Here is a 127,267-nt window from a genome sequence, read left to right as displayed (position 1 = left end):
CACAACTAGGCAGAAGGGCATTTGAGCTAGGACTTGAAAAAGGTATAGGATTTCAATCAGTAGAGAGGGAGTATAATATGCTATTTGAAAGGAAAAGTGTAAATCCAGGAGACAGAAGAGCTAGGGTGCAGGATGTGACAAGGAAACCATTGGTACTGAATGGCAGATTCCTGCAGGGGCTTGTTGGAAGTCCATCTAGAAAGGCAGAGGCTCTATTAGAGAGCCTGGAACTCAAGGTAAAGAGTTAATTTGGGGCAGTACTAGTGATTGAACCAAGGGCATTTTACTCTGAGCTACATCTCCAGCCACCCCAACCTTTTTTTGAAACAGGGTCTCATAAAATTGCCCAGGTTGGTCTCAAACTTGGTCTCAGCTTCCTGAGTTGCTGGGATTACAGGTATGCATGTAATCCTGACCATGGTAGGATTTGGATCTTGTGAAACATTAGGTAGCAGGGAGCCACTAAGAATTCGAGTGAGTATTGCGTATATTAAATATGGCAGTAGGCTTTAGAGGCAGGAAGAGTGCACTGGAATTGAAAAGAGACTTTTGCAGTCCTGTGGGTGTGGGAACGAGCACCTAGGCTAATATAATAGTGGTGGATTATTCTGGTATGTATGAAGTTCTTCAAATGCTCTATATTATTTATTTTTTATTTTTTTTTAAAGAGTGAGCAAGAGAGGGAGAGAGAGAATTTTTTTTTTTAATATTTATTTTTTAGTACTTGACGGACACAACATCTTTGTTTGTACGTGGTGCTGAGGATCGAACCCCGGCCGCACGCATGCCAGGCGAGCGCACTACCACTTGAGCCACATCCCCAGCCCTGCTCTATATTATTTTGATGCAGTTCTCTCCTTTGATAAATACCAGATCATGATGCTCCAAGTGTAAGGTAATGAACTATAGTAGTATATACATTTGAGTAGGCACCTCATCGTTCATATAGGTAAGTCCAGACCAGGGGGTAAGTCATTTACAAGTGACTGGCAAAATACAGAAGATGTGGAGCTGGGGTTGTGGCTCAGCAATAGAGCGCTTGCCTCACACTTGTGAGACCCTGGGTTTGATCCTTAGCACCACATAAAAGTAAATTAAGTGAAGTAGAGGTATTGTGTCCAAATATGACTAAAAAATCTTTTTAAAAAACTACAGAAGATGTGGAAGATAGGACTCGGAGCCTCGGGACTGAGTCTGTATGCAGGACATACAACATTCATTCAGTAATTCAATAGAACTGAATGCCAGGTACCATGTGAGGTGAGGAGTCAGCAGTGAACTAAAGTCCATCATTCCAGAGAATTGGCATCTGTCAGATGATGACAAAACAGAAGAAAGATGGATTCCTATAACAGTCACATGACCTAAAGCATAGTCAATGACACAAGCGAAGCAAATGAACTGGGGACAGAGAGCAGAGCTGGCTGGTGGGTCAGAGAAGATGTACTTGAGGTGCTTGAAATAGGCCCTAAGGAGGGCAGGAGCTGCCCATGCAAGCAAGGGAAGGACATCTAGATGAGTGACCAGTGCTTAGTGCACTGAGCAAGCACTCAGGGAAGGACAGCTGTGACTTCTGGCCCAGTTCTTCAGGAACCCAGGGCACAAGTTGCTGTGAAAGATGAGTCTGCCACACCAAATGGAAGTCAGATTTCAATGGGACAGCCAACACACTTAGACTTCACCCCTCCAGAGGCTGTCAGGAGATGACTGACCTGCTCGTGAAAGGATAAAGAAGGACTGCGGGGGAGTGGGCAAGGGTTGGCCAGTGGATTTGGGGCAGCAGGTAATGATCCATCCTCACACGGGGCAGTGACAGAGGGTTGGAGAGAAGTGCCAGATGCTGGAGCATTAGGGGGACAGAAAGTTGGCCTGGGTGGTATGGGAGTAGGGGTGTGGTGGGGTTACGCTGGGCACTGAGACAACAGTCAAAGGGGGCTGTATGCAAGCAGGACTGGGAGGGAATGGAGCCCTGGAGCTGGGAGTGAAGTTGCTGTGGGGAGATCCAAGGTCCACAGATACAGGTAGTGTCTTGGGAATGGACAAGAGCCGCTGAGAGTGAGGCAAGGCAGAGCCTGGGGAATGCTTGGCTAGGTGGAGCAGAGGGAAAGCAGAGACCCTGGGGCATGGCGCAGAGCCAGAGGCCTTCAGAAGACATTGGTGGGAGGTGAAGATACCCAGAAACACACTGGGATATACAGGAGGGAAGGGAAAGGTAAAGAAGCGAAGCAAGGGCTGGGGTTGTGGCTCAGTGGTAGCACTTGTCTAGCATATGTGACACACTGGGTTTGATTCTCAGCACTGCATACAAATAAATAAAGGTCCATCAATCTCTCAAAAAGATTTTTTTTTAAAAAAACAAAGCAAATGGACTGAGGACAGAGAGCAGAGCCCATTCATAAAAACGAAATTTCACAGTCTTGCTATTGTGAATTGTGCTGCTATGAACATCGATGTAGCAGTATCCCTATAGTACACTCTTTTAAGGTCTTCAGGGAATAGTCCGAGAAGGGCAATAGCTGGGTCAAATGGTGGTTCCATTCCCAGCTTTCCCAGGAATCTCCATACTGCTTTCCAAATTGGCTGCACCAATTTGCAGTCCCACCAGCAATGTACAAGTGTACCCTTTTCCCCACATCCTCGCCAGCACTTGTTGTTGTTTGACTTCATAATGGCTGCCAATCTTACTGGAGTGAGATGGTATCTTAGGGTGGTTTTGATTTGCATTTCTCTGACTGCTAGAAATGGTGAGCATTTTTTCATGTACTTGTTGATTGATTGTATGTCCTCCTCTGAGAAGTGTCTGCTCAGGTCCTTGGCCCATTTGTTGATTGGGTTATTTGTTATCTTATTTAATTTTTTGAGTTCTTTGTATACTCTGGATATTAGGGCTCTATCTGAAGTGTGAGGAGTAAAAATTTGTTCCCATGATGTAGGCTCCCTATTTACCTCTCTTATTGTTTCTCTTGCTGAGAAAAAACTTTTTAGTTTAAGTAAGTCCCAATTGTTGATTCTTGTTATTAACTCTTGTGCTATGGGTGTCCTATTAAGGAATTTGGAGCCCAACCCCACAATATGTAGATCGGAGCCAACTTTTTCTTCTATCAGACGCAGAGTCTCTGATTTGATATCAAGCTCCTTGATCCATTTTGCGTTAACTTTTGTGCATGGCGAGAGAAGGGGATTCAGTTTCATTTTGTTGCATATGGATGCCCTTCAATAGATGAATGGATAAAAAAATGTGGCATTTATACACAATGGAGTATTACTCTGCACTAAAAAATGACAAAATCATGGAATTTGCAGGGAAATGGATGGCACTAGAGCAGGTTATGCTAAGTGAAGCTAGCCAATCCCTAAAAAAACAAATGCCAAATGTCATCTTTGATATAAGGAGAGCAACTAAGAACAGAATAGGGAGGAAGAGCATGAGAAGAAGATCACCATTAAACAGGGTCCAGGGGGGGAGGGAAAGAGAGAGAGAAGGAAAATTGCATGGTAAAGGAAGGAGACCCTCATTGTTATACAAAATTACATATAAGAGGAAGTGAGGGGAAAGGGGAAAAATATCAAGAGAGAGAAATGAATTACAGTAGATGGGGTAGAGAGAGAAGATGGGAGGAGAGGGGAGGGGAGGGGAGCGGGGATAGTAGAGGATAGGAAGGGCAGCAGAATACAACAGACACTAGTATGGCAGTATGTAAAAAAGTGGATGTGGAACCCATGTGAATCTGCAATATGTATACGGGGTAAAAATGGGAGTTCATAATCTGCTTGAATCAAATGTATGAAATATGATATGTCAAGAGCTTTGTAATGTTTTGAACAACTAATAATAAAAAAATAAAATAAAAATAAAAACGAAATTTCAAAGACAATGTTGAGTGAAGGAGGCCAGACTTTATAAAATTATAGACTACAGTTATTTCATTTATATGAAGTTGAAAACTAGTAAAATAATTTGTGGTGATAAAAGTCAGAGAAGGATTTGCATGAGGGAGGAGATCATTGACTGGGGGAGGCACAGGGTGCCTTGCAGGTGCCAGGAGGTTCCCTGTCTTGATGGAAGTGGCAGGTTCATAACTCAGGCAGGCAGAGAAGCTCGACCTAAGGACCTGTGATTACAGCCTGCCTTTAAACCTCAGCAGTCACAGCCAGAAGTCCTCAAGGCAGTGGACTGGAGCCACATGGGCGAAATTCTTCCTTCTTGCTCTAGTAAGGGGAGGAAGGAGACCTGCTTCTGCAGACTCTGTTTTAGAGAGAAGCAAAGAGGAATATGCTCTCGTCCTGTTTACCCTGCAAAGTCTGGAAGTTGGCACAATGGGACTACACATTTGTCCTTGGCTGAAGGTTTTTGTTTTGTCCTCCCCCGAGCCCTGGTTCTGGGGGTTGAACCCAGAGACACTCTGGGTTCATTAAACCACATCCCAATCCTTAATTTCCTTGTGAGACAGGGTCTCCCTAATTTACCCAGGTTGGCCTCGAACTTGCCATGCTCCTGCTTCAGCCTCCTGAGTCCCTGGGATTACGGCTGTGCACCTGGGCCCACCGTGCGTGCGTATGTGTGTGTGTGTGTGTGTGTGTGTGTGTATGTGCGTGCGTGCGTGCGTGTGCGTATGTGTGTGTGTGTGTGCGCGCGTGTGCGCGCGCGTTAAGGAATATTAGAATAACAGTTTTAAAGAAAATACTGGGGTGAAACTCGGCCCGGCTGCCCTCCACGCACCTGTTGGTAACGTGACAGGTGTGCCCAGTACACCGGATCCTGTTGTGGCTGGATCGGTGCGTTCTCACGACGGGCTCCGTGTCCGTGCCTGGTGTCTGTTCTCTTTCGCTTTCCGCGCTACCTTCTCCCAAAATTCTTGATTTTTACATCAGTTCTTTAGAGGTTCACAAAAATGGTCAGGAAACGCCGCCGCCCAGGTCTTCCCGCATCTACGGTCAGGTTTTCCAGGCGACCTCGAGGCGGCCCCCAGGCTCCGAGGAGCGCCCGCGGCTGGACCGGAGCGTGGCGCTGGCCCAGCCCGGTGCGGTCCCTTCGCCTCCCGCAGCTCCGGGCCGGCCCGACTGCGACCTGCCCGGCTAGGCAGGGTTGCACCGCACATCAGAGGAGAGGCAGGTCGCACGTGCCGCAGGCCCCAGTGGCCTAATGGATAAGGCACTGGCCTCCTAAGCCAGGGATTGTGGGTTCGAGTCCCACCTGGGGTAGCGCGTTTATTTTTAGCTTTCCCCAAGCTCCGAATGGAGCCCGGCCTCCAGGTAGATTCCACTGGGTAAGAGGGGCTCTGTTCCTCCACACCGACGAGGGGTGGCCGAGCGAGTTGGCAGCAGAGCTTCTTCCCGGGTAGAAAAGTCCCCAGATGGAGGCCGTGGAGTGTTGAGGCGACAGGACGCTCCCGACCCGGGGTAGCTAGAAATGAATAAATGGACTCCTACTGCGGGCCGCGGGCTGCGGGAGAGGAGTCGGGCGCGGCGCGGAAGCGGGCACAACCCTCGCACTTAGAGGTTCCTGAGAGGGATCCCCGATGCCACCCACGAGGGCCTCGAACCCCAAGCCCTGGCTAAGGCGGCCGGTGTCTTATCATTCGGCCACTGGGGCAGGACAAAAAGGCGCCATAGCGCCCCCAGACAGAGTGCCGGACAGCAGCACTAGCAGCACGACCTCCGCCCGGGCAAACGGAAGGCTGACTCAAGGGGACCGCTGTCAGGTTAGCAGCAGTCTGTAGGGCAGTGGGCGAAGCGCCCAAAACGAAGGCGCTCGCCCAAAACGAAGCTGACCACGAAGGGACTCGAACCCTCAATCTTCTGATCCGAAGTCAGACGCCTTATCCATTAGGCCACGTGGTCAAGATGCCCAAGGAGGCGGGGAGACAGGTCCAGGTGCCACCCCTAGGAGATGGTAGTGCAGTCACTCCTGCAGGAACCGATGCAGTTATCCCAGCGAGAATCGCAGGCACCATGAATCCACAGGTGCGCCGGTAGCGCTGCGTCTCATTGTCACCAAATATATCTTCTAGCGGAAGTGTTAACGGGAGGGGACCGCGTGGCCTAATGGATAAGGCGTCTGACTTCGGATCAGAAGATTGAGGGTTCGAGTCCCTTCGTGGTCGAAATGTTTTAAACCCGACGGTTTTAACCCTCATTTTAGGTAAGAAAGGCCTCTGGGCTCCTCTGAACCGTTCTCACTGAGTACGGTCAGCTTTTGCGTTTGGAATCTTCTGGGTGTGACGTCATGACGCAGCCCGCAGCGTCACAGTTTAAGAGGCATGTGACCGGGCGCCGCTTGCGTGAAGCCCCAGTGGCCTAATGGATAAGGCACTGGCCTCCTAAGCCAGGGATTGTGGGTTCGAGTCCCATCTGGGGTGAAGATCTTTGGATTTTTAAAGAAATCCAATTAAATTTAATATTCTAACACATACTTTTTGTCTTTTTGTTAAAAAGGTACTTAGCTGTTTTTTCATTTCTGTGTTGCAACTCATTTTCCTTTTCTTCTTGACGAGGCCCTACTAGGAGACGTGAGTCGGCAGGAGCTCAATGTCAACGTCTCGGGAAAGCGCCCCGCAGACTGCAAGCCCCAGCAAACGTCGCTGAGCGGAGTGTCCAAGCCCGTCACCGTAAAATTCAACAGCGGGCAGCGCTCCAGCCCGAGGGGCAGGTCGGACGCCCGTCGCCCGCTGCGCCCCGACGCCCGGGCTGCGAGGACCCAGGCGTGCGCCAGGCACGGGCGGAGCGCGTCCCCGGGTCGGCCCGGCCGGCGGGAAAAGCCGGCACGCTGCTCGAGCCGGGGACACCCGGCGCCGGGACGCCCCGGGCGGAGCCGGCGCCACGGCGAGCCCCAGGGAAGGGGCAGGGAGGAAGAGGCCTGGAACCAGGGCCGGGTTGGGCCCAGAGGTGCAGAGAGCCCGCCGGGACCCCGGTCTCGCGCGGAGGGAGGGAGTCAGGGGTGGAGGCCGACCTCGCCGCCTTACCTCTGCCCGCGCGGGGCGGAGCGCGGGGGCCGCGGAGACCTGTGCAGCCTGGGCCCCGGCGCCGAGCGGGGGCGGCGCAGGGTCGGTGCCGGCGACACGCGGAGCCCCGACAGCACCCCGGCGACGCGGCTACCGGACGAGCGACGCTGGGGAGGGAAGGAAGGCGTTGGGGGCGGAGTAGGAGAGACCAATCTGCTGTCAGAAGGCCAAATGGCGTTTCCTGCACGTCGCTTCGGCCCAGGGGGTCAGGGAGCCGGCAGAGGTGGGCTTTGTTTTTTAAATCTAATCAGTTATACCTGGCAGCAGATGCATTTCACGTAGTGCACACCTAGAGCACGACTTTTCATGTCTCTGGCTGTGCACCGAAGGTCTGCTTGTTATCTGAACAGGTGCGTTCCCCTTGTGAAAGGCCAGAGATGTGCCCTTTCCAGGTGGGACACTTCACACTACATGCTCCCTTCACCAGGGCCATCCAGAATTCTTCCTGCTCTCTCCACTCCAAAGGGGGTCACCAAAGTTCGGTGGATGCCAGTTTAAACCACCTGCGGCTTCCAAGCCTGCCATTTGATGACAGCAGCGCGTCCTATCCTTGACTAGTAGCCACTACTTCTTGGCTGAGCTTTGGATGTAGTTGCCCCCAAACCATCTTCCAGGCTGGGCGTGCTTGCACGCCTGTAATCTCAGGGGCTTTGGAGGCTGAGGGAGGCGGATCCCAAGTCCAAAGCCAGCCTCAGCAGTTTAGCAAAGTAGTTAACTTAGCGAGACCCCGTTTCAAAGTTAAAAAGAAAAAAAAAAATGTTTTAAAGGAATAGGAATGTGGTTCCGTGGTTAAGCGCTCCTGGGTTTATCCCTGGTACATCATCATCACCTTCATCATCATCTCTTCCTCTTCCTCTTCCTCCTTCTCTTCCTCCTTTAAACCAGGTAATTTCCAAGTAAAGAGGTGATGGTCATGGTAGCTCAGGTCTGTGATCCCAGCTACCAAAGAACTTGAGGCTGGAGGATCAAGTGTGAGGCCAGCCTGGCAACTAAGTGAGCCCTCTTTCAAAGCATTAAAGCCAGTCTCTGTGGCATAGGCTTGTAATCTCAGCGACTCCAGAGGCAGAGGCAGGAAAATCAGAGGTTCCAGACCAGCCTCAGCAACTTAGTGACAATCCCCAGTACCAAAACTAAATCAAATAAAAAGGACAATGAATCCCTGGCATTATGTATAATTATAATGCACCAAAAACAAACACAGGAAAAAAACTGAAAACCAATAAAATAAATAAATGGGGCTGTAGATGTAGCTCAGAAGTAGAAAGCCCATTTTGTCCAGCTCTAAATTATGGGGAGGAATTAGGCACATGAAAAGGAGAGGCTGCTGTGCAGAGGACAGCGAAAGTGTCACAACCCTGTCACCTTCAGATGACCCCTTCAGGGGCTGAAACCCCATTTTCTCATAGTAAATGATGCTTCATAAGATAAGTCATGAGTTTTTTTGAGGGAGGGGGGTGCTGAATTAGGGAATGGAACCCAGCACCTAGCACAAGCTGGGCAAGCAGTGTGCCACTGAGCTATGGCAAATATTAAGGTTCTTCTAAAAGCAGAGCGTAGTGCTAGGCCCTGGGAAATACAAATCATAGTACTAGTACTCACAAGGAATGTTCTGGAACCCTCAAGTTCTTTCTAATATTCTAGCATGAGCAGGAATTACCAATGCCTGGTGTTATAGGGGGAGTGGGAGGTGTGATTACAACTTGCCCTGGCTGGTGGACAAGAGTATAGTAGAGGAGGCCCAAGAATCTTCCCTGGGCATAGATGGGGGGGTGGGCATACTTAGTCCTGTGACGGTAGGAAGCCAGTGGGTGGTTTTAAGTAGAAAATTTTTAAGTATTTTTCTATAATCAAAATAAAGTTTTTATTTAATGACATATCATGAATTTGTTCATTGTTTTGATATGAAATGTTTGTATTTTTATTTTACAAGCATTCTGTAGCTACAAACTTGATTTCTCATTGATTCATGGTTTAGGAGAGAAAAGTTTAATTTCTAAGAGCCTGAGTTTTTAAAATTGTTTTGTTACTGTCTTTCATAATGTGGCTAATAATTATTGATTTTCTGTAACATTTGCACTGGGATCAGTCAATATTACCTATAATTTGTGATTTTTTTCAAAACTTGAGGCTTCTTCATCTCATATTATCAATTCCCATAGTTATCCTGTTTGAATGACATAAAGTCTAGTAAATGAGCTGTTAGATTCTCCCTTTTATAACAGTCTGCTGTAATCTCGTTTGTTTTGCAAATATGTCATGCTAAAATCATTACAACAGATGCTTCAGCAATTTCTTTTAACTCTTTTTAGCTTTATATATATTTAATGCTATTTTTTCACTACTTAAAAGTTTCTGACAGTTTCTTTCAGTAAATGCCTTCCTTTATTATTGAATACCATTTGAAAAATTAAATTTGCTTTCCAGTTCTGGGGCTTTCCAGTTTCTGAACCCAGGAGTGCTCTACCAGCATACATACTATATCCTCATCCCTTTTATTATTATTATTATTATTATTATTATATTTTGAGAAAGGGTCTCACATGTTTTTGTCTTGAATTCAACTTTACTAGATAGTGATGACTCCACATTTTTGTCCCTCCTTTACAAACTGCTTATTGTAAAAGTATTCAGATATACACAAAAGTAGAACAGTAAATGAATCTTCCCATCCCCATCACCCGGACTCATCTGTTATCAAGATTATCTTGCACTTATTCCCTTTTCTCTCTCTTTTCTGTTCTTTTTCTAGAGTATTTTAAAGCAAACTCCAGACATCATTTCAGTTCATCCCCACATATGCCAACATGAGTGTTCCCTTGGAAAACCACAATGTGAGCATGTGTTTATTTTTGCAGTGCTGGAGATGGAACCCAGGGCCTTTTGCCTGCCTGGTAAACATTCTACTCCTCCACCACCACAATGCCATTATTGTACTCACAAAAATAATTGTGATTCCTTGGTATGCTTTAATACCCAGGCCATATTCAAATGGCTTCCATTGTCTCAAAGATACCTTCTTACAGTTAATTGGTACAAATGAGGGTCCAAGTGAGGCTGACAGCATTTTGACGTTAGTCTTCTCAATTCTTTTAACCTAATGCTGCCTTCCCTTCCAGACACCACCGACTTATGGAAAACAAAAGGGTTCCTACAGAATGCCTCCCATTTTAGATTTATTTATTTATTTTTTTTGTTCCAGGGGTGCTTAACCATTGAGCCAAATCCCCAGCCCCCCCCCCTTTTTTTTTCTGTGTTTTATTGAGAGACAGGGTTTCACTGAGTTGCTTAGGGCCTCGCTAAGTTGCTGAGGCTGACTTTGAACTCACCATCCTCCTACCTCAGCCTCCTGAGCCACTGGGATTGCAGGTGTGTACCACTATGCCCAGCTCTCTTCATATTTTCATGGTGTTATTTATCTGTTTCACTCTAAGCTATTTCTAAACTGGAAGTTAGTTTTAAAGACTTCAATAAATTCAAATGCAATTTCTGGCAAAATTTTTTTCAAAGGATGCTGTGTATTTAACAGCTTGTGGGAAAGACACACAATGCCTGTTCATCTTTTTGGTCTTAGGAGGTGACAACCTGATCTGTCATTGCCAAGTTACCAATCAGCCTTTCACACAGTGGTTTCATCCACTGATAGAATCTGCCTGAATAACCTATTACATTAGTGATTTCAAAATAATCTTTTTCCAATATAATCTTTTTCCACATTTATTGGCTAGAACACTTTGTAAAGAGCTTTTCTTCATCACTTTGAGCTATTTGTATACCCTGAAATACAGTTGCTTGAGGAAGGATAAAGGCTTAATTGTTTTTTTCCCTTCAATGCTAGTTTGTTTTGGGATATTGGGGATTGAACTCATGAGTACTCAACCACTGAGCCACATCCCCAGCCCTATTTTGTATTTTACTTAGAAACAGGGTCTCACTGAGTTGCTTAGGGCCTGCTAAGTTGCTGAGACTGGCTTTGAACTCTCAACTCTCCTGTCCCAGCCTCCCCAATCGTTGGGATAACAGGCGTGCACCATTATGCCCAGCTTCAACGCCAGTTTTAGAGTAGTGAATCAGTTTCCCCAATAACTACTCAACCTACCCAAAGATGAACAGCTTGTACTTGCATTTTGGGTTGCTCTAACTCAAATTTTGCTTCCCATGGGGGTGGGGGTGGGGTGTCTTTGATGACTTTTTTTTTTTTTTAATATTTTTTAGTTGTAGATGGACAAAGTTTCCTTTTCTACCACTTCTGTGCCTAAAAGTTGCCACAGAAGTCAGTCCCTGCAGTTACACCTGCAATTTGGACCTGCTGTTGATTTACTGAAGACAAGCCAAAGGTGGCACTTCTTGTGGTTTGAAAGCAAAGATGAAGTTCCAGAGCCCCAGTGGACAATTCCTCCCTATCATACCCCAGGGAAACATACTTTGTTAAAATTTTAGCAGCCCTAAGGCCTCAGTAGTTGACTCCTACACAGTTTGAATTTAGATGACTGGCCTGACATATTTGGGCTCACCTTTCCACACCTAAGAGGGAGGTTTAAATATCTCAAACACAGAAAAGATGACACACTCAGAACTATATAATTAATATTTTTAATGTGCAGAGTTTGTAATACAAGGGCAGAGATTCCTCGTGGATCCAAGTTTTATAAATTCTCAATGGGCTGGTGAGGCCAATAGGGATACTTCTTCTTGTCTAATTTGGTTTCTGGGAAGACTTCATTTAAGTCCTCAATGGTCATCTGATCAAATGGAATAATGTTCTTCATTTTCTCCAGCTGGAAAGAGCAGAAATGTGTTAGGGGAAATAGGGCTACAAAATGCAAAACAAGAACTTAAGAAAGATATAAAATATACCAAAGGCAAAGCCTGTGGTTCATCCTTACCTGTTTCTCATATTCTTCAATCCTGGCCTTTGAGAGAGACACAAACTCAGCACAACTTTTTACCTTTAAGAGAACCAACAGATTCTGTTGTGAAACCAGGTTGTAACCTGACCCTGAAGCTCCCAAGGTATGGGAAGTCCCCAGGCTGCTCTTGCTCTCCTGCCCTGTGGAGATGTAGCTGCCTGCCTACTGAGAACTAAACTACAGCTTTTGCTAACACGCACAAAGCAGCCCAGGTACAAAAACAGGTTTGTATGGCCTGTTTCATAAGGGCTGGGCACTGAATAGCCAGGACAAGACACCTGACCACCAAGCCAGACTTCTTTTTGGGGGAGTCATCAGGTCCCAATGTTTCAGTTATGTATCTGAACACCTGGATAATTTTTCTACCTAATTTCAATACCTTGCCTTTGACAGCTCTGTTGAGGTATAACTGACATATAATAAGGTGCACATATTTAAAGAGCACCATTTAATGTAGGAATCTACCTGTGAAATCATCACCATGCTCGAAACAGTGAGCATATGTATTACCCTTCTCCCTCCCATCCCCAGGCAATCATTGATGTACCTTCTGTCACTATAGATTAGTAGAGATTTACACAAATAGAATCATATGGTATTTGCATTTTTTTCTTGCTGCTTTTTTAACTGAGCATAGTAATTATTATTATTTGACACTAGGAACTGAACTTGGTTAGGGACACTCTACCACTATGCTTCATTGCCAGTCCTTTTTCTATTTTGAGACAGGGCCTCAGTAAGTTGCTGAGGCTGCCCTTGAACTTGTAGCCCTCCTGTCCTAGCCTCCCCAGTCACTGGGATTACACCACCCTTGCCTTTCGGCATAATTATTTTGATATTAATCCATGTTGTAGGATTTATTAACAGTTCATTCCTTTTTATTACTGTTCACACTTTTTTTTTTTGGTATCAAAGATTGAACTCAGGGGCACTCGACCACTGAGCCACATCCCCAGACCTATTTTCTGTATTTTATTTAGAGACAGGTTCTCACTGAGTTGTTTAGTGCCTTGCTTTTGGTGAGGCTGGCTTTGAACTCATGATCCTCCTGTCTCAGCCTCCAGAGCCACTGGGATTACAAGTGTGCACCACCATGCCCAGCAGCGTCTTAATTTTCAATTTAATTTGTTCTACCTTTTACTAGCTGCTAAGTAATAAAAAGCTGTCCTAGTAATCCAGCTCAAAATTTTCACATGTGTCCTATACAGGAGATGCTGGGGCACAATGGGTTAAGAAACTTAGAATAGGGCTGGGGTTGTGGCTCAGTGGTAAAGCACTCGCCTAGCATGTGTGAGGCCCTGGGTTTGATCCTCAGCACTACATAAAAATAAATAAATAAAGGTATTGTGTCCAACTAATATATATATGAAAAAAAAAAGAAACTTAGAATAAAGAACATTGATTACTCACATCTTCCTTTTCTTCAGCATCCACCTGTGCAGTATATTTATCCTCTGGCAAAGGAACCTTCAGGGCATTAAACTATAAACAGGGACAGTGAGTTGGCAGCAATATACCCAGAAGTCCAAAGAAAGGGCTCAAAGTTATTCCTTAAAGATCATATTAAAGCATATTCTCCACCCCAAGAAGAAACCAATATCATTTCAGATGTTGTAGTAGAGAGAATATTTTACTGGGAAGAGGAGCTCAAGGATCTTCTCAGCTCCATCACTGACTGACTGAAGACCTTGGATATTTCTTTATAACAATGAACTTCAGTTTCTTCATCTGGAAAGGACAGCTTTACTTAACAAGAAAAATAGCCTCAAATTCTGAAGAAGACCTGAATTGTCTTTGACATGAAACCCCAGAGATCTTATCAGCAGAAGTAATGATATATGATGGAGATAAAAATGGTCTTTAGAAGACTGCTTGATGTTATAGCCCAGCACTTAACACTACCCTCAAGTGGAGAAGCAAATGAACTTTGGATATTGAGACTTAATGTGTAAATATCATGAGAGGACAGATAAATCAGAAATTACAGCTCTAAGGGATAATAAAAAAGAGCAGAGAAAAAGGAGGGAAACAGTAAAAGGGCAGAAAAGATGTTGGTCTGTATCAAAAGGAGATAGCGAGAAGCTAAAATGGAACTCAGGCAGAGTTAGACAGAAACTCTAACAGTTGTCTGGCTCCAGGCAGCAAGGCCATAGTGTTCCTTTGACTGAACAGACCCTGAATTCTCAAATCCTATCACTGCAAGGGCTTTGGCCACATCCATCTTTCCTAAAACTCCTTTGGGATCTGAGTGCTAACATCACCCTTCTTCCCCTACTGTCATATAGCATATCTACCTTATCTACCCTGTCATCTTCCGTAGTATATGTACCTTCCTACTCCCCATTCACAAGCCACTTAACAAGATCAGTGCTTTAGTTATCTGAAGTCTCACCTTCTTTTCAAAGTCATCCACCAAGCCCGCCTTGGCAACATTTGCCTTGTAGTAAGCCCAGTCGATAGCTGGTGGTTTCTCAGGCAGAGTAGCCAACCTGCTCACATGCAAATGCAAAAGTCAGGTTTGTTCCATGAGAAACAGAATATTCACACAGTAATTTCCCTATTCTTTATTCCTGTGGTATAGGGTGTCATCAACTTTTCTCTTTTGTCATCACAATGATGCCCCAAAATACTTTCATTTGGAAAATGCATGGATTTCTTTATTCTTTTGTTTGAAGAGTATCAAAAATTCATATGCAATCCCAAAACATTGTTTCTAGATTCAGTGGAAAGTAGGGGGTTCCCTCTCAGGAACATACTGACCTGGAGGAGAGGGTCTCATTCCAGGACTTCAGGGAGTTAGCAATAGCCTTCTGGTTTCGGGGAATGATCTCCCCAAAAGCTACCCAATCAATGGTTTTCAGAGCAAGTTTGCGCCCAGCCATCTTGGGATCCTGGAAGAAAGGTTAGATCAAAACAGTGATCCTGGAGTGAATCCTCTGAAGAAGGGCATTTTAGAAACATGCAAGTTTTTAAAATAGATCAGCATCCTTTTAGTGCTTGGTGGGTTTATTTTATCAATTAGAGGAATGAGTTTTAATAAAATCAAGAAAGGGTGGTTTACTTTTTCAAATTAACCATACAACCCAGCATATAAATGTGTTCTCTTCCACTAGATTGTCCTTCTGTATTCCCCCAACTCCTATTCATCCTTAAAAGCCCAGCTCCCAGTCAGGAGTAGGGGTGCACACCTGTAATCCCAGTCACTCAGGAGGCTGAGGCAGGAGGACCACAAGTTCCAGATAGCCTGGGCAACTTAGGAGACCCTGTCTCAGAATAAAATTAAAGGCACTAAGGATGTAGCTCAGTGGTAGAACACTTACTTAGCCTGCACATAACCTGAGTTCAATCCCCACTGCCAACAAAAAAACAATCAAGATGCACATCATCTTGCAGTATGATCTTATACCCTACCAGATTGGTCATAGACCTGCACCCTTCTGATTAATATCTAATTACCCACCACTGCACTCTTACATACCCTGCATTTTAAGAGGCATTCCATACAAAGATGAATATGAGAGAAAATAAAAATTGGCTGCAGCTGTCTTACACCAAGGCCATACAGGAAAACTTAATTCATTTAAATTAAGATCAGGGTCAGAAATTAGAAGTCTGTAAAGTCAAAGTTCTCTACAAGCTATGGAGTGGATTCGAAAAAGGTGAAGAAAGTTGTTAAAACACCTGACTCTCCAGGCATGGTGGTGCATGCCTGTATTCACATTGGCTTGGGAGACTGAGGGAGAAGGATCAGAAGTTCACAGCCTCAGCAATTTAAGGAGGCCCTAGGCAAATCAGAGACCCTGTCTCAAAATATAAAAAGGGTTGGGGAGATGGCTTGTAGCTAAGTACCACCGGGTCCAATACCTGGTACCAAAACAAACAACACCTCTCTTCCTTCCCCTCCCGTAAGCGTTAGGGTTAAGACTGTTAGGAAACCAAGATGCCAGACAATCAATGTTTTTACAGAGGTTCTTCCAAGCACCTGAAGATAGAGTTAAATGAAAAGGGCTTTCCCCCTTTCGTTTATAGCTTATTCCCCAGCGCCTAGAACAGGTCACAAGTACAATGAATACTCGTTCAACGGGTAAATGAACCCTGGAGCTTAGAAGTCCTGAACGCTGCACAAACTGGAATCCTGGAACGCTCCAGATGCAGGGCAAGGCGCAGCCCCGCAGCCTGCTAAATGTCCCTCAGCATTAACTCTGTAGAGTGTGTCCCTGCCTCACAACCATAAGATCGAGATCGCCGCGCTGGGAGCAGAAGACTGTGCCAGACAGTTTGTGGCAGCGCCCACACTAGCGGCGGCCAGGTGACAGCTAGGGCCCGCGACCTCGCGCGCCGGGTGGAGTAAAGAAGGGAATGCGGGGCAAAGCGCAGCTACACCCCGGGCACTCTGCCAGCGGGACACCCCGGGAGCTCGGCGTCCTCGGCGGGGTGCAACAAGGAAAACGCGAGGTTGGGAAGACGCAAAGCAGAAGAGCTCTGCGGGGTTCGCACTTAACGCCCCGAACCCCACTCACCTTCACCGACCCCAGCAGAGCGTAGTCCTCAGCAGCAAGTAACGGAAGTGGATCACCGGAAGACCTCCCCTCATCCAATCCCAAAGACAAAGGGGCAGCCCTCACTTCACATGTCAGCCAATAGAGACGGAGCTGGTTTAGGAAGTCCCGCCCCCTGGGGCGGGCGCGGCGCCTGCGCCGCCAGGGTCCCCGCTAGTTAGGGGCGCTCCCGTCCCTCTCCCCCTGCCCCACCCCCGCCGATGGGCCGGCCCGGCTCTCCCTGCCTAGAAATGGGCCGGTCCGGTGGCGCGCGGGCAGCGGCGGCGGCGGCGGCGGTGGCGGCCCAAGATGGCGGAGCTGCAGCTGGACCCGGCGATGGCAGGGCTGGGAGGGGGTGGCGGGAGCGGGGCGGGCGACGGTGGCGGCCCGGGTCGTGGGCCCCCCAGTCCTCGCCCGGCTGGCCCCACGCCGCGCGGACACGCCCGCCTGCCCGCCGCCGTCGCGCAGCCGCTGGACCCAGGTCCTGGACCGCCCGAGCGGGCGGGGGGCGGCGGCGCGGCCCGCTGGGTCCGGCTGAACGTGGGCGGCACCTACTTCGTGACCACCAGGCAGACTCTAGGCCGGGAGCCCAAGTCTTTCCTCTGCCGCCTCTGCTGCCAGGAGGACCCGGAGCTGGACTCGGACAAGGTGCGCCCCGCCCTCGGGCGCGCCCCCGGGCCTGTGGACTCCCTGGCTTCCAGTCGGTCTCCTGAGTCCTGCCCGGGCAGGCTCCTCACAGGCAGGGCGCTCAGACCGGGGCCCCTTCCCCCTTCCCGCCCCCTGGGCCACCCGGGGCCTCAGGAGGACGCGCCATTCCCGCATCCTCAGGCACACCCCGGTTCTCTGCGACCCCGCCCTTGGTTCTCAGCAGCGCTTCCCCACGCTGCCCACCCGCACCCAAGAGCCGGCTCCACACCCGCTTCCCTGTCCTCCCAGCCTCTCGAGTTTTCCCTGGCTGCCTTTCCGCCCCTCACTGCTGATGCCAAATACATCCAGAATTGGGTCAGGGCAAGCGAAGGGAGCTCTGTAGCTCCCTCACACTTCGTGCCGGACCCCCGTGCCAAGCCGGGTTAAAGCCTGGGTCTGACAGTGGCTTCCATCGCTCCAGGAAGTCCCTCTTGTTATATTACTCTGTTTTCCTAAAGTCCTGGTCCCAGAACTTGTACCTGGTTACTGATGCTGTTTAGGTCCCTGAGATCCATTGCAAATCTAGGTTGACTCGGTTAAGACAGTAAAAAGTAAGACCCAGAAATACTGCTAGACAAGATGCATGGATGCTAACCAAAGGGTTGAGAGGTTATGAGACACTTCCTTTTCCAGTTTGAACTGTTTGAATCAATGTTTTTAACTTTTACAGATTCGTCTTTAATTCCCAACTTAGAGCCACTGACAATAACTTACACCATTTTGTATCCTACACAGCACTCAGCCAGTTAACTTGTAACAGAATTGGGATTGCATAAACGTTCATTTGTTTCATTTTTCATTTCATTTCCTAATAAATCTCAGGTTGATGGAAACCCATCCTGCCCTAACTTTAAAAAAAGATTCCAAAACTCTTGTTTATGTGGAATTATTTTTATATACCCTGAATCTTCCTTATGGCTGTATAAACCAGTTTCATCTTGTTCCTTTTACTGTAAAGATGAGTAGGATTAAAGCTGTTTGGAGCCAAGTCCTGGCAATACCACGCTTCCTCTGGGCACAGATCTCTGGGTGTGTGAGATTACAGCTGGCAATGCAGAGACTCCCACTGGTGTTGGCCTGGAGCTCAGGAGTGTGGCCAGCTGAGCAGAGGTTTTCTTAGAATCAGGAATGTGAATTGGGGGCAATGGAGAATAAGACTGTCCATCTCAAACAAAGATTTAAGTCATGCAGCCTTAGCATTTTCTTCCTCCTTTTTAAATAATATACCACTGAAGAATGTTGGTAATTGTCCAAGCAAAGATTGTAGAAGTTCACCAGTAAATAAACACCTAGATGATGGCTATGACTGTGCATCTCTGACACCTGACCTGAAATGATCTTAAAACACAAGATGCACGAAGCCAGCCAATAGTTTGTAATAAGCAAATGTCTAGCAAAATTTGTCCTCGTTAAATTTTTTATATTTATTTTTTAGTAGTTGTATGACACAATACCTTTATTTTATTTATTTTTAATGGTGCTAAGGATCAAACCCCGGGCCTGTCATGTGCTAGGCAAGAGCTCTACTGCTGAACCCACAACCCCAGCTCCTTGCTACATTTTTGTTTTTGTTTTTGTTTTTTTTAGCTGAAGAACTGAATTGTCTTAGGGCACTGGCAAAGAGAAGGAGCCCTCTCAATTTAAAAATGTTACTGAAAGTTCCAGTGATACCCTTGTGCTTGGTTGGCAGGATGAAACAGGAGCCTATCTGATTGACAGAGACCCCACTTACTTTGGTCCTATCCTAAACTACCTCCGCCATGGGAAACTCATCATTACCAAGGAGTTGGCAGAAGAAGGTAAGAGCTCTGTTTACACTGAATTTTTCAAAATTTAGGTCAATTAAGGCTGTTAGAGACTTGAGTTTTGTTTGAGGTTTTTGTGGGGCTCATATACAGGTGTACAGGTTTATGAAAGTGAGCAGGAAGCCTCCAGTTGCCTAGTCTTGTTTGAGAGAATCTTGTTGAAGGAAGCCCCATAGGGCTTTGTTTAGCTTTCTTAGTTAGAAGGAAGGTAGGTAGCTCAGCTTTGCAGATAGCTTCAGGAATTTTTTTTGAGCCTGCAGAATTGTCACAATCCTTTTTTTACATTTACTTATGAGCTAGAAGTGAATGTCCATAGCCTGAAGCACCACATCTCTAACATTCAATTATTCATATTTTCAGTTTTAGTTTGAACTTGCAGCTGTAAAAAAAATAATAAAGGCTTGGCCTCATTTTTTTTTTTTTCAAACTCTGGTCTCATGCTTCCCTGTAAATTTTTGAGGCTGACCTAATTCATTCTCTAGTTCATTGTTAGGTATGTTATTGGTTGCCTCATCTTTTTGATTTGTAGAGCATTTAGACTGTTAAGTGGGTCTAGCTCTCTTTCTCTTGGTCTCACTGGAGGCATTCAACTGAAGTTTAGGTTCCTTTTCTAAATCCAGGGCACTCTGATGTCGGAGCTTGAGCTAAGAAAGCTTGTAATGGCTATACTCATTAATGAGGTGATGGCAAAACAGTTCTATTTCAGGCAATAAAAAGAGGAGTTGCTCTCTTGTAGGGGGAGATTTGGAAACATTCTGGGTTTTTTTTTGGGGGGGGTTTTTTTAAGTGTCCTTCTTTGAAAAACATTTCAAATTCATACAAAAATAATGAGGCTGGGCTTGGTGGCATAAGCAAGAAGTAGAATAGTATATTGGGCTGGGGTTGTGGCTCAGTGGTAGAGAGCTCATCTGGCATATATGAAGCACTGGGTTCAATCCTTAGCACCACATAAAAATAAATAAATAAAGGTATTGTGTCCATTTATAACTAAAGAAAAAATAACATTAAATTCCATGTACCTGCCATGTACCTGCCATTCAACTTCAACAATTACCAACTCCTAATTAACATTTTTCTAATGCCTTTAATTAAAAAAAGAAAAAAAACACAACACTCTTTTGAAATAATTTTGAACTTACAAAAAGGGCAAGAATAGTACAAAACACTCTTTTTACCCAGGTTCGCCAATCCGCACCCCCTATACCCCCTGTGCTGGAGATTGAACCCAGGGGCACTCTACCACTGAGCTATATCCCCAGTCCTTTTTATTTATTTATATTATTTTTTTATAATTCTTTTTTTTTTTTTTTGAGAGAGAGAGAGAGGAAAAAAATATCTTTTTTTATAGATGGACACAACACAATGCCTTTATTTTTTTTAATGTGGTGCTGAGAATCGAACCTGGGTCCCACCCATGCTAGGCAAGCGCTCTACCACTGAGCCACAATCCCAGCCCAGCCCTTTTTATTTTTGATTTTAAGACAGAGTCTCAGTAAGTTGCCCAGGCTGATCTGGAATTTGCAGTCCCCCTGCCTTAGCCTCCTGGTCTCTGGGATTATAGGCTACACCACCAATGCTGGCTACATTCACTGATTTTTAACATTTCTTGTTATATTTATGCTAACATTCATTCTCCCCCTCTCTTCTTTTCATCTTCTCTTCTTTCTCCTCTCCTCCCATAGTTCTAAATTTCTGATTGCAAACTTTACCCCTGAATATTTCTGTGTGTTTTTCCCAAGAACACATAACCCTACTTTGAAACTTAGGAAATTTAATGTAGATAAATACTTCTATCTGCAGTTTATATTTCATTTTTACCAACTGTTCTAATAATGGCCACTATAGCAAATTTTTTTTCCTGGTACGGGATCACACATCTGATAGTTTTCCTTTCTAAGGCCTTTGATTTTGTTTCGCATGAGAGTTTTTCAATGATTGCCTTTTATATTATTCAAAATAATAAGTATCCCATTAAATTCAATACACATAGGGTTATACACACCTATCTGCCAGTCCTTTTAAGGGAAAATTGGGTAAAAATTGCAAGCTCAGGAGATGGCCAATGTGACTAGTTCCAGGAATTAAGTGACATATGGAAGGTGTCCTATAGCTAATGGGCAGGGGCCAAACATAAACAGTGGGGGTGAAACAGTGAGCAAAGCAGTCCCTGGTGCTTGACTTGGTTGGGGAAAAGTTTGTGGGTATACGCTAAACATCAAAGAGACATTTCCAAAGCTGAAGGAGAGAGACTGAATTTATATATGACAAATGCAGTTTTTGGCAAGCCTCTAGTTGCTGTTTTCCTGGTGAGCTCAAATATTCCTGACCAGTCTGGTCCTTGTTCTAGGTGTGCTGGAGGAAGCAGAGTTTTACAACATTGCCTCTCTCGTGCGGCTGGTTAAGGAAAGGATACGAGACAACGAGAACAGAACTTCACAAGTAAGGTGTTTTGAACTGTTAAGGGGAAAGTGTCCCCAGTGGCTCTCTGTGTCTGAGTGTCTGACTATGACTTGAAAGGGATGGCTTTTCCCTCAGAGCTAGAGTCTGTATAGAACACTGTCCGTCTGCTATGCAGATGGTACCTACTTGGCCAGGGTTGTTCAGCACAAAAAGAATGAATAATAAAACAGAACAGCTATGTTCCTTGAGAAGAAAATGTCACTGCTCGCCATATGGCCAAGGCTATTTTAGGTCCAAAGCCTGCTCTCTCTGACCTAAGGTCCATCACTTTCAACATAAAGCCTAAACAAGCTCTTGCTTCTACCTGCTGGCCTGTAAGCATGTCACATCTAGCTCCTGCAAGTCCCTTGAAATCAGCTATGACTCATGCTTCCAAGAAAATGATACTCAAGCTTCTCTCTCTCTCTCTCTCTTTTTTTTTTTTAATGTTTTATTGATAGACATTTTATTTATTTATTCTTATGTGGTGCTGAGGATTGAATCCAGTGCCTCTCACATGCTAGGCAAGTGCTCTACCACTGAGCCACAACCCCAGCCCTCAAGCTTCTCTTTTTATTAGGATGTCTGGATCTTTGTATTTACTCAGTAAATATGGTAACAAATGAAGCAGAATTTCCCACAAGTTTGAGGGAAGGGGAGATAATAGAGCATACTTAACTTATTATATTTTCTCATGTCATTCATCATATGTCTGTATGGCCACTCAGGATCTATTAGGTCATTTGGATTCTGTGTGTAACAGAAGGTCCTTGACCCCAAGTCTAGTAGGAGAAACAGACCCTCCCTTTCTTTTGTTTAAGAAAGAACAACTGCAGAGTTGCAGAAACCGGGCTGAGTTTTTTTCCACCACAGCCATCTGCTTTGTAGCACGATTGCCTCTTATCCCACCAGCTACTGGTGGTGGATGTTTTATTTAATCTATTGCAGCCTAGGACTTGTCTGCTGTTAAAAAAGAAGGCAGTCGGTTTCTCTTTAATAGCACTCTGCTCTTTCTGCATCAGATTTCATGTATCAACATTTTCTGGCTGTAAATGGAATATCTGGATGAAAACTGGCAGGAGTGACCCAGAAATGAAATAAATCTCTCATCCCCTCTATCTCTGGCTATTTGCAAAGGTAGAAAGAAGACTCATCTGGTCTACTGCTAAAAGGTTCCTTGTTAATGTTCAAAGGTGAATTCGTAGTTGGTTTGCAGATGTTCATGTGAGACACAATCGGGTATCACCAGTCCCTTTGCCATTGTACACGTCTGGTATCTTTTACTACCACAGATATTTAATAGCTTAGACATTTTTGGAAATTAGTTTTATCCTTATTTTTCCACATTCTAAAAAATACTTGATTTCTTAGTAGAAATGTTGATGGTACCATATGAACTACATATTGAATGTTTTCAAATCATGGTATCTGAACATTCTCTGTTCTTTACCATAAACTAATTCCTTGAGAGCATTATAAGATTTCTGTTTGATGATAGCAACTAAGTTAATTAGTCCCCTAGATCCTAAAGGCTTGTAGATTTATACCCAGTTGGAAGCTTTTTTGTTCTGGGACTGTCAAGACCTTTTTGATGTTAATCTTTCCATCTCTTCTTTTTATTTAGTGAAACTCTGAGAAATGGATTTGATGTTGTTCAAAGACACCCTCTTTTGCCTTTGTGCACATGGTTTTCAGATGAAGTTGGCTGTGTATGGATTTCCAAACATTACCTCCTTTAATTTGTCTGCAGTCCCTCACCTCACATGTGGCAGGCATTCAACCACGTCCAAGATGTGGGGATTCTAACCCACCTTTTCTCTTGTGGCCTCTTAGCTTGTTTAGCAGTTGCTACCATTCTAACTGCTTTGCTGTCATTAGTGTTATTTTTGTAGCTGATTTATCTTGGTACTTTTTGGAGCACCTGTGGTTTACTTTGGAAGAGGAAAAACAGAGGCACTATAATGCCATATTAAATACTTGGGACTTGGGTAATTGTGCTAGTATCACAGATCTTTGGTGATGCTCAACATTTTTGTAATACAAATCATCTGGCCAGTTGGGTGCAATGGCACACTCCTATAATTCCAGCAGCTTGAGAGGCTGAGATAGGAGGATCATAAGTTTGAGGCCAGCTTCAGCAATTTAGTAAGATCTTATCTCAAAACAAAAAAATATAAAGTACTGGGGAATGGCTGGGCATGGTGGTACATGCCTGTAATCTCTATGTCTCTGGAGGCTGAGACAGGAGGATCACAAGTTCAAGGACAACCTGAGCAATTTAGCTTGATCTTAAAGTTTGTCTCAAAATATAAAAAGGGCTGGGAGTATAGCTCAGTGGTCGAGCAATTGCCTAGCATGTGTAAGGCCCTGGGTTCAATTCCCAGCATGCACACAAATGCATACACACATACCTGATTGTTTCCAGGTATATAGATAGAGCCAATTGAAATCCTTAGCAGATTTGTCATATACTTTATATGGGAGGAAATTTTTAATACCTTGGTCAATGATAGTTATGCAATACTCTTTGTAGTGTTTCATTTTTGTTTTTGTTATACAGTGCTGGGGTTGGAATCCAGGACCTCAGGCATGCTAAGCAGGAGCTCTACACTGAGCCATACCCCTAACTCCCAAAGACTCTTACTATATAGGAGGTTCCAAGGGTTTGGGGAGCTCTACCAGAAATTTAAGACAAAAATCAAATATTTATATTAATATATTACTCTTATAATCACTTACATCAGTCTGAATAAACCAAAATATGCTGTTATATTTTTAGCATACACATCAGTTTAAGCCACTTCAGGGGGAAGAAAAAAAGTATGACTTTCTCATGCAGAGTTATTATGGAAATAGATGCAATCTTAAGTGTGTTAACATAGTTGTTCTCATAATTCACCCTCCCAAGTTAGAACTAGTTCACCCACTGATTGATGTTCTTGGTCCCTTTTTCCCTTCTTTCCTTGGGTGAGTTTTCATTGAGAACCCAATGCTGTGGTTGTGGGATGATGGGTGGTCAAGAGCCTCTGCAGGCCTCACCAAGCAGCTGCCCCCTGTGCTGCGGTCCTCAGTCTGCCTACTTGTTACAGGGCCCCGTGAAGCATGTGTACAGGGTCCTGCAGTGCCAAGAGGAAGAGCTCACACAGATGGTCTCCACCATGTCTGACGGCTGGAAATTTGAACAGGTATGTTTCTCAAAGAACAGCTATCCTGGTACCTCAACCCAATGGGCCAAACTCAATTGCTGTCCAACCAATTGCTATCCCTGGGAAATGGGTAAGGCCCGGTGAGATCCATTCCAAAATGTGGGAAGAGAGAGTTACTTGGTGCCCATTACTTGCTTATAATGTGATGGGTTGGGGAGGGTTGAGAGGAGAGAGCCACATCTCCCAGCTTCACATCCAGAGTATGAATTCTCAATTTCCAACAGAGCCAGCAAACTTTTCTAGACTTCAAAGAGATTCCCTTTGGTTTTTCTTCCCTCAGAGAGATTCCTTTCAAAAGTGCTCTGTTGGGCTGGGGTTGTGGCCTCAGCAGTAGAGTGCTTGCCTACCATGTGTGAGACCCTGGGTTCGATCCTCAGCATCACGTTAAAATAAAGATATTGTTCAACTACAACTAAAAAATAAGTGTTTAAAAAATAAAGTGCTCTGTAATGAGTCCCTAAAGAAGGTGGTTCAACAGCAAGCCTATCTTCTCTCATAAGTGCTTGGTGAGCAGGTGGCTGTGAGGGGATCAGATGCACTGACCAGTGTGGCTTGTTGTGGCCCATGCTTCTCTCTGCTCTGATTCTTTCAGCTTTGTGCTCAGGTCTTGAGTATCAGAGCAAAACTACTGAGAGTCAAGTTTTACTGTTTTCTTCCATTAGATGGCAGAATTGTTTAATTCTTCGATCGTCTTCAAAACACAGGAAGGTTGAGGGTGAATAGAGGGAATATATTTTTTTGTAGAGTTGAAGAAGCCACCTGAGCTGTCACTGTAAGTTTACCTTGTAAAATAAAAATTAGAATCTGTGTTAACTTACCCAGTTCTAGATCAAACGCAGAGCTGCCTCTGGCTTCAGACCCAGTGCTGGGACGCTCCTCACCCTTGTCTCCCCCTGCAGGACCAGTGGGCCTGGCTTTTGCTCAGGTGTGGATGGCAAAATGCTGTGCATGGTTGACTATCCCTCCACCCTCTCCATATTTGCTCTGATACAGAGTCTTAAGCCAAGCTGATGTTTTTTTGGTTTGTTTGTTTGGTTGGTTTTTTTTTTTTTTTTTTTTTTTTTTTTTTTTTTTTTGAGGTACTGGGGATTGAACCCAGGGCCTTGTGCATACAAGGCACTCTACCAACTGAGCTATATCCCCAGCCCCTGTATTTTTTTTAACAAATTATAAATGAGTGTTTTTTGTGAAACCAATAGATAATTTATGTTGCTTCCTCATCTTGTTAATGCCCTGTGGAGGGACGATCTGTTCTTGCTTCTATAATCTAGAGAGGAAGCTGAACATGGAACTGAAGTGCCCCCACCCCAGACAGACCACAAGGAGTTCCCATCTTGTGGCCATGTGTACTTGTGAGGATGACCTCACCCTGGGCTCAGCTCCTCCCTCTGCATGTGTATTTCTGATTTAGGAATAGGCACTGAATTCATTTCTCCAAAGGGTTAAAGTATCAGCAGTGTGCACCTTTGGGAAGCTGTTCAGTGATTCTGCACCTCCACCTCCTGTCTAGGACTACCACTTACAAATGGACGGTTTGTGTTTTGACTGAAGCAAGTATTCGTTTTCATTCACAGAAACGTTCTTCTTCACCTCATATTTGACTGACAGTGATTGTGTTTGCCTTTAGGAGGATTTCAAGTGCTAGGGTGAGGGAACAGTGACAGAATTCAGACTTCTCTTCTGGGGAAGCCTACTTGATGATCTCCTGGTGCAGTTAACCCCCAGGACTTCAGTAGTGTCAGAGGGTTCTTTGTCCTTGAGAAATAAAACCACAAAATCCAGTCGGGGAAGGGTATGACGGGTGCACTTGACTACCTTCATATCACTGCCTGTTTGGTCACCATCTTCTTTTGCCAGCTGATCAGCATTGGATCTTCCTATAACTATGGAAATGAGGACCAGGCAGAATTCCTCTGTGTTGTCTCCAGAGAACTAAATAATTCTACCAATGGCATCGTCATAGAGCCAAGTGAAAAGGCGAAGGTAAGAAGCGGCTTGTCCAGGTTGTGTGCTGGTTTGGCCCAGCCCTCTGCCGCAGTCTGGCTGCTGCTCCTCCCCGCCTCCCCCTCCTGCAGCAGCTTTGCACTTCCCTCTTTGGGCTCTTTTGTCGGCTGAATTTTAATCACGGTTTAGGGAGCCTCGGCAGGGGTTTTCAGTTAGAAAATGTGAACCTGAAGAGGTTTCTTTGGCCTTTGACAAGTCAGTGAAAAAGCAACATTTTATTGCACTGATTACTCCGTGGAGAGATCTCAGAACTCAGTATCAGTCCTTCTTCCCCCACCTCAAGGACAAAGGTCTCTTCATACCTTTCCCTCCCTTACATTCCTAGAAATCTGTTGTACACTGCTACCTTCTTTGCTTCCACTGTGCTCAACAAACCTGCATGCACACAACACACACACACACACACACACACACACACAAGCATGCACTTCTAAACTACAGGGTGAAAGGAGCTTGAACCATTTTCTTAGCTTGGGAAGACTGGTCCAGTGGCACAGAAACTCAGGACCAACTGTGTTCAGCAAGTGTCCCAGGGTTCTCAAGGGTTAGTGTCTGCCTTACCACCATGTCTGTCCACAGGGTCCAGTGGATGCAGTCTGGGTCTTTCCTTTTTTCTTTTTTAAATCATTTTTATTGTAAATTATAACTTAATTTCACTGTAATCAGATCATATACACTGGTTTAAATTTTATATTATTTATTTTTAGTGCTGGGGTTTGAACCCAGGGCCTGTGCGTACTAATAAGCACATGCTTGACCACTGAGCTACACACCCAGGCTTCTGTGGGTCTTTCCTTCCCTTTGTCATCTCCTCAGCACCTCAACCTTTTCCCCCATTTTCCACTTTCAGATTCTTCAGGAGAGAGGATCTCGGATGTAAGCTGAGAATCCAAAATTTCAGAATCCGGAAAGGCAAGAGGGCAATTCAGCAAAACAGCTCCATGCAGTTAAGTCTACACCTGTATGATAATCGAGCTACTGCAAAGCAAAGCTGAGCCTGCCCCAGTGAAGAAGTGTCGTGGTTAAAACCAAAGGAACCCCACCCACCCTTGGGACTCCAGACAGACGCACCTCTGGCTGCAGATCCCCTTTTCAGAACCTGCTTTTGTTCTTATAGCCAGTGTTGTGACAGATCTTTACAACAGCAGCATGCTGGGTCTCCAAATGGAGCCTTTGGGGATCTGGGGGAAGGAAGGAGGAGGAAGGCCTAGCTCCTTGGAAACAGCCTAGCCATCAGGGAAGCTGGAAGGAGGACTGTCCCAAGCCGTGCCCTGGTCTCACTTGCGTGTGCCACTCTTTCCCCCTGCTGGGCACCCTCCAGGATTTGTAGCAGATGCAGAGGGTTCTAGCTTCAGTGTGTCAAATTGAGGTTCTGCCAGGATGGAATCACCAGAGGACCCACATTCTCCTGAGCAGAGCCTCTCAGGCAGGAGACGCTGGGGTGTCCTCTGCATTGGGAGGGTGGCGGTTCCTGCTTTCCCACAAGTGTCTTTGTCTGATTAGTCTCCAGCAGCTGGGCTTAGTGTGACCAGCCTCTCCTCAGGAAGAGGTTTGAGACAGGTGGCATCCTGCACCAAGTCAGGGGAGTGCCAGTGGTTGGTATGGCTGCTTCTGCAGCCTCCTCTTAGACCCATTGACCCCATCTTCCCTGGCTTTTTAATCTGGACCAAAGATAAAGGACTTTGAGGATCCTTTGATGGCTTGGGGTGGGGAAGACTATCTGTTTTGAAGTTGCCAAATGTGTCATGTCGTACCTAAAAGTGTTGTTTCTGTGATTTGTGTCTTGAAAATGCCCTGACCAAACGTGCGATATTTTGTCTCTCCTTGGTGTTGTCTAACCTTGGCAAACCTGCCCCACAGCACTGTAGTGACTCCACACCATCCCCAGCAGTGTGTGCACTTTGGTGGGCAGTCTGCAGACTTCCTGTGTCTCTGTCCCCACCACTGCTCCTTCCTGGGGACTGCCACATTGGTGAGAATAGAGTGCTTTTCTGACCAGCATGCCACAGAGGCCTCTTTAGGCTGTGACCACAGAACTTGTATTGCAACTTGTAATTCGAGTGTCCATGAGTAGTCAGGGAGGCAGAGGGGCTGGAGAAGCCTTTATTTTCCCTAGACAGCTTTCAGCAGGCACATGGTTGAAGAGGAAGGTGTACCATTGAGGTTCTCTCTGCTCCACAGTTCAGCTCCTTGCCAGGGGCTCAAGGTTAGTGATTTCTGGAGGGACTAGACTCTGTCCAGTGCCTATTGACCTTGTGGCCTGACCATGCCCAGATGGTTTAGCTTTTTTCAGGAGTCTCACTTTTTCCTTCTCTGTAGAATAGTGTAGAAACGTGCGTACAGGGCTCCTTCTGCACCTGCGTCAACACAGTGTAAATGTACATGTTGGCGCCTCAGAAGTCTGTCTGTGCTTGGTGTTCTCATAGCTGTAATGTGTTAGGTGAACTTCCTACAGGAGGAGTAGACACCCCTTCTTCCAAAGGGCCACAGGCATCCACCCTATCACACCTTTCAGGAAAACAAAAGATTTGGGTGTAGTCAAAGACAAGTAGAGATGTTCTGTTCAGCGTAGGACAGAAGACCCCAGAAGAGAGCCCTTTGGCCAAATGATGGAGTTAAGTGATGTCAGACCACCTGGGAGGAGCAGCAGTGTTTGGGACTATGTTGCTCATACTTGGGGTTTGGTCCCAGTGCCTCTGTCCCCACCCCAGCTTTGTCAGCCAGAAGGCTGGAGGGCAGATGTTGAGCAGGTACCTCGCAAATGCTCTGATATCTTCATTTAACCTTGTAGAATACCACAGCTGCTTTTGAGTGTTAGGCCCAGTGCTCTGGGCCACAGACAGGTGGCATTTCTGCTCTCTTTGGGGGCTGGTATTAAACTTTTCCTTTCTTACTGCAGCCCGGTCAGTTTAACTGTTCCCATGCTCCAGGAATCTGAAGATGGCTCATTTCTCATGGCTCCTGGGAAGTATTTTCCCAAACCCTTTATGAACCCTGCCATTGTTCTTGCTTGTAAGCCTTCTCCCTGGAAGTCTTGCTGGTCCCTGCGGAGAGCAGCCTGCCTGTAGGTTTGGTGGTGTCACATGACCAGAGACCCACACTTTCTGCTGTTCCAAGACTGCCAAGTGGGGAGCATCTCTGCCTTTATCTCTGCCCTGGGTCTCCGCTGAGATGCTGCTGGCTGGGCCCAGGAGCGCCACCCTCCCTCCCCACGTGCTGGGCCGCAAGGCACCCAGCCTCCTGGGAAGTGACTTCATTTCTGCATAGTCACACTGTGCTTGGGTGTCAGCAAGACTGGGAAGCAGTAGAGAGGCTGAGAGGGAATAGGGCCCAAGGGACACCCACACCCTCCAGCATGGCCTTTAGTCTGGATGTCTGGACCTTTCAGACCATGCCCGTCACTTGTGGGTGCCCTTTGTTACTACTCACGTGTTTGAAATGCTGTGACTTTTTTTTTTTTTTTTTTGTCAATAAAGATATGAAACAAATGCCCTACCTTGGCCCTTGGCCATGTTCTCAGTCATTGCCTCTCCGGCTTCCCTGCCCCTTCCCCCAATTCTCAAGCTGGTGTCAGAAGATGGCTCACTGTCCCTGTCCTCATTTCTCCTGCTGTTAAAACTGCCTGAGGGGCTCTGGGCCTTCTTCCTCCTCCCTGTCCTTTTGCTGAATCTGAAAAGCCCAGGAGAGTGCTGAGGAACAGAAGGTGGGGACAGATGGGCTGCCTACCAGAGAGCTGGAAGGACATGGGAGGAGTATGCGAAAGTTTTTAAGGGAAATGTGCCCCTGGAAGAGAAGCAACCAGGGCCCATTTTTCCACAGGAAGAAGATGAGTCAGCATGGTGGGAAGTCTATCACTGAGGTCATGTGGGGGTCCTTTATTTACTTTGGGGGTTTAGGAATATAAAGCTTACTATTAAGTATTTAGGCATAGTTGGAGGAACCCTTTCCCACACAGGGCCTGTAAGTAGGGAGACAAGATGCTTGCAGACTAGGGATTGCGGGAGGCAGGTGCCTCCATTTGGGTCCATTTGGGAAACAGACCTGGCAGCTGAGGACCAGGAGTGGAGCAAGGAAGGCTCAGGAGCACTGAGGTGCCTCAGCCGTGGGGACTGCAGAGTGCAGTCTACTCCCAGGACAGAGCAGTGGAGAGAGCTGGAGCTGAGTGCAGACTGACAGGAGGGACCCGCGGAGGAGATGCAGGCAGGTGCTGCTGGGACTGAGAACTGCAAGAAACCAAAGCCGTTGCCAAGCCAGCTGCTGCCATTGATCCCCGTGGATCTGCTGGTAACAGGAAGCAAACAGGAAAGAGCACAGCCCTTCTTTTCCCCTCACCTTGCCACCCGCCTTGCAGAGCTGTCCAAAGCAAGCTGGAAAAGGAGAAATGTGAGACGGGCGAGGTGGCACACACCTGTAATCCCAGCGGCTCAGGAGAAGACAGGAGGATGAGAGTTGAAAGCCAGCCTCAGCAACAGTGGGCACTAAGCAATTCAGTGAGACTCTACATCTAAATAAAATACAGAAAAGGGCTGGAAATGTGACTTGGAAGACACTCAAAACAAACCCAAGTCCTAGCATGTGGACTGGGGAAACTGAGGTTCAAAGAGATCAGTGGTTAAGTGCCCCTGGGCTCAATCCCCAATACAAAAAAAAATATCTCAAGATATTCCTGCTCTACTCAATTGGGATAAATAGCTGAGAAGCACCTAATTGGAAGGTGCCACACACACCCAGCCAGATGCTCTAGACACCTAAGTCTCAAGTCTGAGTGCCCAAGACTGCAGAATACCAGAGGGGAGGGGATGCTGGGGCCAGGGGTAGGAGGCAGGCAGCCAGGAAGCTGCTGTCCCAACCAGGAGAGAGCCACAGAACCTGGGCAGAGGTACAGTGGCGTGGCAATGCAGATCCTGATTAAGCCCCATCCCCAAACTTAGAAGGCACACTGTAGGATTTAAAGAGGAAGATCAGGGTGTCAGAAGCCTAGACTCATGGGCAGATGAGGACTGGAAATGAGTTGGAGCCAACTTGGTATGAGATAAGGAGTTCAAGACAATGGACAGAGGTGAAAGTCTCCACAAGGCTGGCTCTTAAAGGGTGGATGGTGATCACCATCACTGTGGACTTGGAGCTTGGTTCTGTAGGCGTTTCAACTAACATTCTCACTTAACCCTATGACCACCTGCCTGATAGAAGAAAGCTGTACTCAAGTTCTGAGTTCTGAGCCACACTCTCAGTGCATTCATATAACTCATGAGTTATTTGCATTCCCATGTTTTTGATGGAGAAATCCTGGGCATAAGTGCTAGGTAGTTTGGCCCAGGTCCCATAGCTCTTGAATTTGCATATTAGTCTGTGTTCTGTAACTATAACAAAATACCTAAGATTGGGTAGCTTATAGAGAAAAGAGGTTTATTTAGATTACACACAGTGTTGGAGGCTGCTAGTCCAGACAACATGGCAAAAATACTGGTTAAATCATCACATCATGGCAGATGCCTTCATAAAAGGGAGAGAGCACATGGTGAGACAGGAAACCAGAAGGAGAGGCTAAGCTCACTCTTATAACATTTACTCTCTCTCTTTTTTTTTTTAAGTTGTTGATGGACCTTTATTTTATTTATTTATATGTAGTGCCGAGAATCATACCCAGGGCCTCAACACATGCTAAGCAAGTGCTCTACTACTAAGCTACAACCCCAGCTCGAATTCAGGCTCCCTTGAGAAGAATCTCAATCCCTTTCCAAGGGCATGCCCCCATACTTAACAACCTCCCAGGAGGCTCCACCTCTTAAAGGTCTCCTCAGATCTAACTAGCACGTGGACTGGGGAAACTGAGGTTCAAAGGCAAAGGGGACTGGCCCTGAGATAGATCCAGTAGTCTGGCCCCAGAGCACACACTCTTCAACTACAACACCAGTGTTCTAGGTTTAGTGGCTGAAACTCAGCTGATCAGGACAAAACTCATATTGTCCCCCGCAACATTATGAAAATTCCCACACACATAGAAAAGCTGAAAAAATAATATAATGAATACCTGTACACCATCAACTTTGATTCAACCATTATTGACTTTTTTTCATATTTGCTTCATAATTGTATTACAAAAGTTTTGCTGAACCATTTGAGAGTATTTTTTAAACATTGCAACACTTCACCATTAAATACATCTGCAGGTATTTCCTGAAAATGAGGATAATCTTCCCCATGACTGTAATGACCAATGTCACATCTAAGAAAATTAATAGTAATTCCACAATAATATATAAATATCAAGTTCACATTCAAATTTCCCCCAATTATCCCAAAGTTTTGGTGTTCTTTTTTTCTTTTTTAAGCCAAAATTCTATCAAGATTCACACATGGCATTTCAATTTGATATCTCTGCTGCAGTTCTTTAAACAGTCCTACTTTTTGGCATTTAAAAAATATAACAGATTAGAAAATATTGCAGTGTATTGTGTGCCCATAGTACAATAATTTATTAAATTATTATTTGTTATTGAGCTGAGATATCAGTTCAACTACCTTCACAAAAGCTAAAGTAGCAATGATGTAAATATAATAGAAGTCTGTTTTACTCATAATAATCCAATCATGGGACCCTCTCTCCTCTCTTATCTCTCTGCCACTCTCAAACATAGCATCTGCCCTGTGATCTAAGATGGCAGCTCCTTCCTTCCTCCTGGTCTTCATTGCATCAAGAAAGGGGAAAGGAAATAGGGAGGGCATCATATACAATTTTGCTCTGATCCCCCATTGATTAAAAGTCACACAGTCTTAGTTTGGTAGCATATGTGCCTTCCTGAATTTTTGGTGTCTTATTATTAAAGGGATATGGAAAAATGGGCACTGGAAGGTCACCAGCCTACACAGTTGTAAGTGAGCATGTTGTTGAACCCGACACAAAAGAAAAGACCACCAACTCAAATTTTAAATCAAATTAAAGCAAGCTTATATTTGTGTGCACAAAGAGCTGATCAGCATCTATCTCTCCCAACACGAGCTAGAGATCAGCACCCCCAGCTCTCCAGGAACAAGGTTTTATAGCACAAAAAGTTGCAAAGAGAACTTACAGCTAACAGGATTTTAACAAGCATAAAGGCAGATAGTAGGTTAATGATCTGCATGGCATGGTATTTCACGGTAGGTAGTAAATTCAGATCCCAACATCAGAGTTTATAAGGTACCGCTGAGGTTTCAGAGAAGGTTGTTATCTGGTCAGGGGGAGCCAGGCTTGAGTGAGTTCAAGGCATGGACAGGAATTCCAAACAAGTTTAGAAATTGCAGTAATTTATAGTAAAATAGAAATTAACTTTTCATGACTTTATGATGAGACAGCTCCCAATCTTTTTCTTTTTTTTTTTTTTTTTTTAGTTGTTGATAGATCTTTATTTTCATTTATTTATATGTGGTGCTGAGAATCAAACCCAGTGCCTCACACGTGCCTGGCAAGTAAGTGTGTACCGCTGAGCCCCAGCCCCAGCCCTGAGGCTCCCAATCTTAAAATGGAATTAGGCTGGGTTCATCACATGTAAGGTGTCCTGGGTCGGCTGTAACACTCCTTCTCACTCACTGTGGTTGTGAGTAAAGTTTGAAATCTTCAACTGCTACATCATACCAATAACATAACAAAGACTTAACATTGTTGGGGTAGAAGCCGTAATGGAAAGTATTCAAGTTTAAAGAAACTTTCCTAGACAGAACTCAGAGCAGAAACCTGTCAAGGTGAAAACAGAGACAGTTGTCAGGGATGGAAAAAAAATAAGAGCCAAAAGATACATTCAAAAATTATATGAACTAGGCTGAGGTTGTGGCTCAGCTGTAGAGCGCTCGCCTAACACGTACAAGGCCCTGAATTCGAGCCTCAGCACCATATAAAAAAAAAATACGTAAAATAAAAGTATTGTGTCCAACCACAACTAAAAAAATAAATTAAAAAAAAATATATGAACTGAGCAAGACCCTATATCAAAACAAAAAATAAAAAAGGACTGGGGTGTGACTTAGAGGGGTTTAACCCCCAATACAAAAAAAAAAAAAAAAAATCAAGCCCAGTGGCACACATCTATAATCCCAGCTACTTTGGAGCCTGAGACAGGAGGATCACAAGTACAGGGCCAACCTCAGCAACTTAAGGAAACCGTGTGTCAAAATTAAAAAACAAAAAAACAAAACAAAACAAAAAAACAGAAAGGACTCTAGATGTAGCTCAGTGATAAAGTGCCCCTGGGTTCAATCCCCACCACCAAAAAAAAAAAAGTTAAGCAAATCCTGAGTCAGCCTGGCTCTCAGTGGAGAAGGGCCTCCTGCTTCCAATACAGAGTCACAGCACATCAGCGGGAGGGGTGCTCAGTCAGCGCTTGAAAGATGCAAGTGCCTGGAATAAACAGAGGTAGAGGGAGCGCAGAGTTAGACACTCCGATCATGAGCCAGATAATCCTGACCAACGTTCTCTCTTGAAAATAACATGAAAAACAGAGAACACACACACTCACATACACACACACATGCACACACGCACACACACACACACACATACCTGCACAGGCATTCTGGCAGGGAATGGAACACACACACACATGCACACACATGCACATATGCACACATGCACATAAACACAGGCACATGAGCACACACGTGCATGCATGTGCACACACACACCCAGGCATTCTAGCAGGGAATGACAAGGCCAAGATCCAGAGGAAGAAGGAAACCCAGAGAAGTGAACCTAGTGTCTGGAGCCGCTTTTCCTGGTGGTAGTGACTAATTTAGGGAGAGGCACCTGAGAGCAAGTTGACGCACTTCCCTGGCTCACAGGGATGCAGAGACGGATACAGGAGATCAGGGTGTGCCAAGCAAGGGCCCCTGATAAAAGCCCTGGGCTGCAGGTCAGGATCCCCCAGGGAGCACATCCTAACAGGGGATGAGCCAGAAACAGATCAGACCTCTAAGGCCACTGGAGCACAGCTGCGGGCATCTCCATCTCCTGGCTGGGCTAAGGCCCTGGCCTGCCAGAAGCAGCCAGAAATCTACTCTGAAGGAATGGAACATCATCCAGCCTCAAACCACTACAAGTTCTCACGCACCATGTTCAGAGCACAATGTACGCACAGGCAGAGGCCGCCGGACACTGGGTACGCCCCATGGGAAGCAACAGGAGCTGCACAACACCACACAAGCCCAGGCCTGTACAGGCGAGGCAAGCACCCTACCACTGAACTGCACCCCAGGCCCTCAACCTGAATCCTAACAGCTTACAAGAAGTACAAGGAATAGAGGAGCATGTACAGCGAGATCCTGGAGATGGAACCAGCCACATCCAGAATGTGGAAACTTTCTTCAACAAGAAAGTGGGGAGGGGAATAGAAGTTCAGTGGGTTAGACCAAGGGGAATGAAGGGAAGGGAGTGGGACTGTCAGGAGATGGAATCAGACGTCACTTTCCCATGTTCATGTATGAATGAATACACGACCAGTGAAACTCCACGTCACGTACGGCCACAAGAACGGGAAGCTCTACTCCATGAATGTGAGGTATGTCAAAATACACTCTACTGTCACGTGTAACTAGGAAGAACAAATAAAGAAATTAAAAAAGAAAGTGGCAGAGGAAAGTGGGAGAAGGAGTGTTTTAAACTTAAAGAGCCTTTAGAAGAATATCAACCAAACACAACATGAGGACCTTATTTGGATCCTGATTCTAACCAACAACAGTAAAAAGACATGGATGTGACAATTGGGGACATTTAAATCTTGCCTGATAAAAAGGAACGTGTATGAGAGAGAAATGTTTTTTTTTTTTTGTTGTTGTTGTTGTTTTAGTTGTAGTTGGACCCAATACCTTTATTTTATTTTATTCTTATGTGGTGCTGAGGAACAAACTCAGTGCCTCGGCACATGCTAGGCCAGTGCTCTACCTCTAAGCCACAACCCCAGCCCCCATGGTTTGGTTTTATTTTACTATTTATTTGTTTTGTGACAAGATCTCATTGTGTTGCCCACTAAGAATTGCTGGGGATGTGGCTCAGTAGTTAAGCAACCCCTGGGTTCCATCTCCAGTACTACGATTACTACTACTACTACTACTAATAATAATGATCCAGTGGAGGAGGGAGAAATAATAATAATGATCCAGTGGAGGAGGGAGAAATGAGAAATGGCTCTAAGTGAAACCAAATATATTCAAGTTAATAACTGATAAAAACGAATGACGGACACATGGGGATTTGTTTTATTCCTCTATCTCTCTTTTTAAGTATGCTTATAATTTTTATAAGAAAACCACAAATATATGAAGCAAGGGCTGGGGTTGTGGCTCAGTGGTAGAGCGGTTGCCCAGCATGTGTGAGGCCCTGGGTTTGATCCTCAGCACTACATTAAAATTAAAATAAAATAAATAACACATTGTGTCCATCTACAACTACAAAAAAATTTTTTTTTTAATTATGAAGAGAAACTATAGGCATATGAGGACAAAAGACAATCTGGGTGAAAACTAGGAAGAAAAATAATGGAAAATAAAGATCCATAGAGGATACAAATAATGGAGTCATTAAGCATGGATTTAAAAATAAGTATGCATAATATCCAAAAAAATAAAACAAAACACAAGATGGGGAATTTAACAGAAAACTAAAAACTGTCAAAAAGAAGCAGAAATTCTTCTAAAACTGACAATACAGTTGCTCTCCGATGATCACAGAATACAGAAGCAGCTTGATGACTCTCTGCCAGATCGGATGTGGGCCCCGGCACCCAGTGGCACAGTCAGGGTTGGGCAAATGTCGGAGCAGAGAGTCAGGTTCTCCCTGGAATTCCACCAAACCGTAGCTCAAGAGGCTGCAGCCATCGGAGCCCTCAAGCCTGGGCAGACTCCCTGAGGGTGGCCTTCGGTGTCGTGCCTCACCCGGCCCGCCCGAGTCCCGGACATGAGGGGAGCGTCCCTAAAAGCTGGAGGCCTAAATGTCTTGGCTTCCATCGTGATGGTTTTGGTGGCGACACCTGTCCTGTGTGGGAGCCGAGGACGGTCAAACACCGAGGACCTTGGAGGATACACAGAAAAGAACACGGGGAACAGAAAAGGCATAGTGAAACCAGAAGACCCACACAGAAGAGTGAAGAACCATTCCCTTCCCACTAGTCGCACCCGCCAATCTGCTCACCAGAACAGGGAGGTAAAGAGGAGGGTGTTATCGAAAAGAAAGTCAAGAGCCAAGATTAAAATCAAAGTGGGAGGAGGAGGAGGAGGAGGAGGAGAGATGTTCCTGGTAAGAGGAGACTTCTATGAAGAAGTAAAAAAATAAGAAGAAACATGTGGGCAGGTGTGGTGGTGCATACCTGTAATCCCAGCAGCTCAGGAGGCTAAGGCAGGAGGATGGAAAGTTGGAGGCCCCCCGGGCAATTCAGCAAGACCCTGTCTCAAAAAAAAAAATAAAATAAGAAGGGCTGGGGATGTAGATCAGGGGTAGAGTGCCTCTGAGTTCAATCCCCAGTGCTGAGAAGAAAAGAAATACATAAAAGAAGCGCCACTTTCTGAAGAAGAGTCACGCATCTGCAAAGCACTTCCCAGTCCAGACTAAAGGGCCAGAGAACAAGGACCATCGGAAGGGACCATGGTGAATCACCAGGACGCTTCATGTTTAAGATTCAGCCAGAAGCCGGGCGCGTTGGCCCACGCCTGTAAGCCCAGGGTTGGAGAATCCAAGATCAAATCACCAGTAGACTCCATGGTGAGGACCCGCTTCTTTGCTCTCGCAGTGTCCTCTAATGGTAGAAAATGGTAGAAAGGGGAAAAGCTCCCAGTTCTTTGGAGTCTTTTCTTTTCTTTTTTTTTTTTTTGACACTAGGGGCACTTTACTACTATGTACCCCAGGCCTTTTAAAATTTTATTTAGAGACAGGGTCTCACTAGATTGCTTTGAGCCTAAGTTGCTGAGGCTGGCTTTGAACTTGCGATCCTCCCGCTTCAGCCTCTCGCGCCCCTGGGATTACAGGCATGCATCACCATACCCAGCGAAGGTCAGGATTTCAATATAGGAATTTTCGGTAGGCACAAACATTCTGTTGACAGCAGTTATAGTTATAGATAGTGGTGATGGTTGCACAACATTGTGAATGTATCTAATATCACTGAATTATACACAAAACATGGTTAAAAGCGCATATTTTGTGTTATGTTAAAAATTATATGGCTGGGGGTGTTACTCAGTGGTAGAGCATTTGCCTAACATAGACTGTTGAACCACAAAGAAACATTCTGAACCACAAACACCAGAAGATTGACAAGGGATTTTTGACTTTCAAAGAAGCTTTCCTGAGAACCTGCACATTTCTCTGCAGGAAAATCATATAAAGGGCTCGGATGCAGATCAGTGGTAGAGCGCTTGCCCAGCATGTCAAGGCCCTGGGTTCCATCCTTAGTAATCCGCACCCCTCCCCCGCAATCACGTACAAAGTCAGAAAGCTCAATCCTGTGTCACTCCTCTTCAAGATGCCAGAGGAGAGGGACACCCACAACTTGCCTTTGGGGCATGTACACCTTTGGTGGCCTTTAATTAATCTTTACTTGTGCCTTGCCTTTGACACATCCTGGAATTCTTTTCAGCAGCCATAGAAACCCACCTGGGCCAAATTGAGGTTCCATTGCCCCTTGGAAGAACCTCATTGAACCCCTGTTTAATGACTATCTACCCCGCCCCCCAGGATCAGAAGCCCCAGTCTTTAAGATCTCTAATCAGATAATGCTTGGACTAACATACTTTAGACAAGAAGGGGCCTTGAAACTTCAAGCCCTCCATCCTCCTGCTGACTCACAAGAGAAGATCATGGTCCAAGGAGACCACGTTTGCTGCCCAACATCCTGCTGTGACTTACTTGCCATTTTTCCTTCTCTAGTCAGAAATATGAGGGGCTGTTAGATTCAGTGCAAGTGACCCCAGGTGCCACTGGCTACTGTGCCTCCAGGGACGAGGGTCCTGGAGTAACCTGCTGCTGGTGAGGGGGCGGACTGCGGCCGCACTGCAGCACCTCTGGTAGCACAGGGCCATGCTCTGCTGACATCACAAGCAGAATGCAGGGGCTGGCTGCACTTTAATTGTGACATCGGGGAGCAAAGCTGGGGCAGTCCTTAAGGAGGAAAACCACCTTGACAGGGAGACTACAGACCAGCAGCCAAAGGAAAAGGTAAGAGCGTGGTCACTAGGCCCCAAGAGCAGCGAGGCCCATGGGTTGCTGTAAGACGGAAGGGGCTGCACACCCGAGGGACTTGCAGGAAGCAGGGGCAGAGACCCAGAGAATCAATCCCTAAAACCCTCTGGACAATGAGTCTGGAAATTCTTTGAACTTTATACCCAGTGAGAGGGAGTGGCTTGAAGGTTTACATGAAAAGTGCTTTTTGTTCCCTTTTTTTAAACTAGATAGAGGTTTTACAAGTTTTTGGTTTTTTTTTTCTGCAAACCCAGCATTTACAAAAACAGGAAGCTACAAATCACAATGCCCTCTGCAGAAGTTTTTTTGCTGGTATCCTGTATAAAAATCTTTCTGACAAGAAGAGAGGCTTACTTATGGCAAGGGTCTTTTGGGTGGGGGTACCTGTTCTGCTTCAGGGTGGGGGACCTGGTGAGTGGGGCTGGGCGAGGCGCCCACGCTGAGTGCCCAAGGTCCTTCCCTTCTCAACACAGGGCAGCAACGGATATGGCTCTCCCTGACATGCAGCAAGTTTCACGTGAGTCCTTGTGCCTCTCACCTCCTCCGAGCAGCAAGGCAGTGGGTGAAACACCTTCCTACGGCCCCTCTGCCCTCTTACCCACAGTTGGGACTGGAACAAGAACACAGTCCCCAGTGTTTGCCTCCCATTAGTTTAGTGACACAGTCCAGTTGCCCCATGGCAAACAGCTGCTACCAAGAGGAGCACAGTTGTACCCCTGAAGCATGACTCCAGTGAGGCTTTGCTCTGTCTCCCCAGGGCCAGCCCAGGACCAATTCCCAGCCCCACAGCTCCCCGCCTTGCCCTCGAGACCTTCCCAAGGCCAGCTCCTGTTGAATAACACCACCGCTCTCCGCACATTCGAGGACCAAGTCCTGTGTCCCATTTGCTTGGAGGTGTTCCATAACCCGGTCACCACCGCCTGTGGCCACAACTTCTGCATGACCTGTCTCCAAAGTTTCTGGGACCACCAGGCTGCCACGGGGGAGACCCACTATTGCCCCCAGTGCAGAGAGAGCTTCCCCTCCAGGCCCCGGCTCTGCAAGAACGTCATCCTAGGGGAGATGGTGGCCTGCTTCACCCAGGGTAAGAACCAGGCCACGGGGCCCTTGTGGAACACAGCTGGGCCCAGGGACGTGCCCTGTGACTTCTGCTCCCCCCAGAAGCTCCGGTCTGTCAAATCGTGCCTGCACTGTGTGGCCTCTCTGTGTGAGAAGCACCTGCGCAGCCACTTTGAGGACCAGATGTTCCAGAGCCACCAGCTGCTGGAGCCTGTGCAGGATCTCAAGACCCGCTTGTGCCGCAAGCACCGCAAGCTCCGGCAGCTGTACTGTCGCACGGAAGGCTGCTGCGTGTGTGGCGCCTGCCTACTAGAGGAACACAAGAACCACGAAACGGCCCCACTGGAGGAGGAGCGAGCCCGCAAGGAGGTGAGGTGGCAGGAGCAGGGAGTGGGGGGCTCTCAGCTCACATCCTAAGAGGAAAATTATGCAGCTAAGGCTGAAGGTGGTGGCGTGTGCCTGCAGTTTCAGCTATTCGGGAGCTGAGGCAAGAGGATCACAAGTTCCAAAGCCTGGGCAACAGAGCAAGACCTTGTCTCAAAAACAAAAAATCCAGCAGTTGATGAAGCAATAGTCAGCAGGATTGTGTCATGACATGAAAAGGCTGTTGAGGGGGCTGGGGTCAGAGCTCAGTGGCAGAGCGCTTGCCTAGCACATGCGAGGGCCTGGTATTCTCAGCACTGCGTATGAATAAAATAAAGGTCCATTGACAACTTAAAAAAAAAGGCACTGTTAAGTTAATAGGATGCAGAATTGTATTGGGGAGGGACTCAAGAACTTTTCAGTCTATTTCAACATTATCAAAGTACAAATAAAGGCAGGCGTGGTAGCACATGCCTATAATCCCAGCAATTTGGTAGGCTGAGGCAGGAGGATTACAGGTTTAAGGCCAGCTTCAGCCACTTAGCAAGACCCTGTCGTTAAAAAAGTCAAAGACCTGAGGGTGTAGCTCAGTGGTAGAGAGCCCCTAGCTTCTGTTGCTATTACAATAAAAAAATACAGGAGTACAAACACATCTGTCCTTTTCCCTACTTTTGAATTTTATTGAATATAGTTGGATGAGTTTTTAAGAGAAATCCTTATATTTTAGATACCCTGACTTATATATTATACAACAGCGCTATTCCCACAGAGTCACTGCTCAGCCAGACAAGACACTTGTGTCAGAATGTAAACCGACTGCATCACTAAATTCACCATTTAGTTTGAGGAACACTTTTTTTTTTTTTTTTCCCATTGCCAGACTGTCTCAAAGAAGGAAGCACTATGTCAATTTTTTTTTTTTTAATTTGTAGTTGTAGATGGATACAGTGCCTTTATTTTACTTGTCTATTTTTATGTGGTGCTGAGGATTGAACCCAGGGTCTCACAACCAGGCAGGGGGGCTCTGCCACTCAGCTACAGCCCCAGCCACCACATCAATTTACAGTCTGACCAGCAACCGTCTGTGGACAGACACTTGCCAAAGCACTGTTCCGTAATCTAACAATGCAAATGCCAGTTGCTGGAAGAGGTGGAAATGATAGGCTCATGGAGAAGGACTTGGGCCTGGCAGTGTGGCTCTGGGGAATGCAGGTGGCTGTGTGACTGCTATCCCTCACCAGGTCCCAGTGAAACTTTCACAGCCCCTTCCTGTGGCCTGAAACCATGGTCATCACTGTTAGGAGCAGTGAACCTTATTCCTATGAATGGCATAGGCTCTCAGTAGGTGAGAGACAAGGAGCAGATGGCCAGGCGCCATCCACCCTTTGGCTCTGGTCTTATTCATTCTCCTTGAGACCAGCAGATGAATGCAAGAGGTACGTCTGTCTCTTCTGGGCTTGGACAGGGGATGCTTGGAGCAGGGCTTCTCCAAGGCCCCTTCTCTGAATCGGGGCCCCTCCTTCTCCCCCTACCCCAGATGGAGGTTCGGAAAGTCCAGGCCAACGTGGAGAATGAGATGCTAATCATTGCCTCCGACAGCCAGAAGCACCAGGGGCGAGTGACTTTTCTCTCGGTAAGGTGGAGCTGTTCCCACCCCAGGCCCAGGCTGCCCCAGCACCCTGCATCAGGCTGAGGGCCCTTTTGGGACCTAAAAAGGGGGGTCTAGGTCTAGGATGGTGGGGTAGGAAGAACAGGTGGACAGACAGGGCCATGACAGTAGGGTACAGGAGTGGGGATCAAAGATGCCTGTCAACTCACCCACCCAGAAACTCATCCAGACGATGCGGGATGAGGTGAACACCTGCTTCTCCGAGATCATCCACGAGGTCAAACAGCTGCAGATAAAGGTCTTGGATTTCGTGGAGAAAGAGGAGGCAACTGCCCTGGGGAAGCTGGGCAGCTCCATCCAGCAGAGCCACAACCGGCTTCTGAAGCTAGAGGGGGACAGTGTCTGGCTCCACACGCTGCTCACCAACAGAAGTGATGAGCAATTCCTGCAGGCAAGACCCCACCCTGGCTCTGGCCCTGCCACCTCTCCATGCTCCCTCCACCCTCAAACACACCAGATCTGCCCAGACCTCAGAAAAAGTGAGCAGCGTGTGGGGCTGCATCACTTTGTCTATTCCCCTGCCTCGGGAAGCCCCAGGTCACCATCCTAAGCATACACCAACACTCTCGGCTTCTTGCTTCTCCACACAGCTCAGCCTTATCCTTCCTTTCCTGCCTTGAATTCCACGGAACGGTGGGTATGCCCTAGGATTCTGGGTATCTTAAGTTTTTCCAGTGCAAGATTGAGTCTCGGAAAATCCATTGATCAAAATCCCTTTTCTTCCCCAGCCCTGGCCACATGGCCTGGTGGTGCTGCTGCAAGAATGTAGTGGGTTGGTGTACCGAGGCATGCGGCTGGCCAGAAGGTGGCAGCAGTCTTCTCAGTGGGTGGGGCTCAAGTCCTGCTCATAGACCTTCCTTTCTTTCTTTCTTTCTCTCTCTCTTTCTTTCTTTTTAAAAATTTTTTAGCTGTCAATAACCTTTATATCTTTTTCTTTAATTTATATGCAGTGCTGAGGATCAAACCCAGTGCCTCATACATGCTAGGCAAGCACTCTACCCCTGAGCCACAACCCCAGCCTAGACCCCCTTTCTTAAATTGCTACCACACACCTGGGCAGATTTCTAGAAATACTGTTCACCTTGCCCCCTATTCCCCCGTCCCCAAACAACAGGACATATTTAGCAGTGGGTTTTCAATAAGCAAGTCAAGGTTTAAAGGAAATCCTCCAATCGTTCCCTCACTGCCCTAAACCAGAGTTCTGGTCCTTGGTAGAATCCTAACTCAGATGTCCAAACAACTAGGAAGAGAGGGGAAAGAGGTGTCCGGGTTTGAAAACAGACAACTCCTCCACCTGCCTGTGGTCCTGGGGGTCACTGGGCCCCTGCTGTGCGTGAGAGGCTGACAGTATTAACACCTGCCCCTCCCTGCATGGCAGGAGTTCCCCAAATTGAAGCATATCCCAGTCTCCGCAGAACCCCTGATGGGCACCAACTGTGAGGAGACACAGAGCTTCCTCCAGCTGCCAGAGACCCTGGCTGAGCTCCGGACCCAGCTGGTGGACATGGGTCTCAGCTTCGTCAACCAGCTCCTGATGAAGGGTCAGTCTCTGGTGACCTGGGGCCTGCATTCGGGGGGGATGGGGGTGGGACCGCCCTGCAGGGCAGTGGTTATGGAGCTTTCCTGCCTGAGTGCACCCTCCCCAGGTGACACAGTCTCCTGGAGCCCATGCCTCTTTCCAGGAGGATGGGCTATAAGAGGGTCCTCAGCAAAGCTCCTCCATCTCCCCAGGCATTAGGATGAACTCCTACGAGGTGCTGCCACTAACCATGGACAGGAAAACACTCCTCCAGTGTGAGTCCCTGGAACCCGGCCAAGCCAGAGGGACAGGGGAGCAGGGTCCCTGATGTCCCAACCACCCACTCCTACTTGCACTCAGGCCAGGCCCTCCAGGTGTGGCCTGACCTCTCACTCCACACTGGAGATCTCAAAAGGACTTGTCCCAGCCCTAGGTCCTGGTAGGAAGGGGAGGAGACCCTGTCCCATCCTGCCTCAGAACCAGCTCTGGTGTGGCTTCCTGGACCCTGTGTGGCAGGACATCTGCCTCCAGCTGGGGCTTAAGCTGAGCCAGAGTGAATAGGCTCTGTCCACGTCTTCCTCAGACACAAGCTCCCATTCATTTGCTGTTCCTGTAGCCCCCCACCCACGATGGGCCTGGGGCCAAATCCCAAAGGCTTCTCTGAGATGCTGAGTTTAAAGGTGGTACTGTCTTTGCTGTCCCCCTCTGGGTCACTCTCCCTCAGTCTTCACTTAGCTTTGTTTCCTAAACAAATAAACAGGGAGATTACTTGGGGATCTAGTGAGAGAGGCAGGGGGACTCCTGGCCCCAGTCCCTCCCAGAAAGTGGAACACCGAGAGTGACCAGGTCATCCTTCCTCCGGACAGTGTCTGTGGTGGCCAGGCCAGAGTTGGGGGTTTAACGGGGCTGGATGGAGGGGGCCACTCCTAGGAGCCATGGAATTTAGCACCCCTCTTCCCCCAGAGACCTCCACCCCTCTGCCCTAAGGGCGCTGACCCAGGCTCCACTCGCCCCACCGCCAGGTTACTGCAACCTGAACTTCGACCCCTCCACCGCCAGCGAGGAGCTGTTCCTGTTCAAGGAGACCCACTCGGTGCTGAACCTGGGCATCCTCCTGGAGCCCTCGGCCACGGGCGGCCCGGTCCCGGGCTTCAAGCAGTGGCCGCAGGTGCTGTGCTCCCGCGGCCTGTCCGAGGGCCGCTACTACTGGGAGGCGGAGGTGTCCAACTCGTGGATGTGCCTGGGCGTCACCTACCGCCGCAGCCCGCAGCTCAACGGCGTCCCGCGCCGCAACATCGTCTACCTGCTGGGCCGCAACCCCTACTCGTGGTGCCTCGAGTGGGACTCGCTCAAGTTCTCCGTGTGGCACAACAACACGCAGACGGTGCTGCACGGCGCCTACCACCGCACGCTGGGCGTGGCGCTCGACTGCGCCGCCGGCTGCCTCTCCTTCTACGGCGTGGCGGGCGGCGTGAGCCTGCTCTACCGCTTCCTCGCCACCTTCCTCGAGCCGCTCTTCCCCGCGGTCATGGTCAGCAGCGGCGCCTCCGTCACGCTCAAGCAGCGCCCCGACGCGTAGGCGGCACCCGGCCGGCTCAGGGTGACGGCCAATAAAGCTGGACTCTGAGTGCTGGCTGGGCAGAGCCGCAAAGGGAGGGTGGCCGGCCCCGCGTGGTCCCCTGCATCCAGGGCGGAGGGTGGGTGGCCCGCCTGCCTCCCGCTGCAGCGCCGGCCAGGCAGTCCCAGGAACTGCAAATGGGCAATGGCCACAAGAACCAGGCTGGAGTTCCCCTGGGGATGGGGACAAGTCCTGGAGCCTTCGAAGAGGACACTTCTGCCCCGGATGCTGGGCCCAACACTCATCTCCCACCCCAGCCAAGGCTCCTGCCTTGGTTCTCAGGCTGATCCTGGTCACTCAGCACTGGGGCCTGTCCCCAAATGCCTTGCTGCCTGAGACTGGGCCACCTGGCTTCTCTCTGACTTCTCCTTCCTGGGTGGCCAAAGGTAGAAGTGTCAAGGGACAGAGTTGGGAAGGGGTGGCCTGAACCCTGGCTTAGCCGGGAGCTAGGAGGTTAAGATGGAGGAACCCAGGACTATCTTTCTCGGATTCAAAACTGATAGGCTGAAGACCAAGGGTCAAGCAGAGGCCCAGGCTGCTGACCCCATTGCCCATCACAGGGCTTCTCCTACCGCTGGTGTCTTCAAGCCTGGAGATGCCATGCTGGGTGGTAAACTTAGACCATTCTCCACCCGCTCCTAAGGCTCCTAAGAGAAGCTCCCTGCCCCCTAAGCCATGAGCCCACTTGGCTCAGGGCTCCAACAGCATGGGGGCCTCTGCCGTCCAACCTGCCCAATGGGATGGATGGATGGATGTCTGAGGACAGGCTGGACCCAAGACAGTTCTCTGCCTCCGGACCCTGGCAGGGCCAAGACTGGGGACTCAGCCCCCCTGGGGAAGCTGAGGATTCCGGTCCAGCAGGAAACCACCTTGGTATTTCCAGCTTCAACCAGCCCCAGTCCCTGTAGGTTCCACAGTGAGGGCTCTCTCAGTTGAGTTAATATTTGACTCCCAAAAGGAAACCGTACAAGTCACGGGGAGAAAATCCCCCAGGGCAAAGCAGTAGGCACCCAGGTAGGCACCCAGGTTAGATGGCACCCCACAAGGTGTTCCAGATTCCACCCGGGTTCGCTGGTTTCTGAAGAAATAAGTGACCCAGTTTTCCCCTTGAGGCACTTATTTTGGAGCAGGCAGAGCAGGCAGAGCACAGGGACATAGGGTGTGCTCTGAAGGTCTCTTGGAGGTGCAGTCCCTTTAGCTCCTCTGAGCAAGCCCTAGCTGTGACCTCATGGTGACCTTTCTCCCTGGAGTCTTCACTAAGCTCCAGCTCTAGTGACTTTTATTTTTCCTTTTTGGTTTTTCAGTTGTAGATGGGCACAACACCTTTATTTCATGTACTTTTATGTGGTACTGAGGATCGAACCCAGTGCCTCACATGTGCTAGGCAAGCGCTCTACCACTGAGTGACTTATTCTCCAGAGGCTGCTGTCCCTGCATATAGCAAGTAGTGAGATGAAAGCCTTTCCCCTTATTGAAGAGATTTTTGTGTGTGTGCCCCCATAACACACCCCACCTTCCTTCTTCCTGACTCAAAGGGGAAACCAGAGGAGGGATGCCCAGGAGGCTAATGAACACAGTAGGGCCACACGGATCTCCCAGTCCTCCCCCAGCAGGGGGCTGCAAAGGAGGGCCCCTTCTCCTCTGGGCTGCAAGGATTCTTAGCAGCAGGGTGCTATGTGAGCAGTCAGGGACCCTGGAGCACACCTCCAAAGGGTGTGTGGTTTACTGGCTTTCTCAAACCGCTGGGGCTTTTTTTTTTTTTTTTGATGAACCTTTATATGTGGTGCTGAGAATTGAACCCAGGACTTCACACATGCTAGATGCTAATCAGGCACTCTACCATTGAGCCACAACGCCAGCCCTAAAACAGGGTCTTACTAAGTGCAATCCTCAAACTTGCAATCCTCCTGCTTCAGCCTCCCAAGTCTCTGGGATGACAGGCATGTGCCACCACACCAGGGAGCAATCTGTTTTTAACCACTATGCTGCACAGCCTCTTGTATAATGTGTTCATTGTGGAGAACTCACACAATATGGAAATAAAACCACCCATGTTCTACCCCCTCAAGACCCTCTCCTGGAGTGTTTCCTTCAGTCTTGAGCACAGAGCCGTGGGTCAGCTGGAGATGTAGAACACCAGGAAACAGTTACAACTCGTATGTTTTCCTAAGTTACCTTCAAAATGCAAAAATAATTTGTTCATTGTAGAATGCATAATATTACAAGCTACAAATGAGTCCTATGGCTTTGTTTAATCTCTCTTCCTGGTTCCCACTAAAGGTGGCAAGAGGCAACCCAGCCAAAGCCACAGGTGTTACTCCAAGTTCCACCCACCCACACACAGGAGGGTGCTAGCAGGGCCAAAGGATGGTGGCAGTATGTCGTCATCCGTTCCCACAGGTGGACAGGGTGGGAAGCAGGACCAGATGACAAGAGCCTGGGGCAGGAAGCTTTGGTCTTCTCTCCACCAAAGGGTGGGATGCTTGGGGCTGAGCGTGGGGGGAGGAGTCCGTGGGAGCCCCGAAGAGGCCCTGCCAGGCATAGTGGGAGGTCTCCAAGACAGCATAGATTCACCTCACCTCTGCACTCTTCCTTGGAGGAAGGCAGAAGTGTTTCCCTCCTTTCTGTGCCCATAATGCACTCCGCATGCGCCCCTCCTGGCACCCACATTGCATGGTGTTTTGAATAAGAATTCCCCATTAATGCCTGCCTGACATAGCCGGTGCTTAATAGGAGTTGATACCAGGACTGAAGGAATCCCCCCTCCCTCCAGTGGGAGGGCGGGACCACTTGGATCCTTTCCTGGGTCAGGTAAGGCCAGGTGTAGGTGGCCCAAACACAGAGCTCCCTACTTCTCCTTCACTACCCCTTTCCTCCTCATGAAGCTAAGACACTGTGCCGGCTGCAGCTAGGGGCAAAGGACCTGCCTGTGTCTGTCCCCATTTCCACCTCCCCTAGAGCCTGAAGGTTCTCCAGGACAGGTGTGGGAGGGGAGAGACACCTACCTCTACCAACCTGTTTCCTGACCTGCAAAATGGCATGCGTAGAGGCTGGGCATGAGGGCACGTGCCCGTAATCCTCACATCTCAGAAGGCTGAGGTAGGAGGATGGCAAGTTCCAGGCCAGCCTCAGCAATTTAGGGAGGCCCTAAGCAACTTAGAACCTGTCTCAAAATACAAAAAAGGGCTGGGGCTGGGGCTCAGCGGTTAAGTATATATATATACACATAGGGACACCATTCATATAGACTCCCTGGGCTTCTCAGATCTCACAGTTGGGAAACAAGGGGCACTTTGGGCAAGGCAGGGACCACGGGTGAGGCCAGGGAAGGTGTGAACTCAATATTCAACCTAAGTAATATTTTAATGTAACATTTCTCAAAACTAAACAACGCAAAATCCCACAGCAGACAAAATATTAAAACTGTAAATAAAGACCAGGCCTGAGCTGGTGCTGGAACACCATGCCTCACCCCCTGATGCTAATCCCAGCCCTGGTACCAAAGAAATTTATTCACAAAACCAGGTCACCACTTCCTGGGCCATAGTTTGCTGTCCTGCTTTTCTAAAAACATTGCATTAATTTTTCCACCTTGATCACTGAGCTTTTTGGTGTCCCCCTTACATATTGAGCCCCAGGCAAGTGGCTTGGCCCCTTCACCCTAGCTGGAGGTGACACAGTTCTGGAGGATGCTCACAGAATTGAGTGGCTGGATGATGGGGAGCTGTCCCGCAGGGGAAAGAGGTCACGCCCCAGGGCTGGGGATGCAGCTCAGTGGCACGGCACTTGCCTAGCACATGTGGAGCCCTGGGTGTCATCCCCAGCATCAAAAAAACAAAAGCAAAAACAGAACAACCTAAATGCTGAGAGCAACCCTGGTGTTACTAACGCGCACGTGCACTGCTGCCGTGAAGTTCAAATAACATCGTCTGCAGTTCCCGTTTGCCAAAATAAATAGCAATCCAAGCGCCAGAAGCCCAAGGGCACAGTTTTAACAGCTTCTGGTGTCCTGCCAAGTGCTTCTGGAGGCGGCGTCTGCCTCATGAAGCGGCTACAGGTTCTTCCTACCTGGAGGACAAGTGTCTTTGTTGCTTTTGCGTCTCACACAGCAACCCCTGGAGATGACACCAACGGCTAGATTTTTGCTCCAGTGTTCCATACAATATGCTGAGTAGCTCCTGGCTCCGTGTCCCCTGGGTGACATGAAGCTTGGCACAGAGGGTATGGCAGGAAGCAAGATAGACCCAATTCCTGCCCCGGGATAGCTTCGAGGGTGGGGTCACACTGGACACCAGTCACAGTGGTGACCCCACTGAGCTACACACCGAGGATGAAGAGGTGGCCATGGAGCCATCCGACTGGAAGTGTCAGGGCTGAGGTTGACCTGAGGTAGGGAGGAGGTCCCTGCTGGATGGGAAGGGAGATGGTGGGAAAGCAGGTGGACCAAAATCGGGCAGCCTGGTTCAAATCATGGCTCTGCCACTTGCCACTGTGTGACCTTAAGCAGACTAGCTTAACTTCTCTGTGCCTCTCTTGGAGGGGGGGGATGATGACAGTATCCACCTCCCAGCAGATTTAGTAAGTTGACCTGTGTACTGACTGGACTTCCTCATTCAACAAATAAGACTGAGGAGGGGACAATTCTTTCATACCATGTGTCGGGCAGTAGGGACCCACTGGTGAGCTAAGAGGCTAGTCCCGACCTCACAGGGCTTGTGATCAAGTGATGCAGAGATAACCATGGGGTTCTTTAAACCAGGGATCAGCAAATTATAGACCACCACTTGTTTTTGTGTGACTTATGAGTTGATAATGGTTTTTCTATTTTTCTTTTTTATCAGTTGGATGAAAAACCAAAAGCAGGATATTTTGTGAAATATGAGAAATAGAGGGAGCCGGGAGCCGGGAGCTGGGAGCTGGGCATGGTGGCACATGCCTATAATCCAGTAACAGGGAGACTGAGGTAGGAGGATTGCAGGCTAGAGGTCAGCCTCAGCAACTTCCTGAGAGCCTGTCTCAAAAATTAAAAGGACTGGGATGAAGCTCAGTGGTAGAGCACTTGCCTGTGTGCACACAGCCCCAGGTGCGGCCACGTCTGCCTGGGTTTGGATGTTGCTGAGTGGCTAGGGCCCCCTCAGTGCCTTCTTGTCTCTAGGCCCTTCCTTCTGTCCCTGCGGCAGGGACAGCTTCTCTGTCCTCTCTCCACGGAGTCCTGATGAGGCTGCTCCCCTCACTTTGCTGCTGCACTTTCAGATTCATCTCCCACTTTCCAGGTCTTCCCCAGGAAGCTGCCCTGGCGTTGAGCCCCCAGACCGCTCTGCCCACGCCCTGGCAGAGCTCCTGTTCTGTTAGCCTTTCCCAGCACCACACACACAGACACACACACACATACACACACACATACACACCAAAAAAAAAAAAGAGAGAGAGAGAGGGAGAGAGACAGAGACAAAGAGAGACAGAGAAGCTATGGCAGAGAAGGACAGTGTCCACACAAGTTCTGGTCAGTGCTGGGTTTTAAGAGCCTCTGAGGCGGGACTGGGGTTATGGCTCAGCAGTAGAGTGCTCTCCTTGCTCGTGCAAGGCCCTGGTTCAATCCTCAGCACCACATAAAAAATACGTAAATAAAACAAAGTTATGTAAAAAACATGTCAGTCTGCTGTCCTTCAAGGAATAGTATTAAAAAAAAAAAAAGGCTCCCAGGCATACAAGTACAGGTGCAGATTGGATATCAGGTCCAGACTTATAAGATGTGGAACTGTCAGTGTGCAGGTGGGAGGGGGTGGTGGGAGAGGGATGGTGGGAGGGGGGTGGTGGGAGAGGGGTGGTGGATGGGCTGAGACAGGGAAGGTGAAGGTCAGCTGCAGGTTCACCTTTCAAAAATCAAGCACCTGTAATCTCAGTGGCTGGGGGCTGAGGAAGGACAATCGCAAATTCAAGTCCAGCCTCAGCAATTTAGTGAGACCTTGTATCAATAAATACATAAATAAGGGCTGGGATGTGTCTAGTGGTAAAGACCCCACTGGATTCAATCTCCAGTATCACCCCCGCCCCCCCCCAAAAAAAATAAGAATAAACAAGAGCAGAGCAATGACCAGTGACCAGACGACGGGGAGGAAATCCAGAAGAGAGTTACCCACGCAGGTCAAGGAGAGTGCGTTTTAAGGAGGAGGAGGGCAGCATGGTGAATTATGCCTGTAATCCCAGTGACTCAAGAGACTGAGGTAGGAGGGTGGCAAGTTCAAGGCCAGCCTCCACAATCTGTCAAAGGAAGGGCTGTGTCTGGGGCTCAGGGGTAAAGCACTTGCCTAGCATGTGCAAGGCCCTGGTGACACAGCACCTGGAGGGAGAATAGAAAACAAGGCCTGGGGATGTGGCTCAGGGGTAAAGTGCCCTGGTTTCAGTCCCCAGTATAAAGAAGGAGGAGGAGGAGGAGGAGGAGGAGGAGGAGGAGGAGGAGGAAGTGGAGGGGAAGGAGTCTGTGGTGTCAGAAAATGCCAGGCGAGGTGGCACAGGCCTGTAATCCCAGCAGCTCGGGAGGCTGAGGCAGGAGGATCCCGAGTTCAAAGCCAGCCTCAGCAAAAGCAATGGGCTAGCAACTCAGTGAGATTCTGTCTCTAAATAAAATACAAAATGGGGCTGGGGATGTGGCTCAGTGGTCAAGTGCCCCTGAGTTCAATCCCCGGTACATAATTCGCTTCTGCTGCTATAAGTCACCGAGGGCAAGGTACTGTGTTAGGGAAGCACCAGAAACCAGCGCGGCCTGTGTGTCACTCACAGTGTGCTCCGCCAGGGCTGGAGATGCCAGAGCAGATGGCCCCAGGGGTCCCAGCCCGTGGGAAACTGTGACAGCAGTGGCCACCAGGGAGGGGTCCCCAGGGAGGTGGTCACAGCAGGCAGTGGGTATTGCCCAGAGCCGTGGAGTAGCACCAGGTGAGAGCAGCCGGGGAGAGGGAGCCGCAGGAGGCAGGGGCCAGGAGAAAGCTGGACTGGATTCTGGAGCACTCTGAGCTCACAGGAGGCCCTCGGGGAGCAGCAGGTCCGGTTTGTCCTAGGACAGTTGTGGGGGCATCAGAGAGGTGACTGGAGTGGGAACACAGTGTGTGAGCCGGGAGCCAGCCAGGCTGGGGCAGGAGGACGCTGGAGGTGAGGCGAGGGCACGGGCAGCCGGGTAGGGGCGGTGTGGTGCGGCAGGTGAGGACAGGAACTGACGGGTGGGTGGGCTGGGAAAGGCTAATAGACCAGGAGCTCTGCCAGGGCGTGGGCAGAGCGGTCTGGGGGCTCAAAGCCGGGGAAGCTTCCTGGGGAAGACCTGGAAAGTGGGAGATGAATCTGAAAGTGCAGCAGCGAAGCGAGGGGAGCAGCCTCATCAGGACTCCGTGGAGAGAGGACAGAGAAGCTGTCCCTGCCGCAGGGGCAGAAGGAAGGGCCTAGAGACAAGAAGGCACCGAGGGGGCTCCAGCCACTCAGCAACATCCAAACCCAGGCAGATGTGGCCCCAACGTCCCAGCAGAGGGCACTCTGGTCATGCCAGGGATGTCATATCAGACGCCAAGAGGAGGGGAGGAGGCCAGAGGAGGAGGAGCCCATCTGGAACTCTCAAGTAGTTAAAGTAACCCTAAAGGACCCCAGGCCCTGGGCTTGGGGTGTTAAGATACAGTCACAGGCGAGTGACTTGGTGACAGGACTCGGCTCCTTCACCCAGCCCAGGAACCAGTACCTGGACAGCACTCAGATCCGAGCTCCATCCTGCTGGCCCTGTTACCATGGCTGGGATCACCCTGGTTACTGGATGTGCCTAGTGCGGGAAAGGGAAGCTGCTGAGCCTCTGGAGCTCGGTGGGTGTGGGAGGCCACAGCGAGCAGGGTGGGGCCTCAACCTGAGGTCTGGGAGGCCTTCCTGGAGGAAGAAGCCTCAAAGCAGACACCTGAAGGCCAACCTGAAGGATTATCAGGGCTGATTGTCCCAGGAGAAGGGAACAACCACGTGAAGATCTCAAGGGGCCAGGCAGAGCAAAAATTGGGTGGTGTTGCTATTACTCTTACTGTAATCTGCCATTAATCACTATTTATTTGCTTATTATTAATCCGAAGAATTTATTATTTGGGGACCCCAGTCACTGAGCTGACACCGAGGACTCAGCAGCCACCCACCGGATCACCTATTTATTTATTTACGTGCCGGGGATTGAACTCAGGGGCACTTGACCACTGAGCCACATCCCCAGCCCTTTTTTGTATTTTATCTGGAGACAGGGTCTCACTGAGTTGCTTAGGGCCTGCCTAAATTACTGAGGCTGGCTTTGAACTCTTGATCCCCCTGCCTCAGCCTCCCAAGCTGCTGGGATTACAGATGTGTGCCACCGCGCCCACAGGCAGTACCCTTGCTTTGTGGACACTATGTCCCCTGGCCCGCCGCCTCCTGCAGCTGCCTTCCACAGGCATACGGCATGTCCGCCCTCCAGAACCTCCACTCTTTTGACTCCTTTGTCCCCAGGACAGTGGGAAGGGGGCAGGAAGACCCTTCCCAGTGTCCGGGGATCACTGAAGATCACACTAACAAGAAACCAAAGGGAGGCCTTTAAGAAGAAATTCCCTGCAATGGTCCTGAACTTCCAGAATATGGAGAAGGAATTCAGCCCAGGGTGACCAGCACGAGAACACGCGGTGCCAGGTCCTGATAGACTGGACTGGCCAGGGAAGATCAGCCAAAGGCTCATGGGCTCCAAGTGCCTGTGGCTCACTGCAGCCGAAGTGAGGATTTCCTTGCAAAGAGTAGAATTTCACAAGTCTCAAACCCTCACAGCTTGTCTGATGTAACCATTTGGGGTCTGCTTTTGACTTGGACTTAGGGTAACTCCTTCATGAAATAGGCTGTGTTCAGCCCTGCATCAGGGCACAGAGGAGGGAGGCCCAGGGAAGGCCGGAGGGACCCTGTCCTGAAGCCACAGTGACCATGCCCAGCCCAGTGGGAACTTCACCCTAGAGAGGCACCAGAGTCCAGGATGGTGAGGGAGGGGCCCCCAGAGCTCTATCAACTTCATCTTGATGAAGCAGAGGTCAAAGTTCAGGGTGGGGCTTGCAGAGCACAGACCCGTGAAAACTCCCCTGTTTGACATTTTTAAAAAATCAGATTATAGACTTTATTTATTTATTTTCATGTGGTGCTGAGAATGGAACCCAGTGCCTCGCACATGCCTGGCCAGTGTTTTACCGCTAAGCCACCCCCCGGCCCCCTGTCTGATGTTTTTCATGGAGGGGAAGGAGTCTTTAGGGTAAGTCCCTGAGTGTGCCAGACCAGCCAGGGATCAGGAGGGAGGAGGCTGGATCCAGCCTGTTCTGAAGGTGTTCTCACAGGCCTGGGCGAGGCTGACACAGGTGTGGTGCCGTGGTGCCACGGTGTGACCCACTGTTCCCCATACAGGAACCAGGGACCAACTCTTTAGGATGATGAGGCAAATCTTACAGGGTCCCCCCTCCTCCAGGGGACTTAGAACTAAGCTGAATATCCCTCATATAAAAGCAACTCTTCTTTGGCAATTAAAGATCAGGGTGAGTCAGGCACAGTGGCACACACTTATAATTCAGCAGCTTGGCCTCACAAGTTTGAGGCCAGCCTCAGTAACTTACTGAGACCCTGTCTCAAAATAAAAAATTTAAAAAGGACTGGGGATGTAGCTCAGTGGTAGAATATAGTCTAGCATGTTTGAGGCCCTGAGTTTGATCCGAGGAGGAGGAGGAGGAGGAGGAGGAGGAGGAGGAGGAGGAGGAGGAGGAGGAGGAGGAGGGTGCCAACAACCAACACCATCCCTTAGATTGTCAGCTAGAAGATGAACCCTAAGAACACAGTGGCCTCTGTCTAATAAGCTGTTCTGGCAGCACATAGAACAAATTGGAAGGATCCAGAGAAGATCATCATGGTCCTTGCGCAAGGACAACGCACAAATTCACAAGGCATTCCAAATTTAAAAAATAAAAATAAAATGTTCCTTCAAGCCGGGTACAAACACAGCATCTCCTGCGCGACTGCCCAGCGCTGTGCCATCCCACTGGTGTGAAGTGCCAGCTTTTTGTGGCTTTCATTTGCATTTCCTTGTTGCCTCATGAGGTTGAACATTCTCACGTGCTCCTGAAGCATTTGTGTAGCTTCTTGGGAGAAATGTCTATTTGAGTCCTTGGATGGACCAACTTTAAATGGGGCTATTTTTTTTTTTTTTTTACTGAGTTGTTAGAGTTCTCTATTATATTCTTGATACAAGTTTCTTATCAGAAATGTGATTTGCAGATATTTGCCCCCATTCTGTGAGGTAACCATTACCTTCAGGATGATATCTTTTGAAGACCGAAAGCCTGATTTTTTTTCTTTTCTTTTTTTTTTTTTTTGGTATGGGTAATTAAACCCAGGTATACTTTGCCATTGACTTACATCCCCAGATCTTTTTATTTATTTATTTTTATTTTGAAACACAGTCTCCCTAAGTTTCTTAGGGCCTCACTCAGCTGTTGAGGCTGTCCTTGAACTTGCCATTCTCCTGCCTCAGCTTCCTGAGTCACTGGATGACAGGCGTGTACCACTGCACCTGGTCAAGCGTGATGATTTTGAAGGAGTCTAGTTGATGTTGTTTTCCCTTTTTCATTTGTACTTTTGGTGTGGTATCCAAGAATCCACGCCCAGAGCTGTGGCACATACACACACCCCTGTAATCCCAGCAACCCAGGAAGCTCAGGCAGGAGAATCCCAAATAGGAGGCCAGTCTTGGCAAGTTAGGGAGACGCTGTCTCAAAATAAAAAAGGCTGGGGATGTGGCTCAAGCGGTAGCGTGCTCGCCTGGCATGCATGCGGCCTGGGTTCGATCCTCAGCACCACATACAAACAAAGATGCTGTGTCCAACAAAAACTAAAAAATAAATATTAAAAAATTCTCTCTCTCTCTCTCTTTAAAAAAAAAAGAAAAGAAAACTGAGCCCAAACCCCCGATTATAACAGAGCCTTAGAGAGGCTGCCTTTACTGAAAAGCACCCGCTCTTCACTCGGGCCTGCCGATGTCCCAGCGGTGACTAAAGCCAGGATAAAGCTTGGCACCTTGTCTTCTTTTTGCACTTGTCTCCTTTATTACTTAACCTGTGGATCAGGCTCCTGCTCAGCTCTGCACACATTAATCACTTAAGGAACGTTCATCTAAAAACTGGTAAAACAAGGTTTGTTGGCCCTAAATTTACCCACATCTCTCCTCCCGTTTCGAGGCTGGAGACAGCAAGGAAAGAGTCACCAAGGTATTTTCAACACTTGCAGGGACACTCCACTTCCAGTTTCTACAACGTCCTGTTCCAGACCCCTTGAAGGGCACCCAGAGGTGTCCACTCACTGCCCTGTACATTCCGGGAACAGCGCAGCCTTGCAGGCCCACAGCCCTCCACAAGTCTGGCCCCCTGAAGCTGGAGCGGTCACCGCATGGGAGTGGAATCCCCCCTCTGGGATCACAGGTCTAATAGATAACACCTCACGAAACAAATGGATGCTGCCCACTGGAGTGATAAGGACCCCTCCAGAGCCACCTGGCAGAACCAGGACAGAGGTAGCATCAGCCAGACCCTGTCCACCCCAGCCACCAGGGAAAGGGTTGTCCCTTTTCAGGGAGCAGACTGGTCTCCCTCCCGGCTGTCCCCCCTCTCCTAGAGGTAAACCTGTCAACTAAAGCTTTGCCTGTGTGTTCCTACTCCTGCGCCTGGCTGCATTTCTGTTGTCACTAGGGCAGAAGTTCCAGTCACGGTATCTCCAGCACCACGCTGTCTTGATTATTTTAACTTTGCAGTGATCGGATACATTTTAAATAATGCACATCAAGGGTTGGCTGGGTGGGAGAGAATCTTCAGGAGGTCCTGGAGTTCAGAGGGGCCCAAGTGGAAGTGACAGTGTCCTGACAAGCCTGCCCTGCTCCTCACTGCTGTCTGCCTGCATGCCAGTGGGTACGGGCCTCCAAGCTCTAGGTATTCATTGGAAGGACTCCTGGGCAGCTGAAGTCAGCAAGAAGGGAATCCTCCACCTTGGCCTCTGTCCCCACCGCTCCCCACCCCAGCTATGTTCTGCCCCAAGATGGCAAATGCCCCAGCAGACTGTTTACCGATCCCAAAGAATTTGGAGGACTCAACTGAGAGGTAGTGGATGCTTTATTACTCAAGTGCTCCTCGTAGCAGCAGAGCTAGGACAAAATGGAGGGCTGCCCCATGCCTACCAGCAGGGGGGACGCATGGGCTAGGTCACTGCCACCTGACAGGAGGAGTTCCGCAGATGTTACGAGCATGCTCCTTCACTCTGCACCTAAAGGCAGGAGATAATGGAGGTAGCTAGTTTCCCCTTTCAGTTTCATTCAGGATCACACTTTATGAACAGTCTTCATCTAGGAACTGATTAGTGTGTAACCCAAGACGCTGAGAGGTGAAGTCTGGTGTGTGTGTGTGTGTGTGTGTGTGTGTGTGTGTGGTGTGTGTAGTGTTGGTACGCACTAGGGCCGTAAGCCCAGTAGGCAAGTGCTCTACCACTGGGTTACAATCCCAGCCATGTAGTTTCTTGAAGGTCTTTCTCAAGCCAGGCAGGGGCAGGAGAAGGTGCACATCTGGAATCTCAGAGACTCAGGAGGCTAAGGCAGGAGGATCACAAGATCAAGGCCAGTCTTGGCAGCTAGTAAGATCCTGTCTCAAAATTAAAAAAAGTGCTGGGGATGTAGCTTCGTGGCAGAGCACTCGCTTAGTGTATGCCAACCCCTGGGTTCAATCCTCAGTACAAAAGAAAAGAAGAAAGAGGATGAGGAGAAAGAGGAGGATGATGAGAAGGAGGAGAAAGAGGAGAAAGAGGAAGAGGAGAAGGAGAATAAGACTTCTCAGTGGGGGACTCCTGGCGCCCTAAAGCCTAGAGTGGGGAACCCAGAAAGTGTGCTTCTGGGTTATGCAAACCACATGCTAATGACATGCAAACATCCCAGTCTAGGCTGGCTGACAGGTGAGTGCCTCTAGGGTTCCTGGCTATATGACTTGGTCTTCCTTCAGGTTCTGCACAGCCTCAGACCTGGGGTGACTAGAAACTCTCTCACCTGAGGAGGGCGCTCTTCGGAACCATCCCTGACCTCCAAGACCTTGGGTTCAAGGTGGGTTCAGGCACCTTTTCCCAGGGTATCCCAGAGCCCCAGCCCAGAGAAGACCTATTCTAGAAAGGGCAGGAACCAGATCCCTAGGCTGGGGTGTTGTTCAGTGGCAGTTTGCCTAGCATGCATGAAGTCTTGGTTCCATCCCCAGCCCAGGAAGGAAGGCAGGAAGGAAGGAAGGAAGGAAAAAAGGAAGGAGATCCCCAGTGGGACAGCGAGGCTGGGATCAGAGTCAGAGGAGGTCATGGAGTTCCCATTGCCAGGGAACAGCAGGAGGTATGCTTTGGGGGCAGGAGAAGGAGAGAGGTGACTTGCCCAGCTCCCCAACCTCTGGAGCCACTTCTGTCCCTTCCATTCCCAGACCAGGCTCAGGGAGTTGACAGTCCCAAGCTCTCTTGCTGGGTGGGAACCCTTCTGTTCCCACTGTGTCCTGGACTCCAGGCACCAGAGCCGACTCAATATGAGATCTCGGGAGGGAAGGGTCCCGGGGCTCGCCAGGCCGCCTAGCTTTTTGGTACTTCCTAGGAGGGCTGTCCACTGTGGCTGGAAAGAGGCTGCCCTCCCCTCTGGACAATAGGTGGCCCCAGGGCCCTGTCTGAGAGCATCAGCTCACCCTTGTGACGAAGCTTCCAAGCTTCAAGGAGGTAGGGAAAGGATTATGAAGGCCTTGAAGATCAGGTTATCTGATGACCCTGCTCATCTATGTCTTTAGGGCTCAGCCATCTTATGCAGACACAGACTAGACTGTGACATGACATGAGGGACCAGAAACATCTGAGCTTTTGTCTTGCCCACAAACCCAGCCTCAAGGTACGTGTCTATGGAGCTAATCTCACTGGGTGGGGTGTCCCTGAGAGCTGAGGCCGGCAGCTCCCGTGGCCCATTTCACAGCGACTCACAGGAAGTGAGACCAAAGTGCCTTGGCTGAAGGGAAAGCGAGGAACGAGAGACCAGCGCGTGAGAAACGAAAAACGGAGACCAGGCAGAGATGCACTAGAGAGTTTATTTGTCAGAGCTGACAAACTAAGGCCGTCTCTCTATGGGAGAGAGAGGCAGGACAGACTTGGGGTCTGGGACTTTTATGGGGCAGGCTCAGGAGTCAGAGCCAGGTGGGTCCTAATGCGGGTGGCTAAGGGTGGGGTTGTGATGAGGGAGTGGTGAGCCGTTCTCAGCAAGGCCCTTGGGCGGGAAAGCCAAACTTTTTCCTTAAAATGGGGGCTGTCACCTAAGATGGCCGTCTAGAAGCTAAGCCCGGACCTTGTGTTGGCTCTGTCTCCCTCCTTGTTCCAATCCTGCCCCATCAATGCCCATGACTCATGGCTCCCAGTGCGAAGGAAAGACCACTTTCCTGCCAGGGCAGAGGTGAGAGCAACCCCCAGGCTCCGCACTTCTCTGTCCCACTTAAGTCTTCTGGAATGCACCAGCCCTCCAGGAAGCCAGGTCACCCCTGGTCCTGGGCTTGTCTGCCCCCAGAAACACAGTGGGTCACGTGGACATGATCTTTTGTGCTTAGCAGCAGGCCCTGCTCCCAGTGAGAAGAGGGTAGGAGGGATGTTAGTGAAAGGAACAAGGGATGACTCCCCTTAGTGTGACGTGAAGGCCACTATTCAGAATAGCAAACAGGAAGGGACCTGGCCCACCTGCGGTGGGGTCAGGGAAGGCTCCTAGGGGTGCTGCAAGGGCTGAATCCTGAAGGACCAACCAGATTCTTTCTGGCAGCCAAGGAGGAACCATCTGGCCGAGGGAGGGGACTGGAGGACCAACTGGACGTAAATGCTATGCTTGTGACCAGGGAATTCTGGCAATGCGGGAAGGGTCAGTCCCCTCGTGGAAGGTGGAGTGTGCCGGGGTCCCAGAGGGAGACCGGGGCCTCAGAGCTGGGACACAGCTCCCTGTGGGTATAAACTAGTCAAGTGCAAAGGGTCCCCTGACTCTGGTGTCCTAGCTGCGTAGGCTGCACCCCAGGATCCGGCCTCCAGAGACCTAGGGAGAGGAGACACCAGGAAGGAGCCAGCCCCACCCACCGACAGGTATGGGGGACGGTAACAGAGAAAAGATCCCAGGGGCTTGGGCAAAGTCCCCCAAAAGGCTGCTTAGGAAAGTGACAGTTTCATAAGCCTTCTCCCCCAAGGGAACAAGACAAGAAAGAACAAGAAGGACCAGAGCGGGTCGGTGAGGAGAGAAAGCTGGGAGGGGCAGGCGGGAGCCCTGGAGGCTGGTGGGTGCTGGGTGTGAAGGCAGGGCCGAGGGGCGGTAGGTAGGCGGTAGGTAGGGGAGGCAGGTCGAGGTCCTACCTGAGGAGAGGCTGTGGAACGTGGCACTGGGGCTGCACCAGGGAATCCAGCAGCACCTGGGGCCTTACTATTTGCTGGCGGAACAGAGCTCTTGGGAGAGGTAAGAACCAATGTACTGGAGGAGCCCCACGTGAGGCACCTCGTCCTGCCAACCTGGACCACCAGAGGAAGACGGGGCTAGGAAGTCTCTAGATGTCTCTAATGCTGAGTGTGCCATGCAGGTCCAGGGGAACAGGAGACGCCCTGCCCCACCCACAGGCTCACACACGCTCAGCTCACACCCTGAGACTGTGGTAAGGTGCTTCCTACCTGGGCAGGTGTTCTGGGGCCCTCTGGGAGGGAAGAGGTTTGGAACCTTGAAGAAGGCAGCTTGGTGTGAGCAGCTTTGAGGCTGTTTTAAAACCCAGGGGCCAGAGCCGGGGCTGGGGCTCAGCGGTAGAGCACTCGCCTGGCACGTGTGAGGCACTGGGCTGATCCTCACCACATAAAAATAAATAAAATAAAATAAAGGTATTGTGTCCAACTATAACTAAAACAATATTTTTAAAAATAAGTAGACCTTTATTTTTAAATTTAAACCTGGGGGTGCTGAGTGGGTGGATGACTTGAGGAGTTTAAGACACCACCTCAAAAAGAAAAGAAAAGAAGAATATCTCTCTGGGGCTTGGGGAAATGGTATAGTGTGCCAGGCTAGGCAGAAGAACTTCCCTGGAAGTTTCTGGAGTTTCCAGGGATCCTCCAAAGGCCTGGGGCCAAAGGGAGGAGGGGTAGGACCAGCAGGTTGAGGTCCTACCTGAGGCAGGGGCTGCTCCCTCCCTACCTGTCCGCAGCCCAGAGGCCTGAGATCCGGAGGCCTGAGGCTGAGGCAGGGAGCAGGAAGTGAGTCAGGACTGGAGCGGACCGAAAAGCTCCAGCCTTGGAACTGCAGAGGCTCCTCTGATGGGAGCAGTGAGCTGGGCAGTGGTGCTGAACGAGGTATGCCCGGCCTCGCTCTTTCAGAGCAAAGATGTGAGTGTGTGTGCACATGTGTGTGTTTAAATCTGTGTGTGACTGCCAATGTGTTTGTATACTTACCTGTGTGCCTCTGGATGAGTATATATGGCTGCATAGTGTGTGTGACCTTGTGTGTCTACATGTCAGTGACGTATGTGTCTGTGTGTCTGGAATTCTCTGTGTGTGCCTATGTGAGTGTGTGTCTTCATATGAGTTTGTGTACCTGTGTGTATCTGTGTGTGACTGTGTGTATCCATGCCTGTGTGGCTCTGTGTGTGTGTGTATGTGTGGTAGGGGTGACAGAGGAGCCTTTGCAGGTGGCAGATCATTACTGAACAGATCATGGAACTTGACTCTTGGCCTTGAGCTCTTTGTAGCCTTGGAGTGAACCTCCTGCCTTATCTTTAAAAGCTACAGGTCAGCACCGGGTCACATGCCCTTGTCAAGCCAAACTGTGTACTCCATGCATACACTCAGTGCCTGCCCATTCACCCTGGCCTTCCCAGCAGTGTTGACAATGAACTTAGGCAATTCGTGTGGCACTGTGAAAATCTATTCAATATTTAGGAAGCCTGGTCAAGAATGCTTGAAAATGTATCTGTGTGCACCTATGAGGACATTAGGATTTCACGGCCCTAGAAGTGCACTTTATCAGTGCTTTTTTGTCTTTTTTCTGTTTCTGGGGATTGAACCCAGAGATGCTGTACCATTAGGCCACATTTAAAATTTTGGCTGGACATGGTGATGCATACCTATAATCCCAGCAATTTGAGAGGCCAAGGCAAGAGGATCACACAATTTGAGGCCAGTCTCAGTGAGGCCCTGTCTCAAAATAAAAAATAAAATAAAATAAAAATGAAAAGGGCTGGGGATGTGGGTCAGTGGTTAAGTAACCCTGGTACAATATATATATATATATATATATATATATTTTTTTTTTTTTTTTTTTTTTTGAGACGGGGTCTCCCTAAATTGCCCAGATTGGCCTAGCATTGTGATCCTCCTGCCTCAACTTCCCAAGTCACTGGGATTACCAAGGCACCACCTGCATCCTGCTCAATCCTGCTCATAAGTATTTATTGAGTGGTCTCAGGAGATTCTACCTGCTGACCACCAGGTGACATAACTACTGGAAAGAATTCCACCTAGCAGCCTGATGCCATTGGTCACTGCCTGCCCCACCCCTGCAGCACTTCCTGCCTCCTCCTGCCAGGCTGTGTCTGGGAAGTGGGTGAAAGGAGATGCCGAGGCCAAGGTATGGCCTCTAGCCACCTCCCAGGGGGTGGTGCCCCTCTGTGATACCTGGTGCTGGAGCATGAGGAAGAGACAGCTTCAGCCACCCGGGGAAGACGGCAGTGAGTTGAGGGAGGGCTGGCAGCCTGCCCACCACCAGGCTCCATCTGTCCCCTCTCCAGGCAGTGGTCACCAGGCGGAACAGGACTGTGGCCGTATTGGTAGAAGAGGATGCCCCAGGCTCTGGAGCACGCGGACGGCAGCTGGGCCTGGGTGGTACTGCTGGCCTCCCTGGTAACCCAGGCTCTCACCTTGGCCTTCCCTACCTGCATAGGCGTGTTCTTCACCGACCTGCAGCGAGACTTCCAGGCCAGCAACAGTGAGACCTCCTGGTTCCCCTCCATCCTGACGGCTATGCTCCATGCTGGGGGTAAGCAGCCTGGGGATGGGGAGAGGTGGAGACAAAAGGGGCCTGGGATGGGGAGGAAGTCACAGAAGCCTTCTCTCCTGGGTACCTTCTTAAAATTTCATCTAATTTCAGCAGGCTGGCCCCCCCTGACTGGAATTCGGTTGGACTGAGTAGTGTCCCCAGGAGATTGGACTGGGGAGGGGGAGAATGAGGAGGCACCTGAGGTGCAAAATCAGCCAAGAGCCTAGAAAGTCCTCTTGGTGGCCCTTGGAGGATTGAGCCAGACTGTAGGTATGCAGGGGCGCTCAGCACCAGACTGGGGCCGGCAGACATGGCTCCACCATGTTGCAGCTGGACTATCTCTTGGAACATCTTTTCTCCCTCTGCTACAAGGAGGTAACACCCCGCATCCTTCGCAGCTGCTGCATGGGATGATAGGGAAGACCATGTGGGCTCCAGGGAAACATATGGAGCTGCAAATCATTAGTATTTGATAGATCTTCTTCAGGGCTTCAGGATGGGAAGAGGGCTAAGGACAATGCCAGGAACAAGACTGGGCAGGCCAAGGGCCCCCCTCTCCCCAGGGCTCCTTGCAGAGAGGAGGCTGCAAGGGCTGGAGCCTGGAGGGAAGGCCATCCCTACTTTCCCTGCTCCTTGCTCAGAGGCCCCAGAGCCTGGTTGACAGCTCCAGGAATGTGCCCGCCTCACCCTGACCCCAGTGATGAAGGCAGAGCAGGAAGTGCCCAGCAGGGTTCTCACGGGAGCCCTGGGTGCAGGTCCTGCCCTGGACTCCTGGGAGCTCTCCAGGGATACTCCACAGATGGCGACCCCAGTGGGAGGGTGACTGGTCAACAGGATCCAGACCTGACCACCCACAGAGCTCTCCTGGGTGCCTGTTTGCTTACCTTAGCAGCCCTGGCTCCTGTGTCCCTCTCTGCCACTCCCTCTGCCTGGCACCAGCAGCCTGCTTGCTATTCCAGGTCCTTCCCTTCCTGGCACTGGGAGTGAGGAGACCAGGAGGAATCAGCACCCTCCAAAATGACCCCTGAATCTGCTGCCCCAAGCTTGGACTCAGGGCAAGGGGACAGGCCATGCTTGGCCCACTCAGCATGACCCAAGTTTGGGGTGGGCAGTGGGAATCTTTCTTTCTCATGCAGGTAGAGAAGGGCCTGGGCCAGAGGCTGGGGATCAGGCATCCTGTGAGGACCACCACTCCCCATCCAGCTTTAGGCCTTGCAGCCCAGAGCACCAGTATCTCCATCAGTGTGAGATTTCTGTTTGTCTGTCTCTCTCTCTCTCTCTCACACACACACACACACATACACACACACATCTTTAGCCCATACTCAGTCCGAGTTGTGTAGAAACCTTAAACTTGAACAAAAGCATCATCATCCTTCCGCTCACCTGCCCCACACGTCTTAGAGGTGAGGAAAGCAGTAAGTACCAAGTGCAAGGCTTTCCCCGGCAGTGGAGTGCAGGCGGGAGTAGGGAACCAGCAGTGGCCCCTGCAGGGACACACCTGCCTCCAGGTCCCCACCCCAGCCCCACCCCCTAGTCAGTGACTCAGGGCTTTTCCCAAAGTCACCTTTCCCTGTCAGGCCAAAGTCTCCTTGGCAGGAAGGAAGCAAGGACCAACGGTCACACCCACTGGCAGCCTTGCCTTTCCCTGCACAGCGGGTGGATGGCGGGCCACAGCTTCCTCCTGACTGCCTGGAGGTCGGGCTGCTGGCTCACCGTTGCTCTTATGCTTCACTGTTTCACACCACATGCCCCCTCGCCACCACTCCATGCACACACACGCTCTCTGTCCCTCTGGCTATACTCTGGGAGAGTAACTTGGAGAAGCTCCATTATGTGTGCTTGGGGCAGGGCACTGTGTGAATGTGGCCCCTGCAACGTGCCCAGTGAAAGCACACGAAAGAGAATACAAAAAGAAAGAAAGGAAGGAAGGAGAAAGAAAGAAGAAAGAAAAGAAAAGAAATGGAGGAACACCTCATGGACCAGTGATGCTTTATCCAGCACCGGAGGGGAACATTTTTTGAGGGAGATGGCATCTGGCCCCCACAACGGTTTGGCTTTCATAGGGCCTTGGCAGAGCCAGGTCATGGGGGCAAATGGCATCTGGCCCCCAAGAGGGTTTGGCTTTTATAGGGCCTTAGCAGAGGAGCCAGGTCCTGGGGAAAGTGTAGGGTGGGCGGGAGGACCGGTAGGCAACCAAATCCTTCCCCAGGATCCGCAGGCTGGACTAGCTGCTTTCTACCTGACAGGGTGCGGCTGGTTTTAAAAAAAGTCACTGGGGCTCTAGTGTGGTGATTTACACCTGTAATCCTAGCAGTCTGGGAGACTGAGACAGGAGGATTGCAACTTCAAGGCCAGCCTCAGCAACTCCATGAGAACCTGTTTCAAAATTTTTAAAAATAAAAAGGGCTAAGGATGTGGTAGAGCACCCTCTGGTTCAATCTCCAGTACTGCCAAAAAAAAAAAAAAAAAAAAAAAACCCACTGGGATAGAGTGGCAGGCCCTCTCCACATAGAGCTAAGTAGAGCCTAGGTGGGGTTTTTTGGGGGCATTTTTTGTTTTTGATTGAACCAAGGGCATTGTGTATGCTAAGCACACTCTGCTCCTGATCTACACCCCAGCCCTAGGAGTGGATTTTGATGGTGGCTGGAGAATATGGGAGAGAGGAGAAGGTACCTAGCCTGATTTTCTCCAGAACACTCCAGAGACCAGAGCAAGGAGGTACTGGGTGGTCCAGGGCCCCACCCAACTACATAATCAAAAGGCAGGGAGGATAGCCAGACTTCCAGAGGATTGGGGGCAGCATAGAAGTGGGACTGGAAGTGCCCACCATGGTTTAGACATCCCTGGATATGGCCATGAACCAGTCCAGTTTCATCTGGACAGGACTGGTCTCAGGGGCACAGTGCAGGGCCTGGGTCTGCCCCTCTGGGGATGCTTACCGGGGTCAGCATCATCCAGCCCAACCCCTCCCTCCGTTGGGGAAGAAACTGAGGCACAGGTCAGGACCAAGATCTGCCTGGGCCACACTGCCACGCTGTAGCAGGGTAGGAGATGCCAGGAGGGTGCACTTTGAACCACCTGGGTAGTTCCTACTGAAACCCTCTCCCGCTGACTGCAGGCCTTCTCATCCGCTGCCGCCTACTGACTGTCTCCTCCCCACAGGACCTCTGTGCGGCATCCTGGTGGGACGCTTTGGCTGCAGGGTGACCATGATGCTGGGTGGGCTGCTGGCCAGCCTGGGCATGGTGGCCAGCTCCTTCTCCCGTTCCCTCAGCCAGCTGTACCTTACAGCAGGAATAATCACAGGTAACTGGCCTTCTCTGAAGGAGCAGGCAGGTGTGGATAGGGTGGACAAGCCTCTTAATTCTCTGAAACTGCTTTCAGTCCACTGGAAGATGGACAATGGACAGATATATAAGAAGGCTTAGATGTTCCTATCTTAACGGTGCATGAGAAGATAGGATGGAGGATGTGAAGGCATCATGGCCCTGGGTGGGCATGGGCAAATGTGAAACAAGAGATAAATATCTAGCACAGCCAGTGCAGGAAATACAACCAGGCAGGGGGAGTTTGCTATTCTTGCCAGGGTAGTCAGGGGGGGCCTCAAAAAGAAGGTGACATTTGAGTCAGCTTTCTGTTACTATAACAAATACCTGAGATAATCAACTTATAAAGAAGAAAGGTTTCTTTTGGCTCACAGTTTCAGGGTCATGATCAAGTTGACCCTGTTACTTTGGGGCATGTGGTGAGGCAGCATGGCAGAGCAAAACCACTCACCTAATGGTCAGGAAGCAAGAGAGAGAAAGGAAGGGGCTGGGGTCCCACTGTCCCCTTTTAGGTCATACCTCCAATGACCCAAAGACTTCCCACTAGGCCCCACTCCCTTATGTTTCTACCACCTCCCAATAGCGCCATGCTGGAGACTGAACCTTCAACATTGGCCTTTGGGGGACACTAAACCAAAACAGAAAGAGCAGAGATTGAACAGGCATGAGGGAATCTAGTTTGAGGCTCTCTGAGTAAGAGCATTCCAAGCAGATGGAAGTGATGGGAGAAGTCAGTCTCTGGATGCTTGTGACGGGCAGAGAGAAGAGCCAAAGACCCCAGGTTCCAAGAGTCAAAAAGGTAACACAAGGGATTTTTGCCCTAAGCCGCTAAAAGACTGGAGCAGTCATCAGCTATAGGGGGTAAACGCGATGGGACTCTCAGGTTTGGACAGGTCCAGTTTGGAGCTCCAGAGAGAGACCTGAGCTGGGGCAGGCAGTTCAGGAGACCCCACACGTTGGGAGCAAAGTCTTGAGTTGAGACAACGCCCTCCTGTCAGAGAGGGAGTGAAGTTGGTGGCTGAAGAGGCCTGAGCCCAGGCTATCCCCAGCTTAAAGGTCTGGAAAGGAAGAAGTGACCTGGGAGGCAGAAGAGTCAGGAGAGTTTCTCCAGAGTGACAAAATTCCTGGCACAGTGCTGCACCTGGGAATCCCCACAACTCGACAGGCAGAGGCAGGAGGTTTGCAAGTTTAAGGCCAGCCACCGCGACAGAGTGAGACCCTGTCTCAAAATTTAAAATAAAAAAAAAAATGGCTAGGAATGAGGCTTAGTGGTCAAGTACCCCTGGGCTCAATCCCCAGCACCAAAAAAATAAAATAAATAAAAAATGAGTGCTGAAGTGTGCCAGGCTGCTGACGGGTCAGATGAGATGAGAGCCAGAGGAGCCCTGCAGCAATGAGGCCTTGGACACCTTGATAAGAGCTAGTCTGGTGCAGAGGTGAGGGTCAAGGTCTGATCAATCAGGTCCAAAAGAAAACAGCCAGTGGCCGGTAGTGATGGTGGTGGTGATGAAGCTTAGTGGGAGAGTGTTTGCCTAGCATACCTGGACCTCAGCATCGCCAAAAACAGAAAAAAAACAGAGCATACAGGAGGGGATTAAAGATAACAGATATACACCTAGCAAGTGTGAGTCCCTGGGGTCATCCACAGCACCACCAAAAAAACAAAAAACTTTCTACAGCATTTCTTTTTTTCTTTTCTTTCTTTTTTTTCTTTTTTTTTTTTTTTTTTTTTTTTTTTGTGTGTGTGTGTGTGTGGTATTGAGGGCCTTACTCATGCTAGGCAAGCACTCTACCACCGAGCTACAACCAATTTTTTTTTTTTTTTTTTTGGTCCTGGGAATTGAACTCAGGGGCACTCCATAACTAAGTCACATCCCCAGCCCTTTTTTGTATTTTAATTAGAGAAAGGGTCTCACTGAGTTGCTTAGCACCTCGCTTTTGCTGAGGCTGGTTTTGGACCTGTGATCCTCTGTCTCAGCCTCCTGAGCTGCTGGGATTACAGACATGTGCCATGGCACCCTGCCCAACCTTTTTTTGTGTGTGTGTATGTGTGTATGTGTATGTGGTGCTGGGGATTGAACCCAGGGCCTTGCGCATATGAGGCAAGCTCAACTGAGCTATATCTTCAGCCCCCCTGGCCCAACCTTTTTAATTCTTGTTTTCAGATGGTGTCTTGCTAAACTGCTTAGGCTGGCCTCAATATTATGATCCTTCTGCCTCAGCCTCCTGATTAGCTGAGATTATAGGCATGCAACACTGAAAGAACACAACTCCTTTTTTGTGTGTGTGGTACTGGGAATCAAACCCAGGGTTTTGCACATGCTAAGCACACACTTTACCACTGAGCTACATCCCCAACTCCTTGTCCAGCAGTTCTATGTTAAGGGACCAAAGAAATGGGCTAAAACCCAAAAGGAGTTGTGGCATCAAAAAGGTTTGGTTTTTTGATAATAGGGGAAATACAATAAAGGAGAATGATCTAGTAAAGATGGGAGGAAAGGCTATTGCAGAAGAGAGGGAATTGCTGGACATGTGTCTGAGTGGACAAGCTGCAGGGAGAAGTAGAGGGTTGGCCTCTGACTGCATGGGTGGGTCATAATCCCAGACGAGCAGCTCAGTGTGAGGCTGGGGAAGAGGTGTTGGAACACACAGAGGAAGAAGAGGCCCAAATGGTCACCTAGCGGGGGCAGATGAGTCAATGACCAAGGAAGCCCGTCATGTTGTTAGGAGCTGCCCAAGGGCCCATTAGGGGCCAGTGGTCATGCGTCATCTTGAACTTTGTCTCTAGCAGCACAGCTAAACAGGAACAGAGCAGGTGAGGAGGCAGGGGGGCCCCTTGGGGAGTAGTTTTTGAGCTGGGATGCAAGTGGAATGTCTGAGTAGGAGAACATTCCAGGCAGAGGAGATGGCAACTGCAAATTCTCTAAGGTGGGAACAGCTTGGTATCCAGAGGAAGAGAAAGAAGCTGATGTGGCTTGATCCTGGTGAGCGACAGGGAGTGGCCTGAGATGGCATCCCAGAGGTGAGCCAGAGCCAAACTGCACAGAGCTTGCCAGGGCATAGTAAATACTTTGGATGTTTTCCAAGTGTGACAGGAAGTGTTTGGAAGGTGTTAAGTGGGGTGCCACTAGAAGCCCAGGGAGGGCAGACCTGAGGGGTGGGGTGCTTACAGGGAGGTGGAGAGACAGGCAGACCCCATCTTCACTGCATGGAAACTTGGAAGTCAGTCTGGGCTAAAAGTGAGGAGGCAGATGTGGGACGTGGCCACTCTGGATGCAGGTGGAAGGCCCCGGAACACCCCTGAGTTGTCGCCTCTCTCACCCTGCAGGCCTGGGCATGTGCTTCAGCTTCCAGTCAAGCATCACTATGCTGGGCTTTTATTTCGTCCGCCGGCGGGTGCTGGCCAATGCACTGGCCTCCATGGGTGTCTCTCTGGGCGTCACCCTCTGGCCACCATTTGCCAACTACCTCCTGGAAGACCTGGGCTGGAGGGGCACCTTCCTTGTCATCGGCGGGGTCCTTCTCCACTGCTGTGTCTGTGGAGCCATCATGAGGCCCGTGGCCACCAACACAGCTCCTGAGACCACAGCAACTCCCGCTCCACCTTTTAAGACAACTGCCCGTGGCTGCCTGGCAACGTGTGGTTTGATCATCCGGCACCACCTGGCCTTTGACATCCTGTGGCACAACACGGGCTACTGCGTGTATACACTGGGCGTGACGTGGATGAGCTTAGGTTTCTTGCTGCCACATGTCTTCCTGGTCCCATATGCCAGGTGGCATGGGGTAGACGAGGACAGGGCAGCCCTGCTTGTTTCAATCTTCGGTTTTTGCAACATCTTCCTGCGGCCCACAGCGGGGCTGGTGGTAGGCCGGCAGAGATTTGCCAGCTACCGCAAGTACCTGTTCAGCCTGGCAGTGCTGCTCAATGGGCTCACCAACCTGGTGTGCACAGTGTCTGCGGACTTCCACGTGCTGGTGGGCTACTGCCTGGTGTACAGCGTGTCCATGTGTGGCATTGGCATCCTCATCTTCCAGGTCCTCATGGACATTGTCCCCATGGATCGGTTCCCCAGCGCCCTGGGCCTCTTCACCATCCTAAGTGGCATCGCTTCCCTCATCTCTCCGCCACTGGCTGGTAAGCCCTGGGAGGGAGGGCAGCCAGGTGTGCCCAGATGGGGGCTGCCCAGATGGGGGCTGGGTGGGCAGGGTATGGGGTCGGGGCAAAGGGGAACAGTCCAGACAGATGTGGGCCTAGTCCACTCTCATTTCCAAGGGTAGGGATTTGGGATTCTTGGTTACCCCAGGCACCCAGGAACTGTGCTATAGCCTGTTCCCCACCTAGCACACAGGGTACAAAGAGTTGAAAATATGGATTTGCACACCAGACTTAGACCTGACTCCACCTTCCTCTCTGTTTTCTTTTCAGAGAAGTGGGAATGATAATAGGATCTGCCTCATGGGCTTGCTGTGAGGCTCCCAGTAAAGAACTTAGCAGAGAGCCAAGTGCATAAGGGCTGGGCCCACACTTACTGTTATTAGCATCCTGGTTCCCCTACTCCCTACCTGTGGGACCCAAGCAAGTCACTTTCCTTCTCTGAGCCACAATGAAGACTGCAAAAATGCAGAAGAGAGCACCTGCTCTGACATTCATTCACCCAGGCCAGTCACTGGGTGCACATGGCCAAAACCATCCTCATGGGGCTTACCTCCCTCCCGATGGAGGAGTTGAGAGTAGAAGCAAAGAGACAGTTATGACCACAGTGGTGGCTTATGTGGGAAGGAAAACATGATTTGGAAGGAGAGACCCACGAGGGACAGCTTGCTGGGCAGCTGAGAGTGACTTTGATAGTAAACAGGGGAAGATTTGTCCAGTCCTCTGACAGTGTGTGTTAGATGTCCAGATTTCCAAGGGGGTTCCAAGCAAGTAAGAGGAGGAAGCTCTCCAGGAGGGGATAAGGATGGGACTGGGAGGAGGCTCAGAAGACATCTCAGACGCCTTGTCTCCTTGCTCCCTGACACCAAGGGTAAGGGAGTCATGCCTGAAATCTCTCTTCCAGTCTGAGGACTCCTGACCAGGCCAGGGTAGGCCTACTGCTTCCTCCCTTCCTTCCATTCAATAATCTAATGAGTCCCTGGTGGGTGCCAGCAATAATTTCTTTTTTTTTTTTAAGAGTTGAAGCACTTTTTTAAAAAAAAGGTTTATTTATTTTTTATTTTTTAGAGAGAGAGAGAGAGAGAGGAGAGATTTTTTTTTTTAATATTTATTTTTCAGTTTTCGGCAGACACAACATCTTTGTTTGTATGTGGTGCTGAGGATTGAACCCGGGCCGCACGCATGCCAGGCGAGCGCGCTACTGCTTGAGCCACATCCCCAGCCAGCAATAATTTCTTATCTAGCAGAGTCAAAAATAAAATCCCTCCTATCACTAAGGAACAGTTATAGTGTGGGGGGTGGGTTGTGGTAGCCCCAGACAGTGGCCTAACTTGCTCTCTGCTCCCCAGGGTTCCTCCTGGATACCAGCAACAACTTCAGCTATGTTTTCTTCATGTCAAGCTTCTTCCTCATCTCAGCTGCCCTCTTCATGGGTGGCAGCTTCTATACCCTGCAGAAGAAGGAGTGGCGGGGCAGGGAAGCCAAGGCCAAAGGAGCCATTTCAGAGGCTACCCCAGTAAAGGATCCAACCCTGGAAGACAAGGACGATCACAAGAAGCATCTGTGTTCTGAGGTCATGTATGTGACCAGTGTCTGAGCTTCAAGGGTCACATGTGTGACCAGCATCTGAGCCTTCAGTGAACCTTTTCTCAACCCAGGAACAGGGTGCTGGTATAGAAGATAGCTCAGGAGGCCTGGATTGAAGGTTGTCCAGGCTCTGCAAGTTGGGACTCAGCCAGGACCTGGAAACTTGGAGGCCAGTCTCTGAAGACACAAAGTTCCTTCCAGTCAGCAGAAACCAGGAATGGGCTTTCCTCCCTGGGCCCGGAAGGTGGGTCTGAGCCCTGCTCCATGCATCAGGGCCAATTAAGCTCAGTGGGTCGTGGGCCATGAATGACGTTCCTACAACCCAGCACACTGGACCTTCATGCCAAACCTTTATACCTCCAACATCAGCTCTGCTTATCTTTCCATGGCTTCCAGACAGTTCTGAAGAGCTCACCCTCCTGTCCATCTTCACCCTCAGGGCAGCCAAGACTGTGGATATGGTTGCCCCCACACAACTGGCTGGGCTTGGCTGACTGCAGCCCTGGGACAGGCAGTAGTGAAAGACAGGGCTGAGGAGTGGGCCTAGATGTAGGATGGAGACAGATTAAAATTGGGTGGAGTGTCCATCCTGGTACCTGTGTAGAGAGGACGGGAATCCCTGGCTTGGGTCCCAGAATTGGGAAAGGCTGAGGGGTGCCTTGTCATCCCAGTAGGTTATTCCAGGGCTTTCCTCCTCCTTTGGCCCACCCTATAGCCTTGGTGGGAAAAGTGATGCTGGGTCAGGGGAAAGCAGGAAATCTGGCTGACCCAGGGAGGCGAAATCTCACCAGGCAGTGCACCATTGAGAAACAGGGCTGTTTGCAACAGAAGACTTCATGTAACCTTCCCTGACTCCAGAGAACCCTTTTCTCCCTGGTGCTTAGAAGTGTCACTTCTGGGGCAAGTAGTAGGCTGGGCCAGCTGCCAGTCCATCCCCACTCCCTGCTGGCCTGGCCCTGCAGCCTGGAGGCCAAGGCTTCCCCACTTTGTTGTTGCTCTTCTCTGAAGTCATCACCTAGGACTGGCTGTCATCAGCCTAGGCTTGTCCCAGCAGGGTACCCCAGGGAATAGGAAAACAGAGTTTGTTTGAATTATACACAAAAATGTTCCCTGCAGTGGGTCATAAACTCTGAACTAATAAGGGCAGAGAACAGGTCTGGAGTAGTTTCCTCCCTCCCCTTTCCTTTCTCCCAGCTTGGTAGGGGCTGCTTGGGATTAGGATCATGTTTGTTGATTCAGGCTCAACCAGGCTCCAGCAAGAAAACCTTATCAAGAAAAATTATTTTGTTTTTATGACCTGATGTCAGCCTTCCTCCTCCACCTGTCCATCTGGCTTGAATGTCCATCCTTGGGGCTGTGGTGTCCCAAGACCCATCACAAGTGCCCTCTTATGGCCAGAGAAGGTAGTGCAGAGATATGGCAAGGGACACTGGGCTGGGATACAGGTTTGACTCAGCCACAATTTACTGTGTGACTTTGGGCAAACTGTTTATCTCTGGGCCTTGAAAAAAGGGGATTATCTTGGATGAGCCAACATCTCTTCCAATCTGAAAAGTCTGATTATGTGAGTATATTTAAGATTCCTGTTGCCTTTCTGCCTCCCACCCAACTGAGCTTGGTCAATAGCTGTAGCTTGTGTTCTGAAGGGAAAATGCTAGGATACATTTTTCCATCTCAAATGAGTGAAGAAGAGAAGTGTGGCTGGTAGGTAGGTCCATCAGGTTTTGAGATGCTGTGTATCTCCTAAATGGTCCACTTCTTGAAAGCATATAAGGAAAAAAATATATCCAGAAACCTTCAGCATAGGGAATTCTGACCTCTCCTGTCTCCACACAAGAGTAGCAAAAAAGCAAGAGGAGTGGAATGGTCCAATAAATAAGAAAATATTAATTAACCATCTATTGTGGGGCTGGGAATATAGCTCAGCTGGTAGAGTGCTTGCCTTACTTTTTGTCCTGGGTTCAATCCCCAGCGTCACAAAAAAAAAAAAAAAAAAAAAATCTATTTGTGCCACAGACTGGGTAGAGGAATAAGACCTGGTCGCTGTCATCAGCCCAAAACCAAGGACTAAGAATTCTTTCACAAGGAGGGTCCCTGAAGCCTTAGGAAGAGGATAAGACCAAATGTGGGAGGCTGACTAGGTCTGACTCCCCTGCTGAGCGGTGTGGCCAGCGGTGGTCACTGGTCAAATGTGACTGGGTCTGACTCCCCTGCTGAGCGGTGTGGCCAGCGGTGGTCACTGGTCAAGCTGCTGGATAGCCTTGGTCTTCAAGGGTGACTGTGTCTCAAGCATGAACTGCCTTCCTACAGCCATCTATTGGGTGGAGCTATGCTCACCTGTTCCTTTGTAATATTACCCCTTGCCCTGTTTAGGATAGAATGTTCCATGGAAATGCCTTTTGTATGACCCCTTCTCTTACTGTGCCCTTGGGTGTGGCCTTCCTAGATGTCAGTAAACCTGCTGACAGCAGACATCATGAAGCTAGACTCAGCTCCTTGAAACATGACCCCTTGCCTTATTTGAATAGCTTCTCCTCAATAAAAGGGGTCAGCACATTCTCTCTCTTTCTGTAGACCCTTAAGGTCAGAGGAGCAGGCACAGCACCCACCCCCCAGTTCCCCTGGAGTGACCCCTGAGTATTTTAGTGGTGAGCAAACCCAGCAACCAAACATAAAAAAGGGAAACTGGAGTGACCCACATGGCTCCAGAACCCACTCAGTTGATTACATGGAAACTGTCTGGGACAATTCCTGGAGGAAGGATGGGGCTCACCCTTTCAGGCCTGAACTCCAGGCCTTTGCCTCTATTGTCCAGGGAGAGGCAGAGAAGAGCCCTGGCCACCTTGAGCTGAGATGCACTTCCCTGAGCCTGCACAGGCTCCCGACAGAAGCCCGAAGGCCTGGAGCCCTCACTGAGCAGCCAGGGAACCCAACCACCCAGACCTAGGTCAAAACCCCTGCCCTGAGGCTGTGTGTCATGCAGAGGCCGATCACAGAGATCTTAAACCTCAGAGTGTGGAGGCCACTCTGCTTTAAGGCAGGCTCAGAGCTGAAGGTACACGGTCCCTTGTCCTCAGAAAGCTCACAAACGAAACCTCTACCACCACAAGCCCTATCATCTGCGACCATGAGACCCCCATCACACAAACTTTCCCGAAAACCCCTGACAGGAATCAGGTCAACCGGCTCCAGCGTCCAAAATATCCAGAATTGTACCTCTGGCGCTTTTCAGGGCTCGTCATTGCTGCCCCGCTGCGCCTGGCTGACAAAGAGCCTTAGGACTGACCCAGTCCCCGTGATTTCTGGCCAGAGGTGGCGGATCCTCACGGGTCCCGACGGGGGTTTGGGGGTTGGAGGGGCCACCGTAAGGGCAACAGATCTATGGGGGCGCAGAGAGCCGACCCCCGCGCTCCAGAGGATCGAGAAGGCGGGCGTGGGTCGTACGGACGTGCTTCAACCGCGTGGGCTTCCACTTCTGCGCGCTCCCAAGCGCCCTGGAGGCGCCACCTGCCTTTCACCACGCAGCCTCTCTGCTGCCTTTCCCAGCACCGGGGAAAGCGCTCGGCGCACGCACTCGGCGGAACTTAGCGGAAGCCCCGCCCCCGGGGCCCGGCCCGCCCCTTCCGCTCCCTGAGAGCCGGTCGAGCGCGGCTTCCGCCCGGGGTTCAGGAGTCGGAGTCGGTGCTTCAATTGGCCGCCGCCCCCTAGTCTCCCAGTTTGGGTTTTCGAACCCAATTCCTCGGCCTTCACATCAGTTCCATCTTCAAGTTCCAGCAGAACCTGTACCCAGGAAAGAAGCCCACGTGCCGCCTGTCCACCCGTGGAGAGCCAGGTGAGGTTCTCGCCCGGCTTAGGGCCTCGCCGTCCCCTCTCCCATCGGTCCCGCGAAAGCCCTCCGCGGCCCCGACCATGGCCCAGAAGCCGAAGGTAGACCCCCATGTCGGGCGGCTGGGGTATCTGCAGGCACTGGTCACGGAATTCCAGGAAACGGAGAGCCAAGGTGAGAGGCGCGGGTGGGCGCCAGGGGAACCCTCAGGAGTCCGGCCACGACCGCCTTCTGGGCCTGGTTCCAGCGCTTCTTTTGCTTCGCAGACGCCAAGGAGCAAGTCCTCGCCAACCTTGCCAACTTCGCCTATGACCCCAGCAACTACCAGTATCTGCGGCAACTACAAGTCGTGGATTTATTCCTCGATTCTCTGTCGGAAGAGAATGAGACCTTGGTGGAATTCGCTATTGGTAAGCCTGGGGCTGGTCACCTAGATACCTGATGAGCAGGGGAGAGTGTTAGAAATGAGCCTGGGGCTGGGGGCTGGGGCTGGGGCTCAGTGGTAGAGCGCTGGCCTTGCACGTGTGAGGCACTGAGTTCGATCCTCAGCACCACATATAAAAATAAAGGTATTGTGTGTCCATCTACAACTAAAGTAAATAAGTAAATAAAAATAAAGAGACATCTTTAAAAAAAAAAAAAAGAAGAAGAAGAAAGAAATGAGCCCTTGGACCGGGTACGGTGGCCTACACCTGTAATCCTTAAGACTTGGAAGGCTGAGGCAGGAAGATCTCAAGTTCAAAGCCAGCCTCAGCAACTTAGTGAGACCTTGTCTCAAAATAAAAATGAAAAAGGGCTGGAGATGTGGTTAAGGGCCCCTGAGTTCAATCCCTGGTGCTAAAAAATAAATAAGCCAGTCCTTGGGAAAGGACTGGGCTTTTCTTTCTTTTTTTTTTTTTTTAATTTTAATATTTATTTTTTAGTTTTTTCAGTGGACACAACATCTTTGTTTTTTGGTGCTGAGGATGGAACCCGGGCTGCACGCATGCCAGGCGAGCGCGCTACCGCTTGACCCACATCCCCAGCCCAGGACTGGGCTTTTCTAAGCTGCTGCTGCTTTTTTTTTTCCCTTGGTTTTTCTACTAGAGCTAGGTACTCAGTCCCAAATGCAGTGACTATCTCAGTGTCAAATGCTTCCATGTGAGCCTCTGCAGATTACATTTCTCATATGTTTATCATATATAACTGTAAAAGAGAGTCCCAGTGGTACTTAACATGCTTGGTAATTCTGTCATTTTCCTTTCTCATAATGTCTCCAGCACTGGGTGGATACACTGTCAAATACCTATTCTGCTGCTAAAAAGCTCTGTTTTGGGCTTTGAGACTTTGAGTGTTTTGTCTCTGATGGCAGAGGAAAACAGAAGGGGACACCTGAAGGGGGGATTCATCCATCGTGGTATGCGCAGTCCTGGCCATGACTTGATGCAGTGGCCCTGAACGAGATTGCTTCTGGAATAACTTGCAGAGAGAAGGACTGGATCAGATTGCCCTTAGTCATGGCTCACAAAACCAAAACCAGTGTCTGTCTGTTGGCAAGTAACATAGTGGGTTTGGTAGAGCTGGGCCTTGAGTGATACAGGTATGTTCAAGCCTTGCTCTGCCTTTTTATTGTCTGAATATGTGATTTCCCTTCTCTAGTCATTTGTCACGAACAGTATCAGTAACTCCCTTTTACATTATTGAGAGAATTAAATGAAATATGATGCTTTTTTAGGGTCGGTGTCTACAGCTGATCCCATTGGCCTCCACCCAAGAACCTGGTTGAGGGTAAACAGATTCCTCTTCTCTCAGAAAAATGAGATGGGATTAGATCCTCTCAAAGGAGCCACCCCCATCTGTTCCAGGGATTTTGCTCTCTGGAAAAACATCACTGAGTAATAGGGGAAAAGAGGAGCCTGGTGTTGAGGGTGTTGCTCAGTATTAAGAGTTCTTGCCATGCTGGGTTATAGCTCAGTGGTAGAGTGCTCACCTTGCATGTAGAAGGCACTGGGTTTGATCCTCAGAACCACATAAAATAAAAAGTATTGTGTCCATCTACAACATTAAAAAAAAAAAAGGAATCTGAGGCACAGATATCTGCAACTATTCTGGCTAACAGCGGGCAGGGTCAGAATGCAGGCTTCCTTCCATCAGTCCCTGAAGACCACCAAAGTAGCAGGTGGTTCTGTCAGTTCTGATGAGGCAGGGCTGAGATCCGCTCCAGGGTCTAATGGCTTTGCCTCCTGTCTGAGGTTGGAAGTCAGGTGTCTGCTGGGGGCTTCATTCTGACTGTACTTATTTCCATCAGTTGTGGCAATGGCCTGAAAGCTGTAGTGGTCCCTTGCCACCACATACCACTACAGCTCACCTTGTACCACTGCCTGCAAGGTCTCTGAATCTGTCACTACCTACTAGGCAGGTGGTGCTGAGCCCTCTTTATATATCAGGGAACTACTTAGGGAAGTTAAGTCTAGTACTAGAAGTTCACACTGTTAATGATGACTGGAGCCACAATTTTACCCTAGTTCTGTAAGATTCTGCTCCCAGGGGACCCAGCTGACAACCCATATGCAGGCCCCAGGGCATCAGCTTCCCCTGTTCTTTGTTTCTGCTGCACCTGGCCTCCTCCTTCACATCCCTGAGCTAGTTCTTATGGGAAGTCATCCCTCCTGAACTTGGTAGTGCCCACAGTCCCCAGGGCCATATCTGGTTAGTGTCATAGAGGAACTGCCACTGGAAGATGGCTTTGATCAAGCCAGAGCTGCCCCAACTTGAGATATTGAATGGGAAGTGGATGAATTATGGGGAACCAGATGTAAAGTAACTACTAATTGGTTGAAAGAATTCTGAACTGAAACCCCAATTTACAACATTGGTGGCCTTGTATTCATTTAGGAATGTTTGCCCAAAGCACCATTGGGTGACTCTCAGGTGCCCTGTACACCTGCATCATCCTAGATGCTACCTGAAGATGTAAAAGAATCAGGAGAGAATTCTTTGCTCCCAGTAAAACTGATTAAATCCTAAAATAAAGAATTCTTGACAGTTTTTCTACTAAAGTGGGACTTAAATAAGTGGCCCTCCAGAATTCATTTCAAATGGCTTTCTTTTTTATTTATTTGTCTATTTATTTATTTATTAGTTGTAGTTGGACACAATATCTTTATTTTGTTTATTTTTATGTGATGCTGAGGATCAAACCCAGGGCCTCGCACTAGCGTTGAGCCACAACCCAGCCCTTAAATGGCTTTCTTATGTTCCGTTTCCTGCAATACATGTTTCTGCCACCAGGTGGTAGCAGTGTTTATATAAAAGGTTGGTAAATAAGCCCCCAATGGCCTCTCTGGAAAATATTGTTTAGTAAAATGGGAGATAAATGTAACCCATGATCCAGCACTTCTGTTCATAGGGTTAGAGACATGCACATCCAGATACATGCAGAAAAACACCATTAGCAGCATTGTCTGTAATAATCCCAAACTGGAATGATTGAACAATAAAATGGACACCCATGTCATCAATTATTCATACTATTAATAAATGAAAATGAAATCTACAGCTAGATTCAATTACTTTTTTCTTTTTTCCTTCTTTTACTGGGGATTGAACCCAGAGTGCTATATCCCCAGCAGTCCCCCTGACTTTTTTTAAGACAGAGTCCTGGGCTGGGGATGTGGCTCAAGCGGTAGCGCGCTTGCCTGGCATGCGTGAGGCCCGGGTTCGATCCTCAGCACCACATACAAACAAAGATGTTGTGTCCGCTGAAAACTAAAAAAATAAAAAATAAATATTAAAAAATTAAAAAAAAAACAGAGTCCTGCTGAATTGCTTTCTACATTGCTGAGGTGGACCTTGAACTTGTGATCCTCCTGTCTCAGCCTCCCAACTTGCTGAGGTTACAGGCATGCACCGAGTGCAATAATCTTTCCAACATAATGTTAAATAATTGATGCCAGATACATATAAAACTCATGCCCTGATCAGGGAACTGTACCTCTGAGGGAGGGAGAGGATTGGATCAGAAAGGGATGTGCAGAGGCTTGAGGCCTCCCCTCATGCTGGCTCTGTGAGCACTTGCCTCTTCATTGTTAAACCCTACCTGGATGTGCCAGCACTTTTCTGTACATGTGGATTGCTGATATGACCCTGTGCCAGCCAGGTGCCCTAATCACATTACTTAATTCTCTCTGCCCATTTTACTGGTGAAGAAACTGAAACTTAGAGCTGAGTTGCTTGCTCTGGTCCCCTAGTCCTCCCTAAGTGGCAGTACTGAGGTTCTAATTGGATCTGTCAGACACAAAGCTGTTGCTATATTTGGTGAATGACTCCCTGCACCTCCTTGTGCTGATCAGCTGGGCTTCTGGGCTCACACATTGTGCTGTTTAAAGTAAATCCCCCAGCTATTTACCTGTGTCAAGATTCTGTCCCATCACAGAAAAGAGGTGATATGAGAATCTCTGGTCCATTCCTCTCTCCCCACTCAGAAGGCTGGCTCCAGGCTGCTTCTACCTGGGCCAGGCCACCTCTGTCATCCTTGTATGACTTGGAAAGACCAATACCCCTTTCCCTTAGCTCTAGGCCCAAGCAGCACTGTTTGTTTTGTGTTTTATTGATGTATGTAAATTCATAATTCTTTCACATGGTATGCAATTCAAATGGTGTGTAGTGAACAGTATCACTCCTTCAGTAGCCATTTTCTTTCTTAGGTGCTGGGGATAGAACCCAGGGCCTCACATCTGCTGGGCAGGCTTTCTACCTTAGCTGCAGCCTCAGTCCCGTTGTTTGCCTTTTCTAGAGGCAGCCACCGTTATTAGTTGCTTGGATGCTCTCCAGAGATTTTTTTTTTTTTTTTAGGATTTACAAACAAATAGGTAATTTCTAGTCCTGGGATTGAACTCAGGGGTACTTCACCACACATTTTCACCCCTTTTTTATTTTGAGACAAGGTCTCACTTAGTTACCCAGGCTGAACTTGAACTTGTGATACTCCTGCCCCAGCCCCTCAAGTTGCTGGGATTACAGGGGTGAGCCACCATGCCCAGAAGTTTTTCTGTTTTGTTTTTTTGAGACAGGGTGTTTTAGTCAGGTTTTTGCTGCTGTGACAAAAAACCCTGACAAGAACAACTTTAGAGGAGGAAAAGTTTATTTGGGACCTCAGTCAATAGACAGCTGGCTCCATTCCTCAGGGCCCTGGATGAGTCAGGGAAAAAACCCAGCTCAGGACATTACCAGCAAGCGGAGAGACTACACTTGTCAGATATAAAATACACACCCCAAAGGCATGCCCTCCAATGCCCCACCTCCTCAGCCACAGCCTACCTGCCTTCAGTTACCACTCAGTTAATCCCCATCAAGGGATTAATTCACTGATGAGGTTAAAGCTCTCATCACTCAATCATTTCACTTCAAATGTTGATACGTGATCTCACATTTGAGCTTTTGGGGGGCTCCTAATAGACCATAACATAGGGTCTATGTTTTCCAAGCCTTGACTCCTGGGCTCAAGCAATCCTCTTGTCTTAGCCTCTGGAGTAGCTGGAACTATAGGTACACATGACCCAACCCCACTGAAGATTTAGACCTGGCTGCATCAACTCAGTACCCCAGAGTAGGCAGGGCCTTAAGTGTAATAATACCTTGGAACACCTAGAAGAGCTCATTGAGTGGCTAGGTGCCAAGTGCTGACCAAGCCCTCGTCAGCATCTCCTCATTTAATCCCTGGGACAATCTTCAGACTCTGCCCTTGTGGACCAGACTGCCCCTCCCAGCACCAACACCCTACTTGCTATGTGACCTGAGGTCAATCTCCTGGCCTCTCCCAGTTTTCTTATCCCAGGCTGCAGTTGAGGTTTCCTCAGCGGCATCCATGGATCCTGATGTCTACAAGGGTCCTGCTTTGTTCTATTTTTTTCTTCTTGTCTTTGTTCTATTTTTTCCTTGTCTTTTCTGTTTGTCCAAAGCAAGTTCATTAGCCTGTCAGAACTTGTTCTTTTGTTTTGTAGTCATTTCCTAAAATTGCATTGTTCTCAGCCTACAGTGAAGTGTACAGATATTGGAAGTGCAGTTCAATGCAATGCAGTTCATTAAGTTATGTGCACCTCCATGGAGCAACTCCTAAATTAAGGTGTGGAATGTTGGGGCTGGGGTTGTGGTTCAGTGGTAGAGCACTCACCTAGCACATGTGAGGCATTGGGTTCAATTCTCATCATCATATAAAAATAAAATAAAGGTATTGTGTCCACCTATGACTAAAAAAAAAAATGTGGAATGTTTCCTCTACCAGAGGTTCTTGCATTTCCCCTCCCATCTTGACCTAATGACAGCCCTAACCACTGTCTCTGTAGATTGCTTTGCCTATTTATTTTTTGTACCAGGGATTGAAACAAGGGGCTCTTTACCGCTGATCCACATCCCAGGGGTTTTCATGTTTTTATTTTTTTGTTTTGGTACCAGGAATTAACCACTGGGCCACATACCCAGCCTCTTTATTTTTTACTTTGAGAGAGGGTCTCACTAAGTTGCTAAGGCTTACCTTGAACTTGTGGTCCTCCTGTCTCGGCTTCCTGAATACCTAGAATTATAGGCATGCACCAGCAGTTTTTGAACATCGTGTAAATAGAATCATGCAAGATGTACTCTTATATCTGGTTTCCTTCATTTGACCTGGTGGTTTTGTTGTTGTTTTGTGGGTTATTTTGTTGTTTGTTTTTTGGTACCAGGGATTGAGCTCAGAGGTCTTTAGCCACTAAGCCACATCCCCAGCCCTTTATGTTTTTATTTTGATACACGGTCTTACTAAATGCTTAGGGCCTCACTAAATTGCTGAGGCTGGCTTTAAACTTGCAATCCTCCTGGCTTAGCCTCCTGGGCTGCTGGAATTATAGGCCAGCACACCCAGTTCTTGAAAATGTAGTGCTGGGAATTGATCCCAGGGCCTCCTGCATGCAAGGCAAGTGCTCTACCACTATGCTACACTCTCAGCCCTTCTGTGTGGCTCTTGCCCCACAGCCTTCCTTAGTTCTTCAGGGCTGTTACACATAGGTAGACTAAGGGTGGGAGTTCAAAGTAGCCTTGGCTGTGGCTTCTCCAGGGTCTTCTGGCTCCATCTTCATGCTCAACCCAGGGTATTTGTGGCTTGTTTTTTTTTTTTCACCCAGGAGCACTTAACCACTGGGCCACAGACCTTATTTTTGGTACAGGGAATTGAACCTAGGGCACTTAAGTACTAAGCCACATTCCCAGCCCTTTTAAAATATTTTATTTAGAGACAAGGTCTTGCTAAATTGCTGAAGTTGGCTTTAAATTTGTGATCCTCCTGGCTCAGCCTCCTAAGACCCTGGAATTACAGTATACGCCACCATGTTTTGCTGTTTGTGCCACTTCTGAAAGGCTAGGCAATAGCAGGCAGGCCTTTCTGGAACCTTGAGAGAGTGGGCTGGAGCCTGGAATGAGCTTTGCATCCCTTTTTCCCTGGGCCAACTCCTTATTATAGGCCTGAGCCCCTCCTTGGGACTCAGGATGGAGAGGAACTGGGAGAGGTGATAGGAGGAAGACTCTGAACCCATCCTTGCTTTTCCCCAGGGGGCCTCTGCAACCTGTGCTCAGACAGGGCCAACAAGGACCACATTCTACAAGCAGGTGGCATCCCACTCATCACCAACTGCCTGTCCAGTCCCAACGAGGAGACAGTGTTGTCCGCAGTTACCACGCTCATGTACCTGAGCTCACCAGGTGCCAGCTCCCACCCCGAGCTGACCTCCACACCTGTGGTCCAGTGCATGCTGCGCTTCTCTCTTTCTGCCAACACAAGGCTCCGGAACCTGGCCCAGATCTTCCTGGAGGACTACTGTTCCCCAAGTCAGGTGGCTGAAGCTCGCAGCTGACAGGCCCACTCTGCCATGGGTATCCCACTGCCAAGGACTGAGGCCCCACAGCAACCCTGACCCAGGCAGCTCCCAGTGCCGCAGCACTGTTATTTCTGGGGACCACAGTCCTGGCAGGGAAGTAGGGGAACACAGTCTGTCAAAGTGTTGCCTTTTCTACCATCTTAAAGGTGAAATTTTTCAGCACAACAAGTGTGTACACTGTGCTGAAAAGGCAGTTGGAGGGACGTGAGACCTGTGGAGGGCAAAGCTGGTGCTGTCTTCATGAGCTGACACTCAACACACTGGAAGTGAGGGACCTACCCCCAGTGCCTCCACCTCCAGGCTCACACTCATGTCAAAGCACGGGCCCTAAATCCAGATGTAGCACAAGGGCCTGCTGGGGAGCAGAGCTGGAACTGAGGCTTAGGATTGGTCCCTGGGCCTGGGCCTGAGGCAATGAGGGACTAGCCCTTAACAGAAGTGTCTGGAGTAATTTTGAGGTAGATATGAGAAGCCTCATCATTAAAAGGACCTGGGTGGGGGGCGGCAGGGGTGTAGCTGTGGAGGTGTGTGTGTTTGGCATGCATGAGACCCTGGGTGTGACCCCAGCAATACGAGGAAAAAGAAAAAGAACTTGAGCCTTGGGAAGCTGAGGTGTCACACCTCCCCCTCCAGGGCTGTGGAAGACCACACTTCCCCGTCAAGTCTCCAGGCTGGGCTCCTGGCCATGGTGGACACTGACCTGTGGAACTATGGCCTGGGATAAAGTATCTCCACAGCCCTTCTAGCTAGTAGGCACTGTATAAGGGTTTCAAGGATGAAACCTTGTGATGTTAACATGGCCAGCAAGCATTAAGACCAAGGCCCTGAGAGTGATGACACATCAGAATAAAGGCAGGACCCCTTAGAGCGGGATAGTCTCCCCTCACTGCTCCAAGGCTTCCAACTAAAAACCTGGCCGCCCTCTGCTGTCACAGGAAGCAGCCAGGGAGGTAAGGCTTGCCCTGAGATGTTTCCACAGGCCCATGGATTTCAGGGGCACAAATGAAAGGGTGATGTTCCAGGCAGAGAAGAAGAGGTATGTGTGCACCCCCTGATGCTGGTCAACAGAGAAAGGAATGTGGCCCCAGTGGAAAGTTGTGGTTTGGGAAAAATGGAGGGCCCTGGCCTCTCAGGTACACCCCTTAGACGGCAACACAAAGGCCATTCTAGAGGAATGCTGTTCAAGTGGGTGTGGAAGCAGAGGCAGGAGCCACAAGATGGAGAAGGGAGGAAGCATCCGTTCTCATAAGCCCTTGTTCCAGCTGCACCCACCCGGTGCTCTTATCCCTCTCTTTTCTCAAATAAAGGATTTTAAGAGACCAGACAGCCCAAGTTTTTTTTTATTAAAAGTGTCCTGACTAGCTGATTTTCCATTGTATTTCTGTGCCAGTCGTGCTCCAGGTACAGCCGTCTCTGGAGGTGCCAGGTGGCTGGGCCTGTGCAAGCAGAGTTACTGGTCTCCATTCTGCATGGCAGGAGTCCCCTGGCTCTTCAGGGATTCCCTGCCAGCCTGCCTGCCTTTGCTTCAGCACTGTCGCCTGCAGGTCCAGCTCATTCCCACTACACAGCTGCCCGCTTGCTCTCTATAATTTCCCTCCAATTGTCACTCCAGGAGAGCAGACGTCTCCTTGAAGGGGGCAGGGCCAGGTGCTGATTGTGGCAGCAGGTGAACAAGATGTGCTCCCAGCTTGGGGTTTCCTCTAGGCCTAGGAAGGAAAGGCATGGAACATGTAATCTGGTTATTTTTACCCTCTACCTAATCCAGGCAGGCCAGATGCCTGGAGGTTGCCAAGGATAACAGGTCCAACCTTGAATGGTGTCCTTATCATCAATGAGCAGATCTCCCAAGACCACAGTCTTGTCTCTTGTCAGGATAATGCGCTCCACAAACTGGGGTCCCAGGTGTCTCTCAACCCAGCGGTACTGTATGGGAAACAGGTCAGTCAGCGGGGCCTGAGGAACCCTGCGTCCAGAGACTGCGCAGAGTGAGTGGGAGTCCTTGAAATGTTTCTCCTTCCCCCAGCCCCCACCCGAGGAGGCCAAAGCTGGTGCTGTCTTCATGGGCTGACTTGATTTTCAAAATCATGATCTGGTAAACTAAGTTAGCTCAGGCGGCCGCACCTTCTCACCCACACAGTGGTCAAACTTCAGCAGAGGGCTGGAGCAGATGAAGACCTCGGTGCTGCAGAGAAGGGGACCCAGTTAGATCCGCAGAAGCCACCGCTGTCCCGCGGGCGTCACCGCCCCTCCCTCCTTACTCTGGCATGGCGTTCATCTCCCGCAAGGCTTCCAAAGCCCCCGGGATGGGCTCCAAGTCTAAGAAAAAGCCTGGGGCTTCATACACGCTGGCCACTTTATCCTGCAAGAGAAGAGTTCTCGGTCCTGGCCTCGCCTCCAGCAGATGGAGCCCCGGAGACGTCTCCATTAAGCTCCCCAGGCCGGGGCTTCGGAGAGAGGAGGGTCGCGGAGGGTGGTGGTCGCGGAGGGTGGGCGGGCACTCTCCCGACCTTTCCTGTCCCGGGGTGAACTATGGATGCAAAAGTGGGAGTTTTGTTCATTTCAAACAAAAGGGGTGTCCCCGGAAGGAAGCCCAGGAGCTCCTGTCCAAGCGGCGTGGCTCTGGGCTCCGTGTCTTACCGCCAGGTCGGGCCGCAGGGCTCGGTACTGCTCGCTGGCCAGGAAGCCGCGGCGCTGCTCCAGCGGCACGTGCGGCTCCCCAGGAAAGCGGCGGAGGAAGCCCCGCAGGAGGCCGGCCTCGAAGTCGGCCAGCACGCCGTCCATGTCCACCAGCACACGCACGGGCCGCGCGCGCTGCGCTGCCATCGCCTCCACGCTGCGGGGGTCTTAGGGTCTCGAGGGTCTCGGACCCAAGGGGCTGAGCCGGCCGGAAGCGCGGATCGCTGGGCGCCGAGTGCCGCTGCTTCCGGGCCGCGAGCCGTGGGCGGAGCCCAGTCAGACTAGCCCGGCTAATTTGCATAGGCCGCAGGTGGGGACGCAGGGCGACACCCCGCACAGGTCTTCAAACTTGTCTTCCTGTCGACCTGCGGTGGCAGGAACCCCTTCTGGAATACCAGGGCAGGACGGCTGAAGGCGATCTCTTATGATCCTCAGCTTTTTCGTGACCCACCCTTCGTCCTCCCAAAAAAGGCACGATCTAAAATACTGGAAGTTATCTTGTTTTTTTCTCCCCCGTCCTTTTTTCTCTGTACTGGAGGTTGAACCTGTGTCGCTTTACCACTGAGCTACATCCCCAAGCCCTTTTCATTTCTTGAGACACAGCCTCGCTAAATTGCCCAGGCTGGCCTCAGATTTGTAATCCTCCTGCCTCAGCCTCCCGAGTCGCTGGGTTTACAAGAGTGCACCACGGTGCCCAGCCTGTGAAGCACCTTCTAACAAGGAAGCAACGCGTTTTAAATCTGTGGGCCTGGCTGCACATATTAAATTGAAGTCTCAAATTCTGAGGCCACCGACAGTTCTGCCCTAACTGCTTGAGGCTGGATGCAGAGACCTCAGACCAGAGCCCCTGATGCTTGAAGGCCTGGATCATGGGGACTGCACGTTAATGTGAAGTGAATGAAACTGTTGAAGGTAATGGGGTCTGTGAGTCGATTATTTTTGTAGCACTGGGCACTGAACCGGGGCTAGGCAAGCATCCTACCACTGATCTACAGGCCCAGCCTTACCAGAATAGGTTTGAAACATGGGAGAATATAGTTCAAACCTCCTGTTCACTTGGGGAGGCAATTTCCTTCAAGCACTGCTAATCAGGGCTGTTCTTTCTCTGGAAATGGCACAAACAGCAGAAGCCTCTATCATCCTTCCATCTCGATGTTCTCCATCTGAGGACTCTGCCACTCCCACACCAATGGGTCAAAAGCATCACATTGGGGGAACCTGATCTAAGGTGAGTCAGTTTCAAACTGTGCAAGAGATAGGAAGCATTAAGCCAGATGTACTCAGTGCCCAACTGTGTCTTTGGCCTCCTTCACCAAGGTACTTTAGTCACACAAACAGGCCAAGAGGTCTGCCAATGAAGTTGCTGCTTGGGTAACTTAGTAGTCATCTTGTCACGGTTTGAAGACCAAAAAACTTCACTTTCCAGACTAGCAATTGAACAAACCTAACACATTCCAGTGCTAAATCTGCTCTAATAGTCCCAAAGTAACTGGCCCAACTGTTCCCCACCCCAGAACAGCTTTCATTTTAAGTGTTTGCTTATCTTCATAGAACAAAAAATTAAAAACAACTATCAAGTGGTGACAAAAACCAAAGACCTTTCTTTTCCAGGAGCCCCACCCTTACTAGTAGAAAGAGAAGGGTGCAGTTTCCCTCCTTTTCAGGTTGATGGTATAAGCCTATACTGGTATAGGCCAGTATTTATAGGGCTAGCCGGTTTCAATACAGTGATGACTGATTTATCTGGTATTCCCTTATTCTTCCAAAAGATGTGCCTAGTACTTCCAAAGTCTCATTTTGCCAATGAGGAAACTGAGGCCCAGAGGAGCACGGCAGGTTAGTAGCATGGGTGACGCATGATTTGGACATTTGACATGTTGACCTGGAACCTTCTGCCTAGACCCCAAAGAGCACTTGTGGAGCCTTGGCCACCACCACTTTCTGATTATGTGGACACTTCCTTTGTTGTCCTCTTCTGTTTAACCACTATGCCCTCTTGATAAGGACCTCACAAATGGAAACAAACTTTTTAATCTTGTTGCTGGGGATTGCACCACGCGGGGGCTCCACCCCTGAGCCACACCCCAGGCCTTGTTTTAATTTTGATATAAGGTCTAAGTTGCCCAAGCTGGCCTTGAACCTTTAAACCGCTTCAATTAATCCAATCATTGGACAGGATTTATAGTGGCAAAGAAAAAAGTAAAAGGAAGGACACTGAAACAATATGAAAGAGACACAGGACACAATGTTTCAAAATGTGGGCATTGTTTACTGTAAGCAACAGTCCAGGATCGCAAGGTACAACACACATTTTAAAGATGAGACTTTCATTTCATGGTCAAGCACCAGCATCATGCACACAGCGTCAAGTTACTTAGTAAGAACAGTGCCCCTGTGGGACCCGCTCCTGCATGGGGCCACCCGTGTGCTCGCCTCCCTGGCTTGCGTCACCACTTCATCCTGGTGGTGGCTTGACTGTGCGTCTGAAGCCGTCCTCTTGCTCATTGGCCAGCCAGCCATGTTAGTACCTGGCTCACTTCTGAAGGTTAAAAAAAGGCAGCTTCTTTGCTTTCAGGCAGCGGGTTGTGAGGCTCAGGCCTCTTCCATATGGCAGAGGAAGATGCTTTAACTAAGGGCACTGAGAGAGTAGGGCAGCGCCACAGAGAAGCTCTGCATACAGACCACGTGTGTGGTGGGGCTGCCGGGGTGGTGCCTGTGGACTGCAGAAGGTCTGTCCAACCATGGTAAACCCAAGAACAGTGCATCAAAAACCTCATACAAAAGAGCCTCTACCACATCAGGAACCAAATGATTTGTTCTTAAAAACACGGTACTAAGTGTCACAAAGCTTTCTCTTCAATCTACTACTAGAAAACACTCATGCCATGGCCCACAGACCCAGAGAAAGAGAATCCTGTTCTTCAAAAACAAAAAGGAGGAAGAAAACGAACAAACAAAAAAAAGACAGCAGTACATAAAGTGCTTCTTTTTAATGAAACAAATTCAAAAGATATAGAGTCAGGCTCAAGTTGTGCAGTTCACAAGCATGAAGAAAACAAACAAACAAAATGACAGAGTTCAGGACAGTCAGTTAACCCAAGACCAGGCTGGACTTGCCACCAGGAGGGTTTCTTCTGGATGGTGCAGGGGCCGCGGCCACGGGGCTGGGCACAGGCGCCGCGGGCACCGGCTTCTCTTCACTCTGCCCCAGGCTGCCTTGCAGGTCTGTGTCCATGTTTTCTGGGAAAACGGAACAGAGATGAACCTAATAGTTATTTCTGGATAAGTCTCAAATTTATTACTTTCGTGGTTTAAAACATACTGAAAAGTAGTAAAAAAAAACTCAGCCAGACATGGTGACACGTCTGTAATCCAAGCAACTGAGACAGGAGAATTGCAAGTTCAAAGCCAATCTCAGCAACTTAGTGAGATCCTGCTCAAAATAAAAAATAAAAGGGCTGGGATGTGGCTCAGTGGTATAGCACCCTGGGTAAATCCTTAGTGCCACCAAAAACCAAACAAACAAACAAACAAACCACCCATCAACCATGATCCTACTGTCCAGAATTGATCACTGTCTTATGTTTTGTCACATCAGTTCAGTGTTTTGCTTGGGTACTTGAACCCAAACCCCACCCCTTTTTACTTTTTGAGACAGCAAGATTTGCCCAGGCTGGCCTTGAACTTGAGATCCTCCTGCTTCAGACTTCCAAGTCACTGAGATTACAGGCATGCACCACTGTGTCCAGTTGGTGATTCCTATTCAAATGAACTGGGCACTTCCTACTTTTAACACCATAAGCATGAGTAGTAATATCCACTACAGCACATATTGCTCAAAGTCACTGACTGATTTGTGGATTCCCAACAAGTAGATTTATTTTGTGTGATTCTACAGATTTAACCCAGGGGTGCTCTACCACTGAGCCACATACCCAGTCCTTTTATTTTTTATTTTGAGACACAGCCTCTCTAAGTTGTTGAGGCTGGCCTCAAATATGTCATCCTCCTACTCTGGCCTCTCCAGACACGGAGATTACAAGTGTGCCCCATTGTACCCAGCTAACAAGTATATATTCTCAATTGTCTTATTAGCAAATAGATTGCAAACACAGAATATTAATTTCTTCAAATGAATTCAAGAGTGACTGCAAAAACAAAAAACAAAAAATCACAATTTTAAAAATCCCTTATTTTTATTAATAAATAAGTAAACTTAATGTTTACTAAAAGTATTAACTTTTTTTAAATTTATTTTTTTAGTTGTAATTGGACGCAATACCTTTATTTTATTTATCTATTTTTATGTGGTGCGGAGGCTCAAAAACAGGGCTTCCCACTCAGTAGTAGGCAAGCGCTGTACCGCTGAGCCACACCCCAGCCCATACTAAGAATATTAATATTTTAAAGCATATTAAACATTAAATTTTGAGTGGCAGGCTTATTTCAGTATTAAATCAGCAAACTAAAATTTGTTGCATCTTCTACAACCATAGATAATTGTACACATTCCACAGAAGTCCTTTTTCAATAATTTGCCAAAAAGACCAAACAATAAAAAAAAAAAAAAAAAGATTGCTGTGTTATTATGACCAAGGCATTAGGAAGGTCCTTCTTCACTAACCAGCAGTATGTGGAACTACAGCAAAGTGTCGTCCTCCCTTTTCTGCCTGGCAAGTGGACCAGTGTCTTCTTACGTTGCAATTATAATGAAATTCAAAGTGAGTGCGTCTGCTCCACAGAACCCCTGCACCCTGGGCATGTTCAGTGTCTATGCTGTCCACTGCAGCCACACATGGCTCCACTCAATCCACGGCCACTGGGTCAGGAGTTTTAATTTTTCCGAGTCAAAGTTTAAATATACACAGCCATGTGTAGGTTGTGGTAACAGAACAAGCAGCACAGTGTTAGCAGAATACACAGGGCTGGGTGTAACCCTAGCACCTCAGAGGCTCAGGCAGGAAGATCGCAAGTTCAGGGACACCCTTAGTAACTTAGCCTTAGCAACTTGTCAAAGCCGGGTGCTTTGACAAGTGGCTTACGCCTATAATCCCAGCAGCTTGGAGACTAAGGCAGAAGGATTGTGAGTTCAAAGACAGCCTCAGCATTGATGAAGTGCTAAACAACTCGGTGAGACCCTGTCCCCAAATAAAATACAAAACAGGGTTGGGGATGTGGCTCAAGTGGGTCAGTGCCCCTGAGTTCAATCCACAGTACAAAAAAAAAAAAAAAAAAAAAAAAAAGACCCCATGTCAAAATTAAACCATAAAAAGACTGGGGGTGCCAGGCACAGTGGCTCATGTCTGTAATCCCAGCAGTTTAGGAGGCTGAGCAGGAGGATTATGAATTCAAAACCAGCCTCAACAATGGTGAGGTTCTAAGCAACTCAGTGAGACCCTGTCTCTAAATAAAATACAAAATAGAGCTGGGGATGTGACTCAGCGGGCCTGTGCCCCCGAGTTCAATCCTCGGTACCCCCCCAAAAAAAATAGATTTTAAAATGGACTAGGGGCTCAGTAGTAAAGTGCCCTCAAGTTAAATCCCTGGTATCCCTCTAAGAAAAAGAAAAATTAAAAACAGCAACAACAAGAGAATACAGACCATTAATTCAGCCTGAAACACTAACACAATGTTTCAATTAAAGTTTTTTCATTTCCGCTAGGTGGCCTTGGCCTCATTCTATATATACAAGATCTAACTGAACCCTCCATTGTCTGACTGGATCAAGGAGTCAATGAATATTCTGAAGGACAAAAAAAATCCCACAGCTCTCCCACTGGAGTTAATTTTCATAAAAAGCTCATCCCACGAATCTCCTAATTGTCTTACATCATTAAAGAAAGTGTTTTATTTTTCACATAGATAATAACATGCTAAAAATGAAAAGGAAAATGGAAACTCTGGTGCAGACCAAAGAAAGCAGCCCAGGTCTTAAGGGCAGGGCTTGTTTGTCAGGTTAGAAACACTGTGGCCAGAAGAGGGCAGCTTGTTTGTTACCAGTCTGTAATGAGATAAATAGAATTACTGCTACTAAACATTTAGAAACTTTTATAGCAATCTGACAGGTACTGCCTGTCCCTATTGAGTCTAATAATTATGATGTCAAAGGCTCTGAAGGAAATACTTCTCCAATTTTATACATTTTAGTACTAACTGTTGGATTGTGGTACTAGGGATCAAACCCCAGGGCCCCACTCATCAAAATATATTTTATGAGCTCCTAACTTGTCTTTGTTTGGCACATTGAAAATGTAACAGCACCGCACACTGACACACACCTGTAATCCCACCTACTCAAGAGGCTGAAGCAAGAGGATTACAAACTAGGCCAGGGGCTGGGGCTGTGGCTCAGTAGTAGAGCACTTGCCTAGCATGTGTGAGGTACTGGGTTCAATTCCCAGCACTGCATATAAAATAAAATAAATAAAGGTCCATCAACAACTAAAAAATAAAAATAAAAATGGTAGAGTGCTTGCCTCACATGTACAAGGCCCTTGGTTCAATCCCCAGCATATCCCCTCGCCAAAAAAAAAAAAAAAAAAAAAACAGTCTCAAATAACTAAAAAATTAAAAAAACAGTCTCAAATAACTAAAAAAGGGTGGGGATGGGGCTCAGTGGTAGGGTGTTTGCCCAGCATGTGCAAGGCCTTGGGTCAATCTCCACAACTACAAAAAACTGAACAAAGACACCTATGTCTGAATAGAAAAAATGATTCATTGTAACGATCAAAGATTCAGAACAAGAAGAAAACTAGCAGACTATCTAACTTGAAACATTGCAACAGAATTGGGGTCAACCTTTAATATACTAGATATATCTTGAATTATTATACCCTTGTCACTTTTTTTTTTTTTGTACTAGGGATTGAACCCAGGAATGCTCCACCACTGAGCTACTTTCCCAGCCCTTTCCCATTTTTATTTTGAAGCAGGGTCTCAATGAAACTGGCCTCAAACTTGCCATTCTGCCTCAAGACTCCCAAGTTGGTGGGATTATAGACACGCGCCCCAGTGCCTGGCTGCCCCTTGTCAATTCATGACAAAGGAACTAAAAGTTGTAGCAGTCAGGAATACAGAATAATCTGGTAATAAAATTGATGGCCATTGTTTAAAAAAAGAAAAATTAAAAGGGAGAACTTAGCATATTGAGTTGTATGCTATGACATTTATCTAAAGAATCAATAATGAACTGAACTGGAGAAGGAAGCACAGGGAACAGAATTATTTGGTAGGACTAATAACTTACACCGTTTGTATCTTCATGAGGATTCACTCACTTCTCCAGGCTCCCCACATCTTCCCCCTCTCCTTCTTTCCCAGGACTAGGGTTTGAATCCAGGGCCTTGCAAATGCTAGGCAAGTGTTCTAGCACTGAACTACATCCTTAGCCCTTTTATAAGATTTTTATTTTGAGAAAGGGTCATACTAAGTTGCTGAGGCTGGCCTATACTTTCGATCCCTCCTGTCTCACCCTCATGAGTCGCTGGGATTACAGATGCATACCACCACCACCATACCGCACACATTTTTTTTTTTTTTTTTTTTTTTTGAGACAGAGTCTCACTAAGTTGCTGAGGCTGGCTTTGAACTTGAGATCCTCCTCTCTCAGCCTCCAAGTCACTGGGATTAGAGTTGGATACCAAAACACAAGGGCCATATCTTCAGTTATATCCACTGGCCCCGAGTCAGTAAACAAATATTAGCTGATTCTGCTACATTCAGTCTTACAGTTGAAGTACTGGGAGGATGAAAAGCAAGACTGCAAAGTCTAGATTTCACCTCCAAAATAGTTTTCCAAATTACATAAACTGAACACAAACAGTAACTGACACAACTTCATCTTGGGAAAGAGTGACTTGTCTGATTGAAGGCTCAGGAGCTTCTCCTGTTATCACATCCACCAGGAAAGACTGAGAAGCAGGAGAGGAACTTGGTTCCCTCACAACCCCAGCCCCCAAACAATTATTCACTGTAGGGTTGTTTTTTTTTTTTCTTTTTTGTGTGTGTGCTGGGGATTGAACCCAGGGGCTTGTGCAAGCTCTCTACCAACTGAGCTATCTCCCCAGTCCACGTGCTACATCACAAAACATAACAGTAGGAAAAGGCTCTTCAGGGCCTGTGACTGTGTGTGTCACCAGCAACTTGACTGACTGTTGCAGTGACACCTGTAAGCCTTAGAGTACTCATCAGCACTGTTCTGGCCCTTGTAATAAGAGGTGCCAATAAATACTTCAAAGATTTAAAGTAATTAAGCAAATGATTACAGCTCATTTCCACCTATAATTGGTAATGTGGATAACTAGCTGGAAATTTACATCTGCCCCCCAAATCACTACTTACAAAATCACTTGAGGGTAACTAAAGTCTTACAAATAAGTACCTCAATATAAAATCAAATGAACTTCGCAAATAGAATGCCATGAGCTGAACTGGAAATGCTAGTCTTTTATTAATTAAAAAGGTCCTAGCAGCTGGGTGTGGTGGCATACCCCTGTGATCCCAGAGACCTGGAAGGCTGAGGCAGGAGGATGGAAAATTCAAAGCCAGCCTCTACAACTTAGCAGGAACCTATCTCAAAAAAAGTAAAAAAATTTAAAGAGGGTAATGGAGCTGCTAAGGGTTAGCTCAGTGGTGTGCCCTTGGGTTCTCCAGGTCTTTTTTTGTCTAGGTTTCCAGCATTCTTCACTGATAGCAGATTTAAAATGTGGCCATGTTTACTAACTTTCTAATTTTTTTGTTCTTCTCCCTCCGCCCAGAGTATGATGATGGCACTTTCTTGGGGCACACCCAGTTCTCTTTCACCAAGACATGATTTGAATTACAATTCAGATCTGTCCAAAAAGCATTATAGAACCAAAAAACAATTTAGTCTTTAGAAGTACTCACCATGAATGTCACCTTCACCCTGCAAAAGAAAAAGATTCAAAAACTTACAATTTTGCATCACATAAATCTAATTGTCACAACTCAGAGTAGCTAACATCTATTTGAAATCAAATGTCAAATCCTATTCTGATGCAATCAAGCACAGAGTCAGGCGGAGACCTTTATTTAACTGAGAACAATGCCATACAGCAATCCTGCACAATAAATTTCACAACTAAACACCAAAAACAACAAACAAAAAGCAAAACATTTACTCTGATGACCTGACACCAACTAACATTTCAAATGAGATAGGCACATTCATGGTGGCATGGCCACAGACTGACACCAACTAACACTTCAGAGGATCTTTATTCAGAATGGGAATGGGCAAACCCACCCTTCTGTTTGTCTTTTTTCTCCTTATCTGGCTTTGAAGGACCCTCTAACCCCCAGAGTCCTCAGACAGCACTCCCCACACTCCAGTGCTTCAATATGCTTGAGGCCACTAGCCAGGAGGACTTCCTACTGGGGCTCGGTGGCGGTACTCATCTGCAGACACCTGATGGTGACTCCAGGGGTCCAGTCTGTAGTTCACCTCAAGGTGACACTGGAAAACAGCTGCAACCACCCTTCAACTCAGATGTGCTCCTCTTAAAGAGACAGAGGGAGCGAGACCCACAGGCTCCCAAAGCCAATGGTGGTGAAGGGCCTACAGCCGACTCTACTGGTCAGAGCCACCTGGCAGGCTAAGTCACTTTTCTGACCTACTTTCTACTGAGGGGTCTTCCATCAGCAAGATGACCCAGTCCCTTTTTTAGTTATTGTGACCAACAGTTACGGCAGCAGTACTGAAACTCTTAGTAAACAAAGGGGAAATTTAACTTCTCACCCTCTCTGCCCTGGGCCTGACTTTCCTAGTGGGGTCACACTGACCTTCAGATCTAAGAAGTCTCCAGAGCTGGCTTCAGTTGAGTTCCTCCTCTGTGGTCCAGATGACTCCAGATCTTCCCTGCCACCACTAGCCTTGGCACCTAGAAACCAAAATACAATACTTTTCTTGAGGAATACAACAGAAATGGCAAAATAAAACACCTCCGTACACATCCTAACCTAGACTCTCAGTCTGACTGCAGTTCTCATTCTGATCCACCACATACATTCATAGTTCCCAGCTCTTTCTTCTCAAGTTAAACTTCAGCAGCTGTTCATTACCATTAAACTAGTACCAGCCAGCTGAGCTCTTCTCTGCTGGCCCAGCCCTCCAGTGACCACATACGAAAGTAGTACCTGCCGACTTGGCCCAAGAAGGGGGATTTTCTTCAGGTGTCCCAAAGATGCTAGAGGCCATTTTATTCTTCCTCACAGGCTGTTCTGTTGGTTCATCAAAGCCTAATGAGAAATTGGATCCACCACCTGGAGGCCGCAAAACCCTGGAAATTATGGCAAAACATTAGTTTCAAATCATATCAAAGCATTTCTTGGCATAAATATTTTCTTATATCTTTTGTTTCTTTTTCCACACCCATTCTTCCTCCCTTCTGCTGCTCCAAAGAGAGCTGTTCATGGAAAAAGGAAACAACTCATCCTGGTATGAATTCAGTGCTGAATGTTAAGATACCAAGTACTCCCCAGTGTGGGAGCACATGCCTGTCATCCCAGCTACTTGGAGGCTGAGGCAGGAGGATTGCAAATTCAAGGCCAGCCTTAGCAACTTAGCGAAACTCTGTTTCAAACTAAAAAATAAGCCAGACACAGTGGCACACACCTGTAATGCCAGAGGCTTGGGAGGCTGAGACAAGAGGATAGCAAGTTCAAAGCCAGCCTCAGCAAAAGCAAGGTGCTAAGCAATTCAGTGAGACCCTGTCTCTAACTAAAATACAAAATAGATCTGGGGATGTGGCTTAGTGGTCAAGTGTCCCTCAGTTCAATCCCTAGTGCCCCCCGCCCAAAAAAATAAAAAATAAAAATAAGAAGGACTGGGGATGTGACTCAGTGGTTAAGCACCCCTGGGTTCAATTCCCCATACCAAAAAAAAAAAAAAAAAAAAAGATTCCAAGATAAAGTACTAGTTTATCACATTTCACAATTATAGTCACTGCCTGGTTGGTTTCCCTTTTTCAGAAATGGTAAGAGGGGGCTGGGGATGTGGCTCAAGTGGTAGCGCGCTCGCCTGGCATGCGTGCGGCCCGGGTTCGATTCTCAGCACCACGTACAAACAAAGATGTTGTGTCCGCCGATAACTAAAAATAAATAAATAAATAAATAAATATTTAAAAATTCTCTCTCTCTCTCCTCTCTCACTCTCTCTCTCCTCTCTCACTTTCTCTTTAAAAAAAAAAAAAGAAATGGTAGGAGACCAAATAGCCCTTGCTCTACTGGGCTTAACTGACTATATCTGCTAACAAGTTTAGAAGAACATCTTATCATTTATTCATTTGAAAGTCATTTCCATTTTATTTTCAACTAAATAAAAAAAGGAAAAATATACACATAGAAGTTACCTGGACCAGTTTAGAAGCCAAAGGAGAGCTCAACAGTATCAACTACCTCCACAGCACCCATGAGCCTGCTTATGTATTTGTACCCCACTATGCTCAATAATAAACACGGATGATTAGCCACAAGGGCCAAGTTGATATGAGAAATTAAATGTGCAATTCCACAGCATGTTCTGTACCCATGTTCTTCAGGATGGCACCCACGGCTTTCTGTTTCACTTAGAAATACAGGCTGTACACATTTCCAGATCTTCTTGCCATGGGTTAATCAATTTGTCTCCTCCCTGCAAAAACTAAACTCAACTCCCCTTGCCACCTCTCAAAACAGAAAATTGATGCCTGTAATCCCAGCAGCTCAAGAGGCTGAGGCAGGAGGATCCTAAGTTAAAAGCCAGGTTGCCAGTGAAGCCCTAACCAACTTAGCAAGACTCTGTCTCAAAAGACAAAAAAAAAAAAAAAAAGGAGGTGGAGGTTGGGGTTGGGAGTTCAGTGATTGAGCACTCTTGGGTTCAATCCCTGGCACCAAAAAAAAAAAAAAAAAAAAAAAGACAACTGAGATGGTTTCATGAGACAACTTTCTAACTACTGATTCATTTCCTTTACTGGGGATAGGAGCAGTATGGTTTTCTTTTTCTTTTTAATATTTTTTCTAATTGTAGTTGGATACGATACCTTTATTTCACTTATTTTTATGTGGTGCTGAGGATCGAACCCAGGGTCTCACAAGTGCAAGGCGAGCGCTCTATCACAACCCCAGCCCAGTATAATGGTTTTCTACTTTTTAAATCAGTGACTAAGAAACACTGTCTCTTGCCAGGTGCGGTGGCATACGCCAGTAATCACACTAGCTTGGGAGGCTGAGAAGGGAGGATCAAAGCCAGCCTCAGCAACAGCAAAGCACTAAGCAACTCAGTGAGACCGGCTCTAAATACAAAATAGGACTGGGGATGTGGCTTAGTGGTCAAGTGCCCCTGAGTTCAATCCCTAGTATCAAAAAAAGAAAGAAAGAAAAAGAAAAAAAGAAAGAAAGAAACACTCTCTTGCTGGCTGTGGTGGCATATATACCTTGTAATCCCAGCAACCCAGGAGGCCGAGGCAGAAGGATCTCAAGTTCAAAGTCAGCCTTGGCAGCTTAGCAAAATAAAATAAATAAAATAACAAGGGCTGGGGATGTAGCTCAGTGGTAGAGCACCACAGATGCAATCCCCAGTACCACAGACAAATCTAAATAGCTCCTAAACATTAAAAATCCAACCTTGAAGCTGGGCACAGTGGTCCATCCCTCCAGTCCCAGCTACTGGGGAAGCTGAAGCCAGAAGATCCCTTGGGCCCAGTAGTTTGGGGCCAGGAAAAGAAACAAGAAAATTTCTGACCTACCCTTGTGCCACAGTAGGTCATAAGACCTTCCTCATTCCAGCAGGGTCCTGCCCAGAAACCAGAATGCTGAAGCAGACTGGCCTGCTGAGTTTCCCATCTACTACCAGTAGATTACACCCTTTTTGACCAATCCCACTGCAACACAGTTATTCATGCTTCAATCAAGCCCATGCAACGAATTCTCCATGAAAACCCAGGACAGAGTTCAGAGAGCTTCCAAAGCTAAAACATGGAGGCTCCTGGATGGTGGCACAACCATTGAGAGCATGGAAGTTAGGCATCCCTTTGCCACACCTTGCCCTATGCATTTCTTCCTGTCTGTCCCTTGTAGTATCCTTCACACACACACACACACACAAAAAAAAAAAAAAAAAAAAAAACAGGAAGTATAAGCAAATATATCCCTGAGCTTCATGAGCTGCACTAGCAAATTAAATCTGAGGAGGGGTTTATGGGAAATTCGACTTACAGTCAGTCAGAAACATAGATAAAAATAACCTGGAATTTAAAGAGGGGTTGAGGCCAGCTTGGGGGCTGAGCACTTGATGTGTGTGGGATCTGATGCTGAAGACAACATCAAAACTGAGCTGGGTTAGGGGATACCCAGCTGCAGAACTGCTTGCTTGTCTGTCAGTGGGGAAAGCACCACACCTTCTGAGGTCACTGAAGTCTTCTGTGCTGACTGCTGCGGTTTGAGTTCTATTCAGACTAGCAAACAAATGCAATTTAAAACTAAGGATCTGGGCTGGGGTTATGGCCCAGCGGTAGAGTGCTTGCCTAGCACGTGCAAGGCCCTGGGTTCAATCCTCAGCACCACATAAAAATAAATAAATAAAATAAAGGTATTCTGTACATCTACAACTAAAAAATAAATAAATCTAAGGATCCGCAGCCCACACTGAAAGCCAGCCACTTGGAAAGCTGAGGCAGGAGGCTGTTACTCAGTACTTGCCTAGCACGTGGGAGACCCTGGTTCAATCCTATATAGGTCAGGCAGAAAAAAGAAAAAGGATATATCATTTGATTAAATTGGGAAAATGGGATGTAAAAAGCCAACATTCAGCATTATGGTATGAGAGTATAAAATTTGTACAAACTTTCTAAAGGGAACTTTGAAAGTTATCCTATGTCTCGGTTTTCTCCTCTGTAAAATGAGGATAGTAATATCTACCTCATAAGACTATTATTATAAAGGTATCATTTCATCTGCAACATGGGAATCATGCACATTAGTTATTATAACCATATAAATGTCACCACAACTAAGTTACCTGGCGCGCCTACTCACTAATGCAATTTCAGGTGATTCTTGAAGTCTTTTTTACACTTGATGTTTTTCTGAGTTTTTACTAATCTAAAATTCTTTTAAAAACTGTTTCCGGGCTGGGGATGTGGCTCAAGTGGTAACGCGCTCGCCTGGCATGCGTGCGGCCTGGGTTCGATCCTCAGCACCACATACAGAGATGTTGTGTCCGCCGATAACTAAAAAATAAATATTAAAATTTCTCTCTCTCTCTCTCTCTCTCTCTCTCTCTCTCTCTCACTCTCTCTTTAAAAAAAAAAAAAAAAAAAAAACTGTTTCTGAGTTCCAGAAATTCCTACCAGTGTTTCTCTTGACAATACTACTTTTTCCCACTGTCCATTCTAAACGATCATTCATTCACCAGTGGGCACCTGTGTCCATTCCGGATCCCTAGACAGAAATCCTGACTTCTCAGCTCCTTTGTATTTAGGCTGGTACCCCAGCCTCAGCACCCTAACACTGCCACCTTACTGAACCCACACACTGTCCATTCCCGCACCAAGGGGAGACCCCTGCCCTGCCTCTCTTTGTGTCAGGCTCCACAATCCAGCAAATGCAATCAAGATGGATCCAACCTCCTCCCTCCCAACCAAGTCCTGCTACTTTCTTCACTCTTTGGCAGTTTAGCTCCAGCAAGGGCCTTTGGTAGCCTATTTCCTCCAGCCTGGACTAGGCTCCACCTTTCCCTCAGTTGCTACTCAAATTCCAGTCCATCTCTGAAACTGCAACCTCCTTGAGTTTGGAGAGGCAGCCAGAACAGCAGGGAGGATAAGGAGATTAGTGCTCCACTTCCCAGGAGCTGCCAACTCTTTTTGTAAAGGGCCAGCCTTAAATACTACTGGCTTTGTGATCAGGTCTTCCCTGAACTATTTATTGCCATGTTGCATGAAGGCAGCCACAGATGATATGAAGACAAGTGTGGCTTAAAACTCATAAAAACTTATTTATGTACACTGAAACTTTTCTTTTGTAGTCCTGGGAATTGAACTCAGGGCCCTGAACATGCAGCACCCTACCACTGAACCACATTCCTAGCCCTCTTTTATTTTATCTTGAGATAGGGTCTTTCTAAATTGCCCAGGATGGCCTCGAATTTGCCATCCTCCTGCTCAGCCTCCCAAATAGCTAGGATCACAGGTGCGTGCCACTATATTCATAAATCATGAATCTTGTTTTTCTCAAGTACTGAACAATGTTAACTTCATTCACAGTTCAGAGGCCTTACAGAAAGAGAGCCTGGGTCAGGCCTGCAGGAAGTCTGCTATAGGCATTTCAACATCCTCCTTCCAGGGGAGCAAGGCCTTGAGAAGCTCTAACTGTCAAACATTAGTTAGTGGGAGTGCAAAGCCCAGCCTCAGCTCAGGGCAGGCACTGAACAGTGAGTACTCCAATGACTTCTGTGGGGAAATCACAAAATGCCATTTTTCTCTTTAAACTACAAACCTGTAGAATTATGCTTTGATAGGGGTTTTCTTGTTTTCTAAATATGCAGTCTTTCTAGCTTCCTTCCTTAAACAAACACGATACTAAATTCATACCAATTTCATTATCTACCCACCTCAAGGTCCCACTACAGTCCTTAACCACACATAACATTTAAAACTCCATTTTTAAAAAGTCTCAGATACTATTGGCTGGGGTTGTAGCTCAGTGGTAGAGCACTTGCCTCAAACGCATGAAGCCCTGAGTTCAATCCTTAGCACCACATAAAAGTGAAAAAACAAATATTGTGTCCATCTACAACCAAAAAAAATTTTTTTTAAAGTCTTAGATATTGGGCTGGGGTTGTGCTTCAGTGGTAGAGCGCTTGCCTAGCACGTGAGAGGCCCTGGGTTAGATCCTCAACACCACATAAAAATAAATAAATAAAGGCATTGGATCCACCTGCAACTAAAAAAATAAATAAATATTTAAAAAGTCTCAGATATTAAATATCCACTTAAACTTATTTTATAAATTAAGATATATGTGTTCAGGCATACATTTTATAAAGATGATAATTTTAAGCTTAATTCAGTTATTTAAATCACAAGTAAAGGTATGTCATCAATTCTTAAGCTTTCTCTCTGAAGGGATTAGGTTTTTATAATTTACATCTTAAAATCAACAAAGACACTTAAAATTATTAGAATAAAAATCAACTTTCTTCATTATCCCCTTCATTCCCTAGAGATTAGAATTATTTTCTTTGTTAATCATAATTAAAACCTCATGAGTTATTTTAGCCAGATGAAATTCCTCAGAATCCTCTTTTGCTTGGAAATATTTTTGGCCTTGGAAAAAAAAAAAAGAAAGAAAAAAGAAAGAGACACTAGTACCCAAACAACAGCTTAAAAGCAAGTCAAAGCTATGGCCAGTCCAACTTTGACAGGTCAGCAGCTTTCCTCCCGCAATGGCAGGTGATACCTACTCCAATGACGTCAGTGTTGTGGAGACCATTTGTAACAGCCAGACATCCCCAAACAAAGGATTTGCTCATAAGGCAAAGTATTGCGATTTTATTTTTTACTATTCTTTCTGAAACACACATATAATAACTAAATAAAAATTATCTATTTAAGAGTCAACAAAAACATGACCACATATTAGAGTAATTTTTTAAAAATCTGCTCCTTGCTTCTCTCTTCAAATCCCTGAGTTTTCATACGTTCTTTCAGATCATTCCCTACCACATTAAATTTATAATGAGGCTACAGAACCAGGAGAATATTACTGGAGAAAAGAAGTTTAGGAGAATTAGGTGAGATTATAGAAGGAAAGGTGTGAAGTAAATAAAATGACAATACTACAGTACCTAGATCACAACATCGGAAAGAAAATTATGGAAAAAATTATTTAAAACATTTATTTTACAGAACCAAAAATTATTTTTCTCATTTCAGATATACATATGAAAAAACAAGTAGGATTCATTTAATTTGTGTACTAAAATTATTTTTTAATAATTTTATTTGTAAATGGACACCATACCTTTATTTTATTTATTTACATGAGGTGCTGAGGATCAAACTCAGTGACTCACACATGCTATGCACTGAGCCACAACCCCAGCCCACTGGGTACCAAAATTCTTTACAAAGCACCAAACTGAACTCAACCCAAAGGACAAAACTCCAGATACACATTATCATTCCAACAACTGAAATCTGACCATGAGAAAGTTGACCTCATCACAACACAATGAAAAACGAAGGTTCAATTTGTCCCAGTGTCCTCTGAAAAAAATTATCTCATTGGAAGGATGACAAGAAAAGAGGGAGTGACCAGTATTTTCTTATGTCCAACTACTAAAATTCCCCGCCCTCCCAGTAACCTCTGATTTAGTTTTTTTTCAATTTTACCTAGTCTCTTCTACATTATAAAACTGCAAAGAGTTAGTTGTAAGGGAATGTCACTTGCACGCATTCTCTTAAGACTCCTCTGCTGAGGCATGCTTTTTGTTCTCAAGTTCTCTAACCCTTGTGAGATACTGCTATTTCATGTCTGTCTTCTTAGCCCTACAAAATGGCTCCCTTTGTGCCACTTGGCCAGGACCCCAAGGCTGGCCACACATGACTGCACGTCGTGATCAATAGAGAGCAGATGCCCAGAAAAAGTGGAATCTAAGCTTCATCCAAGCCTCGAGGAAGATCCCTGAGATGTCTATAACCCACCTCACAGAACAGAATGCAATTAGCCGAGACAATGTGGACACTTTCCATAAACCCAAACCCTTCCACCAAGTTAAGTAAGGGCTTGATAAAAGGTTCCTGTTCAAACACCATGCCCTGTGCCCCCATCTCCAAAATGCAATAGGATGAATGGCAAGAAAGGCCCCAGCTTTCCAGGTGGAGAGACTAGAGAAGAGACAATGGATTCTCCGGCCCCGCCCAAGAACAGGAAACCTCCTTCTCAAAGGAACTGGGGCCAGGGATGAACTCTTTTGGCAAACGTCAAAAAGGGATGTGAAGAAGGTAGGATGTAAAAACCGAGGTCCGAAGCTTTGGGCGCAGAAAACCCATCCTGGCTGGCTGCTACTCTCCCTGAGCTCAGAGGTGGGCGCGGGGAAGGGGGAGGAGACGGGGTCTCTTTGTTAGCAGAGGGTGGGCACTTCGAAGAGGGGTTGGGCGGTTGAGTCCTCAACCGGAGTGAAAGGTCGCGATGACCAGCCCCGCCCGACCACAAACGCACCTGCCAGGCGGGCCCGTTGGGGAATGGGGCACCGCGAGTGCAGGAGCCTGCCGGACCCGGCAGACACAGTCGCAGGATTACATCGCTGAGCCTCAGCCCAGGGTAAGCACTGCCCCAGGCCAGTGGCTGGAGCGCGTGGCCCGGGGGTGGGACAATGGGGCCTGACCGAAGGCGTCCTGGAGGCCCCTCCCCCCCGGGCACTCAGGGGACCAAGACCACCACCCTGGGGCTGGGCCAGCCTCACCGCAGAGCGCGGAAAGCGAACCCGCCCGCACGTTGCGAATGACGAAAACCCGCCGTTTGCCGAGGGAGCGGCTGGCCCCGGCCCCCCGGCCCCCGCTCTGTGGGAGGAATGAATGGAGAGAGCGGCGGGATCGGGGCGGGGTCGCCTCGCCCCGCCGCACAAAGCGGCGCCCGGGGCCGAGCCCCGCAGCCGAGCCCCGCAGCCCGCCCCAGCGCGAGCGGCACGCACCGGGGACATTATCGCCAACGACCCGCGCCGGGCCAACTCGGCCCGCTGGCAGCCGCCTAGCGGCCCCTTAACCTCGTGCGGTTCGGGCGCCGCCTCGCCGTCTCACCGGGAGCTATTCCTGCTGTTGGGGTCGACACCCTTGAAAGTGGTGGTGGTGGTCATGGCGCCGAGGAGCGAGGTAGGCTGGCGCGGAAGCAGAACGCCAAAAGCGTCGGACGCGACTGGCCTAGAGGACCTCCAGACCCACTACCGGTTACCGCCGCAGGAGCCTCCGCCACCGCCTGGCTGGCCGGCCGACGCTTTTATAGAGCTCACAAGCCCCACCCCCTAGCCGCCGGCATTGGCCGATTTAAATGGATCTCTTTGTTCCTATTGGCTTCCTGGAGTGTCAAGCACCGCTCACTGTCACGACGGGTTGCAGTGGCTAGGGTTGGGTCTAAGCCCGCCCGCTTCCTGGACAGGGCAGGACTAGAGACATTCTCCCCACCCCCACCCAAAAATCTTGGAGCTGATTGGGCACGAGTCGAACCTGCCCTGTGCTGGGTACAAGTCCTACTCACTGTCAATTAAAAAAGTTACCTGATAGAAGGAAAAACTCGCTCTGGGAGAATTAGAACCGGCAAACCGAGGGCAGATTTGTCACTGTTACCATTTACTCATTTACATTTACGGTAGGATAGTAAAGGACATTCTCTTTAAGGGACGAAAATTACTGCTACCAGTTGACATTTACTTTTATTGAATACCTACTGTGTGTCTCATTTGGAAACCTAACAGTTCCAAAGCAGTAGCCCTATGAGTCAGCAACAGAAAGCACGCCAAGATGATCCTTTTTTAAACGACTGGAAATTCTTTACATTTTAATGTTATTATTTAGCTATAATGAGTGGTGCATGAGTTGAACCAAAATTACAGTCATTCCGATTTGGTGGCCTGTTCTAAAACTAGTTAATACCCAGCGACTTGAAATGGCCTCATTCCCATCCACCAAGACTATGGGATCAGCCAGGCTTCTGCAGCTGTTTATAACCCTTAAGTCATGACTTTTCCACCTGTCTGGGTAAATCTATCCCTGCAACAAATGCAGACACACTTGGAAGACTCAGGAATGACTGTTCACAAGATCATAATAGGAAAGTCTTGGGTAAAGGAGTGCAGGCATTTGATGTCATGCATATTTCCTCAAGGCCAATGTCTTTTCCTAGTCTCAGTATTTCCACACAAATTGAACTACATTCCTCTTTGTGTGGCCCTCTTCCAGACAGTTGAAAGTCTCTTTCTTAGCAGTCTTAGTTTAAAAGCCCTCCCAGTAGGCTTTCACGAAAAAACAGGGAAGTTCCTCTCCTATAGAAAGCATGATCATGCATTTATGTGCTCACCACAACACCATGAAGCACACCATTGGTATGGATTAGAATCTTCCCATTCTTAAAGGCTGAGCCTAAGTTTTCCAAAACCTTAAAAAAACAAAACCAGAGCTGAGGTTTTGTTTTGTTGCTGTGGCTCAATGGTAGAATGCTCACCTAGCATGCATGAGGCACTTGGATCGATCCTCACCACACATAAAAATAAAAAAAAAGATATTGTGACCACCTAAAATTAAAAATAAATAAATTATATATATATAAAACAACCTGGTGAGGTGGCACATACCTGTAATCCCAGTGGCAAATTACCATACAGTATTGTGACCTGATCCATAGTTAACATTACTTCTAAGGAGGTCATGTTACTGACTAGATTGGTCTGATGGGGTTGGTTTTGTTTTGTTTTGTTAGTCCTGGGGATTGAACTCAGGGGCACTCAACCACTAGGCCACATCCTCAGCCCCATTTTGTGTTTCTCCTTTGCTAGCAAAGCAATAGACCTTCTTTTTTCCTTTTTCTCAGGATCTTGTCTTCGTTATTGGATTGGTGTAGAGGACCAAGCTTTGGGTTACAGTTTCCTCATTTATAAGGTTAAAAGGGTACCTAGTGGGGGTTTTTACCCTTGTTTTGTTGGTGGCACAGGAAGTTGATCCCTGGGGCACTTTATCACCATTTTTATTTGGAGACAAAGCCTTGCTAAATTGCCCAGGCTGACCTTAAAATTGCAATATTTCTGCTTCATCCTCCTGAGTAGCTAGGATTGCTGGTCTCCATAGTTTTTTACTTTTTTTGTGTTGGTTTTGTGGTGCTGCAGACTGGCTGGGCACAAAAATAACCGGGAGGTCACAAGCCACTTGTAGGTTCAAACAGGAACTACTTTATCGCCCGAGTCCAATGGGAACTCTCCAGAACTCCACAGAAACTCTTCGAGAACCAACGGGAACTCAAAAGGAACTCCGCAAGAACTCAACAGGAACTCAAAAGTAGCAGGCACCCGAGGTAGCAGGAGCCGCCTTATTGCTGGACAGCAGAGGTTTATATACACAACTGAATACACAGCTTGTTTCAATTTAGCATCATCCAGTTACAGCAATCAGTCATCATCCCAATAATTATACACAGCTTAACTTAATCATCATCATCCCAATGTCTCGCCGGCGTTACCTCTCAACCACTCCCTCTGGCAAAATGCCAGGCACCATCCCGACTTGGCTGTGGCCCCCAACATCTCCCCCGCTTTGTTTAATTAAACAAGTATGTGGCTTAGGGATCGTGCCTGTCTTAGGTTGTCCAATACTAAATATGGTCCTTACCCGTCATCAGATGAGCTGACCTCAAGGCGTCAGTCAGCCTACTGTCTTAGGTTGGTACCATTGCAATTGGATCTTACCCGTCATTGACTACTGGCCCAGCATTTAGCCATACTTGTGGATAGTGGTTTTTACACAAACACCATAAACAACCTGCTACAAGCAGAAAGGGGAGGATACAAAATGCCACGATATCAAGCCATTGACGGCTCCTTTTGGAAAAATTGTACCATCGATGACACCATCAGCAAAAATGCCCCAACACTACCCACAATTTGCTGTACCAACAGATAATTTACAATGCATACAAGTGATACATAGTCCAGGCAAGTTTTGCAAGTAGTTCAAAGCAGAGGAATCCATTAATATGTCCATTTCCTCCCAAAGTAAATCAACTCCTTGATTGAGTATCACTTGTTGAGTTACATTATTCATTGATGCATCAGTTTATACAGTTTGTTGTGATAGCTATCGCAGAAGCTGTAGTTTGGTTTTATCTTTGTCTTCACTGGCCCTGGGATGAAGATAGGAATTCTGGCAATGATGGCTAAAAAAAAAATTATGTAACTTTCCAGCAGGCACTAAAAAAAGCAATTTTCTAAACAATTTAGTATCCTGAATAGAATTAGATATAATGAAAGGGAAAGGTGAAAGTAAACAAAGAGATCTGTTAACCACCTTTTTTGTTCACATTTTAAAACAATCCTCAACTGGTGTTTACCCAATTTAAATTAAACCATTTAAATCACGTGAATAAAAAAAAATATTTGGATCGATTTTTTCAGGAGCGCTCCTCATATATAATAATATATGGACATACGCACATACAGACATACAACACAAAACACAAGTGTGCACATATAACACAATACATACAATACATAACATAATAGTAAAGCCCTTGTAGCTTTTCACAGGTGAAATCATCACTGCAATGTTTAAAAACTCCACAGTCAAAAAATAGAACTGATCAGAAAAACATTAACCTAGGTCTGTATGAGCTCAAAAAATAAAATAGAACTTCATGGTGTGGGAGAGGGCAATAATAAAATAGATATTGAAAAAAGCATCCTGGTTTCTACCTGGGTTTGACTCTTCTTTTGATATCCCATCCTTCTTCCTGCAACTTGCATATGGGTCTGAAGGTATTCGCACAAGCAAGCCCCAAGGTTTTTTACATGTGAAATAGGCCTTAATGGTGTTCATTATTCATTAGCCTCCAGGTATGGGAGAACCACTGTTGCAGATGTAAGGATGGCTAAACTGAAGTTCTGGATATCAGCTGTTATGGATTTGAGCCAAGTCATCTCCTTCTTGGTCTGTAGAAATCGCTTTGGTTAGTCTCTCTGGAATCCAAATCGGCTGCTGTTCTCCCTGTGGAAACACACAAACAGACGCCTGACTCCAGACAATCACTGGGTCAGGACCTTTCCATTGTCCTGTTAGAATATTCTTCCAAAGTACCTTGGGCTTATGTACATTTTTTAGACAAATGTGCCTTTCCACAGCACTAAGCCCTGATGAATCCAAATTTTAAAAGTTTAGAGTAAAAAGGGTTATTTTAAGTTTATCTTTGGGGGATTTTTACCCCTTCCCAATTCCCTCTTTTTGCTTTAATAAGTACATTTTAATAGTTTAATGTGCTCTTTCAACTATGCCTTGTCCCTGTGGATTGTATGGGATTCCTGTTATATGAATAATGCCAAATGATGAGCAAAATTGCTTAAAGAGGTAGAAGTATAGCCAGGGCCATTATCAGTTTTTAACTGTTTTGGAACACCCACAGTGGCAAAATTTAGTACGCAATTAGCTATAATATCTTTAGTTTTTTTCTACGGCATAAAGGGAGCCCATCAAATATCCGGAAGAAGTATCAACTGTAACATGCAAATATTTTAGTTTTCCAAATTCTGGAAAGTGTGTGACACCCATCTGCCAAATATGATTAGGTATCAGTCCTCTAGGATTGATTCCAAGATTAACTTGTGGTAAAAAGGTCACACAATTTTGACATTGTTTTATTATTTGTCTAGCTTGTTCCTTAGTTATTTTAAAATGCTTTTTTAAAGTATTTGCATTGACACGGAACCTTTTATGAAAATTTGTAGCTTCTTCTACCGTAGAAAAAATATGTATGTCATGCGTAGTTTTATCTGCTAAATCACTGCCCAAACTAAGGGCTCCAGGCAATCCTGTATGTGCCCTGATATGTCCTATAAAGAATGGATCTTTTCTGTCCCAGATTAGACTTTGTATAGCAGAAAACAAAGATAAAACAGTAGAGGAAGGGGAAATCCTACCAGCATCTTCAAGGTATACTATAGCATTAACTATATACTGACTGTCGGAAAATAAATTAAATACAGAATCTTTAAACATCACAAAAGCTTGTAATACTGCATTAAGCTCTAACTTTTGAGCTGATTGTTTGGGTACTAAAAATGTATAAGTTTGATCAGGGGTAACTGCTGTACCATTATTTGACCCATCAGTGAATATATTTGGAGCATTCATGATAGGTGTTTTTCTTGTCATTTTTGGAAAAACTAAAGGATGCGAAGACCAAAAAGACAACAAAGGATTAGATGGTAACTAGTTATCAAATGAAACATTAGATTTGCACATGATTATTGCCCAAGTATTTAACTCATTAGCTAACTCATCAATTTGATCCATAGTATATGGAGTAATAATTTTATTGGGAGAAATTCCAAACACTCCCTTTGCTGCTTTTATTCCTTTGAGTATTAATTGTCCTACAGCCTCAGGATACCTAGTAAGAATAGTGTTAAAGAATAACATAAATGTATCCATAATAATGGACCTTCTTGTCAAAATACTCCTATAGGAATATTTTTTGTTGGTAGTACAATAAATAATAAAGGCAAACTTATATCAATTCTATCCAAATGCATATTTTCCATATATGTTTCAGTGATTTTTAATGCCTTTCTTGCTTCAGGTGTTAACATTCAGGGTGAATTTGGATCTGATGGACCTTTTAGGATATCAAATAAAGGTCCCAACTCTCCTGTTGGTATGCCTAGATAAGGCCTTATCCAATTTATGTCTCCTAATAACTTTTGAAAGTCGTTAAGTGATTTGAGTTGATCTACTCGTATTTGAATTTTTGGTGGACGGACCATGGTCAAGCATAATAGAACTCCTAAATAATTAATTGGAAAATTTAATTGTACTTTATCTATTGTTATCTCTAGATTATAATTTTTTAATAAGTTTGTAAGTGTGGCATAACATTTTAGCAATGTGTTTTTATCTTTGTGTGCTAATAATACATCGTCCATATAGTGAAATATTTGTAGTTCAGGATTTTGATTTCTAAGTGGCTGTATTGTTTTGTTAACATAAATTTGACACATAGTTGGGCTGTTAGCCATCCCTTGAGGGGGTACTTTCCGTTCATATCTCTGATCAGGACCTTCATGATTAAACACAGGGACAGTAAATACAAAACGTGGACTATCCTCAGGACGAATTGGAATTGAAAAAAAAAACAATCTTTAATATCTATAACTAAAACATACTGGGTTTTTGGCAAAGCAGACAATTGAGGAATCCCCGATTGAGCAGGTCCCATAATAACCATCTTGTTATTAATAACTCTTAAATCTTGCAATAATCTCCATTTACCAGATTTCTTTTTGATGACAAAAATGGGAATATTATAGGGAGATACAGAAGGTTGTATATGTCCCTCCACTAATTGTTGTTTGACCAGGTCATGGGCTGCTTGTATCTTTTCTTTAGTCAGGGGCCACTGAGGAACCTATACTGGCCTTTCTGATTTCCATGTAATTTTTATTGTCTCAGTGACCCCTCCTGAAAACCCAATCCATGTCTATCTATTTTTTGATCTATTTGTATTGGTGCCACTATACCTTGTCCTTGTTCTCCCATTCCTTTTTCTTTCCTAAAACCTTGTCTAGCCATAATAGTGGGCACATTTGAATTGATGTTATTTGTTAATGTTAGTCCTAATTGATTTAGGGCATCTTGTCCCCAAAAATTTATAGGAAGATGATCCAATACATATGCTGTATAGTTCCTTCACATCCTTCGGGATCCTTCCAATCTAAAACCATCGTATTTCTATGGGGATTAGTTGCCACTCCTAGGCCTTGAAGCGTTTGAGTGGCTTGTTGTAATGGCCAATGTTTTGGCCATTCTTGACGAGAGATAATGCTAAGGTCTGCACCTGTATCCAGTAGCCCATTAAATTCATGTCCTTGAATATTTAGTTTTAGCATGGGACGAGAAACTAAATTTAAAGAAAGCATAGCCCAATCTACACCTGTAGAGCTAATCCCCTGGAACCTCTTTCTATAGTACAACTGGAAAATTTATCATGTAGGCTAGGTATTATTAATAACTGTGCTATTCTATCTCCTGGTGAAATTATTGATATATCCCTTAGAGAAGTGGCTATAATTTTATTTCACCTTCATAATCAGGATCAATTACCCCAGGACTTAACATAAGTCCTTTTAGAGTAGAAGAACTGCATCCTAATAATAAGCCTACTGTTCCTTGGGGAAGAGGTCCTTTTACCCCTGTGGGAATGATTTGAACTCCCATCTCTGGAGTTAGTACTGCTCTGGCAGAGGCACAGATGTCCAACCCTGCGCTCCCTCTGATTTGTCTAATGAGGGATCTAATGGGTAATGTGTCCTGGGCACTACCCTGATGGTGTTGCTGGGTTCCTCCAATGCCCTGTATATTTGTGGTCATGGGCCCTGGAGCATTGGGTCCCCCTGTCCGTTTTTTGGCAATGGAGCCCAATGTTTTTCTCCGTGATATCATGGGTAAACACCTGGTCCTTGTCCTTTTTTTGATAATGGAGTACCCGCTGTTGGGGACAGTTCCTGTGGCCTAGGGCTGTCCCCTGCCCAAGGAAAGATGGGGCTTGGTTTTGGGCCAAATCAGCCGCCTTTGGCGTAAACAAGTTTGTACCTGTACCAGGAAGTCCACCCCACTGGCTGGTAGAAACCACAAGAGCTCGGGCCCAGTAAATGCTTCCTGTCTTTCCTATTATGTGTCCACAAGGTTGAGATGTGACCTCCTCTGTGATTGGCTCCTATGTCCTATATATACTACGCACTTTCTTGGTACCGGGTTCCTCTTGTTGCGCCTTCAATAAAACCTGTCACAGTTCCGCCGGGTCCTTGTCTTTCTTTTGTTCGACTCTGCTGGTCGGAGTCGACACCCTCTATAGTGGTTTGAGAATGGCATTCATTAGCCCAATGTCTCCCTCTATGGCATTGTGGGCAAATACCCGGTATTCTACCCCTTTGATACCTAGTTTTGTTAAACCCTCCTCATATGGGGCAACTCCTTTTAAAATGTCCTGTTTGTTCACAATTGTAGCATGTTTTGGGCCTGGCACCTAAAGCCTGTTGTACTGCAGCTGCCAAGACTTGCCCCTGTTCATTAATGTCTGTACATAGTGTAATATATGTGTTTAAATCTCCATGTTTCCATGGTCTAAAATGGCCTCCCAGCACCATTTGTTTGCTTGTTTGTAGGCTAGTTATTTTATTAATGGCATCACTTGTTCTACATCCCCAAAGATTCTGGAAGCTGTTTGTATAAGGTTCAGCATAAGGTTCATTAGCTCCTTGTATTACCTTAGATAACTGAACTTGTAAATCTCCATGCCCCTGTAAAGTTTTTCATGACCTAACCACAGCTGAAGCGATTTGTGAGTATTTGGCAGGATCATATCTAATTTGTTGCAGCTGACCCTCATAAGGTCCCTCTCCTAACAACATATCTAGATTTCTCTGAGGATAACTGGCTGCTGCATTTCACCTAGCCATCCCTGTGCAAAATTCCTGATTGGCAACCTTCCATAACAGGTATTGCCCTCCATTTAACACAGTTTTGCACATACTAGCCCAATCTGTTGGCATCATGTTGTTTTTTTTTAAATAAAGAGAGAATGAGAGAGGGAGAGAGAGAGAGAGAGAATTTTTTAATATTTATCTTTTAGTATTCGGCAGACACAACATCTCTGTTTGTACGTGGTGCTGAGGATCGAACCCGGGCCACACGTATGGCGGGCGAGCGCGCTACCGCTTGAGCCACATCCCCAGCCCTGGCATCATGTTTAAGTTGGTAATGGATTCGACCATACTTACAGTGAAGGGTGCTTGAGGACCATAGGTTGTTACAGCCTCTTTCAGCTGCTTCACTGTTTTGAAATCTAAAGCATGGTGAATTCAGTGCCCTCCTGCCTCCTCAAATACCGGGCATGCTAATCTTTGAGGTCCTGTCTCAGGATCCCATCTATCAACTACAGGGGTTGAGAGCCACTCAGCATATGTTGTCTCTGTATACATAGGTGGAGCTGTTGGTTGGACACCCATGCCCTCCGGTGATAGAAAGGTGTTAGTAGCAACCTCCCGTTGTAACTTCTCCCCTGATAGCCCTTCCTTCTCTAAACTTTCTTCCCCTGTCTGAGTAACTCGAGAGACTTCCTCTTTTAAGATGTCTTCTCCTAGACTAAGCAAACAAGATGGTACCAACGTCCATAATGGTAATGTGCCAACTGGCAGAGTTCCTGGGCTTTTCTTTTCTATTTTTTTAAAATCTTCACCATGATGGTTCCAATGTGATATATTTAAGAAACCATGGGCTACATTTTTGTATCGTATCAACATATGCCCTAACTATTCTTGGTTTTACTGGGGTGCCTCCTTCCTCTAGCAATTTACTTAAAACTCTTTCGGTTTGTTTTTTACTAATTTTTAATTCCATATTTCTGCTACAAAGATAACGCAACCCAACAAGATAACACAAAACAAAACCGAAACAATACAAAACAAAAACAGAACAAAAATTTGTTGTATCAGTTTTTCTATTTTCTTGACATGTGTATCCCTGGTCGATCTCTATCTCTTCCTCAGGGCCAAACAACTTTTCTAACATCCTATCTATTTCTAGAGGCAGGCAGCTTGAAACAGAAATGTAACAAATCAAAGCAAGAACACATTGTTGTTGTTTTTTTTTTTTTAAAGAGAGAGAGAGAGAGAATTTTATTATTTATTTATTTTTTTAGTTTTTGGCAGACACAACATCTTTGTTTGTATGTGGTGCTGAGGATCGAACCCGGGCCGCACGCATGCCAGGCGAGCGCTAACGCATGAGCCACATCCCAGCCCCCAAACACATTGTTTTTTGAAATGGTCACCCATTCTCTCGCCCTGCCCTCAGGGGCGAGCAGTTTCAGTTACCCCCAAGCTTCAGGCATTCCCTGCATGGGCCACCAAATGCTGCAGTCTGGCTGGGCACAAAAATAACTGGGAGGTCACAAGCCACTTGTAGGTTCAAACAGGAACTACTTTATTGCCTGAATCCAATGGGAACTCTCCAAAACTCCACTGAAACTCTGCGAGAACCAATGGGAACTCAAGGAGAACTCAACAGGAACTCCGCAAGAACTCAGTGGGGGGGGGGGGCTGGGATGTGGCTCAAGCGGTAGCGCGCTTGCCTGGCATGCATGCGGCCCGGGTTCGATCCTCAGCACCACATACAGACAAAGATGTTGTGTCCACAAATAACTAGAAAATAAATATTTAAAAAAAAATTAAAAAAAAAAAAAGAACTCAGCGGGAACTCAAAAGTAGCAGGCACACGAAGTAGCAGGAGCCCCCTTATTGCCAGACAGCAGAGGTTTTATATACACAACTGAATACACAGCTTGTTTCAATTTAGCATCATCCAGTTACAGCAATCAGTCATCATCCCAATAATTATACACAGCTTAACTTAATCATCATCATCCCAATGTCTCGCCAGCGTTACCTCTCAACCACTCCATCCCGATTTGGCCGTGGCCCCCAACAGGTTTTGTGGTGCTGGGGATCGAACCCACAGCCTCAATGAATGCTAGGCAAGCATTCCACCAGTTAGCCACATCCTCAACCCCTCCATAGTGTTTCAAATTGGTGAGCTACCTCCAGGGAAACAAGATTATCCTTCTTCCCATTTCAGGCCCAGTTATCTGTCCTTGAACCCACAGCCACCACAGAAATGGGATGTTCAGAGATCTAAGAAATGACTGTCTCCTGAAAGGATGAATGAATTACAGTCCCTCTACATGGAATACCTAGAATGTAGACCTCTTTAAAAATTTGCTATTTTGGGCTGGGGTTGCAGCTCAGCAGTAGTGCTCACCTAGCATAGGTGAGGCCCTGGGTTCAATCCTCAACAATAAATAAATAAATAAATAAATAAAGGTATTAAAATGTTTTTGTTGTTGTTGCCCTGATGGGCAAAATCACAGCCTCTGGAACAGGAGTCCCTAGGGCTGGGGTTGGGGCTCAGCGTTAGCACACTTTCCTGCTATGTGTGGGGCACTGGTTCAAATCTCAGCATCACATATAAATAAATAAGTAAAATAAAGGTCCATTAACAATTTTTTTTTTAATATTTATTTATTTATTTTTTAGCTATTGGTGGACACAACATCTTTGTTTGTATGTGGTGCTGAGGATCGAACCCGGGCCGCACGCATGCCAGGCAAGTGCGCTACGGCTTGAGCCACATCCCCAGCCCTCCATTAACAATTTTAAAAAAAGAAAATAAAAAGAACAGGAGTCCCTGTGTTACACCTTTGCTAGGAAAGAAAAAACTTCCTGAGTCATTGGGATTATAGGTGTGGCTGAGTGGCACTTTATGTTAATTGAGCAGTATGAATAAGATGCTTAAAGTTCCTTTTGACCTAAATTTAGAATTTGTACTTGATTTGTCTTATTTAAAAATATATAAGTGTGTATATATATATATATATATATATATATACACAATATAATTTTGTCAATTTTTTTCCCCAGTCTTGATTTGCCTTAGTTTCTTAGTGTCTAGTTAAAAAATAAGTTTAGTACAACAATACAGCACTATGTAGAAGTAAAAGGCCTAGGTTCTGGTTTTACCGTTTTCCAATATAATATACTCTAGACACCCATGTCCTAAAGCTTTGTTATTTAATCTGCAAAATGAGGAAACAATTACTCTCAGTTGTATGGATAGGAATGAGATAAATTTAAGAATGCTGTGCTTCCTGGAGTAAAACTTTCTATTAGAGGTGCCCCACACTGGCTGCACATGAGAATCACCTAGAGCTTCTAAGAATACAAATGAATCCGAAGTCCCACCTGAGATTTACTGAATTCAATTTCTGGGACCAGAGACAAGTCATAGATATCTTTGAGAAATTAAACAGAGGCGAGTGGTACTCATCTGTAATCCCAGTGGCTCTGGAGACTGAGACAGGGATAGTCAGTTCAAAGCAGCCTCAACAATTTAAGGAGGTCTTGAGCAACTTAGCAAGACCCTCTCTCAAGCTGGGGATGTGGCTCAGTTTTTAAGCACCACTGTGTTCAATCCCTTGTTCCAGAGAGATAGAGAGAGAGAGAAGGAAAAAAATAAAAGAAACAGAGGGCCAGAGCCCAGTGGCACAGGCCTGTAAGTCCAGACTCAAGAGGCTAAGGCAGGAAGATTCCAAGTTGGAGGCCAGCAAGGCCCTAAACAATTTAGCCAGACCTTTTCTAAACAAACAAACAAACACACACACACACAAATAAAGGTCTATTAACAATTTTTAAAAAAGAAAAAATAAATAAGTAAAATAAAGGTCTACTAACAATTTTAAAAAAAGAAAAGAAAAAGAATAGGAGTTCCTGTGTTACACCTTTGCTAGGAAAGAAAAAACTTCCTGAGTCCTTGGGATTATAGATGAAGCAGAAAGATTTTTAAGGGGGAGCTGGGGAAATGGCTCAGTGGTTAAGTGCCCCTGGGTTCATAACCCATAAAAATAACAAAAATAGAAAATAAAAAAAAAAAAAAAAAGAGAGAGAGAAAAATGCAGAGGAATTCTTTCCTAAATATTCCAAACTCTGTAAGTTGTGACTAAATTAGCTATAAAATATATATATTAAATTAGCTTTAATATATAAATTACAGCTGGCACAGTAGCGCATGCCAGTAATCCCAGCAATTTAGGAGGCTGAGGTAGAAGGTACAAGTTCAACACCATCCTCAGCTCAGTGGTAGAGCACTTTGCCTGCCTAGCATGTGTAAGGCCCTGGGTTCAATCCACAGAATTGCCAAAAAAAAAAAAAAAAAAAAAAAAAGACCAAAGTCTTATTATAGCACTTGTGTATCTCTTACACATACAGTCTTCAAATCACCACCTAGGTAATAAAACACTAAAGTACTTTTTATTTCTTAAGGTATCAGAGAACCATCATAATCCTGATAAATGTTCTTCCTTACCTTAAAGTTTAAGACAACTTAGTATTAAGTATTTATTAGAAAAAATACTTAATATTTCAACCTTTCCTACCAAGCTCAATAAAAAGGCAAATATTACTGATTTTTTACAATTTTCACTATGTTTTCCATAGTGAAAACACTGACCCAATACCCTGTAAAGCATTTAAAACATACATTGCCTCACATAAGCTCCACAATAAGGTGCTTAACTCTTAGGGTGGTGATGATGACTCTCAGGTTGCTTGTCAATTCCTTATCTTGAGATTACATTTCTGGGGTGGGGCCCAGGCTGAGAGATCTTTAAAAAAAATATTGCTAGGGGATTCTGATGCAAAACTACAGTCCAGAATCAATCTGTTATATTTAAAAGCAGTATCATCCTAACTCAAAAATAACCCCCAGCTGCACAACTGGCCCTCTCCAATGCACCAGAGCCTCATAGGAATCTTGAAAAAAAAACTTTCCAACAGGCCTTTCTCAAATTGTGGGATTCTACTGAGTTCATGGTGCCTCAATCTCCCACACAACTGCATGCTTTGGTCTGAGCCTTCAACTTCTCCAATAGGATTTGCTCCTTCATATCTTCCACTCAATCTCTTTTCCTTTAGATAAAATGTAATTCGATCATCAAATTCCCATTCAAACTTGAGCAAGAAAAAACACTTGAGTCAAATAATTTGATACCTTTGGAAAGTTGCTACTGCCTTGTTTTGGCTTGAAACAGCTTACATGAAATTGTTACCTTTCTGTGGAAAATGATTTAGATAGACTTAGGTCACTCCTAAGAAACAACACATGGGATTTTTTTTTTTTTGGGGGGGGGTTGTTGTTCTTTTGGTACTGGGAACTGAACCCAGGAGTGCTCAACCACTGTGCCCCATCCCACCCCTTTTTAATTTTTATATTGAGACAGGGTCTCTCTCACTAAGTTGCTTAGGTTTGGCTAAATTGCTGAAGGTGGCCTCAAACTTGTAATCCTTCTGCTTTAGCATCCAGTCACTGTGATAATAGACATGTGCCACCACACCTGACCAATATGTAGGACTCAATGAGGGTAGCAGTAAGAGTTTAGCTAAGTTGTAAGAAGAGTTAGCCAAAATGGCACTGTAACTGCCATCATTTCAACCTTTCCTCCCAAGCTCAATAAAAAGGCAAAGATTACTGATTTTTTACAATTTTGATACTCAAGGTTACTATTTTTAGTGCCATAGAGTATTTGTCTTCTCAGTAGCTACTTACATTAAATAAGGAGAGAATAACCTATTACTCCCAATTTAAGACTAGTGAAGCTGGCCTAAAACTTGGAGATCAAAGTGAAGGAAGTAAACAGCCAAGGAAAAAGCTATCAACATTTTGGCCCTTGCCCTCTTAGGTCTGCTAGGACCCAGGGAATGACAGAATCCCTTCTAAGGCCCCTGTAAGGCTGTGAGTCACCTGACCTCTTGATCAGGGAGATCAAGAGGATCCTAGAGAACAGAAAACCAACCAGTGCACATTCTGTAAAGAGAGGATCACTGGAGAGGAAAATGTCCCTGATGCTTCAAAAGGAAGTCATATATGGTCAGCATCCTGGCAGATGGCAGGACTGATAGAGGAATAAGAACCAAAGGCTTCTCACAGATCCCCAAAAGTGATGTCTGAGGAATCTCAGCTGGCCCAAAGAGTAGATAAGAACAAGGTCAAATTGGATCAACTTGATCTTAAATTTCTGACAGTAGAGTATAATAAAAGCACAATCATACATGGACATTTCAAAGGAAAGACAATGGTTGGGGTTTTTAAAATGTGATTTAAAGTGTACATTTCTTCTCCCCCCCCCCCCCCCCCCCCCCCCCGGTACTGGAGATTGAACTCAGGGGCACTTGATTGGTGAGGCACCTCCCTGGCCCTATTTTGGATTTTATTTAGACACAGGGACTCACTGAGTTGCTTAAGCATTAAGCCTTGATTTTGCTGGGGTTGGTTGGTTTTGCACTTGAAATCCTCCTATCTCAGCCTCCCAAGCTGCTGGGATTATAGGCGTGTGCCACTGCACCTTGGCAAGGAAGGGTTCTTGTGTGGGAATGCCTATAACTATTGTAATTATAATTGTTATAATATGCCAATAGTTGTTATAACTATCACAAAGGACTTTAGATTCCCAAGTTGTCCTGAATGTTGAGTGGCTGAAACACTAATTGCTTTTGTGCTAATTGTTTACAAAAAAGGAATGCTATTTTATTGTTGTCTTAGAATGATTCCCTGCCCTATGTATGTGTGCCTGGTCTAGTTACCCGGCAACTGCTGCAATGGACCTCTAAACAGACCTGATGCTAAATACCTTTAAATAGGTATGCCCTACCTGGAGAAAATCTGGTCACTTCCCCCCAACTTTGCCCTCTCTCAGTAGGAAACAGCTTGGAGATATTGTTGCCCACTTTTCCAAGGAAAGGTAATATAGAAATTGACAGTGGGAAATTTAACAGTGGCCCTTTTCGTACTTTGAACATAACCCTTGCTGCTCTAAATGGATGAATTTTTCTCCCCTCCCAAATATCAGGATTTTTTGGAATCACCTCTTTAAAATCCTATTTCCCTTGATGGGGAGAATCAGAGACCCTGGGACGGGAGTCAGCTTGTTTATTTCTCCTTTGGTAGAAAAGCAATAAACTTTTTTTCCGGGGCTGGGATTCAGTGGTAGAGCACTTGCCTAGCGTGTGGGAAGCACTGGGCTCAATCCTCTGCACCATATTAAAATAAGTAAAATAAAGGTACTGTGTCCATGAACAACTAAAAACATTAAACTTTTTTTCCTTTTTCTAGAGAGAGAAAAAAAAATTTAACAAGTTTAAAGACAGAAATAAGGTAAAAAGTAGCAGTCCTAGCTAGGTATAGTGGCACACACCTGTAATCCCAGTGGCTTGGAGGCTGAAGCAGGAGGATCACAAGTTCAAAGAGAGCCTCAGCAATTTAACAAGGCCCTAAGCAACTCAGTGATACGCTATCTCTAATAAAATATTTAAAAGGGATGGGGATGTGGCTCTGTGGTTAAGTGCCCCTGGGTTCAAACCTAGTAACCCCCCCCCCAAAAAAAAAGTAGCAGTCCCAAATATCATTATCATCAAATAATGGCCTTTCCATGCATTTCCCTCTCTTTTAAAATTTTTTAATTCTCCCAAAAGTTTCTCTATGAAATTATTTTAAAATTATCTTCCTTGGGCTGGAGATATAGCTCAATTACAGACCACATGCATAGCATGTGCAAGCCTCTGAGTTCTATCCCCAGCACTGCATAAAACAAATTTGTGACGTTTCCAGATGTGCCTTGTGGCAAAAATCTGTAATCCCATTTGGGAGGCAGACAAGATCACTGACCCAGTCTCAATATATAACTTAACAAAGGGCAGCAATTGGGGCTGGAATTGTGGCTCAGTGGTAGAGCCCTTGCCTAGCGTATATGAGGCACTAAGTTAGATTTTCAGCACCACATATAAATAAGTAAAGGTCCCTCAACAACTAATAATTGTTAAAAACAAAAAACAAAAAACTAAGCGCTATCCTAAAAAAATAAAAATAAAAAGGGCAGTAGTTAAAGGTCAGTGGTAGAAGCTTGTCTCCCATGTGCAAGGCCCTGGGTTCTATACCAAGCACCATAAAATATAAACACTCATGCAAGAGGCTAGGATTTTAGGTCATTGATAGAACACTTACCTGGCATGTGTGAAGCAGTGGGTTTGATCCTCAGCACCACATAAAAATAAATGAAATGAAGGTACTGAGTCCGTCTACAACTAAAAATGTTCAAAAAAAAAAAAAGACCCATGCAAAAGGAAAAAAACCAATTTTTAATTCCTTTTCTTTGCAGTACTGGCGGCAATTACCCAGGAGCACTGTACCACTCTCCAGCCCTTTTTATTTTTTGAAACAGGATCTAATTAAATTGCCAAGGGTGGCTTGGAATTTCGAGATCCCTCTGCCTCATTCTCATAAGTCACTGCAACTAAAGGTGGTATACCACTATGCCCAGTCATCTAATTTTAAGGACACCACAAATTCCAATATTTAATAGTATTCTAGAGTATCAAGTAAAGAGAACTATCCTTACCTGATTTCTTCATACCAATAACTTTTTTTTCAACACAGGGTATGGAACCCAGGAAAGCCTCTAACACTAAGCTATTATAACTACAATATTTCTGGGGACCCAGTCTTTCGGAGTTGCCCAGGTTGACCTGGATGTTGCGGCCCTCTTGTCCCACCCACCAGTAGCTGAGATCATATATAGATGTGTTCAACCATGCTAGGCTTTTCATACTGAAAATTCTTGTGCAAGTTTCCCATTTTATAGTATAAATTTTGGAAAACCAGGCAGATACCACTACACAGAAAAGAAACTGAAATTCACTTGATTGCAGACTCATACATATACAAAGCTAAAAAAACCTACCAAATCCCTCCTGTCTCTGGGGAGGGTCATCAACTACATAAATGGGGAATGTAAACACCACACTGAAACACAATAGAGTGAATTAAGTGAAGTATTACATGATAGCACTTGGAGAATTAACCAAAAAAGGTCATATGAATAGTCACTGGGGAAAACAAGAGGGGCATCAGGAAACAATCTCAAAATTCTAGATTTGCTTTTTTATTTTTACGCAATACCAGGGATTGGCCCCAGCCCATTTTTCTTTTGACATGGTCTCAACAAATTGCTTAAGCTTTGACAAACTGCAGACACTGGTTTTGAACTTGTGATCTTCAACTTCCCAAGTCAACGGGATTATAGAGGTGTACCACCATGCCTGGCTCAAATATTTTTGAGACAGGGTCTTGCTAAATTGACCACTCTGCCTTCCAATTTGCAATCCTCCTGTCTCAGCCTCTAGAGTCGCTGGAATATAATGGTGCACTACCACACCCAGCCCAAGTCCCAGTTATGACTATGTGACAAAAACCCTTCAGGGAATGTGGTGGAGCGTGCCTATAATCCCAGTGACTCTGAAGGCTAAGTAAGGGTAGGGAGACTGCCAATTTCTGGGCCAACCAGAACAACTTAGCAAGATTCCTCTCTAAGGCAGGAGGATCACAAGTTCAGGAGCAGCAATTTAGTGAATCTGAAGCAACTTAGTAAGACCTTGTCTCAACATAAAACATAAAAAGAGCTGGAGATGTGGGCTCAGTGGTTAAGCACCCCTGGGTTCAATCCTTAGTACCTTCACCCCAAGGAAAAGGATAAAACTGGATAAGCCATTTATGAAGTATAATTTTTCTCCATATATTTAAAAAACCGTAGTGTCTTAAAAGTATTTAAGCTCTAAGAGTAGAAATGTAGACATTTTCTGTCCTTCAACATCTATAAATGAGGAACAAAAACTTTGTTAGGTTAGGGATATTTTACTCAAACTATGAGGTGACAAGCTGAGAAAGCAAAATCAGAATCTTTTAATACAGGAACTGCCCTATTCTGCCTTGGGTAGTAGTTACAAAAGAGAATATTCTTAGTGAATGCCATAACATTATGACCCAAATAATTTGCTAGTATAGTTGCATTATTGGAACTTAACAAAGCTCTATCTTCCCTTTTTGTTTTGCTTTTGGCATCAGAGGCTGCCAGAGGCTTAAACACCAAGCCACATCTAACCCTTTTTTTTTTGAGACAAGGTCCCACTAAATTACTAAGGGCGTGGCTAAATTCTTGAGGCTAGTTTGAATTTGAGATTCTCCTACCTCAGGCACCCGAGATGCTGGGATTACAGGTGTACCAAGCTTTTCTGAAGATGCCAAAATTTCCAATGCCAGTCATTTATACAACTTTGCTACTCCTTGTTTATGATTCGCTCAGAAATGCTTAATAATTTCATTTCTTCTCCTGAAATGTTACTTCCAGCAGGCCCATTCAAATCATGTTTTATTCTAGGCTTCAACTTTTTATTTAATACTCTTCAGAATAAAGAAAACAGCTCATTTTAAACAAGAAGTTTATTTAAACAACAAGACGCTTGACTTGAAGGGAAAACTATCTAGGAATCTTTTTTAAGAGTAATTTACCCCTACTTAAAGACAGATTGCCCTACATGTAACAGCTACGTACAAAAAAGTTATAAAATTGTCCTTGGTTTTACAATGATAAATGAAAAACATTAAAATTCTCCAATCGAACAAGGTATGCAAGGATTTTTATGTTGTTCAGGTTTTTTTTTTTTTGTTGTTTTTTGTTTTTTGTTAAAACAGTGAGAGCAAAATAACTTACTGGAATATAAAGATAAGAGCTGAATGAGCATGCCACTAATGGAGAAAGGGAATATTTTCACAGAACCAGTATTTTTCCCCATCCCATCTCCATTTGATGTCAATCAAAACATATCATTGGCCATTTAGTTTAAAAAAAAAAATGCAATATGCTTGTGCACATACACCAGTTACTTTATGTACAATAAAGGAATGGGGAAGGGGAAAATGAAAGAATAAAGAAAACTATACTGTAGTAGTCAGGATGTGGTGGAACCAAATTGCAGTTTTCTAATTGAGAATGTATTCTTGGTCTGTAAGAACAGAGTTCTGGAGTAAAGTAGCAGGTTCCCTTTCTAGTAGACACCTCCTGTCTGCTGCTGGAACACATCAATTGTATCTTCATCCTCCATTTCCAACTAGTATAAAACAGAAAAACAAATTTAAGACCACTGATTAATTTAGATGTCATGGATTAATCAGGCATCAAATTTAAGTAATTTTTCACTTGGCCTCCTTTTAAAATGAATGTCACAGAAATCTTCGTTTTTAAGTTAAAAAGCTAGATATGTCCACTGGACCTTACTGCAATATTTAGATCAGAAAAAGATGGGGAATAACTTGTCAATAGAAACTCAAAGAAATAAAACATGATACATTTATATCCCAAAGGCCAAAAATAAAATTTAAAAACTAAGCAGATTAATAGCTTATAGTATGATTAGATTGTTTTTATGAGTTTATAAAAATGAGTGTAGATAATAGGCAATAAGAGTTCTGAATCGCTTTATCATGCAAGTTTATTTATATAGAAAAGACAATTTAAAATTCCAAATTATATTCAAAAATTTAGTTACCAAGATTTACTATCTACACACTATCTGTAAAACAACCATGGTGATAGGAAGGTCTTAGCACATATTGAAACACTGTAAAGTCAATCAGCTTTTTAATTGTTTACTATGCTGCAAATTAATGAACTTTTAAACCATTCCTTCTAAAAACTGATCACCCTGCCCTTCAGAACTGGGGACTGAAACCAGGGGTGCTCTACCTCCCCAGCCCTTTTTTAAATTTTTGAGGCAGGGTCTCATTAAATTGTTCAGGTTGGCCCAGAACTTGTGACCCTCCTGCCTCAGCCTTAGGACTTTCTGGAATTACAGGAAAACACCATGGCACCCAGCTAAATAGTGATTTTTTAAAAAATAAAATAGTTCCCTTGGATACCTTAAGACAAGAAAGGAAGCTCGTTCTAAGTAGATACAAATAGACTAAAAGTAGAGGTAATATTAAATATTAAAATATTCTTAACTCTAGTTCTTCTAGTTGGGTGTGGTGGCTACTTGCCTATAATCCCAAGGATTGTATTGGGGAAGCAGAGGCAGGAGGTAGAAAGTTCACAAATTCAAGCAACGACAGGCTTAACAATTTAAAAAACCTGTCTCCAAAAAAAAAAAAAAAAGAACAACAACAAAACCTGTGGATATATTGCTCAGTGATAACACACCCAGTATCTAAATAAAATAAATCCATGACTCTCATTTCCCACTTCTATAAAATATCACTCAGTTATAACAATTAAAAATGAGTTCAAGAAAGTAAACCATAACCATTTAGCAGAATGAGGGGCACATACTAATAATTTGTGATCTTAAATAGAACTTTTTATGTAATTTGAGAAATACTGAGAGAGTTCTAAAATGAACCAAAATTATTCCAAGCTGTACTTAAACATTTATAATCCCTCACGGGGAGTTTTTCTCCCCTACCACCAATCCTGTACTGGGGTTTGAAATCTGTGACTTTACCACTTTGCCACATTCCCAGACATT

At 46.8% G+C, this 127,267-nt stretch overlaps 8 protein-coding genes, 1 long non-coding RNA gene and 5 other non-coding genes across 26 annotated transcripts in view; 8 read left to right on the top strand and 6 right to left on the bottom strand.

Annotated features, from left to right (window-relative positions):
- The first annotated feature begins 5,129 nt into the window (after nt 1–5,129).
- On the top strand, nt 5,130–5,202 carry Trnar-ccu (transfer RNA arginine (anticodon CCU)). Its single transcript has one exon. It is a non-coding gene; the product is annotated as a tRNA-Arg (tRNA).
- Nucleotides 5,203–5,768: 566 nt separating this feature from the next.
- On the bottom strand, nt 5,769–5,841 carry Trnar-ucg (transfer RNA arginine (anticodon UCG)). Its single transcript has one exon. It is a non-coding gene; the product is annotated as a tRNA-Arg (tRNA).
- Nucleotides 5,842–6,031: 190 nt separating this feature from the next.
- Trnar-ucg (transfer RNA arginine (anticodon UCG)) lies at nt 6,032–6,104 on the top strand. Its single transcript has one exon. It is a non-coding gene; the product is annotated as a tRNA-Arg (tRNA).
- Nucleotides 6,105–6,286: 182 nt separating this feature from the next.
- Nucleotides 6,287–6,359, top strand: Trnar-ccu (transfer RNA arginine (anticodon CCU)). Its single transcript has one exon. It is a non-coding gene; the product is annotated as a tRNA-Arg (tRNA).
- A 5,216-nt stretch (nt 6,360–11,575) lies between these two features.
- Atp5pd (ATP synthase peripheral stalk subunit d) lies at nt 11,576–16,535 on the bottom strand. 2 transcript variants are annotated; one of them, XM_076871763.2, is made up of 6 exons: nt 16,429–16,535; nt 14,669–14,799; nt 14,301–14,397; nt 13,319–13,390; nt 11,885–11,947; nt 11,576–11,776 (listed from the first exon to the last, which is right to left on the bottom strand). In XM_076871763.2, exons 2-6 carry the CDS (start codon nt 14,788–14,790, stop codon nt 11,645–11,647), a joined length of 486 nt encoding a protein of 161 aa, XP_076727878.1. In that variant the 5' UTR covers nt 14,791–14,799; nt 16,429–16,535; the 3' UTR covers nt 11,576–11,644. The 2 variants fall into 2 exon arrangements, with proteins under 2 accessions (XP_076727878.1, XP_076727879.1); XM_076871764.2 differs by lacking the exon at nt 16,429–16,535 and adding an exon at nt 15,097–15,166.
- A 66-nt stretch (nt 16,536–16,601) lies between these two features.
- Nucleotides 16,602–30,045, top strand: Kctd2 (potassium channel tetramerization domain containing 2). The gene is made up of 6 exons (XM_076871762.2): nt 16,602–17,094; nt 18,824–18,932; nt 21,286–21,377; nt 24,467–24,562; nt 26,441–26,566; nt 27,438–30,045. Exons 1-6 carry the CDS (start codon nt 16,756–16,758, stop codon nt 27,465–27,467), a joined length of 792 nt encoding a protein of 263 aa, XP_076727877.1. The 5' UTR covers nt 16,602–16,755; the 3' UTR covers nt 27,468–30,045.
- A 3,591-nt stretch (nt 30,046–33,636) lies between these two features.
- Nucleotides 33,637–46,171, bottom strand: LOC143410107 (uncharacterized). 2 transcript variants are annotated; one of them, XR_013155633.1, is made up of 3 exons: nt 45,654–46,171; nt 37,921–37,996; nt 33,637–34,961 (listed from the first exon to the last, which is right to left on the bottom strand). It is a non-coding gene; the product is annotated as an uncharacterized LOC143410107 (long non-coding RNA). The 2 variants fall into 2 exon arrangements; XR_013092701.2 differs by lacking the exon at nt 45,654–46,171 and adding an exon at nt 43,033–43,218.
- LOC143410106 (E3 ubiquitin-protein ligase TRIM65-like) lies at nt 39,742–47,775 on the top strand. Its single transcript, XM_076870793.2, has 8 exons — nt 39,742–39,764; nt 40,262–40,305; nt 40,546–41,216; nt 42,748–42,843; nt 43,037–43,270; nt 44,258–44,420; nt 44,611–44,673; nt 45,421–47,775. The coding sequence occupies exons 2-8, from the start codon at nt 40,275–40,277 to the stop codon at nt 45,975–45,977; spliced, it is 1,815 nt and encodes a 604-aa protein (XP_076726908.1). The 5' UTR covers nt 39,742–39,764; nt 40,262–40,274; the 3' UTR covers nt 45,978–47,775.
- An 8,105-nt stretch (nt 47,776–55,880) lies between these two features.
- On the top strand, nt 55,881–55,984 carry LOC143411045 (U6 spliceosomal RNA). Its single transcript, XR_013092772.1, has one exon. It is a non-coding gene; the product is annotated as a U6 spliceosomal RNA (small nuclear RNA).
- Nucleotides 55,985–63,905: 7,921 nt separating this feature from the next.
- Nucleotides 63,906–73,186, top strand: Slc16a5 (solute carrier family 16 member 5). Of its 3 annotated transcripts, XM_076871207.2 has the most exons (4): nt 63,906–64,104; nt 67,270–67,413; nt 70,762–71,571; nt 72,939–73,186. In XM_076871207.2, exons 1-4 carry the CDS (start codon nt 63,906–63,908, stop codon nt 73,184–73,186), a joined length of 1,401 nt encoding a protein of 466 aa, XP_076727322.2. The 3 variants fall into 3 exon arrangements, with proteins under 3 accessions (XP_076727322.2, XP_076727323.2, XP_076727324.1); XM_076871208.2 differs by lacking the exons at nt 67,270–67,413; nt 70,762–71,571; XM_076871209.1 differs by lacking the exons at nt 63,906–64,104; nt 70,762–71,571 and having other exon boundaries at nt 67,317–67,413.
- Nucleotides 73,187–76,794: 3,608 nt separating this feature from the next.
- Armc7 (armadillo repeat containing 7) lies at nt 76,795–86,212 on the top strand. Of its 5 annotated transcripts, XR_013092692.2 has the most exons (4): nt 76,818–77,176; nt 77,269–77,412; nt 78,354–78,581; nt 84,563–84,602. XR_013092692.2 is itself a non-coding variant. In XM_076870492.2 (3 exons), the coding sequence occupies exons 1-3, from the start codon at nt 77,086–77,088 to the stop codon at nt 84,862–84,864; spliced, it is 537 nt and encodes a 178-aa protein (XP_076726607.2). In that variant the 5' UTR covers nt 76,795–77,085; the 3' UTR covers nt 84,865–86,212. The 5 variants fall into 5 exon arrangements, 4 of the variants coding, with proteins under 4 accessions (XP_076726607.2, XP_076726610.1, XP_076726608.1 ...); XM_076870492.2 differs by lacking the exon at nt 78,354–78,581 and having other exon boundaries at nt 76,795–77,176; nt 84,563–86,212; XM_076870495.1 differs by lacking the exon at nt 78,354–78,581 and having other exon boundaries at nt 77,269–77,348; nt 84,563–84,782.
- An 11-nt stretch (nt 86,213–86,223) lies between these two features.
- Nt5c (5', 3'-nucleotidase, cytosolic) lies at nt 86,224–87,812 on the bottom strand. Of its 3 annotated transcripts, none has more exons than XM_076870489.2 (5): nt 87,526–87,812; nt 87,147–87,415; nt 87,010–87,070; nt 86,697–86,811; nt 86,224–86,594 (listed from the first exon to the last, which is right to left on the bottom strand). In XM_076870489.2, the coding sequence occupies exons 1-5, from the start codon at nt 87,709–87,711 to the stop codon at nt 86,449–86,451; spliced, it is 777 nt and encodes a 258-aa protein (XP_076726604.1). In that variant the 5' UTR covers nt 87,712–87,812; the 3' UTR covers nt 86,224–86,448. The 3 variants fall into 3 exon arrangements, with proteins under 3 accessions (XP_076726604.1, XP_076726606.1, XP_076726605.1); XM_076870491.2 differs by having other exon boundaries at nt 86,224–86,640; nt 87,147–87,247; XM_076870490.2 differs by having other exon boundaries at nt 87,147–87,247.
- A 2,723-nt stretch (nt 87,813–90,535) lies between these two features.
- On the bottom strand, nt 90,536–106,519 carry Jpt1 (Jupiter microtubule associated homolog 1). 2 transcript variants are annotated; one of them, XM_076870215.1, is made up of 5 exons: nt 106,359–106,519; nt 97,720–97,862; nt 97,366–97,463; nt 96,451–96,469; nt 90,536–90,804 (listed from the first exon to the last, which is right to left on the bottom strand). In XM_076870215.1, exons 1-5 carry the CDS (start codon nt 106,412–106,414, stop codon nt 90,656–90,658), a joined length of 465 nt encoding a protein of 154 aa, XP_076726330.1. In that variant the 5' UTR covers nt 106,415–106,519; the 3' UTR covers nt 90,536–90,655. The 2 variants fall into 2 exon arrangements, with proteins under 2 accessions (XP_076726330.1, XP_076726331.1); XM_076870216.1 differs by lacking the exon at nt 106,359–106,519 and adding an exon at nt 106,253–106,275.
- An 18,652-nt stretch (nt 106,520–125,171) lies between these two features.
- The window catches only part of Sumo2 (small ubiquitin like modifier 2), a 16,084-nt gene continuing 13,988 nt past the window's right edge, over nt 125,172–127,267 (bottom strand). For both annotated transcript variants that reach the window (XM_076869645.2, XM_076869644.2), the window contains one exon: nt 125,172–125,854. In XM_076869645.2, coding sequence (XP_076725760.1) covers nt 125,792–125,854 — 63 coding nt within the window. In that variant the 3' untranslated portion in view covers nt 125,172–125,791. The remainder of the gene's footprint in view (nt 125,855–127,267) is intronic.

Source organism: Callospermophilus lateralis, chromosome 11, assembly GCF_048772815.1.
Source record: "Callospermophilus lateralis isolate mCalLat2 chromosome 11, mCalLat2.hap1, whole genome shotgun sequence".
NCBI lineage: Eukaryota > Metazoa > Chordata > Mammalia > Rodentia > Sciuridae > Callospermophilus > Callospermophilus lateralis.
Note: the sequence above shows the minus strand (reverse complement) of the source record. Positions and strands in the feature narration are given on the sequence as shown.

Bases quoted from the DNA above. Each gene is read 5' to 3' on its own strand.
- Nt5c (XM_076870489.2), bottom strand. From the start codon at position 87,711: ATGGCAGCGCAGCGCGCGCGGCCCGTGCGTGTGCTGGTGGACATGGAC. The intron at 87,071-87,146 runs GTAAGGAGGGAG...CCTTCTCTGCAG, and splicing joins GAGATGAACGCCATGCCAGA to CACCGAGGTCTTCATCTGCT. The intron at 86,595-86,696 runs GTTGGACCTGTT...TTTCCTTCCTAG, and splicing joins TGATAAGGACACCATTCAAG to GCCTAGAGGAAACCCCAAGC.
- LOC143410106 (XM_076870793.2), top strand. From the start codon at position 40,275: ATGGCTCTCCCTGACATGCAGCAAGTTTCAC. The intron at 40,306-40,545 runs GTGAGTCCTTGT...CTGTCTCCCCAG, and splicing joins TGACATGCAGCAAGTTTCAC to GGCCAGCCCAGGACCAATTC. The intron at 44,421-44,610 runs GTCAGTCTCTGG...CCATCTCCCCAG, and splicing joins CAACCAGCTCCTGATGAAGG to GCATTAGGATGAACTCCTAC.
- Atp5pd (XM_076871763.2), bottom strand. From the start codon at position 14,790: ATGGCTGGGCGCAAACTTGCTCTGAAAACCATTGATTGGGTAGCTTTT. The intron at 13,391-14,300 runs GTGAGACTTCAG...CCCTGTTTATAG, and splicing joins TGGATGACTTTGAAAAGAAG to TTTAATGCCCTGAAGGTTCC. The intron at 11,948-13,318 runs GTGAGTAATCAA...GTTCTCTTAAAG, and splicing joins ATGCTGAAGAAAAGGAAGAT to GTAAAAAGTTGTGCTGAGTT.
- Armc7 (XM_076870492.2), top strand. From the start codon at position 77,086: ATGGCCCAGAAGCCGAAGGTAGACCCCCATGTCGGGCGGCTGGGGTAT. The intron at 77,177-77,268 runs GTGAGAGGCGCG...TTTGCTTCGCAG, and splicing joins CCAGGAAACGGAGAGCCAAG to ACGCCAAGGAGCAAGTCCTC. The intron at 77,413-84,562 runs GTAAGCCTGGGG...GCTTTTCCCCAG, and splicing joins CTTGGTGGAATTCGCTATTG to GGGGCCTCTGCAACCTGTGC.
- Slc16a5 (XM_076871207.2), top strand. From the start codon at position 63,906: ATGCCCCAGGCTCTGGAGCACGCGGACGGCAGCTGGGCCTGGGTGGTA. The intron at 67,414-70,761 runs GTAACTGGCCTT...CTCACCCTGCAG, and splicing joins TACAGCAGGAATAATCACAG to GCCTGGGCATGTGCTTCAGC. The intron at 71,572-72,938 runs GTAAGCCCTGGG...TCTGCTCCCCAG, and splicing joins CATCTCTCCGCCACTGGCTG to GGTTCCTCCTGGATACCAGC.
- Kctd2 (XM_076871762.2), top strand. From the start codon at position 16,756: ATGGCGGAGCTGCAGCTGGACCCGGCGATGGCAGGGCTGGGAGGGGGT. The intron at 21,378-24,466 runs GTAAGGTGTTTT...TACTTGTTACAG, and splicing joins ACGAGAACAGAACTTCACAA to GGCCCCGTGAAGCATGTGTA. The intron at 26,567-27,437 runs GTAAGAAGCGGC...TTCCACTTTCAG, and splicing joins AGCCAAGTGAAAAGGCGAAG to ATTCTTCAGGAGAGAGGATC.
- Jpt1 (XM_076870215.1), bottom strand. From the start codon at position 106,414: ATGACCACCACCACCACTTTCAAGGGTGTCGACCCCAACAGCAGGAAT. The intron at 97,863-106,358 runs GTGAGACGGCGA...CATAATTTCCAG, and splicing joins AACAGCAGGAATAGCTCCCG to GGTTTTGCGGCCTCCAGGTG. The intron at 97,464-97,719 runs GTACTACTTTCG...TTTGGTTTCTAG, and splicing joins TTCTTGGGCCAAGTCGGCAG to GTGCCAAGGCTAGTGGTGGC.